Source organism: Pongo abelii, chromosome 4, assembly GCF_028885655.2.
Source record: "Pongo abelii isolate AG06213 chromosome 4, NHGRI_mPonAbe1-v2.0_pri, whole genome shotgun sequence".
Classification (NCBI taxonomy): domain Eukaryota; kingdom Metazoa; phylum Chordata; class Mammalia; order Primates; family Hominidae; genus Pongo; species Pongo abelii.
In genome coordinates this window covers 92,500,115-92,644,293 of record NC_071989.2, presented here as the reverse complement: position 1 = coordinate 92,644,293, position 144,179 = coordinate 92,500,115, and positions in this window count along the sequence as shown.

Sequence of the window (144,179 nt, the reverse complement as noted above, 5' to 3'; positions counted from 1 at the left end):
TGTCATTGACAAATATGTGGATAAGTATAAAAATGTTTTTGTCTTGAGTTCCCCAAAATTCAATTGACTAGTGAAAGCAAAAATGCTAACAGTGTATTAAGATAGAACTCAGATAAGTGATAATGATACACAAAGAATGGGAGAGGCTGAGTAAAATTACTCTTTTTCCCTTATAATGGTGAGGTAATAATATTAATATGAAATATAACATGATACTTTAAAGATCAATATATATTCGAATTTCTAAAGCCAGCATAAAAGTATGTAAAAATATACAGTTTACAACCAAAGAAAGTAGATAAAATGAAATGTTAAAACACACAAAAAACAGCAACAAGATTAAAAACAAAATAAAAGGTGGCATAGCAAAAAAGGAGGAGCAATGGGAAGGACTATATAAAAAACAAATAGCAATACAAAATATTGAAAGCTTTTAAATTAATAGCTACATTAAATACAATGGAATAAACTGTCTGATTATAAGGCAGTGTTTGACACAGCAAACAAAAAAGCAAACTGATCATATGGTATTTATAAGAGAGACAGTTTCTTTATAAAGACCTGGGTACAAATTTTTAAAAATACAAATATAAAGCTAGGTTATAACCAAAATCGGAGCTGAGGTGACGGAGATAGTGACATGAAAAGCCATTCAAAAAATCCAGTAGCTGATTTTGGAAAAAAATAATAAAATAGACCATGAGCTAGACTAATAAAAGAAGAAAAGAGAGAAGATTGAAATAGACACAATCAGAAATGACAAGGGGGATATCAACACCGACCCCGAAGAAAAACAAACAACCATCAGAAAATATTATGAACACCTCTATGCACATAAACTAGACAATCTAGAAGAAATTGATACATTCCTAAACACATAAACCCTCCCAAGACTGAACTGAAGATATTGAGTCCCTAAACAGACCAATAATGAGTTCTGAAATTGAAGTAGTAATAAATAGCCTACCAACCAAAAAAAAAAAAAAAAAAAAAAAACCCAGGACCAGAGGGATTCACAGCTAAATTCTACTGGATGTATGAAGAGCAGCTGGTACCATTCCTACTAAAATTGCTCCTAACATTTGAGGAGTGACTCCTCTCTAACTCATTGTATAAGACCAGCATCATCCTGATACCAAAACCTGGCAGAGATACTGCCATAAAGGAAATCTTTAGGCCAATATCCTTAATGAACATCAATGCAAAAATCCTCAATAAAATACTGGAAAATTGAATCCAGCAGCACATCAAAAAGCTTATCACCATGATCAAGTAGGCTTCATCTGGGGATGCAAGGTTGGTTCAATACAAACAAATAAATGTGATTCATCACATAAACAAAACTAAAGACAAAACTCACATGATTTCTCAATAGATGCAGGTAAAGGCTTTTGATAAAAATTGAACAGTAATTTATGATAAATACTCTCAGTAAACTGGATATTGAAGGAACATACTTCAAAATAGTAAGAGCCATCTATGACAAAACCGCAGCCAACATCATACTGAATGGGCAAAAGCTGGAAACATTTCCTTTGAAGACTGGCACAAGACAAGGATGCTATTTCTCATCACTCCTATTCAACATAGTATTGGAAGTTCTGGCCAGGGCAATAAGGCAAGATAAAAAAATAAAGGGCATGCAAATAGGAAGACAAGAAACTATCCTTCTTTGCAGATGATCTGATTCTATATCTAGAAAAGCCCATAGCATCAGCCCAAAGTCTTCTTAAGCTGACAAACAACTTCAGCAAAGTCTCAGGATACAGGATACAAAATCAATATGCAAAAATCACTAGCATTCCAATATACCAACAATGGTCAAGCTGAGAGCCAAATTAGGAAAGAACCCCTATTCACAACTGCCACAAAAAGAATAAAGTATCTAGGAATACAGCTAACTATGGAGGCAAAAGATCTCTACAAGGAGAATTACAAACCACTGCTCAATGAAGTCAGAGTAACACAAACCAATAGAAAAACATCCGATGCTTATGGATAGGAAGAATCAATATCGTTAAAATGGCCATACCACCCAAAGCAATTTATAGATTCCACAATATTCCTAATAAACTATCATTCACATTTTTCACAGAACTAGAGAAAGCTATTTTAAAATTTGTATGGAACTGAAAAAGAGACCAAATAGCCAAGGCAATCCTAAGCAAAAAGAACAAAGCTGGAGGCATCATGCTACCCAACTTCAAAAAATACTACAGGGCTACAACAAACAAAACAACATGGTACCTTTTACAAAAAAAAAAAAGACACATCTACCAACGGAACAGAACAGAGAATCCATAAATAGGACCACACACCTACAACTATCTGATCTTTGACAAATCTCACAAAAATAAGCAATGGTGAAAGGATTCCCTATTCAAAAAATGGTGCTTGGATAACTGGTTAATCATATTCAGAAAATTGAAACTGGAACACTTCCTTACACCATATATAAAAACTAACTAACTTACACCATATACAAAAACTACTCAAACTAACAGTAAAAAAACACACAACCCCATAAACAAGTGGGTAAAGGGCATGAACAGACACTTTTCAAAAAAAGACATACATGCTACTGACAATCATATGAAAAAAGCTTGACATCACTGATCATTAGAGAAATGCAAATCAAAACCACAATGAGATATCATCTCACGCCAGTCAGAATGGTGACTATTTAAAATAATAACAACAGATGCTAATGAGGTTGTGGAGAAAATGGAACACATATATCCTGTTGTTGAGAGAGTAAATCAGTTCAGCCATTGTGGAAGACAGCGTGGTGATTCCTCAAACACATGAAGACAGACATACCATTTGACCAAGAAATCTCATTACTGGGTATACCCAGAGAAATATAACTTTTTCTATTATAAAGACACACACAGGCATATACACTGCAGCACTATTCACAATAGCAAAGACATGGAATCAACCCAATATGGTTTGGCTGTGTCTCCATCCAAATCTCATCTTAAATTATAACTCCCACAATTCTCATATGTCGTGGGAAAAACCTGGTGGGAGGTAATTGAATCATGGGGGCAGATCTTTCCTGGGCTTTCTCTTGACAATTAAAAAGTCTCAGGAGATCTGATGGTTTTAAAACTGGGATTTTCCCTGCACAAGCTCTATTCTCTTGTCTGCTACCATGTGAGATGTACCTGTCACCTTCAGCCATGATTGTGAGAGCTTCCCAGCCATGAAGAACTGTAAGTCCATAAAACCTCTTTCTTTTGTAAATTGCCTGGTCTCAGGTATGTCTTTATCAGCAATGTGAAAATGAACTAATACAGTAAATTGGTACCAGTAGAGTGGGGTGCTGCTGTAGATACCCCAAAATTTGGAAGCAACTTTGGAAGTGGGTAACAGGCAGGGATTGGAAGAGCTTTGGGGGCTCAGAAGAAGACAGGAAAATGTGGGAAACTTTGGAACTTCCTACAGACTTGTTGAATGGCTTTGACCAAAATGCTGATAGCAATATAGACAATGAAATCCAGGCTGAGGTGCTCTCAGATAGAAATGAGGAACTTGTTGGGAACTGGAGCAAACTGGAACTGGAGTTATGTTTCAGTAAAGAGACTGGTGGTATTTTGCCCTGCCCTAGAGATTTGTGAAACTTTGAACTTGAAAGAGATGATTTAGGTTATCTGGTGGAAGAAATTTCTAAGCAGCAAAGCATTCAAGAGGTGACTTGGGTGCTATTAAAGGTATTCAGTTTTATAAGGGAAGCAGAGCATAAAAGTTCAGACGATTTGCAGCCTGACAATGTGATAGAAAAGAAAATCCTATTTTCTGAGGAGAAATTCAAGCTGGCTGCAGAAAATTGCATAAGTAATGAGGAGGCAAATGTTATTCCCCAAGACAATGGGGAAAATATCTCTAGGGCATGTCAGAGGTCTTCACAGCAGCCCCTTCCATTACAAGCCTGGAGATTTGGGAGGAAAAAGTGGTTTCATGGGCCGGGCTCAGGATCCCTGTGCTGTCTACAGCCTAGGGACTTGGAACCCTGCGTCCCAGTTGCTCAATGTAGAGCCCAGGCAGTGGTATCAGAGGGTGCAAGCCCCAAGCCTTGGAAGTTTCCTCGTGGTGTTGAGCCTGAGAGTGCACAGAAGTCAAGAACTGGGGTTTGGGCACCTCTGCCTAGATTTCAGAAGATGTATGGAAACTCCTGGATGCCCAGGCAGAAGTTTGCTGCAGGGGCAGGGCCGTCATAGATAACCTCTTGTAGGGCAATGTGGAAGGAAAATGTGGGGTTGGAGCCCCCACACAGAGTCCCTACTGGGGCACCACCTAGTGGAGCTGTGAGAAGAGGGCTACCATCTGCCAGACCCCAGAATAATAGATCCACTCACAGCTTGCACTGTGCACCTGGAAAGGCTGCAGACACCCAACACCAGCCCGCAAAAACAGCCAGGAGTGGGGGTATACCCTGCAAAGTTACAGGAGTGGAGCTGTCCAAGGCTGTGGGAGCCCACCTGTTGCATCAGTGTGCCTTGGATGTGAGACATAGAATCAAAGGAGATCATTTTGGAGCTTAAAGAATTGACTGCCCTGCTGGATTATGTACTTGCATGGGGCACGTAGCCCCTTTGTTTTGTCCAATTTCCCCCATTTATAACAGCTGTATTTACCCAATGCCTATGCCCCCGTTGTAGACAAGAAGTAACTAACTTGCTTTTGATTTTACAGGCTCATAGGTGGAAGGGACTTTCTTTGTCTCAGATGAGACTCTGGACTGTGGACTTTTGAGTTAAAGCTGAAATTACTTATGACTTTGAGGGACTGTTGGGAAGACGTGATTGGTTTTGAAATGTAGGGACATGAGATTTGGGAGGTGCCAGGGATGAAATGATATGCTTTGGCTGTGCCCCCACCCAAATTTCTTCTTGAATTGTAACTCTCACAATTCCTACATGTCATGGAAGGAACCTGGTGGGAGGTAATTGAATCATGGGGGCAGGTCTTTCCCGTGCTGTTCTTGTGATTGTGAATAAGTCTCAGGAGATCTGATGCTTATAAAAACAAGAGTTTCTCTGCACAAGCTCTCTTCTCTTGTCTGCTGCAATGTAAGATGTGCCTTTCACCTTCTGCCATGATTGTAAGGCCTTTCTAGCCATGTGGAACTGTAAGTCCATTAAACTCCTTTCTTTTGTAAATTGCCCAGTCTCATGTCTTTATCAACAGCATTTAAACAGACTAATGCACAACCTAAATGCCCACCAACAACAGACTGGATAAAGAAAATGTGGTAAATATACACCATGGAATACTATGCAGCTATTAAAGAAGAAAGAGATCATTATTTTGCAGGGACATAGATGGTGCTGGAGTCCATTATCCTTAGCAAATTGACACAGTAACAGAAAACCAAATATTGCATGTTCTCAATTCCAAGTGGGAGATAAATGATGAGAACACATAAACACATAGAGGGGAACAACACACACTGGCCTTTTGAAAGATGGAAGGTGGGAGGAGAGAGAATCAGAAAAAATAAGTACTATGCTTAATACCTGGGTGATAAAATAATTTGTACAAAAAAAACCCATGACACAAGTTTACCTATATAACACACCTGCACTTGTACCCCTGAACTTAAAATAAATGTTAAAAAAAAACAGTTTCAAAAGGAAAAAAAATAAGACTAAGATTAAATCAAGAATAAAGCCTTCACATCAATTATTAAAAATTCATAATTTACTAATGTATTTTAGAGGAAAGATCCAAATCACCAAAAGTTTCCTGGGGTTCGAGGAAAAAAAGTGTTTGCATCATTAAACTTGGTATGCTTAACTAAAATTACACTGAGAAAGAAAGTTGGGGCGGCAGAAAAGAGAGAGAGAGAGAAAGAGAGAGAGAGAGAAGGATAAGCTGAGGACATAAAAGCAATGTAAGAGTTTTGTTTAAGAAGTAATTGTGGGTTATCTATTGGCATATACAGCTAACTAGAATCAAATATAAAAGAATCAAATATATATTGAGGGAGTCTAAACTGGTGTCAAAAGAAACATTAGCCTGAATTTAAAGAAATTTGGAGTATTCTATATCTACTGGCCGGATGAGGTTTAAATAATGCTATTCACCTGCCAAAGAGAGTACATTCTCCAATGCATATTTTCAATGTGGCCAAGGAAAAATATTCAAGAGGGAGGAGCTCGAATCACAGGAAACAACAGATACTCATCCGAGGAAGCAGATCAAACAATAATCTAGAAACATTCTCTACTCTCAGAGGAGAAGAACCTCATTAGGTTTCAGAATTTCTGTCTGTATTTTTTTTTTCTGCCTCCTATTGCTTGTCTTAGATCTTTCTACTTTCCCAATAAGGCCATGTTTTTGCAGTTATACTATTCCTATTTTACACTTAATATTGAATAAGTGAGATAGATAACTTGTATTGTTAATGAATAGGTCTCTGATTCATGGGAATCCTTGTCCGGATCTGTTACAGAGACTACACCTGTCACTCCACCATGAAGAGGCTGTAGGACATCAACCAGGAACGTTGGATATTGAGCTTGATGCTATGTTTAAATATAGAGGAAGATTGTGGTGATTGCTGGGGCTGTTCAGAAATGATTGGCAGAAGAAAAGATTGTACATCCCTACCTCCTTTGAAAGAGAGTTTGGCCGTCTGACTCGATTTGATTAGCATAATGTGAATAGAAGTGATATATAACATGTCCAGGTGGTATCTTTAAGAGCCAGTATACAATTCACAGTTTTCCCTTTCTCTGCTTTGATGACTATGAATCATGTATTAAGATTGAACATCTGTCACCTTGGGTCCCTGAGTGGCTCTGATCTGAGCCTTTAGAAATTTTAAGTAAAATACATAAGGCCACAGAATCTGTTACAATACAGAGATGGAAATTCAAAACTTGACTCATGTTATACTAAAAGCATGTGCTCTTAACCACGTTTTTACAAAAGAAAAACAGACAAAACAAAGGAATAGCAATTCACAAAATAATGGATATAAATCATCCAAAATATATTAGAATGTTTACTTCAGTAAAAACAAAACGAATATTTATGAAAGTCTATATTGCCTATTGTATTGACAAAGATATGTGTATACACACATACACACAATGTACAATACAAGAGATAATGCAATGCAATAGATACTCTCTTGAACTTTATATTGTGTTATGTTAGTATACTCTTTCTGGAGACTAATTTGGCAATATTTATTTGATCCTATCATAATATGCATTCCCTCAGATCCAGCAATGACAGGTCAAGGAAGTTATCACAAACACATAATTTCACAAGCACACAAAACTTAATGTGTATGGATATACAAAATGCCACAGAATGTAATGACAGCAAATGCTTGGAAGGAAGATAATTAGAATATGTCCAAATGTCTACCACAGACTGATCATCTATCACCAAATATTCACTACACACTTTTCCTCTGTAAAAAATTAAATACTCTCTCTTTCTCAAAAGATATCAAACTGAAGTATTTTTTAGTCATTAACATCAAACTCAATGTTAAATGATATGGTCTGGCTCTGTATGCCCGCCCAAATCTCATGTCCAATTGTAATCCCCAGTGTTGGAGGAGGGGCCTGGTGGGAGGTGATTGGATCATGTGAGGTGGATTGCCCCCTTGCTGTTTTCAGGATAGTGAGTTTCCACTAGATCTGATTGTTTAAAAGTGTGGCACACCTCCCCTTCTCTTTCTCCTCTTCCTGCTTCTGCCATGTAAGACATGATTCCTTCCTCTTCACCTTCTGCCATGACTGTAAGTTTCCTGAGGCATCCACAGCCATACTTCTTGTAAGTCTACAGAACCATGAGTCAATTATGCCTTTTTTCTTTATAAATTACCCAGTCTCAGGTAGTTCTTCATAGCAATGTGAGAATGGACTAATACAGTAATGAAGCACTGTAGTTTCCACGTTACTTGCATGGAAACTTCCATGAAACATGTTACTTTCATGTTACTTCCATGTTACTTTCCATGGACTAATACAGTAATGAAGCATGTAGTTTCCATGTTACTTTCAACCATGGACCTATGCTCCATATCCAGTAGAATTCTTCTTTTCTTATTATCTTTGAACACATATGAAGTGGGTGATGGAGGGTATGTCATCTTTGGTTTATTATGCTAGAAGGTATTTGGGGATTCCATGGATTTTTTCAGTCTTGGACATTCTTGGATTTTTATTCCCTACATGTGATTATCAGTGCACCTCTTAGACACTTAGTGGGATTCTTATTTTTTTAACTCTAATCGTCTCCAGGTACCATTCATATATTCATATTTTTGAATCTTCTTTTGCAATTGATATATTTTGTGTTTTGTTGCACAAAGCTTATTTTTCTCTCTAATTAGAATGACTAACTTGAATTTTTTAATAAAAATTCATTAATTTGGTCTCATTTCTCTCATTTGCCATTTCTAAGAGAAACATTTGACTCACATTCACACCCACATTTGGGCCTTTTTTCTCAAGAATATTGTTCATTCATTCAGTTTTTAAGAATAAATTCAATGATTTTACTTTCAATTTGACTTTTACATTGGAATTTAATGACTCAAAGAATTTCTCAAATTTCTCTCTAATTATGCCTAAAATAACTGGATTTTTCAATACTTCAAGGCTGTGAATTTCTGGAATTTGTCTAATTCATTTCATTTCTGCTTGCAAAGTAGATGATTCATTTCTGAATCCATATGTTTATTTTAATACCTATCGTATTTAACCAGCAATATTTTATTTTCTAAATTCTTCCAATAAAATGAAATAGCTATGAACTAAATTATCTGGAGGGAGATTATATGATATGTTGCTCAAACCAGAACACTTTTGAAAGAAAAGGAAATTCTATAAATGGTAATACTGGGATTAACTAAGACTGTACTAAGCAAATTTGGATGGAAACTTACCCTAATTATCTACTGTCTAAATCATAGTAGATGAGAGTTTTATAAAATATTTTGCAAGTGTATAACCAATATCACCATCTTTCTATATCCCAAATGTAGCTATTTTTTTACTGTCTAAAAAGACTAATGATCCAATATCATATATCTTAATATTCTGTTACAGCAACACTCAATGTCTTTATAATACATTCTATATGAGAAAAAAATGGGCAAGTTTATGCTTTAGTTTAAAAAAGTAACCCTAAATTTTTCATGATTTAAAGCAATATAAGTTTGTTTCTCTAATATGTTGCTTATACATTATTGGTTGGCAGCAAAACCCTCACCCTCTTTGAGAATATTGTGGACTGAACTGAATGCCCCTATATTCATATGTTGAAATATTAACCCCCAGTACACCTTAGAATGTGACTGAATTTGGATACAGCAAGTTTAGAGAGGCAAATATTGTTAAATGAACTCATATGGATGGGTCCTAGAGCAATGTAACTGATGCCCTAATAAGAACAGGAAGGGATACCAGGGCTGTCTGCACAGAGGAAGTATCATGTGGCAGGCAGTGAAAAGGCAAAAAGACTTGAGGAGAAACCAAACTTGCCAACACCTTATCTTGGCCTGATAGTCTCCATAACCGCCAGAAAAAATTAATTTCTCTTGTGATATTTTGTTATGGAAGTCCCAGCAAACTAATACAGAGACTTGAGGACCCAGCTGCTGGAAGCCCTACCTGAACACAGGTGTTATGGTCTGAACGTTCATGTCCCCTTCAAAATAAATGTTAAAACTGAATCCCAAATGCAACAATATTAGGTGGTGGGGTCTTTAGGAGTTGATTAGGCCATGTGCATTGATGAGATTAGTACCTTATAAAAGGATTTGATATAAGCCCTTATAAAAAGGCTTGAGAGTGTGAATTTGCCCCTTCCAACTCTTCTGCTGTGTAAATATGCAATGTACTTGCCCTCTGGAGGACGCAGCAGCAAGCCATCATGATGAAAGCAGAAAACCCACCATCTCCACACACTGAATTTAATTTCTGTTCTTTATAAATCATCCTTTCTTATGTATTTTGTTGTAGCAGCAAAGCCAGACTAAGAAAATTGGCTTCCATGTTTACTCAAACGAGGGAAATGAAGCATGATGAGTCACATGCTAGATGGAAAAAAGCCCCTATCAGGAAATTACATATATCATTGTGTTTACATTTCATTGGCAAAGTAAGTCACATGGCCATACATAACTTCAAAAGATGAGATTAGACAAATTAAATCCTGCCATGTGCCCCCACCACGGAAAAAGAACTGTAAATGCCAATGAATACTTCTAAGGAGACACACAAAATCTATTCCACTTTTTGCTTGGAACCGATAAACCTACATATATGCATCCATTATGCTTTGTGCAGACCACTATGTAGCTCTTTCTTACTATTTTGACTATTAGTAGTAACTCAAACTAGGTTATAAACTCATTAGAACACAGACTTTAATTTTAGGGGGCCTTTAATCTAATGTCTAGAAGAACACAAGTCATCGTTCCAAGTTTGTACCCAGTAAATGCTGCTTAATTTACACTCTGATTGGTATACGTTTTTGAACCGTTATAAGTATATGTCATTCAAGCAAGCTGAAATATGATAATCCTAATTATCTGCCATCCAAAATATGGCAGTTCAAATATTTTGTTAAGTGTTTTGCAATGGATTAACAATATGTATTATGAATCACCATCTTTCTATCTTCCAATAGTAGTTTCTACACTGTTTGCTACCTAACTGCTAAGCCAATATTATTTGTCTATAAAACTGTAGAAAAACACTCATGCTGATCAGTAGTGGGATGTGCTTGTGAATAGCCACTACATTCCAGCCTGGGCAACATAGTGAAACTTTGTCTATAATTAAAAAAATAAGATGGTAGATGTTATGTTATGCATATTCTACTACAATGCTTAAAACACACAAATAAATTTCATTGGTAACTCTCTCTCTCAAAAAAAGGGGGGGACGAGATACACACTAAAAAAAATAAAAATAAAAATAAAAAGAGGAAGAAGAAGAAATAAAAAGAAAAGAATAAATAAAAAGAGAAAAATGTCAAGCAGGTCTTTATAAACATGTTGAACTCTATGCACTCTTAGCATGAATCAATCAACTTATCTATTTTCATGGCCTCTTCTTTTCAGTAACTTGATTCAAATGGGAACTGCAAAGGAGTATTGGTCTATATGCGTTCCCTTCTTTCTTTTGCTTTACCTGAAATACTTTTAGTATGTTAATGGAGTTTGGGGACATGTAAAGAAAATGGTTTGTGGTCCACACGTGATTAATTTGGAGAAAAAAAATGAAAACGAGAAGCAATATGAAATAATAACTAAGAAGTTCAGATATGACTAAGAAACGTGCCAGCGTCTCCACCCTACACTCAAATAATTTTCAGGGATGTTATTATAAGGACTCAAGCTAATTTTAACTGAATGTCAAATAAATAAATAAATAAATAAACTTTAGTATATATCATCTCTTTTCTACAAAAAAAAATGAATTCTACAAAGTAAGATTTTTGAAGGTAGAAATTATATTTATTATCTCTCTCCTACAAAATCTCAAATTCAGCCGGGTGCGGTGGCTCATGCCTCTAATCCTACCTAGCACTTCGGGAGGCTGAGGTGGGCAGATCACCTGAGGTCAGGAGTTCAAAACCAGCCTGGCCAACATGGCAAAACCCTGTGTCTACTAAAAAAATAGAAAAATTAGCTGGGCGTGGTGGCGGGCACCTGTAATCACAGCTACTCGGGAGGCTGAGGCAGGAGAATTGCTTGAACCCAGGAGGTGGAGGTTGCAGTGAGCCAAGATCTTGCCACTGCACTCCAGCCTGGGCAACAGAGCAAGACTCAGTCTCGGAGAGAAAAAAAAAAAACAAAATCTCAAATTCTGGAATACAAGTTTCTTGAAGGTAGGAATAAAGTATGCTTATGTATAGATTCATATAATCATAGTGCTACAGTAACTTTAAATATGATACCTTTATGATTTTTCATGTGACCATGTAAGCTGTCCATGTTTTCCCAGCTAATTAATTGAAAGACAGTCTGTTGAATACTGCAGCTATTATTAAGTTTTAAGCTCATGATTCTTGTAGGAAGATTCTGTTATTTAAATTTCCCTTAAATCTACACAATGTTGATGAGTACATAAACATTGTTTAATAAAAATTTGTTGATTACTGAAAGAAATCAATAAATGAAATAACTTATATTTAACATCTAGGAGATGGTACTTTAACCTTATGTGAGATATTTTAGGTGGTTTGATTGGTCATGCACTTGGGGACAGGAAAACTAACTCTAGGGAAACTGTGGCCTTCTTCTTAGCCTCAAGTTCTATTTGGGTAGTAAATTGCATGATTGTCACTTGGTGTCTCCTCTTTATGTAATTTAAATTGGTCAGATGATGCTTGAAATTAAGAATAAAAACAGAAGATGAATATCTTATAATAATCCTGAAGTTAGTCTCATAGTCAAATGAGATATTCCTAAATACTCTAGGGTTTTCTCCCTCCATTTTTGCACAACTCTCAGATAAATTTCAGTAATCTCAGTCATCCTTTGGTCTGAGAAATGAGAGACAGAGTGAAACATAAACCTGCTGGATTGTAGAATATTGTTATTTCCTTTTCTCGTGTAAAAATATCTATAAGTAGTCCCTGGTATAAATGAGGTAGACCAGATCTCTTTAACCTCTAAATCAATGATTCAGTTAAGGAAAAAATGTTACTTTATAAACATGTCTTAATTATCTTATTTTTATAGAAAGGGTACTTTCTAGGTAAAAAAAAAAAGTAATTTGACATCAAAAGGAATTTTTCAGTGATAACCAATATGCATTGTTTTAAAAAACGTTTCAAAACAAACATTAATTTTCTCAAATATTTATGCTAAAAGAGTGGCTAACGTTAAGATGTTATCTCATAATGTTAGGTATATCTTTATTTCCTATTTTTGAGGCTGTTGATGATTTGTGAATCATATTGTTTGGGAGCAAGAATGGATAATGTAGAAAGTGTATTAATCTATCAGAACAGGTTTAGGATTTTCCTATGAAAAATTATAAAATTTAAAAATCGAAACTGTATTTCTAGTGTATTATTTATATAATTTTTAAAAATAAAAATTTTGTATAATGAGTTGGAATTTTCCAGTGAGATGTTATTCTTAAAAACAAAACTAGTAATCTTGAGAATCTTGACAATTCATAACGACAAAAACTGGTAAATTTAAGAATCTTCTATTCCATTGGTGACCATAAATCATACTTTCTTATGATGCCAGAAATTCAACCTCAAATATTGAATGACTTCAAATATGATCTACCTGCTAGGATTGCATTTTTGTATTGTTCAGCAACATTACATTATCTTTTTTTATTGAGTTGCTTTAGGCCACAGAGAGATGAGCCCATCAAAATTTAAAGCAAATTTGATACTCAGATGAGTTTTGAGGGCCTACTTTGATTTTCTGAAAGCTTATCAAAGATATACCATTTTTCTATGCCCTTTTCTATGTACTGAAAAATAATTCTTTCAAGTGGGTTCTGCTCTAAGAGAGGGTAAGCCTGATTAGCTTAAATCTGAAGTTTTATTAAAGTTTTTCTCTAAGATTGGAGCTCTTTCCCATGATTGCCCACATCAGTGTTCTGCCTAACCCTCAAACTATTTCACTTTTTTGTTGTCATTGATGTTATTGTTATAATAGTATTGCTCTTTGTTATTCGGCCACTGTACTGGTTTAAAGATTCTTTTTCACTTTGGCTTTATAGTTCATAGTTGGGTAATTTTTTTTGTAAATTTTGGTATTCTTATTATCCTGTGTAAACTTATATGATACTATCTTTAGATATTATCCACATGATATTTGTATTTTCCAAAGATATTAACTACTCTAGTTATTCTCCTGAATGTGTGAAATCTGATAAATTACTGTATAACTGTTGTGATATAAGATAGAGCAAGACAATTTCACTTCCAGAAGTGTTCTGGTAAGCAGACTCTCCAAAGAGGGTCATTGGGTGAGTGAGCAGCAGCTCTGATTGGTAATATTTTCCATTTTCCATTATGTGAATACTCCCACTCCGGCAATTCAAAGCTTCCAAAGTGAAGTCACAAAATGAGTAGTTGGGATAGAATGTGGATAACAGCTTCTCCCAAGCCAGTTCCAGCTGACTTCAGCAAACCACTATTTTCTTCCCACCCACTTACATCCTTTGCACGCTGCCTGAGATTTCCACTGTTGGAATCAACGACGGAAAGTAATGCTTTTGTGTTTTGGTATGAAGTAATGCTTTCTGAATTTTCTAATTAAATCAAATTATTATTTCGATAAAGGTGCATCATCTATCTACTATGTTAGCTGTTAATATAATATTGCTGTCCCTAAAGACCTCTGTCCCTAAAAAATACAAATAAATAGATTTTTATTTCTTTCTTAGGGAAAAGGAAGAAAGAAAGCATGTACTCACAAAATATACTAGGAGGATAGATAAATCTTCCCATAAGACGTTTTATATAATTTACAAAGATTAAAAATGCACAGACATGTATACAGTTTGAAATGTTTTGACAAATAAATACAAGTGTACACGGATGTTATCTACAACCTTATGAAGAGATAGAAAATTTTTATCTTTCCAGAAAGTTCTTCCTGCTCCTTCCCAGTCAAACCTGGTCACCCTCAAGTAGAGGCCACTAACACAAGTGACTAGTTTTCATGTTATTCGAGAAATTCATTCACATAAAGGTATTCATAGAATCATAAATACATGCACTTGAATCTGGTTTCTTGTAAAATATTTTTTGAAGTTTAAACGTTGTTGGGTACATTCGTTGTTTATTCCTTTTTACTGACATTGCATAATACTTATTTTTCTAAATTTCTTTCTTTTCAAAAGATAACTGATATGTTTCAAGCTTTGCCTACTATGAATATAAACCTTTATATGAACATTCACATAATCTGTTTGTTGATGTATGTTGTACTATCCTGAGTTAATTGAAATGGAATTCCTGGGTCATAGGGTAGGTTTATGTATCACTTTATTAAAAAGTTCAAAGCCAGTTATCAAAGATTTTGTACTATTTTACACTCCCATTGGTTGTACTGTATAGATGCTAACATCTGGTGATATCAGTCTTTTTAGAACTATCCATTCTGGCAAGCCTGTAATAATATTTCATTGTAGTTTTCATTGGCATGACCCCGATGACTATTGACATGGATCATTTTTCAGATGCTTATTTAACATTTGTTCATGTCTATATCATATTTTGTAAAGTACTTCTTAAACTTTTTAAACTATTTTTGTTGTTTTTATTTGCTTATTAAGTTGTAGTTCTACATATATTATGTAGATAGGTTTTTCATTACATAAATATATTATAAGTATATTATTTCTATAATTTATCTATTCACTTCTAAACTGTACTTTTGATGAGATAAATTTTTACTATTTTGTTGAAATACAATTTAGAATTTTTTTTAAGTTTGCCTTCTGTGATCTTTTTAAGAAATATTCACAACTATGTTATGAAGATACAGTCATAATGTTTTAGTCTATAAACTTTATAATTTTAGTTTAATATTTGGGTATATGATTCATCTCAAATTAATGTTTACAGTATATTTCAAGGTAGCAACAAATTTTTTTTTCCATATGGATATGAAGCTGTTCTACCAGTGTTTATTGAAAAAATGTTCTTGAACCGTTAAATTTCTTCAGCGTATCTGTTAAAAATTGAATGACTGTATGAGTCTATTTCTTATATCTTTCAGGGAACCATTTATCTGTGCTTATGCTATTACAAGACTGTCTTGATTCCCATAGCTTTAGAGTAAGTCCAGAAATCAGATAGTATAATTTTCCCAATATCATTCTTTCTCAAGATTGTTTTATAGGGTAAAGACTTCACCTGATCTATTTCTTGTGTCAATCTGGTAACAATGTCTTTCAAGGAAATTTTCCATTTTATCCAAGATGTCAAATCTTTGACATAAATCTCTGATATAATCCTTTGTTAAGCTTGTAACAATCTGAAGTGACATCCTTTTCTCTTTCATTGCCTGTACTGGTAATTTTTCCCTCTTTTTGTCTAATTCGTATTAATGGCTTATAAAATTGCTTACATCTTTTTAAATAACATTTTTTCTTTTATATCTTCTATTTGTTCATTTGTTATTTTCTTGATGGCCACACTTACTATTTTATTATTTATATCCTCCAGTTACTTTGTTTTAGCTGTGTGCTAAAACACAGTAATTTTTTTGCTGTTTTGCATTAAAGATTTTGCCAAATTTTATTGGCTTTCTAGGGTGGAACATGCATGATTGATTTCAAACCATTCTTATTATCTAATATAAAAATTTTCTCCAGCCACCACTTTTGTGTAACTTACAAAGTTTGATGTGCTGTGTTTAAACTTCATTCAGTTCAAAATTTTGTGCTTTCCTTTTGAGTTTCTTAACACATGAGTTCTTTAGTGGCAGGCTACTTAAAGTTCAAATATTTGGAGAATGTAAAGATGAATTTTTGCTATTGACATCAAACAATATAATTAGGATTAAAATACATATGTTTGAAAATCAGAATATATTGCAATATATTAAAATTTCTTAAATGGCTCAACAAATGATCTGCCAGTGGATTTTCTATACGTAGTTGTAAAGAATAACTATTCTGTTGTTTTATGATGTTTTGATCTATGTCAATAAGGTTAAGTTGGTTTATTTTGTTCAATGCTTTTAAACTCCAGTGATTTTTCATCTATTTCTTTAGAAATCACTGGAAGAGGGTTATTGAAATCTCCAAATTAATTTCTGTCTGCTTACTTCTGTATTTTGAATACCTGTCTTTACTTTCATATACATTTAAGATTATTATGTCTTTCTGATAAAAAGTGCTTTTATCCTTATGGAATGTATGTTTTTATCTCTGGTAATATTATTTTTCTTAAAGTATATTTTCTCTAGTATTAGTAAAGGCAAATAAGCTTTTTTTATATTTAGTGTTTACAGGTTGTATCACTTACTTGTTTTTTAATTTTACAAATTGCATGTTTATGCATTTTTATTTTCTAAATCTCTATTTTGTCTGATTTTAATATAGTCAAATCTTCATATGTGCTTTAAATTATATTTATGTTTTTTAACATTTATGCATATTTAAAATATGAAATAGATATTTATACATTAAAATATAAAATAAATTGCATAAATTTGATTTTGTCAAATTTTATGTATATTTCTTCAAACATTTTTTCCTATACAATTTTTCTCTTGTAAGTCTGGGTTTTAAATACATATGTTAGACTACTTAATATTGTTCCACTGGTCATTGATGATCTATTCTCTTTTTTTCATCCTCCTTCACAGTGCATAATTTTAATTGTTCTATCTTCAGGTTCACTGATTTTTTATTCTGTGGTATCAAATTTGTTTTTTATCTTATCTAGTGAAATTTTATATATTTTATTTTTTAGTTCTAGAATTTTTATTTGGTTCCTTAAAGTTTCTATTATTTTCCTGAAAATGCCCTTTTATTCAATTATTTTCTGGGTCTTTTTTGTTTAAATTTTTGGTGTTTTTATGAAGACTGTGGAAAATTCCTTGAATGCTAATTGCAACATCCAATCTATCTCTTTGTCTCATCCTATTGACAAGTTTTTGTCTCACTATGTGTCTCAATTTTCTCATTCTTACATGTCTAGTGATTTGTAATTGAAATATCCAATATTTCAAATGCTACTTTGTTTAGAGTCCACATTGTAGAATTTTAAAGATGCTAGAATTTTCTTATTGTGGGCAGTAAAATTACAGTTCAGTCACATTGCTCAGTCTAGGTTTATTTGAGGCCTGGTTGGGGCAGGTCCAGAGTAGCCCTTTCCCTAGGGTTAGAGTACTCACATTTCTAAGACACAGCCTAGAATATTTTCTTCCAGGTTTTCCAGAGTCTCGTCCTGCACATAGATAGCTTATAATTTGGCTAGGGATGCAAGGGTACCACATGTAGATTTTTTTCCATAAGTTATGGGGGTACAGGTGGAATTTGGTTACATTAGTAAGTCCTTTAGTGCTGTTTTGTGAGATTTTGGTGTACCTATCACCAGAGCACTATATACTGTACCATATTTGTAGTCTTTTATCCCTCGTCCCACTTCTACTTTTCCCCCCAAGTGTCCAAAGTCTATTGCATCATTCTTATGCCTTTGTGTCCTCATAGCTTAGTTCTCACATATCAGTAAGAATATACTATGTTTGGTTTTCCATTCCTGAGTTACTTCACTTAGAATAATAGTCTCCAGTCTCATCCAGGTCACTACAAATGCTGTTAATTCATTCCTTTTATGGCTGCATAGTATTCCATTATACATATATATACATATATATATCACATTATATGTATCATATATATCACATTATATATATATATCATATATTCCATTATATATATCACATTATATATATTCCATTACATATCTATATCTATCTAGATAAATATCTATGTCTAGATAGATAGATAGATAGATAGATAGATAGATAGATAGATAGATAGATATCACAGTTTGTTTATCCACTCATTGATTGATGAGCAATTTCGGTTGGTTCCACAATTTTGCAGTTATGAATTGTGCTGCTATAAACATGTGCGTGCAAGTATATTTTATGAATAATGACTTCTTTTCATCTGGGTAGATACCCAGTAGGGGGATTGCTGATCAAATGATAGTTCTACTTTTAATTCTTTAAGGAATCTCCACACTGTTTTCCAGAGTGGCTGTACTAGTTTACATTCCCACCAGCGTGTAGAAGTGTTCCCTATTCAATGCAACCACACCAATATCTACTGTCTTTTGATTTTTTTATTATGGTCATTCTTCCAGGAGTAAGGTAGTGTTGCACTGTGATTTTGATTCACATTTTCCTGATCATTAGAGATGTTGAGCATTTCTTCATGTTTCTTGGCCATTTGTGTATCTTCTTTTGAGAATTGTCTATTCATGTCCTTAGCCCAATTTTTGACGGAATTATTTGTTTTTTTCTTACTGATTTGTTTAAGTTGTTGATTCTGCATATTCGTCCTTTGTCAGATGTATAGATTGTGAAGATTTTCTCCCACTCTGTGGGTTGTCTGTTTACTCTGCCGACTGTTCCTTTTGCCATTCAAAAGCATAGTACTGGAAGTTCTAGCCAGAGCAATCAGACAAGAGAAAGAAACAAACGGCATCCAAATTGGTAAAAAGGAAGTCAAACTGTCACTGTTTGCTGACAATATGATCATATACCTTGAAAACCCTAAGGACTCCTCCAGAAAGCTCCTAGAACTGATCAAATTTCCAGATGCAAGGTTAATGTACACAAATCAGTAGCTCTTATATACACCAACAGCGACCAAGCGGAGAATCACATCAAGAACTCAACCCCTTTTACAATAGCTGCAAAAAATTCAAATATTTAAGAATATACCTAACCAAGGATTTGAAAGACCTCTACAAGAAAAACTACAAAACACTGTTGAAAGAAATCACAGACAACACAAACCAATGGAAACACATTTCATGTTCATGGACGGGTAGACTCAACATTGTGAAAATGACCATGCTGCCAAAATCAATCTACAAATTCAAAGCAATCCCCATCAAAATACCACCATCATTCTTCACAGAATTAGAAAAAAAAATTCTAAAATCTATATGGTACCAAACAAGAGCCAACATAGCCAAAGCAAGACTAAGCAAAAAGCACAGGCAAATTTTTTGAGATGCTTCTCTACATAGTGATGCGCTCTCTGGTATTCTAACCTTCAAATTTGTCTCATCAGTCCTGAACTGTGATCTGTGATCTCTGTTTTTTTTTTTTTTTTTCCCCCAGTGAGACTTTTTTTTAATGGAACACGTATGTCAATTTCTTTAAGAACTATTTCTCCAACAGTTACCTGTGGAATCTTTGTGTTACTGAAAAGATTCTTGTTAGTTTGAAATTTTTTCTTAGCATCTGAACTTTACATAAGTTTGAAAAACACTTCAATAAACTGTAATATAAATTGAATAAAAATTAAAATATGTTGAGGTATTGTCAATGGGCAGGTTCCAGTTCTTAATTTTGCTGCACAAAATAGTTTGAGAGCAAGCTCTAAGTAAAAGTAGGTAAAGAAGTTTATTGCAAAGTGACAGTAAATTCTGAGAGGCAGAGTGGATTGTTCAAAACTAGAGGCAGCCGCTAGTGCACTAAGGGAATTCCCTTTATGGGAGCTATATATACATATTCATAAAATACTGGTGAGGTAAAGTATGCAAAGGGGACCCGTAGTTGGCACTCGTGCCCAGTATCTACATGCTGTAGCATGCATCACATGTATCATTAGCATATAAAATTTCTACCTAGTGTTGCTTTTTTTTTACTACTAAGATAAGGAAAAGGTCACTATAAGCTAAACCTTGAGCCTGGCTGCACACGGAGGACCCTGGAGAAGTCCTTAGTTTCACCCAGCATCCCAGGCCCCCACCAAGGCAGGAATTTGTAGCTGATAGCTTCTTGGGCTTTTGGTGCTGATTGTCTGGAGATTGGGGAAGCTACATCATGAATAAGGGGCTTTTGTTCTCTTTCCTGGGCCTTATCATGTAACAGGAACTTGGAACCATTTGGCAGTCTGTTGATATTGTGCAGGACAGCTCATCTTGCAAAAGAATCAGGTGCTAACAGGAGAGTGCGAATAAAGGGAGACTGCGGCAAAAGGAGCCCATGGGGCTTAACACAAGGGGACAAGTCCCTATGGCCTTCTACCCTTATTTATCCTGCCTCAGGAGGTACACCTGAAGTTCCATGGCTATGAAATAGAGCTACAATTTAAGAATTGTTGATTTTTTTCACATCATGTCTTATCAGCACAGGGAAAAGAAGAAAAAAATGTGATTTTCTATATTTTTATGTTAAGAAGTCAAAGTTTTCAAAATATCAAGGAAATGGGAGAATATAAAATGTTTACAAAATAGCTGGCACTTCCCCAGAGCTTCATAAAACTGAATATGTTCACGGGTCATTTCTCTTTTACAGAAAGGTAATAGGCAGTTCCCAAGAACTTCAACAAAGAGTATGTCTATCCCAAAATTTGATCAAAAGATTCAGCTCATACCCTTCATTTTGAAAAGGTATTAAATATCTATTTGAAAATGTATTAAAATTGTAACACTTGAGATGCTTCACTTGAATGTATTCATAGATCTCAATCATATACAGAGATAACTCCTGCCTAACTGCCTCCAAACCCATGTCAACCATACATTTACTCTCTAAACTGGCAAACTTTAGAGAGGGAAAGTGTAAACTAGGAATGTCACAGATAAACAAGGAGGTATGTTCACCCCAACCATGGTCTTAAATAGCACCATTATCTACTCAATTATTTATGCCAGAAACTATAAAGACATGTTATTTCTATTTTTCCCTATCCTCAAATCCAACCTATCAGAAATTATTTTTGTCATATGTAGAAAACATATCTAATGTCTTTTAATATATTTCAATTTCTGCTATTACTATCTTAGCAGAGAATATGAAAATTTATTATGTTGACTGTTCTAACAGGTCATTGCACATACTCCTTTGTCCCTCAAATACATACTCCACAGAACAACAACAGTGTCATTAAAATGTACATTAGATTATGTTAATATCTCTATTAAAATCCCTTAATGTTTTTCCATTAAAATTTTTAAGAAGTCAGTTCTTATCATGGCTCACCAAACTATGCCATAAGTTAGCCCTAATCTAATTTTCACCTTAATTTATTATGATTGTCCTTCTCAAGTATTGTGAGTTAGGCCCATAATCATTATATTATTTAGCCACATCAAATTCTTTCCAGGCACAAGTTCAATGTGCATGTTTTATCTTCTGCCTGGAATGTTCTGCTTCTACTCTAATGGACTACTCATTCATTAGGTGTCAGCTTAAATGTTACCTGTTCCAAGAGATTTACATATTAATTACAAATTATTTATATCATTCTATAATTTTTTCTACCTCTGTCTCTTATTTTTATTTCATTATCCTAAGTATCATAATTTCAAAGGTTATTTTTACTTTTTAACCTTTCTCCCTGACTAGAATACAGAGTCAATGACAATAGCATTCTATTTTGTTTACATGTTATTCTGACATCACTCAAATTCAAGTAAATTGTGAGACTTTGTATCTTTGTTGACAGCTGAGCAAAATAAGATGTTATAAAAACCATTGATTTATTTGCATTCACCTCTCAAGAAATAAATGAAACAGTTTGGGAATGTGTAGCCAATGCAGAACCTGGCATCCTGATATGCACCTAGAAATGAATATACCTAGGCTTTATTTTATTAATTGTGTCTGAACTAGATGTTAATCTTTTTAGGCTCTGAAAGTCTTTTTCTTGAGTTAATAATTACTCTAGATATTTATATCTCTAAGTATTAGTAAATGATGAATTAAGAATTTTTTAAAAAAGAATCAATTCTCTAATACTAAAAAACTCTAAAATGTTTCTTCTTCTATCTGATTAGAAATTATTGAAATAGAATACGCTTCTTGAATATAAATTTAAGAAGTTACCCTTTAATTTTCATAAACTTTGGTAATTATTAGACATTTGGATCAGAGACTAATAATGCAAATGCTGATGGTACTGGCATGAAACCAGACACATAGACTAATGACACAGAAGAGAGAACCCAGAAATAAATCCTCATATTTTTAAACAATTGATTTTTGACAAAGATGGTGCCAAGAATGCACAATGGGGAAATAATAGTCTCTTCAACACATAGGTGTTAGAAAAACTGTTTATCCACATGCAGAATAATGAATTTGGACCCTCATTTCATGCCATATACAAAAATCAACTCAATATGAATTTAGTTTTTGAATGTAAGACCTAAAACTAAAACTGCTTTGAGAAAATATAGGAAAAATGTTCCAACACATTGTTCTAAACAATAATTTTTTGGATTATGACCCTCAAAAACACAAGTTGCAAAAGCAAAGATAGTCAAATAGGATTACTCTGAACTAAAAATCTGCATACAAAAGAAAAACAGTCAATAAAATCAAAAGACATTACAGAATGGAAGAAAACAATTGCAAAACCGCCCTCTGACAAGAGGTTAATATCAAAAATTTCTGAGGAACTCAAACAACTCAATAGTAAGAAAACATAACTTGATTTAAAAAAATTGGCAAAAAAACTTGATTAGAAATTTTTCAAAAGAAGACATACAAATGGCCAATAAGCATATGGGAAAAAAGTTGAATATCACTAGGCATCAGGAAAACATTTAAAACCATTATGAGATATTATCTCACACTGATCAGAATGGCTATTATCAGAAAAATAAAAAGTATTGGTGAGAATGTGGAGAAAAAGGAACACTTGTTCACTGTTGGTAAAGTTAGTTAATTTAGGCATTATGAAAGGCAGTATGGAAGTTCCTCAACAATTTAGAAATAGACCTACAATATGATCCAGCAATCTCACTAAGGGGTATATATCCAAAGAAAATGAAATGAGTATGCCAAAGGAACACCTGCATTACAGTTTTCATTGCTGTATTATTCACAATAGCCAAGAGATAGAATCAAACTAGGGTTCATCAATGGTTCAATGGACAAAATGTGGTATTTATACACAGTGGAATATTGAGCAATTAAAAAATGAAATCCTAACATCTGTATAAGCATGGATGAATCAAAAGGGTATTATGTTAAGTGAAGTGGGCCAGGAAAAAAGAGCAAATATAGCATGTTCTCACTCATATATGGGAGTTTAAATAAAATAAACTCATGGAGATAGACAATAGAATGAAGATTATTAGAGGCTGAGAACTATAGTGGATGGAGGAGGATAAAAAAGGGTTGGATGACCGAGCACGGTGGCTCAACCCTGTAATACCAGCACTTTGGGAGGCCGAGGCGAGTGGATCACCTGAGGTCAGGAGTTGGAGATCAGCCTGGCCAACACGGTGAAACCGCATCTCTACTAAAAATACAAAAAAATTAGCTGGGTGTGGTGGCCTGCACCTGTAACCACAGCTACTTGAGAGGCTGAGGCAGAAGAATCACTTGCACCTGGGAGACAAAGGTTGCAGTGAGCCGAGATCCTGCCACTACACTCCAGCCTGGGTGACAGAAGGAGATTCTGTCTCAAAAAAAAAAAAAAAAAAAAAAAAAAGCGGGGATTGGCTAATGAGTAGCCAGAAATAGTATTGTCTTATCAGTTTAAATGCATCCAGGTTAAATATTTTACAAAATGGTTGTTTTTAGAAATATTTATAGCATAAACGTGTTTAATTGTAAAATGCTGTATTTTGGCTTTTAAAGTAATTGTGAGAGTGATTTTACATAAACCCTATTTAAAATTCAAATGTTTAAAATAAAAATGTGTCTATAAATGCAAAGCTTATGGCAACTGAAGGTTATATACAAAGAAATTTTGTTAAAGATAAAATCTATTTTTGTCAAGCAACATAGATGAATTTCTGGTTCATTTATATCAATTTTGAAATGCATTTTGTGGGAGGTCTTATTCTAAGTGCATTGTCAATCAAATAAGCATGTCAATATTGATAACTCAGTTTCCTATTTCACTTAATTGGTGATGAACTATAGTTATACTAAAAAGTTCAAATGAAATAATTCATCATGTAATTTATTATAAGAACATAGAAAATTGCTGTGGCCAATTCTCCTGAAAGTTTTTTTTTTTAATTAAGTGATAAAATACCTGGAAGTCAAAATATTTCTAACAGCGAGGACTGCCTTTATGTTTTAATATGTGTTATTCCTTTAGAGGTGGAAAGTTCGCTTAAGTATTCAGGAGTGAATACAATTTACCTTGTTGCCCTAATAAAAACTAGACAATGTTATTAATTTTGAAATGGCTCAGGCCTATTTTTGTTTGTTTGTTTGTGTTAAGAAGCAGGATCTTGCCCTGTCACCCAGGCTGGAGTGTAGTGGCACAATCATAACTCGCTGCAACCTCGAACTCCTGGGCTCAAGTAATCCTCCTGCCTTGCCCTCCCAAAGAGCTGAGATGATAGGCATGAGTCAGCACACCCAGCCTATCATTGTTTCATTGGCTTTATTTATTACCAAATCACAAACAAAAACTGAAAGAAGGATAGAATGAAAGAAAAATTTGTATAAATGCTTATTTTATTATTCATTCATATATTTTTTTCAAATTGCAAGTTAAGAAAGAAAGAGCTCTTTCATGGACATTGAGCAGGCTTTCTTCCCAGTGCTCTAGTTCTAGAGTTTTCTCATGCCTTTCATCTAAGTGGTTGAGCATGACAGCTAAATTATGAGTCACTATTGTCAGAGACAGCTTCCCATTTACAGAAAGGCAAAATTCCTGCTGAAAGGATGAACTTTGGCATACAGAAATCTACCCATTTCAGTTTTCTGAGATCCAATACATCTGATTCATCCTAGTGTCTTTAGGCTTGTTGAGAAAACACAAAACATTCAATAGCAGATGGCTTAACATTATAAAAAATGGTCATTGGTGTTTTTAATAGAAAGGGTAAACACTAGAAATATAATTTTTAAAATTAGATGCATGCTTTTCACCCCATTGATTAGTGTCTATGAGTTAAAAGCTTGCAAATGAGAAAAAAATCTTCTCTGGTAGAAAGGGAGATTACACTCCTCATGTCTGTCTGAATACCTAAAAAGTTATTTTGGGTTTTATGTGAATGAGTCTGAGATACAAAAACAACCTAGGTTTAAAACTTGTAGTGTGGAGTACCTGGAAGGAAGACAATCAAACATGTTTATTAATAGCAAGCATTAGATTCCCAGTTAGGTAGGGGTATTACACTTACAGGGATTTTTTAAAAAGTATTTCTGCAAAGCACAGTCAACCCCACCATGTTTTTCAACATTGCCGTAGACAGCGAGCACTTGGGCCGCGTCTCCATCAAGCTGTTTGCAGACAAGTTTCCAAAGACAACAGAAAACTTTGGTGCTCTGAGCACTGGAGAGAAAGAATTTTGTTCTAAGGGTTCCTGTTTTCACAGAATTATTCCAGGGTTTATGTAACAGAGTGGTGACTTCACACGCCATAAAGGCACTGGTGGCAAGTCCATCTACGGGGAGAAATTTGATGATGAGAACTTCATCCTAAAGCATACAGGTCCTGACATCTTGTCCATGGCAAATGCTGGACCTGGCACAAACGGTTCCCAGTTTTTCATCTGCACTGCCAAGACTGAGTGGTTGGATGGCAAGCATTTGGTCTTTGACAAGGAGAAAGAAGGCATGAATATTGTGAAGGCCATAGGCTATGGAACACTTTGGGTCTAGCAATGGCAAGACTAGAAAGATCACCATTGTTGACTGTGGAAAACAATGTAAGTTTGACTTGTGTTTTATCTTAATCACCAGACCATTCCTTCTGTAGCTCAGGAGAGCACACCTCCACCTCATTTGCTCGCAGTATCCTAGAATCTTTGTGCTCTTGCTACAGTTCTCTTTGGACTCCATGTTTTCTTTGTTTCCTTCCACGCCTAGCTGGATTGCAGAGTTTATGATTATGAAATAAAAACTAAATAACAAAAAAGAATTTCTGGTAGTTGTTGGTGAAGTGATTTGGAAACACTACTCCAAGAGAGGAATTAGTAATTCTATAAAAATTATTATTTTTTAAAATATTTACTTGATGAAACTAAAACACTAACAAGATAATAAATTTGTAGCCAGGTTTTAGAAGAAGAGGACAATCCAGAAAATTGGCCTAAATATTGGGCTTGATTTTCCCTAGGGTTATCTGATTCAAATAAAAATCTTAGATATTCAGACTGTATAAAAATTAGTACACAGATAGTTTGAAACTAGAAGGAATGTAATCACCAAAAAACTGATGTAGCTATAATACTATCAGACAAAAAATACTCTAAGGCAAGAAACTTTATTAGAGATGAAGAGGGACATTTAATATTGATAAACAGGTGAAAGCATCAGGAATATAGGCTACCTATGAATACAGCCAATAACATCTTCATAACACAGAATGCAAAAATTCAAAATGAGCAAAGAAGAAATAGTGACATCATAATGACACTGGCAAACTATAACACACCACTATCAGCTGTTAGGGAAACAGACAAACAGGAAAGATAATGAAGATAAGAACAAAGTTGACTGATCAGTATCTACAGAATATTTACCACCAAAATTAAAAGAATTCACATTTCTTTCAAATATACTTGGAATATTTATAAAAATAAAATAAAATAATTACATGCTAGACAATAAAGCTTCAGAAGTACTTAATTTTTTTCTTTGTCACAGCATAGTTTTTGATATTGTTATTTATCCATAAAAAAGGAAAATAAGTAGAAAACTCAAATAAATGTAATTTAACAATATAATATTAATAATGATCAAAATAAATTTTAAAGAGTGTGAACTGTGATAATGAGGTATGGACATACAAAATGTATAGGACTAAATCAATGGTTAGAATAAACGTATACTCTTAAAACACATTTATTAGAAAAGAAAAGTCTTAAAATGAGTCAACTAAACTTTCATTTCAAGAATCCAATAAAGTAACAACAAATCGACATCAAAGAAAGTAGAAATAAATAATATAGACCGAACATTAATGAATATAGCAAAAACCATAAAAAAGACAAAATCAATGAAAACAAGTTTGTTTTTGAAAAGACTAATATAACTAATAAACTTTTACTAGAAATTATGAAGAAAAAAATACATAAATAACAACTTACCAATATCAGAAATGAAAAAGAGGACACTTGTACCATTCCCTCAAGATATCAAAAGGAGTAAAAGAGGATACAAATTATGCCTAAATATTAAAATATGTATTAAATGGGTATTATTTTCAAAAATACAACTTCCCAAATACTAACAAAATACATGAATCATCCAATATTTATCCTAAAAATTATACCTTTGGTTTAAAACAAAGAAACCCCAAGCTCATACGGCTTCACTGGTGAATTTTTCCAAATAGCTAAGAAAGAAAAAAACATGAATATTGCATGAATAGTTCCAGGAATAGAAAAGAGAGAACACTTTCTAGCTTTTTTTTTTTTTTTTTTTTTTTTTTGAGACAGAGTCTCGCTCTGTCACCGAGGCTGGAGTGCAGTGGCGAGATCTCGGCTCGCTGCAAGCTCCACCTCCTGGGTTGATGGCATTCTCCTGCCTCAGCCTCCCTAGTAGCTGGGACTACAGGCACCCGCCACCACGCCCGGCTAATTTTTTATTTTTTTATTTTTAGTAGAGACGGGTTTTCACCGTGTTAGCCAGGATGGTCTCCATCTCCTGACCTGGTGATCTGCCCACCTCGGCCTCCCAAAGTGCTGGGATGACAGGCGTGAGCCACGGTGCCCGGCCTCTAGCTTTTTTCACAAATCCAGCATAACCTCAATTTCAATATCTGAAAAGCACAGTCTAAGAATGAAATATCTCAGAAAGCAGTTTCCGTAACTATTAAGGTAGATGTAATAATCTATTGTGTTGACTATTCTCAGTATTCATGCTCTTGTGGAGTCCCATTTTCTTGAATCCTGCCTGGACCTAGGTAATAATTTTGGCAATAAAGTGCAGTGAAAATGATTCAGTGCTTGTCCTAATACAGAGCGTTAAGCTTAAAAAGGGTCTGGCCACTCCTGCTTTTGCACTATTGGGAGCTTTGGGCAACATGTTAGAAGTCCATTCATCATTCTGGAGAGACCACATAAAGAAACTACAATTACATGAAGATAACAGGCATGCTGTCCCATTCTTCCAGCTAAGTCTTGCTCCAACCAAACCATTAGAGGTAGCTACATGAGGCAACACCACTAGCAGAAAAACTGCCTAGATATGTCCAGTCCAGACTGCAGAACCAAGAGAATATAAAATGATTGTTCTTATAAAACTCTTGAGCTTTGCAGTGACTTGTCAAGCAACAATGGGTAAGTAAAACAATAGGATATATTACATCTGAACATCTTTATTCTTAAATAAACACCAAAATTGTATATAGAAGTCACTAAAAGTCATGTGCTGGAATGTTTCTAGCACTATTATTTATATCAGACAAAAACTAGAAAATACCCAAATATCCATCACCAATAAGAGAGATAGTACATTTTGGTATATTTGGAACACTATACCACAATGCAAACAGCTACATCCAACTACTTGTGTGAATTTCACAATTACAGTGCTCTGCAATTAAAACTAAACACCAAAGATTACCACATTACTCCATATATGTATAGTAAATATACAGACAAATCTAAACTACACTATTAGAAAAAGTCAGAATAGTGGTGAGGTGATCCTAGAAAGAGAGTATAAAGAAGGGAAGGGAGCAGGGAAGTCAGTCCTGAGTGCTGGGACTATATTTGATTGCGTTCTTGCTCTGGGTGCTGATAAGGAGTGTGATGTATTTGAAAACATTTATTAAGCTGTATATTTGTGTGCACTTTACTTCAATACAAAGTTGAAAAACATATAAGATGTAAAGTCAAAAGAATAGCCAAGGAATTCTTAAAGAAACAACGTGAAAAAATAAACTATTTAATAGTAAGCCTTATAGAATTATAATAATAAAATGTGGTATTAGTGAAATAATAAACAAATAAGGAAACAGAAAAGATTCAATAAATAGATACACATTCATGTGGGCATTTGATTGTGACTAAAATCACATTATATTGCTGTGGGACAAAGTATGTTCGCAATAAATGAAGCCGTTTTGATTGGCTATCCTTTTGAAAAATAATAACTGCATATCAATAAAAATGAACAACTATAACTCTGATCTATTGAATAAATGGCTACATTAAATATCATTAAATATAATATTAGAAGATGACACAAAAATTAGAAGGCATATAAGATTCAACTTATTTAAAGATCAAAACCAGACATGAAGTTGTTAGAGGTCAAAGCATTGGTTTCCCACTGGAGAGAGTGGTAGGTGTAGTAGAATGCAAAAAAGGTGCTTCTAAAGAATTGTGGATATTCCAAACATATGTTTGATTTGTGCCAATCTAGTGAGTTAAAGCAATATTTAGTGTCTAGCTAGCTAGGTAGTTAGCTATCCATCTATCAATCATACATGTGTATGGGGAGTTTATGCGTATTTATTACTTCATTCAGAAAGTTTAAAAATCTAGGTTATAATCAAGGTTATATATTCTGCTGCCAAATTAGCTTTTTGTCAGAATATGATTTAATAAGACGATATGAAGCAAGTAAGTCCCTCTAGACACAATTAAAACAACTTCTATTCACAATAACTAAGAGAGAAATTTAACCTATGCCTTTGTTAAGCAAAACAATTTTTAAAGGAATTACCTTTATTTTAAATAAATGAACTAGTTTTAAGAGCAGAAAAAAGAAAGACATGCAAAAAATGTAAATGCTATGGCACTTATATGGCAGCTTTCATGCATTGTTTATTAAAAAAAACTTCCTATGAGAAATGTAATAACTATGGTCCTTATCATTATATATCCCAGGCAGAAGAATTACAGTTTTCTTTGTAAAAATCTCCTTAAAAACACTGCATTGAGAATTCTATGATCATTGTTGTTTCTCTGTTACAGCATAGCGGTCATGCATTCATCACAGATAGGTCTATGATGCTTTGGAATAAATAAAACTGCAAGCACTTAGACATTAGGGAAGTAAGATTATAAAACAATTAAAATGAATCAAACAGGTGCCATATCTAAATAAAAGGTGTACGGAGAATTCTACACCATAGTGTCAATGGCATTTAAAATGTTGAATCAGAATAAGCCTACGTGTAAGCCCCATTCTGACTATTAGGGCCCATCCAAAAGCTGTGTTAACCAGAGTCCACATGAAATCAAGCAGAGCACTGACACCATTACATGGAATTTTAATGGAGGGCTTTAGTGATTGTGAAGGTTCCACTTGGTTAATGCAGCTGTGATATGAAAAATTGAATAGAAAAAGATAGAGATTGAAATATAATCCTAACGATGATTTGTTTTTGAACTAGTAATCTGAAAGTACTCATGCAATTTTCACAATACTTCCCTACCAGAAACTGCTGTTTTTAATTTATTTTAATATACATATATATTATTAATTTTCTGAAATTAATATTTCTTCCCCACTAGTATATTTACGTCGCTGGTATCTACAGTGAATATATCACTGTATAGAAAAGTATCATGTTAATTAAATAAATAATTCTGGAGAATTACAAACTAGGTAGTCCATGGAGTAGGCAAACATATTGTGCCATATTCCTCCTCATCATTGAGATACTGTATTATATACTGATTAATAATCAGAGAGAATATTGCCCTTTCAGATTCTACTTTCCACAAACGGAACAAATAAATGCAAGGAAAAGGAATTAGTATGGGATCACTATTTATTAGAGAAACGTAAATGAAAACCACAATGAGATACCACCTCACATCAGTCAGAATGGCAATTATTAAAAAGTTAAAAACAACATATACTGGCAAGGTTGTGGAGAAAAGGGACCGCTTATACACTGCCAGTGGGAATGTAAATTTCCATTGTGGAAAGCAGTTTGGCAATTTCTCAAAGAACTTGAATTACCATTAGACCCAGAAATCTCATTATTGGGTGTCTACCCAAAGGAATGTAAATTGCTCCACCAAAAAACACATGCACGCCTAAATTCATGGCAGCACTATTCACAACAGCAAAGATATGGAATCAACCTAAATTCTCATGAATGTTTGACTGGAGAAAGAAAATGTGGTATATATACACCATGACATATTATGCAGCCATAAAAGAATGAGATCATGTCTTTTGCAGCAACATAAGCAGAATTGGAGATGGTTATCCTAAGTGAATTAACGCAGGAACAGAAAACCAAATACTGCATGTTCTCTTTTATAAGTGGGCACTAAACATTGAGTACGCATGGACTCAAAGATGGGAACAAACATCAGGCCTATTTGAGGGTGGAGGCTGGGAGGAGGGTGAGGGTAAAAAAACTGCCTATAAGTTCCTATGCTTATTACCTGGCTTACAAAATAAACTGTACACCAAACCCCCATGACAAAATGTACCTGTAAAACAAACCTGCACATGTAACCCTGAATCTAAAATAAATGTTGTAAAAAAGGATTAGAAAGAACCACAATCCAGCCCTGTGTTCTGTGTGGTTTACATGTTCTCTCTGTCTCTCTCTCTCTCCCTCTCCCCCTCTCCTAAACTAAAGCAAACATTTGGCTTTATTATACACCTTCAGACAAATGTATATTAAAAACACATTATCTGTGGCATTATAAACACTGGTTTATAATTTTATTTTCTTTCATTACTAAAACTTTCCTGAAGAAATATTCATAAAGTGAACAAAAACAAGTAATTAAAAAATAAAAATTTAAATTACGTTAATCTGGACTAGTATCAAAAAAGAATTTTAAAAAGTTCCAAATGACATGAGGCATTGAGAAACTTCATATGATTTTCTTTAATAAAGAAAAGAAGCTAAGTACATGTTTTACATAAATTTTAAAAGGACAAAAATTCTTAAAAAGTCTCACTAGTTATCCAGGTTCTAAGGATCTTGGGATCATCTGTAAATGATTTATGAGGGCCTCCTTCATTGTGCAGTCAGCCAGAGAGCCATTTCATTTTATAGTTTTCTCCCTCAAGGTGGCAAAGCTCGCAGGGCACCTTATAATTCAATTATATTATAAGTACCCCTAAGAATTTTAATTACATATAACAGATGAGTTTAATTCTTGAATTTCTATGAGATACACTTGAATAAACATGAATTTAAGTTTTGAGTCCTACTTTCCCTTTGAACAAAAGAAAACATATGGATGATACTGTCTTAGATCTTAAATAAGGTAAACAATTTTACTCTCCTCACAGCAAGTTCTCTAAGGGAACTATCTCTTAATCAACCCACAAAAATATTTTGGCAATCTGGTTAGACACAGTTTCATCTATATAATACGCTAAGAAAGGAGACAGAGAAGTCTTCAGGAAAATTTTCATTACTTCTCTAGCTTATGATTTCCTAACGTCTTCTTAAATCAAGCCTATACCACTGTCAGAGTCTACAAAATCAAGAAAGAATATTAACAGAATAAACAAGCAACAAACAGTCCAATGTCAGTAGGATAACTGCATTTCCATCTATCCCTCACCCCTTTATATAAAGAATCAAATCCACCAAGCAGGTTGAATTCAAACCCAACCAATAAATAAATAAATAAAGTCTATTTTTTTTTTCTGCTTTGCTTGATGGGGAACCAGCTCCAGGTAATCTTCTCAGAAGAAAGCCTAAATATACTTAGGGGAAAAAACCCTCTATTCCATACCTCTGCCCTTACTCCATAATGCAAATACTATATTAAAATTATGATAATTATTTCAGTGAAGAAATCTATCTACGCCTTTAACTCATCGTATCTGAAAACTATTGGACAGAGAGCTCTGTTTTCTACGGATTTAATACCAATCATAACAACATTTCCAGATTACATCTTGAGAAACTCTTTGGTATAAACAATAAATATATTTAGCAAAATTGTATTCCAAGATAATATTTTATTTAATTATTGTGCAAAGTTAAATTATAAAGATTATAGTGTTACCAAATAGTTTTCCTGTACCAGAGAATATGTATACTGTAATATATATACATATATATAAAATTGATAACAATTTTACATTTGATATCACACAATTTTTTTTCAAACACAGATGTTTACGATAATGTGTTAGGACATTTTAGGAATATTGTAAATTAGTTCTAACTTGCCTGCATTAATTTATTTAATCACCATGGCAAGTATGGAGATAAAATAATAATAATACATTTAATAATAATAATTTGTCATTAACATTTACTAAAAACTTTCTATTAACTTCACATAAGTTATCTCAGTTCATCCTGAATGTTGCCCTATTGAGGTAGACTAGTGATGTTCCTATTTTCCAGCATGGAAAACTACTGCAGAGAGCAATTTACCCAATGTCTCATCATTATTAAAATACATGGCTAAAATCTGAAACTTGGCATTCTGGCTTCAGAATCTGGGCTCTTAACTGTATTATGTAGTAAAACTAGTAATATAGAAGTGAGTAAGACAGACTTTCCTTAAAGAGTTTAAAGTCCAATGAGATAGCCAGGCATATCAGATATGGGAAATTAAGTGGATTATAATGGTAAAAGTTAAATGAGAAAAAGAAGTAAACATACATGAGTTGATGAAAAAAATGAGTTTATCTGGCTAGAGTGGCATGGGTTATCTGGATAGAGGTATTAAAGAATAGATAATACTAGTGTGAGCTACAGAAATAATTTAGAGTGATAATATAATTAAGTTGAGAGACTATAAGTTGAAATCAAGGAGATCATGTAAAGCAAAAAGATAATATGAACAAGGACAAATCCTGGGGAATATCAGCAATTAACCTATGATATTAAGGAGTAGATGCATTTTTTGCTAACATCTCCAATGAACAGCAAACATTAATCAATTCATTTATACTGCTCATTTGATAATATGGCTAGGTTATATGGGGAACAATATAAATGATAAAATAAATACATTTTTTAAAAATTCTATAATGGATTTGGCATGCAGTTTTATTTGATTCAATTAACTTTGACAAATGTAACTTATAAAAGAAAGGAGTAGAATTTCTTATCAATCTGACTCTCTTTGTTAAGAATCAGATCAAGTACAATTAATCTGTGATCTGTGAGTGGTCAGGGAGTAACTGCCAGAACGAAGAGAAGTGCATTCTCAGGCTCAACACACTAATGTCGTCCCTGCGATAAAATATTTTTATTGAAGTGCAAAGTAGCTTAGAGAGAATTATTGATGAAACTCACATTTTACTGCAAAAGTAATATAAATTCAAATCTTTTCTAATTTCTCATATCAACTTTATAAAAATAGACAAAATTTTCTAAATTAGCAAGAATATGAAATTAGAAATGTGCTTTAAAACTTTATTACAATTTAAGGTCTGATATAGCCTTTTTTTCTACTCTCTTTTTTTTTAATTATACTTTAAGTTTTAGGGTACATGTGCACAATGTGCAGGTTAGTTACATATGTATACATGTGCCAAGTTGGTGTGCTGCACCCAGTAACTCCTCATTTAACATTAGTCTTAATTTCATGTACAAATGGGCATTTGTACATTTGGATATGCTTAAGTGTGTGAGGGGGTAAGCTATGTATGTGTAAAACTAAATTGATAAGGCAATTTTTTGACAACGTAGCCTCCTAGATGTAGCCATCAACAGTTTCACTTTATGCTTTTAAATAAGTGACCTTTACATTTCCTAAAATCTAATATTGCCCACTCGATTCCAATGCTTCAGACAGTTTTTCTCTACAGTGTGTACTTTCTACACTGAAAAATGCTGGAGTGCATATTTATTGAAAGCTGTCTCTGTTAATGATCAAGAAAAGTCAACACTTCCATTCATTTTTTTTCATTGTTTCAGGAATAATTCTGTCCTCACCTCCTCACCAGTTTATCTTGTAATCACTCTGCCTTTCAAGAATATTGTTTGGTATCCAATATTTATAGAACATCACTCAAGTGTTGAATTTTAAAACAGCATTCCAATATTTTTCTTTCCTACATTGCTGATCCTTGACATCTAGCTTGCATTGTCTCTATACTGTCCCCATTCTGTTATTACCTGCAATGTCTATTTATGGAATACTATGCTTTATTCAGTGTTGAACTTTTTTTTTCCAAGTTGGATAAATAAATATCAATTCAATGAATTTTTCTAAATGGTACTTATGGCGAAAAAATAATGTTTCAAAGCATGGTTGCATTTAAACAGTAGTGGTTCTTTGGGCAGCTATATGGAAAAGGTGAGAGTGGCATGTGTGAATCTTATCTCACATTATGAATGAGGATATGGTGTTTTCTAAGGTAGTGTTTGAGATAACTGTTAGCTTACATAAACCAGAAGAAAAAGAGATATTGTGTTGCGAATAAAGAGAAAGAGATAACTGTCATATTAATAGTATAAATTAAAATTAATCTACTTCACCATTTCATGTAATATATTGAAAATTAATATTTAGAAAAGAAAAGTAAAAGTAGCTAATAACGAAAAGTAGTTTATCACTGGGAGGATTTTTTTCTCAATAAAGATATTTTCTTAATATCTCCAGAGTGGCAAAAATCAAAATAATAAGGTTACTTAACATAAAAATAAAATATTAGCAAAGATATATTTAGTGGTTTGTGCTTACTAAATCCTTAAGGTCTGTAAATAATATATTTCACAGTAAAATAGGCATTGGCAGGTATATAAACTCTTTTAGTTGGGAGGAATCCAAAGAGAAGATATTGGAGGAATCCAAAGAGAAGATAATGGATGATCCGTGTTGAAAACTATTGTGTTTTAAAATCAGATAATCTGTTAGCAAGCTAGCAAATTATCTTGGTCAACTATGTTATTTTATAAGTGAAAAAACAGGCCCAGAGAAATAAATAAATAGACTAGTGATGTATGACAATAAGAGGTTTCATAACTTCTAGATCAGGGAACATTTTAGTATGCCATGCTGCTGCCTGTTTGTTTTACTGAGACCCTGAGACTACATAACACAACAAATATGTGTTTTAGAACAAAGTGAGGAGAACACTCTACTGAATTGGGGAATTCATCATTCCAGTAAAGTCATAGAAAACAAAGATTTCTCTTTTCCCAGCAAGTAGGAGATAGAATAGAGAGGATGGTGCAGGGAAGAGGGAATGTTTTAGCAGCATATTGGATTCATTCTCCATCGAAGACTTCAAACACACTGGAAACTTGCTGCAGTGGATTCAGCACAAAATTTTGTCAGAGCATAACTCTGCTGGACCCCAATTTTTAAAAAAACCTTTCAGAAATCAGCATGACTTCTGCTTCATAGATTCTCTAGATATTGAACGGCTTTCTGAAAGGTTAAAAAAAAAAATCATAGCGTTAGAAGCCTGTACAGGGCTATAGTTCACAAAAGGTGGGTCTCCTACTGTGCAAGGCAAGATCTTGCTGTGTAAGCCTCCTTAGAGCAGAATTTCAATTTTAAAGCAATCTGTGTGCCATGTTATTGTAAGATTTCCTTATTTCTCACAAATTACCTAACTTAAACCAGGTACTAACACAGAATAATTCACTTGACATATAGGAATAAAATATAAACACAAACATATAAATATATTTTATGCATGAAAGTACTCATTTTATTTTTCAATGAAATTACAGATAATATCTTGTGTGAAAGATTGCTAGAGCCTGAGAAACCTACAATAACAGATGCTTATTTATTTTTGGAATAAAACTTGTCAGGCTTTAACAGTCATCTATGAACTGAATTAATTTTTTATGTTCTAGTACCGTTTTTTTGCCAAAGTAATTGCTTGACATTATAGAAGACTCATTTATTTAGGGAAATGTTTCTTATATGGAAAAAAAGGATTATCCTATCTTTTCTGAGAATATGTGAGGTTTCTGCATTTTTAAAAATTTACCTGCCACAGATAATTTAATATGATTGTATCTATAACTCTTTAATAATCAATAAATTCTCTTTAGCAATAGAAATAGCTACTCATTTTACTTTATAGGTATGGAACAGGAACATAGTCTGCAACATGGAATATGAAGATAAATGTAGTAGTACTTGCTTTAGATAAGTAATATTGAATACTAAAGAAAATTATGGCCCAATTATCAAAGATGAATAATAGCACATGTAGAATTTGATAATAGTATAAAATAAGAATAAAAAATTCCAGTGATTTATAATAATCGGGTTTGAGATAAAATAAATTACACAATTTGTCCTCATTTTATAAATTTAACTATTATTGACTGTAATTAGTCATCATTTTTGTAATATTTCTTAAAAGTTCAGTACTAATATGTAGTGTTGTAGCAAACTGAAAACTTTGGAACAGAATAAAATGTTTAATACATTGAAGATTATACTTTAAAAATAATATTCAATGCATTCTAACTTCAAATACAAATAGACATCAAAATATAAAATTTGAATGACAAATTGTTAGCTCCTCTTTTTGCATTTTTTCTATAAATCACACCAATTTTTGATAACACAAACCAATGATTCTTTAAAAAGAATCATTTTATGCTAAAGCACTTTATGCTAAAAGGGGGAAAAATGAAATAGAGAAAGATTACAGCATATCATCACAGAATAAAATAGTGAATGAAATTTATCAATTATCACAAGTTCAAGTCATCACATAAACCTATTATAATTACTTTTTCATAGATTCTTAGCTTATACATCACGAGGCAAAATGTTTGCTATTTAAAAGTATCAATGATATTGTGAATATCTTTATGCTCTCCATCTCTATTATTCAAGTAGAGTTACTCACATAATTGCCTTTATCACATTTACGTTCCCTAGAATGACTAGGAAGATAATTACATTACTTAATCACCCAGTCTCTACTTGTTCTAGTATATTATATTTGATTCTGCTTATGTAATATATATTTTGGGTCAAAATAGTTTTTCCTGTGTACTGTTTGGTACAATCATTCCATTATAGGTCAGCTTCTCTATTTCAAAACATTAGGACCTCCATCCTACCATTGGCTACCATGGATTATTGCAACACAAAGTATATTTAAATAATTAACGAATGCATAAATGCTCTTTATTTTTAAATAATTATATTTAACTTAGAGGGTGTAATTTGCTATAGATCTTTCAAAATGACTATCTATATGGAATAGCATGTTTGCTGAAAGTGCAATTCAAAGCTCCTTTGCTGTGCAAGTGTGGTATTTAGACAATTCAAAGATCAGTTTTAACCTGTTTCCTTTGCCAGGAAGCTATTTCTCTTCAAGCCTTGCCCTCAAGATTCCCACAGGTAGCTGGAGTCTCAAACTGATGAGTAGGAAACAGCTGACTACATGTTTCAGACAACTTCTTCACCGGGTAATTGTCAATAACTATGACTAAGCCTATTCATAAAGGAGAGGATTCTATACGCCGGGCAGTGTACTAAAAGCATTAGAATGTGGACTCAACAGCCTCACAAGACCTGCATCTCCTGTTTTGGGTGTGGAGAGAATGATCCACACAGCTCGTTTCCACTCGTAGGTATATGTAATGATGGTCCAGAGAACTGTGGTGCTATTCTCTGTGCTCAGCCCATTGATAGTCTATGGTTTCCCTTTGGGGAAAGAGAGGAAAGTCTTATGTCTTGGAGAACACCAAGTAATATTGGCATTGACTCTGTAGGTATGGCACACTGACACTCAAGCCTATTTCCTTATTTTTAATAATGTAAATTTAAAAATCATACAAGTGATACAAAAGGTGAACAGTTCCTTTTCCACCACAGAAACAGGTCAGCTTGTGGCTCCTACTAAGACCTCAATAAAAATTCACAGGTTATGCGTACTATGTACCAACAAAAATTAAAAATAGAACTTTTTCATAAAAGAATGCATAGGGCATAATAATGTACAAAGAACATTAATATCTGTGGAAATTTAAGCTAATTATCTGTGTTCCCTCTTTACTAGCTTTTTAACAAAAATTTTTGTTCTGCTTGAATAGATTCTAATTTTATACAAACTTTATTTGCTTAGTTAATTACTTTTGCGTCTGAAGTTATTTATTTAAAGAAATTACTAGCAGTTTGGAAAGCATGCTGTTCAGAATTGTTTTGACATATGCGGATAGAAAAAAATGATGCTGAAAATATCAAACAAATGCCTTTAGTTTGGAACATTCATCTTTAAACATCTGTTAATACAATTGGTATTGCAACAGAATGCAAACAAATTTCTCACTTTTGAACCCCAGTAGGGTTGAAACATATAAAATTTATCACAAGTCAGATGTGCCCTGGACTCAATTCCCCAGAATGTTTTGCCCAGGCTCACCAAAAGACCACTTGGAACATATAAACCTCTACTCAAAATTGTATCCTGAATTTATGATTTGAAAAGCTTGCTATTTGTGGTATGCTTTAATTCAGCATTCTCGTCTTACATTTTGACCATCTCAAATGACAGCCTTTAAAAATCGTAAGTACTGCTATTCTTTACACATTATTAAAGAACTATTATCTCAGTTGAGCTCTTTGGAAAACAACTACAATATATTTACTAACTTTCGACTCATAATACTAAGTTGTGTTTGTCCTACTTTAGCTGTAGACTTTTTGTCTTTTACTTTTCATTTTTTCAACCCTCATACACTGTCTTTGAAGATTCAATTTTCTTTGTTGAGGAAACATACAGAGCAAATTTCCATGTAAGTTATTTCATCTCCTTTAAAGCCATCCCAAAACCAGAAGCATGGCCTTTGACTTCATCCATGACCCCAGTATTTGCAGCAAGCACGTTCAGAGTCAGAAGCTAGTAGGCAGGACTGAAATGACAATGTCTCCCTGTTGTCCTCACAAAGCAGCTACCTGAACACACTATATAAATGTGTTCCAGAAGCTTGTAACAAGCCATAAAGTGCTATCACTTCTTACAGCTCGTCAAGGCATTTCATTTGATGACGTCATTGTGTTGCTATCAGCAAAAACCATAGGCTGTGATTTAAAAAAAATAGACGTTATCTATGAGTTTTAATTAAAAGACTATCATGACATGCTAACAGAGCAGTGTACCCAGAAGGCTAGCCCCTCAAATTGCCAATTAACACACTCAACTAGATAATTTAAAGACACTTGTCTTTATTAGTGATGTCACAACACCCACAATAACAATTAAATAAGATGTTCATTAACTTCCCATACTATTTATAATCTCAACATTTATATCGATTTCTAAGTGTTTTCAATTTTCAATTGTGAATTTGAGGAATGTATTGAAAGTAACGTTAACAAACATTAAAACATTTGACTCACTCAAAATTCAATATCATATAGTATATTCAATAATTGTAACCTCAGACATTCTAGATTGTTTTACTTTTTAACTTAATATTAGTGCAGGAGCATATAGTATTGTTTCACAGTGACTTACATATTACAAATTTAGAATGTATATTCCAAATTTGTTACAGTACTTTTAATTGTCTCATATTAGGTGAGTTTTTTGTTTATATATTTGTCTTTCTCTTTTGAAAGTCAAGTCCATGAGAGCAGATATTTGTTTATTCCCTGTTGTATCCAGTCTCATCCCTAAGCTTAGGAGAGTACCTGATATGTTTGTTCAATAAAAAATTAATAAATATAATATTATGCCACTATTTCATAAGAAGATTATATAATTTATAAATAAGAATTTAGTTGTTTCTAAGTTATTGTTTTGACAAATATCTTTTGAATAGAATATATTGAATTATTCAGAGAGAAAAAATATGAGATATTTAACAACTTCAAATGTTTTTTCAGGGAAGTAAGATATTTTCATTATGACTAACAAAGTATACCTTTATTCCCAGAAATCTCTAAACCTTTAGTTAAACTCATCAATTAATTTTTCTTATTTTGCTAACTTTTGTAGTACTTTCTTACATTCAAATTTGAGTTTCTCTAAATTCTTGAATACACACACATATATTGTTTCATTATATAAAATTAATATGTAAAATATGCATGCAAGTGTATATGTATATTCTTGGACAATTTGAGTCTGATGTTTTCAAAACTTTTATCAAATATCTGCTTCAACCTGCTCATTATTGTGTATTCATCATAATCACTCTGATTATTTTAACAAATGGCTATTTAAACTGTATTTACTAAATTTTTAATGGATATATTATTTTCTTTAAAACATACCAGTGTGTATGATATCTGCAGAAATAACAGTATAATCAACATAAAGATATAAATCAACTTTATCCACAGAAGGAAATATAACTTGAATTCCAATATTAATATTATCTGTAAATAAAATAAAGTTTGTATTCAAAGCTACAGAATATTATACAGAATATTATTTTGATTGCTCTTTTCTAAGGCTATTTAAAAAATCCACGCTGACCAGCCTTTTGTTTATGCAAACATCCTCCACTCCATATATGTGATATATCCTTTTCTTCTCTTTTCTTTTTTCTTTTTTTTCTTTTCTTTTATTATTATTATTCTTTAAGTTTTAGGGTACATGTGCACGATGTGCAGGTTTGTTACATATATATACATGTGCCGTGTTGGTGTGCTGCACCCATTTTTTTTTTTTTCTGAGACAGAGTCTTCTTCTATCACCCAGGCTGGAGTGCACTGGTTCAGTCTCTGGTCACTGCAAACTCTGCCTTCCAGGTTCAAGCTATTCTCCTACCTCAGCCTCCCAAGTAGCTTGGATTACAGGTGTCTAACATCATGCCTAGTTAATTTTTGTATTTTTAGTAGAGACGAGGTTTTGCCATGTTGGTCAGGTTGGTCTCAAACTCCTGACCTCAAGTTATCTGCCCGCGTCAGCCTCCCAAAGTGCTGGGATTACAGGCCTTAGCCACCACACCCAGCCCTGATAGGGAAACTATCGTTTTCTATTTCTCTTAAAAGCATTAGATTGGAGGGATGGTTATTTGTCTTACTAGAAAAATATATTCACAAAAACATACAGCAACAGTAGTATAGATGGAAAGCACCTATTCTTCCAAGAGTTATTTATGGGAAATTAAAAGTACATTGGATTTTTTTTTTATTAACTAGAAGTAAAAATATTTTTAATTTGTCTTTAAATTTGTTTTATGTATTTATTTATATTATTTATTTATTTATTTATTTATTTTTGAGACAGGATCTCACTCTGTCACCCAGGCTGCACCGTGGTGGCACAATCATTGTTCACTGCAGCCTCCATCTCCCATGCTCAAGTGTTCCTCCCACCTCAGCCTCCTGAGTAGATGGGACTACAGGCAGGCACATGCCACTGCCCTAGCTAATTTTTTTTTTTTTTAATTTTGTAGAGACAGGGTCTTGGTATGTTACCCAGGCTGGTATTGAACTCCTGGGCTCAATATATCCTCCCACCTCAGGCTCCAAAAATGCTGAGATTAAAGGCATGAGCCACTGTTCCTAGCCTAAATTATTATTTTTTTTTAAGTATCGGTCCGTAGTAAGTTTATAGATAATTATTGAAGTAAACATGTAATATAGTCAATCTTTTAACCCAAATAAAAAATAGCTACCATTTGAAAGAAGAGTAAGAATAAAGGTCAACATATCTATCTATCTATCTATCTATCTATCTATCTATCTATCTATCTATCATCTATCTATCTATCTATCTATCTATCTATATATCTATATATCTATACATCTGTTAGCTAAATTACTCATCAAGGTAGACATCCCTATTTTAGGTTGATGCACACTCATAGTTATTTGTTTATTTTGTAGAAAATTGGTTTCAAGATTATCTCACTGCAAAATTGTAAAAATTTTATCATTTTTAAGATTCCATAACGGGCTTGTCTAAATAACAAGCCCTGATTTATGCATGTAAGGTTTTATATAGTCCTCTAAATTCACTATATATAGTATGAGTTTTCAACCCTTGTTACTCAATATGTTAATATGTTAATTAGATCAATGTTTCTTGTTCCAGAGTAGAGAACCATTGAAATGAAGCCAATAATCTGTAACCCAATGATTAATAATGAGCGTGTATAAACAATTTATACATTGCGACATTCTCACTTCGACTTTTGGTGTCTTTCTTTCTTTGAGTAGAAGAGTAAGATAATATCAAATCAAGCTCATTCATTCATTCAAAATTATTTGAAACACTATTTTATATACTTCTATTGAGTGTGTTACCTGTTATATATTATAGCAAAGAAAAATACTTTAATTCTCTGAACCATTGATATAAACAATCAGATTTGACCCATTATTTTTCTTTAGAACACGTGACAAATAGTCTTCTTATTGTGGCTGAAGGACATTTTGTGAACTCAGCGATGTCATCAGCAAACTATTTTATCTGCCACTTGGGCCACTTGCATTAACAAATATTTTGTTTTATCCAACTTTATCTTTAAAAATATAAGCTTGACCTAACTTCCTTCTTGTTAAAGCCACTTTTAGTTGCATTTCTCTGATGTGCAACTGAAAGCTACTTAGCTGGTAAACTACAAAAATTAACTTCTTTCAAAAATAAGTACTATGAAATTGTACTTGATAATGCATAGAACAAAGTTTTTAAGTGTGAAACATTTTAAATGTTGAGTTAATTTTTTTTTGTTATTTTGTGTAATTCCCATCCCATGGATCTTACTTTACATTGTTGTTACACACAAGTAATGTATCTATTTTCAAGCTAATCTAAGTTATTTAAAATAAAATTTAAAGACTCAAAACAATTAATTGCAAGGAATTAAGGTACTGCCTTTGTAAAGCAACAGGCAATTTTGGAAATAATTTCAAAGTGATTAAGTCTCTCAAATAGATTATACTCCTGTTTAATTATTCTTAAAAAAGAGATTTTTTTCTCTTATAAAGTATGAATCATTTTAGCATGTATATATATATATATATATATATATATAGGAATGCAACAATATCCACTACCAGAAAGATAAGTTACAATATTAGGAATTAAATAAAAAATTGCCAGCCATGCAAAAAAGCATTAAAATATGACCCAAAATAATAACATAATAAATCAATTACAACTTCCTACAGATGTAGTAAATTGTAGGATTATTTTAAAAGGACATTTAAAGATTTATTGTAACTGTATCCCATATAGTCAAGAGAATAGAGAAAAGAATGGACAGGTAGAGTGGAAACAAGAAAGATATAAAAAGATCCAAACTGAACTTCTAGTAAAAGAAACTCCAATGACTGAAATAAGAAAACACACCGCATGAAATTAATAACAGATTAGGCATTGCAGAAGGGAATATCAGTGAACTTAATAACAAAGTAAAAGCAATATCCAACATAACATGGATAAAAAAGGAACATTTACAAATGAGTAAAGCGTTAGTGACCTAGAAGATAACTTCAGATGCCATTGCAATACCAGAAGGAAAAAAGAAAAGAGGAAGGTGAACACACTAAAAATTGAAGAAATACAGCTACAATTAATCAAATTAGATTTAAACATCTAAATTCATATTGAAGCAGCTCAACAAACTCAAAGCACAAGAAACATATAGAAAAATACACCAAGGCACATGACAATAAAAGTACTCAAAAACAGTAAATATTAGGAATTCATAAATGAGCACAGAGGAAAAAGACATATTATATACAGAGAATAAAGCTAAGGATTAGAACAGATCACTTGCTACAGATAATATCAGCGAAAATACAGCTGAGAATTTTATTTGAAATAGCAAAAGGGAAAGAAAGAACTTCTGTGGCTATAATTCCTTACCCAGAATAATATATTTCAAAAATGAAGGGAAAATAAAGACTTTTTTTCTGACCTGAAAGTGTGAAAAGAATAATCACCAGCAGAATTACACTATAAAGAAGGAATGCTAAAATAAGTCTTACAAGCAGAAGTAACATGATATCAGATGGATACCTGGTAAAAAATAAAATAAAATAAAGAGTCAAACACCAGAAACAGAGCAGTAACTCTTTATGTAAGTATAAAGATTTCTTAAAGGATTACTGGTTGTCTAAAGGAAAAGTAAGAAAACTGTATTGTGGTAGAATTATGTAAAAATAAAATCTGTGGCAACAATAGCACAAAAAAAACAGAGGAAAGAAGTCTGAAAACTATAAGACTTTCACTATGTATGAAATTATATAATATGAGTTGAGAATAGTCTGTGATAGGAAAACAAGCAGCTGGGTGCCGTGGCTCATGCCTGTAATCCCAGCACTTTGGGAGGCTGAGGCGGGTGGATCACCTGAGGTCAGGAGTTAGAGACCAGCCTGGCCAACATGGTGAAATCCCATCTCTACTAAATATACAAAAATTAGCTGGGCATGGTGGCGGGCTCCTGTAATCCCAGCTACTCAGGAAGCTGAGGCAGGAGAATCGCTTGAACCCGGGAGGCGAAGATTGCAGTGAGCCAAGATCGCACCATTGCACTCCAGCCCAGATGACAAAAGTGAAACTCCATCTCAAAAAAAAAAAAAAGAAGGAAACATGCGTACTTTAAACCTCAAAGTAAACCAGTAAATATCAAAACAGAGTTATAATCTAATGTATTAGTTTTTTCTTGCTGCATGACAATATACCATATGCTCAGTAGCTTTCAACAACTTATATTATTTCACAGTTAGTTGCCTGGTGTTAGAAGTACAGACATGTTTTAGCTGGGCTGTCTGCATAGGGCCTCACAAGGTTGCAATCAACATGTCAGTTAGGACTATGTTCTCATCTAAATCCAAAAATCCTCTTCCAAACTCACATGACTGGTGGCAGAATTTATTTCCTTACAACTATAAAACTCATGGCAGCTTTCTTCTTAAAAGTCAGCAGAAAAGCATCTCTCTGATATCCAGATTATCTTTTAAAAGATCTATCTGATTTAAAGAGCCATGCCTATTCAGGATTACCAAATCAAGAGGTCAATCCCATTTACAGTAGTTATAAAAGTAAGAATATATTTAACTGAGGAGTTCAAAGATTTATACAAAGAAAGCTACAAAACACTGATGAAATGGCCATACTCCCCAAGGTAATTTATAGATTCAATGCCATCCCCATCAAGCTACCAATGACTTTCTTCACAGAATTGGAAAAAACTAATTTAAAGTTCATATGGAACCAAAAAACAGCCCACAATGACAAGTGAATCCTAAGCCAAAAAAACAAAGCTGGAGGCATCACGCTACCTGACTTCAAACTCTACTACAAGGCTACAGCAACCAAAACAGCATGGTACTGGTACCAAAACAGAGATATAGACCAATGGTATAGGACAGAGCCCTCAGAAATACCACATATCTACAACTATCTGATCTTTGACAAATCTGACAAAAACAGGCAATGGGGAAAGGATTCCCTATTTAATAAATGCTGCTGGGAAAACTGGCTAGCCATATGTAGAAAGCTGAAACTGGATCCCTTCCTTACACCTTATACAAAAATTAATTCAAGATGGATTAAAGACTTACATGTTAGACCTAAAACCATAAAAATCCTAGAAGAAAACCTAGACAATAACATTCAGGACATAGGCATGGGCAAGGACTTCATGTCTAAAACATGAAACATGCCAAAAGCAATGGCAACAAAAGCCAAAATTGACAAATGGGTTCCAATTAAACTAAAGAGCTTCTGCACAGCAAAAGAAACTACCATCGGAGTGAACAGGCAACCTACAGAATGGGAGAAAATTTTTGCAATCTACTCATCTGACAAAGGGCTAATATCCAGAATCTACAGTGAACTCAAACAAATTTACAAGAATAAAACAAACAACCCCATCAACAAGTGGGCGAAGGATATGAACAGACACTTCTCAAAAGAAGACATTTATGCAGCCAACAGACACATGAAAAAATGCTCATCGTCACTGGCCATCAGAGAAATGCAAATCAAAACCACAATGAGATACCATCTCACATCAGTTACAATGGTGATCATTAAAAAGTCAGGAAACAACAGGTGCTGGAGAGGATGTGGAGAAATAGGAACATTTTTACCCTGCTGGTGGGGCTGTAAACTAGTTCAACCATTGTGGAAGTCAGTGTGGCGATTCCTCAGGGATCTAGAACTAGAAATACCATTTGACCCAGCAATCCCACTACTGAGTATATACCCAAAGGATTATAAACCATCCTGCTATAAAGACACATGCACACGTATGTTTATTGCAGCACTATTCACAACAGCAAAGACTTGGAACCAACCCAAATGTCCAACAATGATAGACTGGATTAAGAAAATGTGGCACATATACACCATGGAATACTATGCAGCCATAAAAAATGATGAGTTCATGTCCTTTGTAGGGACATGGATGAAGCTGGAAACCATCATTCTCAGCAAACTCTCTCAAGGACTAAAAACCAAACACCACATGTTCTCACCCATAGGTGGGAATTGAATAATGAGAACACATGGACACAGGAAGGGGAACATCACACACTGGGGCCTGTTGTGGAGTAGGGGGAAGGTGGAGGGATAGCATTAGGAGATATACCTAATGTTAAATGACAAGTTAATGGGTGCAGCACACCAACATGGCACATGTATACATATGTAACAAACCTGCATGTTGTGCACATGTACCCTAAAACTTAAAGTATAGTAAAAATAAAAAATAAAAAAAAAGAAATTGTAGATCACCCAAACTGAAAAACATCTCAGGCTCATGAATTGGAAGAATCTAAGTTGTTAAAATAACTATACTCCCCAAAGCAATCTACAAATTTAATGCAATTTCTGTCAAAATACCAATTCTGTTTTTCAGGAAAAAAATCATAAAATTCATATGGAAACAAAAAAAAAGAGCTCCAACAGCCAAAGCTATCATAAACAAAAAGAACAAAATTAGAAGTTTTACAGTACTTGATTTTAAATTATACTGCAAAGTTACAGTAAACAAAACAACATGGTGTAGTATAAAAATAGACATATAAATCAGTGGAACAGAATGAAGAACCTAAAAATAAAGCCATACCTACATCCACATACCAAGTAATCTTTGACAAAGTCAGACAAAAACATTCACTGAAAAAGAACACTCTCTTAAATAAATGGTGCTGGAAAAATTTGATTTTCACATGGAGAAAAATGAAATTGGCCCACATCTCTCACTGTATACAAATTAGCTCAAGGTGAATTAAATACTTAATGCAAGACCTGAAACTATACAAGTCCTAGAAGAAAAACTCTCCTGGACATTGGTCTAGGCCAGGAATTTATGACTAAGACCTCAAAAGCAAATGCAACAGAAACAAAAATAAACAAATGCACTTAATAAAACTAAAAATCTCCTGGCTGCAAAAACAATAAAAGAGTGAATAGAAAACCTGCAGAATGACAGAAAATATTTGCAAATTCTTCATATGACTAAGGACTAATATCCAGATTCTATAAGCAACTCAACAAAAAAATAAAAATCCATTAAAATGTGTGCAAAGAACATAAGCATTTTAGAAAGAAAACACAAATGGCTAAGAAGCAAATCAGAAAATGCTCAACTTTACTAATCAGAGTAATCAAAATTAAAACAATAAGGTGTCATCTTACACCAACTCAGAATAGTTATTATTAAAAATCAAAACTTACAAATGTTGGCAAGGATGTGGAAAAAGGGAATGCCTACACATTGTTGGGGGGGAATGTAAATTAATACAACTTTTATGGGAAATAGTATGAAGATTTCTTAAAGAACTAAAAATACATCTACCATTTGATTTGGCATTCTCCCCTCCTGGGTATCTAGCCAAAGGATAATAAATCATTATGTTAAAAAAATGCCTACACTGGTATGTTTATTGAAGCACTATTCACAAAAGTAAAGATATGGAATGAATCTCAGTGTCCATAAATGGATGAATGAATAAAGAAAATGTGGTATATATATACATATATATATATTTGTATCTATATATCTAGATTTACATCTATATCTATTGATATGTATATTTATATCTATATATATACCAAATACATAAATCTATATATACCACATTTTCTTTATCCATTCATGCATATATACACACATACATATGTATATACATATATATATTCACACATATACCACATTTTCTATATCCATTCATATATATATATATATACAAAATATACATACACACATACATACCTGCATGAAGAATACTACTCTGCCATAAAAAGAATGAAGTAATTTCTTTTGTAGCAACATGGGTGGAACCAGAGACTAATATCTTAAGTGAAATAACTCAGAAAAGGAAAGCCAAAAACTGCATGTTTTTACTTATAAGTGGGAGTTAATAATGTGTACACATGGACATGGACATGGAGTACAACAATAGACATTAGAGCCTTGGAAAGGTGAAAGAGTGGGAGGGCTGTGAGAAATGAGAAATTACTAATGAGTATATATACACATATATATACACACATATACATATATACACACATATATACACATATATAGGTATACACATTATATACACATATATACACACATATATACACATATATATACACACACATTTATATACACACACATATATATGTAGAACAATGTCTTTATCTCAATGGACACTTAGGTTTTTTCCATACATTCGCTATTGTGAATAATGCTGCCATGAATATAGGAGGGCAGACATCCACATCTATAAATTTAAGTATAAATTTTTAAAAGTAGAAATTTTGTATGTCAACTGAAAGGAGTGATTATCAGATTGTATATAAAACTAAGACCTAACTATATGCTGCCTTATGTCTGCAGTGAAGAAATTCACTGTAAATACAAGTGTACACATAAAATAAAAAGTATGGAAGAAGATATAATATCCTAATGGTAATAAAATGGGAGCAGCGTTGACTGTATTAATATCAGACAAAATATCTTTTCATAGTAAACAATATTATCAGGAAGAAATAAAATAATTTTTAATGACAAATGGATCAGTTTGTCAAGATGACAGAAGGATGTGAAACTGTTTCACATATCATAGTAGAGCTACCATATACCAATCTACATATAGACAAATCTGACAAGTCTGTAAAGAGAAATGGACAAATCCACAATTTGAGTCAGAGATATTGGCATCACTCTTTCAATAATTGATAGAAATAATTGACAGATTTTCAGTAAGTTTATAGAAGGTTTAAATAAAACAAATAATTTGATTTAATTTACATTTATAGGACAGTTTATCCATCAATAGCAGAATATATATTCTTTTCAAGAGCAGATAGAACATTTTCCTAGTTACTATATTTTCTGGAATACACAAAATTTACAAGAATTTAAGTAATTCATACATAATATGCTCTAAAATGGAGTTAACTTAGAAATCAGTAACACAAAACACCTGGAAAATGAAAAATATTTGGAAATTAGTAAGACTTCCGAATAACTCATGTGTAAAAGAATAAGTCAAACGAAAAACAGAAAATAAATGAAATTTTATTTACAAATTTAAAAATTGTGGTTTCCAACTAAAGAAATAGTTACACCGGAAAATGCAACACTGTGTGTATATTAAAAAGAAAGAAATATTTCAAATTAATACTTTTGGCTCCTACCTTGAAAAAGAAAGATCAGATGAAACTCAAAGTGGAAGAAATGATAAAATAAAGATTAGAACAAAAATCTGTAAAATATGTTTTAAAATAGAGAAAATTAATAGCAACATAGCTGGTTCTTTTAGAAGATCATTGTGAACATCCAGAAAAATAATCAGGAAAAAATAAAAAGAGAACACAAATTCCCAATATCAGGAATGAAACTGACACTAACAGATTTACAAATATACATACAGCAAAAACTTATAGAAAAAAATGAAAAGAGATATATCTATATTCATAGTTTCAAATTATAGTAACATTTTAACAGAAAAAAATATGCATATAGTCAACAGCCATATAGAACACGAACAGTCAGTGGAGATCTAGGTCATTTTAACACTAAAATCAAATAATCTAATTAATACTTTTATAAGACATCACCCAACATCAAAATACACACTCCTTAAGGTGAACATAGACTTTTCAACAAAAAGACCATAAAATACGGCTCAATACATTTCAAAAAACAATTGCTGTGTTACAACGTACGTCTTTACTGAGCAAACAACTGAAAACTAGTATTCAATAAAAAGAGGTTATTTAAAAGATACCCAAATATTCAGAAATTAAATATATATGTAAATACCCCTAGGATTAAAATAGATAGCTCAAGAGAAATTAATTTCAATGGAATGATAATAAAAATACAGTACAATTTTTGGATTGCAGCAAAAGAATTTTAAGGAAAATTTTTAGGTCTTCATGTTTCTATTAGGAAATAAAGTTTAAACCAATTTTCTAAGTTTCTAAATTAAAAAGTAAACTAGAGCAAAACAATTAAAAGCAATTTAAACAGAAGAAACAGAATTAAAAATGAATATGCACAAGAAGTTCATTTTTAATAACCCCAAACTGTAAATGATCCAAATGTACATCAATAAGAGAATGTATAAATATTTTTTATTTATATATTGAAGTCCTACTAGAAATTTTGAAAATTCATCAAATACACAAAAGCACCAATGAATCTCAAAAACCTTATATTGAATAAGAGAAATCAGAGAGATAATAAGATATAATGTATGCATTCATTTGTATTGTTTAAGAACAAAACTCAAAACTAATTTCTGGTGCTAGAAATCATAATATTGATTTCCTGTGGAGAATGGGAACTAAGTGGAGTGAGCATGACGGACATTTCGGGAGTGATGGAAATGTTCTACATGTTAATTAGGTTGTTGGTGACGTGTGTTTATATTCATCAAATTTAATTAAATTGTGGAATTAGAATATCTGTATTTTACTGTTTTAAATTTGTCCTCAGTAAAAATATGTATTTGGTTACCATTGCTAATTAAGTCATATGAATGTTCTGATGTTACCTCTATATAGAACTATTATTTTACATTTTAGACATGTCACTGTATTTTTGCTATAGTTTTCAAACTATTCTGTAAAAATAAGATGGCAACAAAATATTAACAGATCTTTACTCAGGAAGCAACTGTTTAGCAATCCGTTAGTGCTGCCCTAACAAAACACCTAGGACTGGGTAATTTTTAAAGAACATAAACTCATTTCTCACCGTTCTGGAAGCTAGAAGTCCAAGATCAAAGCACTGGCAGGTTTGGTGTCTGATGAGAGCCTGATCTGTACTTCCAAGATGGCGCCTTGTTACTGCATTCTCTGGAGGAGAGAAATGCCATGTCCTCACATGAAAAAAGGGAAGGAAGGGCAAAAGGAGTCAAATTCCGTCCATCAGTCCCATTTGTAACTTGTGCAATTAATCTTTTCATAAAGATGGAAGCTTCATGATTTAAACATTTTCCAAAATGCTGTACCTCCTAACACTGTTGCACTGGGGATTATTTTCCACACATGAATTTTGGGGACACATTCAAACCATAACTACCTATATTAAAGTTATTTTGGAGGATCAAATAAATGCCTTCCTTTCTAAGAATATCATTTTTTATTTTTATTTTGGGGCATAATTATTATTTTCTTGTCTTTGTAGAAAGTGAAGAAATCAATAGATAATCAGTAGTATACTACAAAAAGCCCTGAAATCATATAATTAATTATGGGTCCTTAGAAAACATGTTCTTGCACTTAATTCATTTATGCATTCATACTTAACAAGAATATAACTTTTTGTGAAGTTTCTGGACTTGATCAGCCACTATAGATCTACTGATGAGCACAAATAAAAGATTGTATCACTGCAGCATCAATTTTCATCTGTTCTATAATTTTTCATTGCTTATTTCTAAAAGGATAGAAAAGTTTATTTGGGTTGAAGTACAAGCAAAAATAATATTAGTTTATATATTTATTGAATGAGGCTTTTGCTATATTCCACTATCAATGTTATTGTATCCCTTTATTTGCTTATTCCAAATAATTTTCTTATATATTCATAGGTTGGCTTACAATAAGAGGAAACAAAGACATCTACAAAAATATTCTTTGTATTCTATAAGTTCTCTATTAAACACATTTACAAATCCAGCTTTTTCTGTATATGAAGCATATAGACATTGTATATTTGTGCTACTGTGCTATTGGTATATTTTTATTTATTATTTATTGTTTATTCAATACATTATGATTGTATATATTTATGTTGCACGAGTTGGTGTTTTGATTCATGTATATGTTATATAATGATCCAACCAGGGTAGGTAGCATATCCATCACTTCATACATTTATGATTTCTTTGTTGTGGGAACATTTAGAAGCCTCTGCTTTACTTATTTTGTAGGTAGGCATTACCTACCTACTTTATAGCCATTAGCTACAATGCCTTCCTGTTGACCATTGTCACCCTACTGCACAATAGGACACCATAATTTATTTCTTCTAATTGTAACTTTGTACTCTTTGACCAACCTCTCTTCATCTTTCTCTCCCTCCTCCCTTCCTCAGTCTCTAGTAACCACTATTCCATTCTCTATATCTATATTACAAACTATTTTTTAGATTCCACATGCACGGGAGATATGTCTTATTTCACTAAACATAATGTTCTCCTGGTTCATTCATATTATCACAAATGCCAGAAATTCATTTTCAAAGGATAAATGGTATTCCATTGCATATATATACACCTTATTTTCTTTATTTGTTCATCCATTGTTGGACATCTAGGTTGACTCTGTGTCTTGGCTATTACAAACAGTGCTGAAATAAACATGGCAGTGCAGACATCTCTTCAAAATACTGACTCAATTTTCAGGGGATATATATCCAGTAGTGGGATTGCTGGATCATACAGTAGTTCTATTTTTAATTTTTTGAGGAACTTCCATACTGTTTTCCACAATGGCTGTACTAATTTACAATTCCACCAACAGTGTGTAAATGTTCTCTTTTCTCTATATCTTTGCCAACACTTGTTTACTTCGTTTTTATTGTAGCCATTTTAACTGGAGTGAGCTGTATCTCATTGTGGTTTTGACTTGCATTTTCATGATGATCAGTGATGTTGAGCATTTTTTCATATACTAGTTAGTCATTTATATATCTTCTTTTGAGAAATGTATATTAAAGTATTTGCTCATTTTTAATCAAGTTATTTGAGTCTTTTGCTGTTAATTTACTTATATAGCCTGGATATTTACCCCTTGTCACATGTATAGTTTGCAAAATTTTCTCTCATTCTGTAGTTTGTCTTCTCACTCTTAATTGTTTCATTTGCTGTGCAAAAGGCTTTTATTTTCAAGCAATTTCATTTGCCTATTAAAAAAAACAGTAAATACTAAATAACAAATTTGGTAAACCTACAGGATACAAAATAACCATACAAAAATCAGTTGCATTTTCTATGTGCTCCTAGTGAACTATCTTTAAAAAAATCAAGAAACCAATTTTACTTATAATAACTACCAAAAAATAAGATAGCTAGTTATAAATTAACCAAGGAAGTAAAAGATATCTACAATGAAAACTATAAAATACTGATGAAAGAAACTGATGAAGACACAAAATACTGAAAGATATTCTGTGTTCATGAATTGGAATCATTAATATCGTTAAAATGACCATACTGCCCAAAGTGATCTACAAATTTACTGCAATCATTATCAAAACACCAATGACCCTTCTTTATAGAAATAGATCAGTGGAATGGAACAGAGCCCTAAGAAATAACACCACATATCTACAACTATATGATCTTTGACAAACCTGAGAAAAACAAGCAATGGGGAAAGGATTCCCTATTTAATAAATGCTGCTGGGAAAACTGGCTAGCCATATGTAGAAAGCTGAAACTGGATCACTTCCTTACACCTTATACAAAAATTAATTCAAGATGGATTAAAGACTTACATGTTAGACCTAAAACCATAAAAACTCTAGAAGAAAACCTAGGCATTACCATTCAGGACATAGGCATGGGCAAGGACTTCATGTCTAAAACACCAAAAGCAATGGCAACAAAAGCCAAAATTGACAAATGGGATCTAATTAAACTAAAGAGCTTCTGCACAGCAAAAGAAACTACCATCAGAGTGAACAGGCAACCTACAAAATGGGAGAAAATTTTTGCAACCTACTCATCTGACAAATGGCTAATATCCAGAATCTACAATGAACTCCAACAAATTTACAGGAAAAAAACAAATAACCCTATCAAAAAGCGGGCAAAGGATATGAACAGACACTTCTCAAAAGAAGACATTTATGCGGCCAAAAAACACATGAAAAAATGCTCACCATCACTGGCCATCAGAGAAATGCAAATCAAAACCACAATGAGATACCATCTCACACCAGTTAGAATGGCGATCATTAAAAAGTCAGGAAACAACAAGTGCTGGAGAGGATGTGGCGAAATAGGAACACTTTTACACTGTTGGTGGGACTGTAAACTAGTTCAACCATTGTGGAAGTCAGTGTGGCGATTCCTCAGGGATCTAGAACTAGAAATACCATTTGACCTAGCCATCCCATTACTGGGTATATACCCAAAGGACTATAAATCATGCTGCTATAAAGACACATGCACACGTATGTTTATAGCGGCACTATTCACAATAGCAAAGACTTGGAACCAACCCAAATGTCCAACAATGATAGATTGGATTAAGAAAATGTGGCACATACACACCATGGAATACTATGCAGCCATAAAAAATGATGAGTTCATGTCCTTTGTAGGGACATGGATGAAATTGGAAATCATCATTCTCAGTAAACTATCACAAGGACAAAAAACCAAACACTGCATGTTCTCACTCATAGGTGGGAATTGAACAATGAGAACACCTGGACACAGGAAGGTGAACATCACACTCTGGGGACTGTTGTGGGGTGGGGTGAAGGGGGAGGGATAGCATTAGGAGATATACCTAATGCTAAATGACGAGTTAATGGGTGCAGCACACCAGCATGGCTCATGTATACATATGTAACTAACCTGCACATTGTGCACATGTACCCTAAAACTTAAAGTGTAATAATAAAAAAAAAGAAATAGAAAAAAATCTATCCTGAAATTCATATGAAACCACAAAAGACCTTGAAAATCAAAATCAATCTTGAGAAAAAAAGAGAAAACCTGGAGGCATCACATTATCTAACTTCAAAATATACCACAAAGCTACCGTAACCAGAACAGCACAAAAATAAAGATAAACCAGTTAAATAGAATAAAGAGCCCAGAAATAAACTTAGGCACCTATAGCCAACTGATTTTTGACAAAGATGCCAAGAACGCACACTAGGAAAAGATGATCTCTTTAATAAAGTTGCTCAGAAAAATTGAATATCCACATGCAGAAGGTTGAGACTAGACCCTCACCTCTCACAATATACAGAAATCAACTCAAAATTGATTAAAGACACATAATATAAAGCATGAAACTGTGAAACTACTAGGAGAAATGGGAGAAATGCTTTCAACATGAGGCCGGGCTAGGATTTTTAAAATAAGAGCTACTGGGTAGATTTAGCATGTGTGCACACTCACACAAATAAGTAGCGTAAGTACCAACTAGAATAGCCCCTTAAACAATACATTTAAATAATGTAACCTTCCTTGGGAAAAAAAAAATATAAAAGACTGGTCTCACCACATGTTTAAAAAACGAGATATATCAAGCTTGGAGTTTGACTTAATATAAAATTAGGAGATCTCAGTCTCTATTAGCAAGGCTGTCTTTTTCATATTAACAAGTCTACTTTCTACCATTGTGATATACAAACCATACTCAAAAGTATTTTTAACATCTAAAAAAACAAGCAACTATATAGAGGAAGTGTAGAATATTCAGGACAATCACTTGGCTAACTCATTCTAAATTTTATCTAGAGAAGTCCCAAACAGAAACAAACTAACAAAACCACAATTGTCACTAGGAATTTGCATCCACCAACGTGTTCTATATTATAAGCTACATCTTTGGAATAAATTACCGCTGCAGTGCAGTGTCGAAATTGTTTCAAATATGCATTTACACTCCATGGCGCTCTAGATGGCAATGCAACATGGGGTAGGCTGAACATTGCTGCTTTCAATTCTATAACTTCAGAATAAAAGGAAGAATAAATTGATATGAATTTATAAAGTGTTTTCAAGCCACTCAGAAATCTTTGGATAAAATATGATAATACCAAATAGGGAATGTGTATTTCTCTTAAAATAAATATTTTAGCAAAGATCCTTCTATTTTACCTAGATTTACACAAAATAAAGGTAATAGCTGATGATTACGCAGCAGTTTCAATACGTTTCTTTTTTCATGATGTATTACACATTTGTCATGACATACAAATAGAATTTCCATATACTCACCATCTCTTCAATTCACCCTCTGTACCTCTAAAGCGTAATGGTGATTGACTAGCCATTGCTCACCTCTTATAATTAATTAAAACATCACTACAGCATAAGTTATAAGAATTAAAACTTAGATTAAACAATATTATCTCCTCAGAAGATATACTTCATTGTATATATTTTTCAATACTCTGTATTTTTCTGTATCATTTTATTTTTTCTTATAAAATATTTAAATTCTGTATAAAATATTTTTGGTAATTATTTATATAACACTTATCCATCTTTTAGAATACTGAACTCCCTAAATATAAGAATTAGACACATATCTTGCATTTCTGGTATCTAAAAAGTGCTCAATATGGAATAAGTCCTAAATAGGTAAGTATTGAATGATGGATTGCTAATTTAATTAGCACGAGCTGTATTTGTGGAAGAGTTTTATTAGGTTTGAAAAACATGGGCTATATTGGATAGCTGTGTCTCATATTGCTGCCATCACAGAAATGGCTGGGGATGGGGATGGATATTATCCTTAAAAAAGATTTTAGAACTTAAAATCTTTTAGTGTAGTAAGAAAGATGTAGACTTACCTTGAGGAAACATAAAATTATGAAGTATTAGGACCTAAATCTGTACTGTAATGGCAGTTTCAGCCATGGATTAATAACCAGAGATTACATCCAAATGCAAGCCTAAAGAATTCACTACAACTACACATAGTGAGTGGAAGGGCCAGATCCTGAGGGTCAGAGAGTGTGTTAGCAGAAAACTGACTGCAAATGAGTTTGGGAGGAGAGAAGCAAGACTTGTGTAACTAGCAGAAGGAGGCAAAGGACTACGGTGGAAGGGGTAAATGGTGATATGAAAATATCCTAATCCCCTCATAATAGGGTCACCTGGCACAGTGTTTGCAGTTTTATTTTTTTCCCCTCACAATGCATGTTTGCATTTTGTTGTTTCATTTTGTTTCTTGATGCTTTATTATTTATTCAGGATGATGGAACTTTTCTTAAATGCTTGGCTTCCAGAAGTGCAGTCTACTCATGCCTGGGTTCTCATTCTTTACTGTTGTAATCAAACTGATTTGGAGACAGAGTAGGGTGATATTAGAGGTGATGAGCAGGCACTACTTAGCTTTCTTTGCTAGGTCCTACCTACCCCTTCTATGAAAATATATCATATAAGCCCATGAAAGCACTCAGGGAACGAAAACAAAAGGCTGAATTTTGCTAAGTCTCTTATCACTATTCTCTGTTCTCTCTTTTGTTTTACTGCATGCAGCTATCTCTGGCTGCTGCTGCTGCTTTTACAAAAATGTTGCAGTCCCCCATTCCACTTCACCTCCTTCTGGATCTTAACAGCTTCCTTCTGGATCTTAACAGCTTCCTTCTGCAGTTAATTACCCGAAGATTGTTGGATCACACCAAACTCATTCGACTGACTAAACTTTTTAGACTACTTTATAGTTAGATGCCTCCAACAGGCATGGTGAGTGAGTTTCAGAATTTTCCTGTGTTTGGGAATTCTGAAAAATCTTAAAGTTCTGCCTGTTGAATCCTTTTATCAATCATAATCTGTTTGATCTGCTTTCTTTTTAAAAATATTTATAATTGACACATAATTGTGCGTATTTATGAAGTGAAATGTGATATTCCAATACATATATAAATTGTGTAATGATTAAATTAGCAAAATTAGCATATTCCTCACCTTAAACATGTATTAGTTATTTTTGATGAGAACATTCAATTTCAAAAATTTGTAGTTATTTTGAAATATGCAATGCATTTTTGTTAACACCAGTCATCATATTATGCAATAGAACACCAGAGCTTATTTCTTCTATTTAATTGTAACTTTACCAGTCATTTGAAATCTTACTGCTATTTAAATATATTTTATAAATTAAGAGAGACTCATTTTTAAGTCTTCTTACAAATGTTTGTTCATATAAAATATTGTACATCAATTTGCCTCAATAGTTTTATAATACTGAGTTACTTATTTTTCCTCATGAATTCAAAAATATTTATTGTGTCTATGTACAATATCATCTAGTTACATCTTCTTAGTCACTTATGTTCAGAGAGCTGCAGTGAATATTGGGTTAATATTCCAGAGATAAACAAATGAGAGCAAGTCTAGTTATAACTAGACACAAAATTCTGCTTAGTGTTTGCGTCAGTGTAATTAAGAACATTTTTTAAATGTTATATATTTGTTTTTAAATTTTCTCTTCAATCTACTATTGTCTGGAGGAAATCTGCTATCAGTGTAGTTCTGAGTCTCCAGCTATTAGCTGAATCAGTTTGCAAAGTTTAAAGGTTCAGAAAATGTAGCCTTAAATATGCTACCATAACTATTATTTCCGATTCTCTAAATTAACTTTAATTCACATTAATTAAAAAATCTATAAAAGATTATAATTTGTATAATGCAATTAATTATACACGATACAGCTTTTCTGCCAGAGTATATTTTCAGTTATGTATTGGTATTTATTTTCTGTGAATAATTTCCTATTAAATTCCATTAAAATCTGAATGGATTATTTTGTTAAAAGCCAGCAAAGCTAGCAGCTAATTTCTATGTTTTTTTTTTTTGAGACGGAGTTTTGTTCACTCTTGTTGCCCAGGCTGGAGTGCAATGGCGAGATCTCGGCTCACTGCAACTTTTGCCTCCTGGGTTCAAGCGATTATCTTGCCTCAGTCTCCCTAGTAGCTGGGATTATAGGCGCCTGCCACCAGGTCCCCAGCTAATTTTTGTATTTTTAGTAGAGACAGGGTTTCACCATGTTGGCCAGGCTGATCTCAAACTCCTGACCTCAGGTGATCTGCCCGCCTCAGCCTCCCAAAGTGCTGGGATTACAGGCTACAGGCATAAGCCACTAGGACTGGCACTAGCAGCTAATTTCTTTTATAATCAATGTTTTTTTTTAAGTCAGTTTGTTGTCGTTAAACCAGATGTGTATATAACTTCTACAAGACTTGCTTATAAAGGACTTTAGCATCTGAGATTAGGTTGACAAGAAAAGAAGTTGAGTCTAAGCAGGGTGATTGACCTGATTGTAGCCAAGTAGTTTGGAGTATCAAGACTAAAGGAGAGTGACAAATTTCAGCATATTTTGGGTAAGCCCCTCTACTGAAACTGTTATATTATATTAGCAGAAATCTAAGAAACAGCTGCAACTATCTCCCCTCAAAATCAGGCAGAAATAATATCATTTATTTGGGATTCAGATCATTCAAAATAAACAAGCATGTATATTATGAAAATTAAAAACCACAAGGAGATACCTTTTCATATCCACAGGAAGCTAAAATAATACAGACAATAACAAGTGTTGGTGATGATGTGGATAAACCAAATTCAACATCAATTGTTGGAGAAATATAAAATGGTGAAGCCATCTTAAAACACGGTTATCAAATATTGTATTAATTATAATATCTTCATCTAAAGAGAGTGGTTGGGAGTGGGGAGCCTATCAAGGGCAGGCATCTTTTAGTTTCAGTGCAAGATTAGAGTAATGCTTCCTAATACAAATGGAACATGAGGAATGAGGCAAGGATATCAAAGCAGAACCCCAACCACTTAGAGTGGCTAAAAAGTACATAAGAAGACAAATATCTCTCTGTGTGCCAACAGCTGCCCACAGTTCATCCAATCTCAGCAGAACTTAATATATAACTCTAAGACAAATAATTCTTACAAAGATTTAGTAGACCGAATTTAACCATATTGTTTGCCTTACTTTGCAATGAGTTGAATGCCAGGAAAGGGCAAGCACAGTTCTGAATAGTATGATGACTACAGATGAAAGGTACTCATATTTGATACTTAAAAAAGACAATAGAATTTAAAATAACTAATTTTTTTGCAAGTAATATAGCCATGGTGGTGCAAATAAACTGCTCTGTACTGACTTATATCTGCAAAATAAATAAATAAATAAGTGCATCTGGGTAAGTGTGGTTTGCATATGTGTTGCATCAAATGGTTGAGGTCCAGAAGACTCTAATCTCATTACATACAGGTACAATGTATTCCTCAATCATTCAATGCACACGTCTTTTATTTTGGGAGATGTTTCTTAATTTTTTTTTTTTTTTTTTGAGATAGAGTTTCAGTCTTGTCGCCCATGCTGCTGGTGTGCAGTGGTGTGATCTTGGGTCACTGCAACCTCTGCCTCCTGGGTTCAAGAGATTCTCCTACCTCAGCCTCCTGAGTAGCTGGGATTACAAGTGCCTGTCACCACACCTGGCTAATTTTTTGTATTTTTAGTACAGACAGGGTTTCATCATGTTGGGCAGACTGTTCTTGAATTCCTGACCTCACACAATCCCCCCGTCTTGGCTTCCCAAAGTCTTAATTATTTTAATTGGTTTTTAGTTACAGAAACTTTGAGTTAATCATTCTCCATGATCATCATTGATCAATGTAAAGTCTCTCATTATTTTTAATATTATTTTATGTTTTTCTTCATTTATAATGTCCATTAATTTTTTCTCCTGTCAGTGACTAGTCACTCTTTCCTTGCATTTTAGAAGTGTCCCTACATAAAATGTGAAAAATTATATAAATCAGGCAAAACTTAAAGGATACAACCTAAGGGAAATATACCTGGGCCTCTCTGCACTCTCAGGGGCCTGGGAAGCCCCCCTGCTCCCACAGGCTTGGAAATACCTGCTCCCACTACCAGGCCTCTGTCCCTACTTCCACTGCTTGCTCCAGTTTTGGAGCAAAGTTGAGGCTAAGCCCAGGAACTGTTGTGATTTAGCTGGGTGTGTGAGTGCTTGAGGCAGCACTGACATACCAGGCCCCTGCCGCCTGAGCTGAGGGAGTTTGAGGGGGTCCTGAGGGCAGCTTGGCACAGGCCTGCAGGCACCCCTAAGCATGAACAGCCTGGGCACCGCGGACAACATGATTGGTGGTGGCAGGGGGCAGACAGGCCCCCTGGGCAGGAAGGGGTAGGTCCCGGGTGAAGCCTCACCTTTAATCCAGGGATGGTCTGAAGCCTGGGGGCTTGCTGTCAGTTCCAGGTGTAGTCCACATCCTCAAGTAAAAACGAGCTATTTCTGGCCTGCCCATGGCTCCCCAGGGACCAGTCAGTGCAAACTTCCTCAATTCTGAGCTCATAAAAACCCCAGACCCAGCCAGACTCACACAGACATTGAGCAACCTGCCTGCAGAAAGGAACTTCCCATGGTGGGTCTCCTGAGAGTCGTTCACTCAATGAAAGTCCTCTCAGCTTTGCTCACCCTCCAGTTGTCTGTGTACCTCATTCTTCATGGATGCAGGACAAGAACTTGAAACTTGCTGAATGGCAAGACTGAAAGAGCTGTAACACAAATGGCTAAAACATGCCCTCCCATTTGCTGCATTGCAGGTGACTAGAAGGAGAGAAGAGCTGCAGCCCTTCGGGGAGCCTAGACCTAGTTGCTCTCAGGTCCAGGGCTGTGACACTGTCTTTGGAGCTCTGTGGTTACTGGTGTCTCCAAGCCTCTGGATGCCACTGCATTCCCCTCATCCACACGCGGATGCCCAAAACTGAAGCTGCATGCAGTACATCTGGTCCAGCCACAGCTTCATATGGAGCCAGCACCTATGCTGATACCTGGAGCTGCCCACCCTGCCACAGCAGTCAGCATGCCAGACACAGTGGCCGGACCCCACGCTTGCTCGCCCACACACACCTTTCCACTTTGCACCTGGTTTGCCCTCGGGAGGTATGGGATTTGGGCTGATAGTGTGACCTGAGCACAGCCTGCCAGGCCAAGGGGGCAGAATGAGCCAAGCAGGCACTAGCAATACTCAGGCAGACGGTTTCACTGGCCACAGAGGTTTCTGGCTGGCAAAATGACACCGTAAGTATCCTGTGACACTGGGCCACACAGCAGGAGGTGACCAGCAGGTAAGCAAGCATTACCACATGAGCTCTGCCTCCTGTCAGATCAGCAGGGGCATTAGATTCTCATAGGAGAGCAAACCCTATTGTGAACTGTGCATGTGAGGCTGTGTGCTCCTTATGAAAATCTAATGCCTGGTGATCTGAGGTTGAAGAGTTTTATCAAGAAACGATCCTCCTAATGTCCCATCTGTGGAAAAATTGTCTTCTATGACACTGTTCCCTGGTGCCAAAATGTTTGGGGACAACTGTTTTACAGCATTATTCAAAATATATTGTATTACTGGGATTCATCTATGCTGTGTAGATGAGTGGTTTGATCTTCCTTATTGTTGAGTAGCACTACACTGTGAGTGTAAACACATACATACACACAGAGACCCACAAATACATATGTTTATTTATTCACCTTTTGTTAAACATTTGGGTTGTTTTTAGTTTCTGGCTCTTGGAAATAAAGAAAATTTTATATTTTCACTTCTCTTAGATGGTGTTGCTGGGTTTATGCATATATATATAAATAAATATATATATATAAATAAATATATATATATAAATAAATAAATAAATATATATATATATATATATATAAACTGTGAAACTGTTTTTCATAGGGATGTAATATTGTACATTCCTACCAGGAATGTATGAAAGTTCCAGTTACTTCCCATCTTTTCGAGCATGTAATATTGTCAGTAGTTTTAATTTTTCTGTTACAGTGTGTTTGCAGTAGTATCTTGCTATGGTTTTCATTTTCATTTCCTTGATGGCTAATGAAGAAAGATGCTGAGCATCTTTTCATGTGTTTGATAACATCTATGATATCTTTTGTGAAGTATCTGTTAAACGTCATTTGGTCATTTTAAAATCAAACCTAAATTTCTTATTTTAATTTTCTTTCCCTTTCTTATCATGGTTTTAATGGTTGATTGTATACTCTATTGAGAAATCCTTTGTCATATTTATAAAAAATATTTTCTTCCTGTTTTTGGGTTGCCTTTTCTTTTCTTCTCTTGTCTCAAAAGGTTTTGTTGTTGATAAAGTCCCATTTATAATTTTTTTTATAGTTTTTGCTTTTTCTGTCCTACTAGGAAATCTTTGCTAATTTCCAAAGACACAAAAATTTATTATGGAAAACTTTTATTCGTTATACTTTCATAGTTTTTTCATTTTAACTTTAGGTTTATAATTAATTTAAATTTCATTTTTTGTACATGATATCAGATAAAAGCCAAGCTTAATGTTTTTGCATATAGATATGTAGCTACTTCATCACCGTATATTATTGTCAATCATAAATTGTTCATGTATGTATAATTCTACCTCTAGCCTTTCTACTCCAGGCTACTATTCTGCATGTACATTCTTATGTGAACTATTGTCATTACTATGTCTTTCTTTTTATTTATTTATATTTTATTATTATTATTTTTGAGATGAAGTCTCATTCTGTCACCCAGACTGGAGTGTAGTGGCGCAATCTCAGCTCACTTCAACCTCTGCTTCCCAGGTTCAAGCAATTCTCCTGCCTCAGCCTCCTGAGTAGCTGGGAATACAGACATGTTGCACCATGCCTAACTAATTTTTTTTTACATTTTCAGTAGAGACGGGGTTTCACCATGCTGGCCAGGCTAGTCTCGAACTCCTGACCTCATGATCCACTCAATTAGGCCTCCCAAAGTGCTGGGATTACAGGCGTGAGCCACCGCGCCTGGCCACATGTTTTTCTAATAAGTCTTGAAATCAGGTAATGTAAGTCCTCCAGCCTTGTTTTTCAACCTGCCAAAATTTGAGGGCTTTTCTGGGATTTTGTATATTTATATAAAATTTAAAATTAGCTTTTCAATGTTTCCAAATTTTCTCCTTGGAATTTTTGAAGGGATGACATCAAGTCTATAAATCAGTTTGGGGAGAAGAATTTTTTATTGTAATAATATTATATGTCTTTTCATCCAAACACATGGTAGATCTTCTCATTTATGTAGGATTTTAAAAATTGATATTAACAATTTTTGTAGAAAGAAGTGTAAAATGTATCTCATATTTTGTTACATTTATTGATGAGTATTTTATTTTTTGATGCTACTGTATATGATATTATTTTAAAATTTAAAATTCTTGGTGTTTATTGCCAGTATAAAGAAATATTATAGATTTTTATGTGAATTATAATAGTAAAATCACTTTTTAGATCTAGAAGTTGTTTTGTGATTTTTCTTATGATTTTCTATGTACATAATCTTGTCATTTGTGAAGAAAGACAATTTTAAAAAAATTTATTTTCAATATGCATACCTTCTATTTCATTTCCTTGCCTTACTGCACTTGTTACAACCTCTGGAACAGTGTTTAATAAAAGTAATATTCATCGATATCTTTGTCTTTTTACCCAGTCTTAGAGGGAAGTCATGTAGTCTTTTACCATTGACTGTGATTTTGGTCATTTGATTTTTGCTATTTTTTTTTTCCATATACCTGAAGGCCACACCACTGAAAATTGTAACTTAACCTTCACTGGCTTTTTTATAGATAACATGTATATGTCACCATGGTAACTGTTGCTTAAGTTGTTTTTCAGGAACTTGGGGGCAGCTTCTGTTCAGTTCAAACAGACTGAGACCACCAACCCTTCAACTGGACCTGTGCAAATGCCTAAGAGGTGGCATTTTGATGCCACAGGATTGAAAACTTCACACTCAGATCGTGATAACATTGCCATTTTCTAAACATATGTCCTGTGAAATGGCATAAATCTCATCTATGCTTGCACAGAGCACTGATAACTTCATTTTTCCCCACTGCCTATTACCTTTCCTCATGTCTTAGATCACATTCTTCTCTAATCCATAAATATTCACAAGCCTTATCTTCAGGGAAGTGGATTTAAGAACTGTTCTGCCTCCTTGCTTGGCTGCCTTACGAATAAATGTTTTTTCTTTTGCAAAACCAGTCATCACAGTGATGGGTTCAGTGTGCATGGGCAAAATGAACTCTGGTTAGTATACTAGCTGTAGTTTGGGGGGTTTTGGTACAATACTCTTTAGCAGACTGAGGAAGTTTTCTTCTCTTTGTAGTTTTCTGTTTGTAAAAAATCCTAAATAGTTATTAAATATTATTTAGTACTTTTTCTGAATAAACTGTAATGACCATTTGGATTTTCTCTTCCATGAATCTTTAGATTTTGATTTCTCTACTAATCCTAACAGGGATAAATAAAATTAATTTTGTACCAAACTAGACAGAACTCAGGCAATTTAGAGTACCAAAAAGCAGTACCCCCAAAATATATCTTAAAAACAACTAAAGAAAAATAAGATATTATATGAGGGAAAAGGTTATTCATACACAGGACACATGCTAATAATAAATATATAAAAGGGGGGCCAGGTTTCATGGCTTACGCCTGTAATCTCCGCACTTTGGGAGGCCAAGGTGGTCAAATCATCTGAGGTCAGGAGTTTGAGAGCAGCCTGGCCAACATGGTGAAACCCCGTCTCTACTGAAAATACAAAAATTAGCCAGGCATGGTGATGTCTGTAATCCCAGCTGCTCGGGAGGCTGAGGCAGGAGAATTATTTGAACTAAGAGGCAGAAGTTGCAGTGAGCCGATACTGCACCATTGCATTCCAGCCTGGGAGACAAGAGTGAAACCCTGTCTCAAGAAAAATAAATATATATATAGAATGAAAGAATAGTTTTAAAGTGCTCAGAGAAATAACTGCCAAGTTACACTTTATGACTACAAACTGTTATTTGTGGTTAATACTTATGAAGGCTAAAAATTTATAAAAATAAAATTCTAACTTGTGTCCTCAGAAAGGAGAAAAATGGAAAGTAATACCTAAAATAGTCCTGGGATGCAAGAGAAATAGCAAGAAAAAAGAGTAGTAAATATGGATTAAATATCAACATCAGTAAAACACTATCATACTTAAGTCTAAAATTTTAAGTAAAATCAAAAATGATAAACTATAGCATAGACTAAGTATCAGCATAGTCCACAGAAACATTTAAGACTATTATCTTTTTTTAGGAGGAGGGAAGTAATAATGATTATTCTTGGACCTGATCAAATATGAATTTAAAAATTTTAACAGCACAATTGATAGAAATAGGGTATGTAGTTTTTAAGTGAGTAGAGAAAAAAGTGAAATAAGAAATCAATCAATTTTTAAATTGCAGAACAAGAGAGAAAATATGTCAAATGTTTAGGGAGAAAAGTAGAAAAGAGAGCAGGTAAAATAGAAACTACAAATTAAAGTGCATTAAAAAATATAAATTGTGATAATCAACTTTACGTTAACTTGGCAGGCTTAACTAGCATCTCCTTGTTATCTTATATATCAGGAAGAGACATTCTCTGGGGGTAAATGCCTAGGAATGAATTTCTGGGGCACTAATGCATGCTATTATTATTATTATTTTTTTTTTTGAGACGGAGTCTCCCGCTGTCGCCCAGGCTGGAGTGCAGTGATGTGGTCTCAGTTCACTGCAACCTCTGTCTTTCAGGTTCAAGCAATTCTCATGCCTCATTCTCCTAAGTAGCAGGCATTACAGGTGCCCACCACCAAACCTGGCTAATTTTTGTGTTTTCAGTAGAGATGGGGTTTCATCATATTGGTCAGGCTAGTCTTGAACTCCTGAGTTCAAGTGATCTGTCCAATTTGGCCTCCCAAAGTGCTGAGATTACAGAGGTGAGCCACCAAGCCCTGCCCATGCTATTTAATCTTTTCAAGTTCTGCAAATTTTATTTTAAAGAATATAATCAATTTACAATCCTGCTATGATTTAATGTCATCTACCAGATCCCCAACATTTGGTATTCTTTTAATTTTTGCCAACCAGATTTTCTTAAAAGATCTATCTCATTATTATATTAATATCAATTTTTGTTACTGTAAATTTACTAATTCTGTTTTAATTACATCTAAATTTTTCTAGTTTAGTCTATTTTGTCATCATATTCATATTCTTTGCTCAATTTCCTTTTGTTTTCTGTGTTTTATTAGTTGATTTGCAAAAGTTCATCCTAAATTCCTGATGCTAATCCCTTGTGGATTGTAGAGGTTGTAAATATCAAAGCCCAGACTGTCACCCCATCTGTTACCTTCGTTTTTGTGTTTTGTTGAATAGAAATCCATGAATCTTAAGATTTGTCCTGTGTGTATCCTTGTTTTGAAAAACAGGTTTTTCTCCACTGTATGTTCACATAAATAGCTTGTCCAGTCACGATGAAGGGACCAACAGATTTTTCTTTACTTCATCTTTCAGTCAGCAGCAACAGCTTTTGTGACAGCAACATTTTCCTATTTTTTAATTGCACCAGGTATTCTTTATACAGAAACTGCTCCCTATATGCAGTAATGAAGTGTCACTCCAAGCTCAAAAGGTACTGCCCTATGCTGTGATTTTAATGGCTTAGTGCCAAGGAAAAAAATAAACTTGAAAAAAATGGGCTGCTGCTAATGGACTATCCATTGAAGAGTGGAATTTATCTGCAAAGTCCATACATAAATCAATACCACTCACACAAAACAGAAAAGAACAAAAACTTATTGCATTTAGTTGTGACCTATGGGCAGTGGCAGTAAAATTTATATTTCCAGAATTTACCTGATTTCCATTTTCTTTTCATAAGCTTGAAAACATGACATCACAGACGGCTTCTTATTATTCTTTAGATTCACTGTCTAACCAGTAATTATACTCTGATAATTTTATATTTAAAATATTTTTATAATTCAATCTTTTTATTCAAAGATATAATACTGCATGTTATAGAAGAGTCTCCAAATATTTATGTCTGATTTCTTATACATCCAATTCATTCTGCGTTCATGAAATTCAGAAGAATTCTTAATAAGTTACTCCATCTGCAAACCATTTACTGTCTGTTCCATGAAACTCAAGACAATCTTAACTTCTGATACAGTAATCAAGTTTTTAATAATAAATATTATATATACATAAAATGTTTGTTAGTTTTATTGAGATTTAATTCATATACCATGAAATTCATTCTTTTAAAATGTAAAATTCCAATAGTAGACTCACAGAATTTTACAACCATCACTATTCTCTAATTTTAAAATATCTTTATCACCTCTAAAAGAAATTCACATATATTAATAACCATTCTTAATTTTCCCCCCTTTCTAGTCCCTGGCAAACATTAATTTGCCTTCCGTTTCAACAAATTTGCCTATTCTGGATATTTCATATGATAGACTCAGAATATGTAGCATTTTGTGTCTGGCTTTTTTTCACTAATCATATGTTTTTAAATTTCCTTAGTGTTCTAGCATGTACCATACTTTTTCATAGCTGAATAACATTCCATTATGTGGATAAGGCATATTTTGTTTATTTATTCATCAACTGATAGGCATTCTTGTTGTTTTCACTTTTTTGACAATTATGAATGATGCTGCTATGAACATTTGTGTAAAAGTTTTTGTGTTGGCATATGTTTTCAATTATCTTGAGCATTTTTAACTAGCAATGAAATTGCTGAGTTATATAGTAACTCTATGTTTAACTTTGGAAAAAATGCCAAACTGTTTTCCCAAAGCAACTACATTATTTTAAATTGCCACCAGCATTATATGAGGGATCCAGCTTTTCCAGGTCTTCAGCAACGCAGTATTGACCTTATTATTCTTGTTACTATAACTATCTTAGTAAATATAAGCAGATATTTTATTGTGGTTTTGATTTGCTCTACTATAATGACTAATAATTTTAAGCAGCTATTCAGACACATTGACAATTTTTATTTATCTTTGAAGAAATGGCTATTAAAATAGTTTGCCTACTTTAATTGAGCCATTTGTACCTTTAGAGTTGGATAGAAATAACTCTATATCTTCTAGATACATTCTCTTGCTAGATAGATAAAAATTTAAAATTATTTTCTCTCATTCAGTGGATTGTCTTTTCACTTTCCTGATGATACTTTAAGGCACCAAAGATTAATTGTGGTAAAGTCCAATTTATCTACTTATTTGACTACTTGAGATTTTTGGAATTATATCCATAAAATCATTGCCTAATTCAAGGTCAGGAAGACAGCAGCATCTGCTTGCTTCCAGTAATTTTATAGTTTTAGCTCATACATTTAAGTCTCCGATACATTTGGAGTTAACTTTGTATATGGTGTTAGGTAGGGGTCCAATTTCTTTCTTTGCCTGTGGATTTCCATTTCTCTCAGCATAATTGTTAAAAAGAATTTTTTTTCTGTTGAATTGTCTTTGTACTCTTGTCAAAAAAAGTCTGTGTGTGTGTGTGTGTGTGCATATATATATATAACACTATATATATAACTATATATATTTTACTTTATATATATCTTTTTTACAATAATCTGTTAAATATAGAGAGTTATTTTAGTTCATGTAGGACCAAAATGCCAGCCAATATTTCTACCCTGACAATAGTTTGTTGTTTGTCTGAACCATTAGATAATGTACATCTGTTATAATTTAAATAAAACTAAAGCTACTATCTAAAAAGTATATGGTTACTTTTAATCATGCATAGTTACTCTGCTCTAAATATAAGCAGCTGCACTGCCATTTCTTTCTGTTTCTTAGTAACACCACATTAATGAACATCGTTGGAAATGGAGCTCATCCTGAATTTGTCCTTAAATTTTATAGAAGACATATAATGAATTCTAAATTATTGTTGCTATTCATCACTCATCTGCATGTGTAAAACTAAACTGTTAACAAACAATAATACTGATTACATCTTCCCACTACAGCATATACAGATAGGGGATATTAGGCCTTAAGAGGATGCTTCATTGTCACTTTTAATATGTAATACATACATATTCACACAGATATGTGTTGCAAATTAATTGACAAGCAAACACCACTAAATAGTTTTCTGGAAAGAAACAATTAAAACGAATTATTGTCAAAATTGTAATAAGATTATAGATACTGAAGGTAGGGATGAAGGCACTACTGGACTCTTCGGATAATTTTAAATCCTGTAAAAATGTAAAATTCATCAAATACAATGACATTTAAGAGTCCTTGAAAGAGGCCACTGGAATAAGCCCTTGTTGTCTAGGAAATAATTCATGTTGAGCATCTCTCAAGACATGAGACAACCACAGAAATGACATCTGCTTTTAATAAAGACCAACCCCCTGTAATATATTGGGCATGTCAAGTTTGAAAACTCTCAGCAATTCATTATTGAATTGAAGATTTACTCCCCATTTAAGTAAAAGAAAATATTTTAAATTTCTCTTGGCCTATTTTTTTTTTCACAGTAAAATGAGGTTTAAAAATCTTGCTTCATTTGGTTTCTCAGTATATGTAAAAAAAATGTTTGTGAACTATAGAAAGTATTTGCACATTTCCTAGCTGCCACCTGGTACTTAGTAAACATCAAATCCTTCGCCCTCTATTTCCTTCCCTAGCGGAAAGAGGGTTAAATCCTTGCAGCAGGAGAGTATTTATGGCACAGACTGTAACACAGTCTTTTCCTTTTCTCTCAAACTCAATGTGATCTGCAAATGACTACTATGCTAGACAATGCTGATGTCACAGGTTTTAAAAATGCATATGATCAGCTTCAGGGACAGAGTCCACTCACTTACATACTTTTCTATTCACAATCAGCTACTTGGCCAGCAATAATTTGACATGGTACATGACAAGGGTTAAAAATGTAGATGTAGATGACAGCATTATAGATTTATAGCAAAAATGTCAAGAAAACTCTTCTTTCATTAAATTACTGAAGAAGAAAAATAATAGATCCTGGCTTCTCAGAAAGAGAAAGGAGGAACTTCTGCACATAAATAAGTTCAGGCAGTGTTGGAAGCTTTCTTTAAATAAACACAAAAATTCTAGAAAAGAAAAGCAGAATCTCTTAAACCTTATAATCCCTAATGTTACTAAAAAAATTAAGGAATCTTTAAGGAAAAAGTACCAACCTATTTTCGAATGTGTGTGTGTGTGCATATGTGTGTAAGCATGTATATGTGTGCATATAAGAATGCTGAGGCACTTTATAAATCTGAAAAATAAAATGGGGTGACTTGGTTAAAGTGTGATAAGGTTTGGCTATGTCCCCACCCAAATATCATCTTGAATTGTAGTTTCCATAATCCCCACCTGTTTGGGAGGGATCCAGTGGGAGATAATTGAATCATGGGGATGGTTACCCCCATACTGCTGTTGTCATGCTAGTGTGTGAGTTCTCACGAGACCTAATGGTTTTATAAGGGGCTTCTCCCCATTTGCTCAGCACTTCTCTCTCCTGCCGCCATGTGAAGAAGGACGTATTTGCTTCCCCTTCTGAGATGATTATAAGTTTCCTGAGGCCTCCCCAGCCATGTAGAATTGTGCAAATTAAACCTCTTTCCTTTATAAATTATCCTGTCTCAGGCAGTTTTTTATAGCAGTGTGAGAATGGTCTAATACAAAATGTAAAGATATCTGTATAAAATAAGTACCATAAATTATGTTGCATATAGATAAACTGCTTTTTCCTCTTCAGTTGTTCTCAACACAGAACACTTCTGTGACCAGATGTGTGGGTTTTCTATACCAAGAAAATCTCCACTCCTCCTTGGACACCAACTGGTTTTCTTACTTAATTCTGATACTAACTAATGCAGAAGTAAGCACAGGCCTCACGAGTTAAGGCTTCACTCCCACATGACTACCACCTACTCCACAGTCCAGTTGCAAATTCCAGATTATGACCTGAATTCTAACCAACCACTATAAATCAAGAATTCCCATGGCCCCTTCTTCAAGCTTGATCAGTTGCAAGAATGGTTCACAGAACTCAGGGAAAGATTTACTTATGTTTACTGGATTAATATAAAGGACATTATAAAGAATACAGATGAATACTCAGATGAAAATGTACAAAGGCAAGGTATATGGGATGAGGTGGAGAGCTTCTTTGCCCTCTTTGGGGGCTCCAATATCCCAGCACTTCCATGTGTTCAGCAACCTGGAGGCCCTTTAAACCCCTACTTTAGGAATTTTTAGGGAGGCTTCATGACATAGGCATAATCAATGATTAACACAGTATCCAGCCCATCTCCTCTTCCTGGAGGATGAGAGTAGACAGTTGAAGCAAAAAATTCCCAGCTTGTAATCATGACTGGCCATTCTGACAAACAGCCTCCATTCAGGAGCCCACCAGGAGTCACCTCATTGAAATAAAAGAATCTCCTATTACCCAGAAAATTCTAAGAGATTAGGAGCTTTGTATCAGAAACCAAAGTCAGAGACCAAATGTTAGAACAAAAGATGCATCAAGAACCCATATTGCTGAGTAAATTACAAGGGTTTTAGAACTGCTATACCAGAAACCAGAGATAGAGACCAAATATATATTTCTTATTATATCACAGTACTGCAGATGTCTATTTTCATTATATATTTCTAGATCATGGATACTATAACACATTTTAAATAAAAATTAGCTGATTCAAGGTTCTTCTTGTGGATTCACTTAAAGAAAAATGAATGCCATGGAAACTCAGGGCTGCATCGCCATCTTTTGAAAGGACACTCCTTTATTACAAGCTTTTTTTTTTCTTTTATTATTATTATTATTATTATTATTATACTTTAGGTTTTATGGTACATGTGCTCAATGTGCAGGTAAGTTACATATGTATACATGTGCCATGCTAGTGCGCTGCACCCACCAACTCGTCATCTAGCATTACAAGCTTTCAGGTCCACAGTTTTTTAGTGAATAATTTTCCTTGAGCAAAGATCTACCCTTAACTCTTAAGATTATGCCAGTAACCTTGAAGCAGGAGGTTACAAAATGCCTAAACTTATTTCAATCCAGATCTGACCAAATCAATCAAAACTTGGGCTGCACTATAAACTGTGACAGGATTAACCATATTTGTCTTGAAAAAATGGAACAACAGTTATTTAAAACTATTTTCCAAATTGTTTTATAATTTTAACTACCCTCTTTTTCTGATCTGCTGCTTTACATGGCTTTTAATGATCATATTTTTCAAACTGCAGCCAGAATCTCAATTGCCTTTTCAAATGTACACATTTTTGCTCAAACTTCTGTGGGAACCCCACAATACATTTGGGGAGGGGAATCTTGTCCAGGAATTTTTCATTTAACATGTGCAGTGGTTTCAAGCAAGTAAATCTTGACTTTCATCTTTAGATTCTATTTTGTTTAAACACAAACCTATACAAATGTGTATTCACATACTTAAAGTTATCCAAAAGAAAGTGAAATATAGCAATCAAAGAAACAAATAATACAGTATGTATTGGTGAAAAAATGAGGGCAAGGAAAAATGCATTTTGAATCATGATGAAGTCACAGTGATTTTTCTGACATGATATTTAAAAATACAGCCAATTTAAAAAAAATATATTGCTAACACATAACTATCAAATCTGGTACAATTAGTATCTTTAATTGTGAACATTCAGATACTACAAAAAATTCCTTTAAAGTCCTAATTATTTCACCTAGTACAAGATTCAGGAATAAAAGAATGAAAGATGAAGGTAGGAAAGAGGATTGAACCTTTAATGGGAGATTTAATTCTTATTCTTTCAGTTTTATCCTTGTAATCAGTAAGTTGCTAGGCTTGGTGATAATACATGCATATAGAAAAGGACTAATTTATTTTCATGAAGACTATTAAAAGGTTGCAAGAGAGAAAGAGTAATTAACAATTACTTCCAGCCTTATAATAACCATAAACTTATTAAACCTCTCCTCAGTAAATTTAAAGAATACTTATGCAGTATGTCTTTGAAGATCAACTTGTACTGAAATTGCATGCAAATATTTAAGAAGTTAATTACAATGTGATTTATTTTTGAACTCTGATACCGGTCATGTTGTAAGAATAAATTCTAATTATTACTTAAGCATCCTTTTTTTTGTCTTTTTGCCTAATTATTTTGTATGCTTATGTCCATCTTGGGCTATCAAAAGTTCAATACTACCACTAGAGACATTGGTATGAATTGCAAAATAGGAGAAAAAGTTTATTTTAGTAGTTTCCTCTTTTTTTCCATTAATAAAACCAACAAATTTACCCTTCATTCTGTACCTCACTTGTATGTTAAAATGTAATCTTATATATTTAAGATTAAATAAAGTTAGTTCTATTCATTTTCAAAATACCTAAGGGAAAGATGGACTTCAAGCCTACAGACATGTGGGAAAAATTAGTAATTCTAGGTTATTTTATATGATGACCCTACAGTTTATTATATTAAATATTGATGTCTTGGTATCTGAATCTATAAAATTAGAATAAGATTAGGCCTTTTCTAGATTATCCTGAAATATGAATACAGTTGCATGCATGCACATATAAGTTTAAAATAATTTGCTTCCTTGACATACAATGCATCATTTCAGTATCTCAGTATGGCTATAAGGATTTATGTTTTCATTAATTTCATTATTTCATTTACTACCATTTATTTTATTTTTATTAGAGTTCATCTTTAGCAAATTATTTAGAAATAAAACTAGATTTGCATTTAAGTCTACTTACTGGCAAATAACACAGAATAGTAAATTCACATCTTTTTTAGATTTTTTTTTAATTGCAGACATTTGTTGTGCATTTGCATCCTCTTAAAAAGTGCAAAGTAGTGAAAGATTTGCACACAAATGGACATAAGCTAGAACTATACATGTCTTTTGCATCTTAGCTTGTTTCAAAATATTAGCTAACATCCAAATTTGAATTAACACACACACAAGAAAATATTTTATTAAAAGAGGCAATATTTTCTTATTTTCTTTTGTAGGAAATACCTGAATTACCCAATTTAGTGATTGCCTTGTATAGATTAATTCAACCAACATTTGAGAACTTGCCATGTGCCATCACTATGCTTGGTTTTGAAAGTTTAAATTTAAGTGAGATGTTCCATGATATGGAGCTGTCTTTTCCTACACAGGAGAAGAAGAAATAAGGGAAGAAAGGAGGAACATCACCATTTTTACTATGGTTTAAGTTGGAAGTATTTTACTTTTTTGTAAAGTACAATATTCGCATTGTTGTCAAACTAGTAATTGTCTTATTTATACATAACATAATAAGTGTTAGCCAACCACTTTATTTCATACATAAGAAAATCAATGCTCAGAGACAGACAGCAAAAAGTGTCTGAATATGGTGTGCCTTCATCCTTTCATCATTTTGCTTGATGTTGTTTCATCTCTCTTGTAAATGAAACGACCTTGATTTCTTTTTTACTCCCTCTTATCTTTTAATAGAATACTTTTTTCTGATCAATTTAAAACAATGCTTCTCAACATTTAATGTACATATAAATTACCTGTGGCATTGATAAAATACAGATTCTGGTTCTGTATGTCTGGGAAGGGATCTGACATTTGTGATTGGTGATTTTGATAAATTCTTTTTTTTTTTCTGAGACAGAGTCTCGCTCTGTCACCCAGGCTGGAGTGCAGTAGCATGATCTCGGCTCACTGTAACCTCTGCCTCCAGGGTTCAAGTGATTCTCCTGCCTCAGCCTCCTGAGTAGCTGGGATTACAAGAGCCCACCACCACATCAGGCTAATTTTTGTATTTTTTTATAGAGATGGGGTTTCACCATGTTGGTCAGGCCTGTCTCAAACTCCTGACCTCCGGTGATCCACCTGCCTCGGCCTCCCAAAATGCTGAGATTACAGGCATTAGCCACCATGCCCAGACTGATTTTGATAAATTCTTAGGAGATGCTAATGCCGCTGATCAGAAGGCCATCATTTACTGAGTGGCAAAAGTTGAAAGAACAAAATGATAGAGATTTGCTATTCCTCTATCTTAAATTTATGCTGGCTGGTCTTTCCAATTCTTGCAGAAATTTTAGACTCGGCATAGTCTACCTTGAAGGAAGCTGCCTCAAAGCAATTAGATGGACAATGAAGACTTATGTATCGCTGTAAAAAGAAGAAAGAAATAAAGAAAGAAATAGAAAAAGCCCATGTATAGCACAAATTGGGAACAAAATTAGACCCTGGACTTTTATGAATTTCTTTTCTTGATGACTGTCAGGCTTCTGGCACATTGCTAAGATTACATAGTTAAGAAAAAAGACCAAACATCATTTCTAGTGACCTGGATTGATTTCACATGAATAAAACCTAGAATTTGACTAATATTGAAAGAATAAATAGGACATAATTATTCAAAAAGAAATTAATTATGATAATCAGAATGTATACATATATTGAAACATAATGTAAACTTTAAATACACACACAGATTTTAATGGTCAATTATACCTCAATAAAGCTGGGGAAAATACATAAATATTTGTGCACCAAATATGCAATCACAATCTTTATAATACCAAATAAAAAGTACAAGAGATGCAAGGAAACATAGAAACACAATAATAACTGGAAGACCAAAACACTTTTCATAGAGAAAAGAAGTTGACACTAAAATATTCATCAAAAAATAAATATGCAGAAATAATCTTAAACACAATTTTTAAAAAGAAATTATTTTAAGGAGAATAAGCCTAAAAGTGATTAAAATATACCCTGCATAGTTAAAACAGCATAGTACTGATGCAGGAATTGACATGTAAACTTGAGAAACAGAATAAGAAGTTCAGGAATACATGAAAAAGATATAAAACTTTAGTATGTATTGAGGGTTACATCACAAAACTCCTAGAAAATAATAAGCTTTTAAATAAATCCTATTGAAATAATTGGTTAATCAATTGACAAAACATAAAATTTGGTTCAATCACCCTGCTGTGCTATCAAATATAAGATCTTATTAATTCTATCTAACTATATTTTTGTACCCATTAGCTGTATCCACTTCCTCCACTCTACTGTTCTTCCCAGCCACTGGTTACCATCATTTTACTCACTATCTTAATGAGTCAAATCTCACACCATACACAAGGATAAAGACCAAGGAGTTAAAGGTTTTAGATGTTAAAAAAAAAAAATCATATATTTTTTAGGAGAAAATATATGAATTCTTCTTTATCCTGAGTGTGTGAAAATGCTTTTTAACTGTGAGTCAAAATATAGATGTATAAAATATCGAAAAATCTTCATTAATGATAAGAAAATATATGCCAAATATTTGAACAGAAATAAAAGAAAATTGATACTAAGAGAATACCAAAAAAATGGAAGGGAATATTTGCCAAAAAAAATATTATCCAGAACACACAAAGGACTCTGAAAACATAATAGTAGGAAAACCAATAACACAATTTTTTTAAGAGGGTTAAAGATTTGAAGAGATCCTTCACCTAATGGGATACACAGAGGGCAATTAACCATATAAAACATGTTCAACATCCCTAATTATAAGAGGAAAATAAATTAAACCCTAATGGGATACTAGTACAAACCTATTAGAATGGTTAAAATGAAAAACACTGATACTGTCAAGTGTGTATGGGGATGCAGCTCCACTGGACCTTTCATGAATCGGTGTTGGGTATGCAATTTGGTATAACCACTTTGGAAAACAACATGGCAATTTCTTAAATAGTTATAGTGATTGCATTTCTCTGCAATTCCACTCCTATATATTTACCCTAAGAAAATGAAAATTATGTTTACACAAACACATGTACACTAATGTTAAAGGCAGCTCTATTCATAATTACCCAAACCTGAAAATTACAAAAATGTTCTTCAATGGGTGATTAGATAACTAAATCATGGTTCACCCATATAATAGAATACTAATTGGTAATAAAAATTAATGAACTCTTAGTATACATAAATAATGTGGGTAAATCTCAGATACATTACTCTAAGTGATAGAAGCCAGTTTCAAATTGTAACAAACTGCAAGCCTCCATTTATACGACATTCTCGGAAATGAAACTATATTTGGAGAGAACAAATCAGTAGTTGCCAGAAGTTAGAGAAGAGAGAGGTTTATGACTACAAAGGAACTACACAAGAGAAACTTTGGGGCCGATAGAAGTGTTGCATATTTTGATAATAGTGGTTATTACAGAAGTCTATACATACGCTAAAATTCAAAGAACTGTATACCAAAAAGGTCAACTTTATTGTATATTTATATAAAATATTTAAAATAAACTTGAAAACTGTGAGAACATATATGGAAGGTGCTAATACTCCAAATACATAATACTTTTAAAAGAAAAAAATTGATGGAAATGATAGAAAAATATATAAAAGAAATAAAAAGACCAATTGAAAAATACATATAAAAATAACCCTTAAGCATATGAAAAATGGTCACTCTCACAATGAAAAAATGAATTAAAACTATATTCAGAAAACAGGTATCACCTATTAGATAGGGAAATTTAACCTATATAATGAAATGCTCTGTCAGTAAAAGGTTGAGAATAGGCCTTTTTGCATTGATGGTGGGAAAACAGACTGATTTAAACTTTGTGAGGGGAATTTAGAATATTTTACTAAACTACATGTACATCTACCTTTGACCCGGCAATCTTTACAGGCACGCACAGGGAGAATCCACATCTAACATGAATGAATAAATGTTCTCAGTCTTTTTCAGTAAAGCATTGTTTATAATTTCAAAATATTAGAAACAACTTATATGTACTTCCATATAAGGGTAGTGGAATAAATAATAGTACATCTACATAAAATAGTCATAAAAAAAAGACAGGAAAGATCTTTATAAAGTAGAGTGATTTCCAAGACATATTGTTCAGGGACAAAGTGAAGTGTTAAAGAATATCTGCTGTATGATACTCTTCATGTGGAAAAGAAAATCGAATATAAAATATTGTTCATTTGAGCAGAAAGAAATGCATCCAGAAAGACAAAGAAAAGTATTGTGTAATCTCACTTGTATGTGAAATCTAACAACAAAACAAATCAAATATACAGAGATAGAGAACCCAACAGTGGTTACCAGGGGTGGGTGTTTGGGAAGGAAATGAGAAGATATAAGTCAGAAGTTACAAAGTAGCAGAAACATATGACAGACAAGATTAGAGATCTAATGTACAACATGAGGACTATAGGTAATAAAATTGTACTATATTTGAGAGTCATGCTCAATGATTAGATTTTAGCTGCTCTTGCCACATATACAAAAAAATGGGGAACTATGTCAGATGGTATATATGTTGAATTGTTTCAGTATAATAACCTTCGTATCTATATGTATTCACTAACAATATATTGTATACCATAAATATACACAATAAAATTTATTGTTAAAAAAAGAAACACAGGTAGGATAAACCAGAGACCAAGTAGATTTTTTTTCATGAAATAATAAGAATGGAGTATAAATAACGGAAGAGGAAAAAAAGATATCTTTTTCAATATTTTTGGTACAGTTTGGCCATTTAAAACTAAGTTACTGCTTCATATACTCAAAAAGAGTCTAAATAAAATCAATAGGGATGGTAATAAAAATTTAAATTGCATATATCATATTGTAAGTATAGAAAAATATAATGCATCTGAGGAGTTTTAAGATTTTTTTCTGTACTGTATATAATGACCTCCATTTCTTCTAACTTTTACAGGTGATTATCCTCCTCTATGTAGAAGGGAAACCCTATAATATCCTAAATACTGCCAATAACAGCTCTAATCTATGTTGATTAATACAATAATTTTGGACTCTCCACTGAAGATTTAAAAGCTAATAACTTGAAAATGACTAGGCTGAGTTGTTGACTGCAAGGGGATAAAATAGCAAATGCTATAATTTATCTAGTTTAATGCAGGTTTTGTTGCCACTTTTTCCATAAATGGGATAGGCAGATATCCCATATTAGATATGTTTTATAAAGAAAGATATTATATAACTTTTTGCCATACACTGAAGACCTAGACTTTTTTTAAGTTCTTTTTTTTTTTTCGTTTTTTTATTTTTATTTTTTTAATTTTTAAATTTTTTTTTTTAATTTTATTATTATTATACTTTCAGTTTTAGGGTACAGGTGCACAACATGCAGGTTTGTTACATATGTATACATGTGCCATGTTGGTGTGCTGCACCCATTAACTCGTCATTTAGCATTAGGTATATCTCCTAATGCTATCCCTCCCCCCTCACCCCACCCCACAACAGTCCCCGGTGTGTGATGTTCCCCTTCCTGTGTCCATGTGTTCTCATTGTTCAATTCCCACCTATGAGTGAGAACATGCAGTGTTTGGGTTTTTGTCCTTGCGATAGTTTGTTAAAAATGATGGTTTCCAGTTTCACCCATGTCCCTACAAAGGACATGAACTCATCATTTTTTATGGCTGCATAGTATTCCATGGTGTATATGTGCCATATTTTCTTAATCCAGTCTATCATTGTTGGACATTTAGGTTGGTTCCAAGTCTTTGCTATTGTGATAGTGCCGCTATAAACATACGTGTGCCTGTGGCTTTATAGCAGCATGATTTATAGTCCTTTGGGTATATACCCAGTAATGGGATGGCTGGGTCAAATGGTATTTCTAGTTCTAGATCCCTGAGGAATCACCACACTGACTTCCACAATGGTTGAACTAGTCTACGGTCCCACCAACAGTGTAAAAGTGTTCCTATTTCTCCACATCCTCTCCAGCACTTGTTGTTTCCTGACTTTTTAATGATTGCCATTCTAACTGGTGTGAGATGGTATCTCATTGTGGTTTTGATTTGCATTTCTCTGATGGCCAGTGATGATGAGCATTTTTTCATGTGTTTTTTGGCTGCATAAATGTCTTCTTTTGAGAAGTGTCTGTTCATATTCTTTGCCCACTTGTTGATGGGGTTGTTTGTTTTTTTCTTGTAAATTTATTAGAGTTCATTTTAGATTCTGGATATTAGCCCTTCGTCAGATGACTAGGTTGCAAAAATTTTCCCCCATTCTGTAGGTTGCCTGTTCACTCTGATGGTAGTTTCTTTTGCTGTGCAGAAGCTCTTTAGTTTAATTAGATCCCATTTGTCAATTTTGGCTTTTGTTGCCATTGCTTTTGGTGTTTTAGACATGAAGTCCTTGCCCATGCCTATGTCCTGAATGGTATTGCTTAAGTTTTCTTCTAGGGTTTTTATGGTTTTAGGTCTAACATTTAAGTCTTCAATCCATCTTGACTTAATTTTTGTATAAGATGTAAGGAAGGGATCCAGTTTCAGCTTTCTACATATGGCTAACCAGTTTTCCCAGCACCATTTATTAAATAGGGAATCCTTTCCCCATTGCTTGTTTTTGTCAGGTTTGTCAAAGATAAGATAGTTGTAGATATGTGGCATTATTTCTGAGGGCTCTGTCCTGTTCCATTGGTCTATATCTCTGTTTTGGTACCAGTACCATGCCGTTTTGGTTACTGTAGCCTTGTAGTATAGTTTGAAGTCAGGTAGCGTGATGCCTCCAGCTTTGTTCTTTTGGCTTAGGATTGACTTGGTGATGCAAGCTCTTTTTTGGTTCCATATGAACTTTGAAGTAGTTTTCTCCAATTCTGTGAAGAAAGTCATTGGTAGCTTGATGGGGATGGCATTTAATCTATAAATTACTTTGGGCAGCATGGCAATTTGAATTAGCATATTTAAACTTGAAAAAAAGGAACAATAAAAAACTTTACACTTTTTAGACACCACTATTAAAAACAGTAATTGATAGTATTTGCCATTTTTCTATGTGAAGGTTATTTGTATTTTTCTGTAATCAGTTTTTTAGATAATCCTTATTCTCTAGTCCTTGCTCACTTTTATTCCTATTAAAAGATATTTAGGTAATAAGCATAATATATTATTCATTGAATCATCCAACAAAAGGAAATATTAAATTATGAATACATTATATTCAAACTTTTGAAGATTAACCAAGCAAGTAATTACATTAAATATAAAATGCCCCTTTATAAATATACATGCATTTTATTAAATTCTAAGGGATCTTCTCAGTGTTTTTACATCTACGGCCCTTGAAGATACGGACAAAAAATTCTTCATGGCTATTTTTCAGTCAAATCATAATAAGAAACCTGGTCCAAGGCCTTAAGTTTCAAGAGACCCTTAGAGGGAGAAGACAATAAGTACTGACTGAGACAACTTTAAATCTGGGTCTTAGTAGCAGGAAATAACAATATCTGACCTTTAGATAAATGTTTAAAGGCATTTGTTCATTAATATAAAAATAATAAATTCCGGCAAAAAAAAAGAAGAAAACAAGCAAATATTACTTAGCATGGAAAAGTTAGGAAAATCTTCAACCCAAAAAATTATAAATTACATTTTTAAGATATTAAAGGTTTGTGGAAATTTTAAAATTCATCTTTGAGACCTAATTTGTGAATAAATATCCAACATAAAGTACATTTATTAGGAAGCATTTACATGGGAATGTTAATGGATGTTATTAAATTTTGAGCTTTTCAGAAACTCTAGACTCACCAGGACCTAGATCAAGGACTTGCTTCTGGACTAGACTCATTTAGGCTGGTCCAGACTTCTCAGGCATTTGATGCTGGGCTATCATGCAAATCTTAGTTTTAAATTTTTTAACCCAAATTTCACATAAATTTGCAACATAAAATAATGTCATCTAATGAAGGACAAGTGCTACAGTCTGAATGTTTGTGTCACCTGAAATTTAAGCATTGAAACCTAATCTCAACTTGATAGTATCAGGTCATGAGGACAAAAGCCTAAATGAATGGGATCAGTGCCCCTATAAAAGAGGTTCCAGAAAGCTGCCTTGCCTCTTTCAACATGTGAGGATGCAGTGAGAAGTCACCATCTATGAGGGACTGGTCCTCACCAAACACAGAGTCTGCCTACACATTGATCATGGACTTTCAAGCCTCCAAAACTATGAGAAATAAAGTCACTGAATCTATGGGCATTTTGTTATAGTAAGCTGAATTCCTACCTTTTGACTCTGTGGTTTTTCTGGTTTGATAACTTCCATTCATTAACAGTGCCGTACTCTACTTTATTCCCATTTTAAAATGTAATTGTCACATTTCTGAAACAGAATATTTCTTTTTGATCTTTTTGTTTAAATTAAATTTTAATACTGGCATCTTTTTGTTGCATGTTTAATTAAAGTTCCTCTGCCATATATTTTTTAATCTAAAAAATGTATTCTGTGTTTTTTTTTAATGCTTTGAGCACTTTATTGGTCTATTCTGAACTCTCTTTTCATAGAGAATTAATTAGTTTCAATAGAAGATACAAATTACCCTACTTTTCTAAAGTGTGCTGATTCCATTTGTGTACCTAAATATAGGATTGAATTAATTACTATTTTATTGAGTCCTAGCCAGTTTATTATATTATTACTAAAGTTATATGATAGCTTATTTTTGTCCTAGATTATTCAAAGTTCTCATATTCTATTCCATATGTTTTTTTAGAGAGTGTAAATATTTCCTTGAATTCAAATTACATTTTACACTTAAACTCCCACCCAGTAGTCAATTTTAAGTAGATTTTTGAAATGCTGTTCATTGCTAGGTAAAATAAACAAATGGCTTACAATTCTTTTAAATTGCTAGAATTTTAAAAAATCAGCTGTTTAACATAGTGTGATCTCTAGCGTATGTGTTTACTGCATGAACTGCACAACCTCCAACACCTACATTTACATGTAAAATGTGAATGTTAGTCAGATTATAAATGTTATGTTAATGAGCACAGAAAATTTCCACAAACATCTCAGAGATTCAATCTCATTATTTAAGCTACGATTACTAAATAGTAATTAATAAATTTTAGAAAAATTTCAAGAAGTATCATACCAAAAGGTATCTCTGCTTAATTTTAAAGAAGCTAGGACTTTCAGTGCAAGTCAATTACAGCTCACTGAAAGCTTTCGTATCTATTCACTTATTCTTGCTTTCAACAAACATGGAAATAGTCTTAGGCACTACATTCTTTGATGCCTACACCTCCATGTCTTTCATAACCCTTTGCAAGAAACATCAATGTTTTGCATGCAAAGGACCAAGTTTACACATGATTAGCACAAATCAGGAAGGAGTATATTGAGCTTCTAGGATTCTGAAGAGTGGTGAGATGTCATTAGTATGAATCCTCAGCAATTCCACTGAGTTCCACAGGTTTTCAAGACTGAGTATGTCTACCAGAAGGAAGAAGATTTGGTGGGTTCAATTCTGTTGCAGATAGAGAGTTCTCATGGATCTGAGCACATTTATGGTGTCCAAGAATTGTCTGCCAACATTGTCCTATACTGCATTTCCTGTTACAGAGAGTATGGAAAAGACATATAAGTACAATAAGACACAACTGGATATATTTATTTTACTAATATAGATTCATTTTTACAATATACAGCCAATGATTCATTATATGAACACTGCCATCATAAGGGTAACAGTTTAGTCATATATTTCACACCAACACTTAACCATACCAGAAGAGACATTTGTCTTCATGTCTTCAGCAAATTTTCCCTTTTCTTTCTATTGTATCAGACAATAAATAATTTACAGGTGAGAATAAGCCATTTAAGGTTAACTGTCTGTTATTTGCAACAAAAATATCTCACATGTTTATCTAAGGTGATTTTTTTTCTGGTTAAAAATAAGACATTATTTGTAAAAAAAAAAAAAAGACAATACTGTCTCATATAACAAAAAATAGCACTATTCAGAATAGTTAATTACATGTATGTGCATTTGTGTGTATGTGGTTCTGTAAGAGACAAAGCAAAAAGGAAAGAAGAGAGGGTGGAGTGAGAACAGTTTAGTAAGGAATTCATTCAGAGTTTTGATTTTTAAATAAAAATAACACAGTTACAGAAAGTCATTTATACAGGAGATCAGCATACATAACATTATATATAACATATATAGCAACATATATGCATATCATACATATAATGTAGATAAAATGTACTATTATTAAAGTTAAGAATATCCAAGAATCAATGAAAAAAGGGGAACTAAGTCTGTCATTTTGGATTTGAGATTTTTAATTAATACAGATTCTTTAAGTTGGTGCTCAAATTTGAAATTAATATACCTCCAAAATATCTGATTTATTCTGAGGCACTTACAGGAAAGGTGTGTATTTCCCCCAGAGAGCTGTTTATTTTACAGCAAAGGAAAAAAAAAACAACAACATGAATATTTTACAGATGTTTTTCTTAGAGGTCAATAATTTAAACTTACATGACAGCATGTAACATGTTTACCAATTATAACACTACAGGAATATTAATCAAAAGTGAAGAAATCAAAAATCTAGTAAGGACCATATGGTACATTCAGAACAAGTGTTCTAACTGTTGGCGGGAAGAAGAAATTGTCTCCTAAGAGACAGCATAATTAAAAGTGAGAAAGATGTCCTTCACCTATAAAAGGCATTTCTAGGAACAAAGAATATTCAATATAACTGCAAGAAGGAATTATAAAATAATTAAGGATAAATATACTTTTCACCAGGACACAGGGAAGAATATAGCATATTAGTAAATGTCACTTGGAACACAGATATGCATAATCATTAAACAGCATTAACAAATGTAAGCAAATGAGGAAGAAATGTAACAACTATATCACATAATGTTCTTATGTGTTTATTAGGAACAGCACGAAATATTAAGAAGAAATCTCATCCGCTCAGATAAGCAACATCTGAAACTCCTCTGTAATTATTTTTTAGTCCTTGAAAAGTATATAAAAGAAACTTGCCAATTTGTATTTAATAATATTAAAAACAGTTAAATGGATGTTGGATCATTTCTATTATTTAACATTGAATAGAAAATGTATGTAGTATAACATATATCACACAAAAGTTTAAGTTTGTTCTTAATTAGAATAAAATTTCATGCAGAATGAAATATAATAAAGATAACGTCTTAGTTCCAAGTGTAAAAATTTTCCTTCTATTGTATGTCTGTTTTCCAGATTAATATTACTAATCCTTTTTGGAGGGTGGGGTGGAAGAGAGGGTCTCATTCTGTCATCCAGGCTGGTCTGCAGTGCCCTGACTCTAGTTCACTGGAGGCTGGAATTCCTGGGCTCAAGAGATCTTCCCACCTCACTCTCTGGAGTAGCAGGTATTACAGGCACACACCATGATGCCCAGCTTTTTTCATTTTTTGTAGAGACAGTGTCTCACTATGTTGCCCAGGTTAATATTGCTAATCCTTTAAAAATGGATCAGTATGTGAACCTTTTATTCTGTGAAAATTACTATATGACAATGGTAATAGAGAATCTGTATATAAGAGAATATACAGGGACTGAAATGTGGCAACAAAATTGAGTAAAGATTTTTTTTTTTTTTTTTTTTTGAGACGGAGTCTCCCTCTGCTGCCCAGGCTGGAGTGCAGTGGGTGATCTTGGCTCACTGCAACCTCCACCTCCAGGGATCAAACAAAATTCTCCTACCTCAGCCTCCTGAGTAACTGGGATTACAGGCATGCGCCACCACACTCAGCTAATTTTTGTATTTTTAGTAGAGGCAGGGTTTCACTATGTTGGCCAGCCTGGCCTCGAACTCCTGAACTCAAGTGATGCGCCCCCCTTGGCCTCCCAAAGTGCTGGGATTACAGGCATGAGCCACCACCATGTGCCTGGCCAAATATGTCTTATTTCACTGATTTTCATTAACATGTTAAAATAACAAATTTAATACTAGTTTTGAAAGGAAGCTCTATTAACATATTAAGCAATGCTTCTCGGCCGGGTGTGGTGGCTCACACCTGTAATCCCAGCACTTTGGGAGGCCGAGGCAGGCGGATCACGAGGTCAGGAGATCAATACCATCTTGGCTAACACGGTGAAACCCCTTCTCTACTAAAAATACAAAAAATTAGCCAGGCATGGTGGCAGGCGCTTGTAGTCCCAGCTACTCGGGAGGCTGAGGCAGGAGAATGGCATGAATCCAGGGGTCGGAGCTGGCAGTGAGCCGAGATCGCGCCACTGCACTCCAGCCTGGGTGACAGAGCGAGACTCTGTCTCAAAAAAAAAAAAAAAAAACGATGCTTCTCTCCTGAGCCTTCATAGTGCCCCATCCCCACCGTTTCCAATTCATTTGAATTTCTCCATTTTTAGCTAAGAATGTTTTTATCTGCCTTGAAAGGTAAACAATGTTGCCTTGGTAAAATAAAATATAAAAGACTTTCAAATATTGATTCCTATTTTTATTCTGGTTATTAGACCCAATATTAAAGAACAAAAATATTTGAAAGTAATTATGTAGTTTTATTGGCTTCCCACCCAATATGGGTGGTACAGTTGGAGTAGGAGGTTTAACATGAATTGACGGATTGTCTACAAGGAGAGACTGCACATCTCTGCCACGTTAGAAAACAGTAGTTACTGGCATCAGCGCTCTGCTTGGGAGAAAATAATCAATGCGGGAGAAAATTCTGTCACTATTGGAGTGATAACGGTGCATTGTTTTTTGGGGTGATTTTTTGTTTGTTTGTTTGTTTTTGAGATGGAGTCTCGCTCTGTTGCCCTGGCTGGAGTGCAATGGTGTGATCTTGGCTCACTGCAACCTCTGTCTCTTGGGTTCAAGAGATTCTCCTGCCTCAGCTTCCTGAGTAGCTGGGGCTACAGAACTGTGCATTGCTTATATCTGGAAGTCACATAAATTATCATAAATGAAGACTTCCTACTGACATTATCCTGCATATTACCTACTGATGTTCCATCAGGATGATTAATTTTTGTTCTCCAAGAAGTTCCTTCTGCCTAACTGCTCTAGAAAACTTCCTCATCAAATGGCCCAAGACATGTGTAGGCCCTTGTATGTAAGGTGGGTCTCTAGAGACATTGAATGGTACTATTGGTTGGAAATGAAAACTTGCATCCTTTTAGGCAAGTTGAGAGTATCAGAAATCAACTCAAGAGCACCTATGGAACAGAGAAAACTACTTTCTTCAATACCCTCCTCCAACATATAATATAGAAATAGGGAAAACACACTTGCACTAGAAAAAGCTGCACACCAGAAATATCTTGCAACAATTACATGCAAAATACCTATTGGGCCACAATGAAAGTAGAGCAAACCCATGATTTTTTTTCTAAATATACAGCAGCAATTCCAAGGCTTTAATAGATTAACACCTTTCTCTTAACAGCAAGGTCTAGAAAAAAGGTAGATAATGAGCCCTCTTGGATTTAGCTAGTGACTCTGGGCTCCCTCCTAGCTTACATTCTTCAGTTATACTGAGCTAGGCACAGAGTAAAAATACTTAATTTTGTAAATCTTTAAGGACTTCTATTTTCTAATTTTGTAAATCTTAAGGACTATTTTCTAAGGAAAATAGTTGATTCACTTTTGGCCATTATATGTAAGAAGGAAGGAGTAAAATAAGAACTTTTGCCAAAAGGCAAGTCTACCTGCTATGAACTGTCAATGAAGTAAGTATCAAAGCTTTCTGCCCTTCCTGGAGTTGCTGGAGAAAGTGTATGGAAATGTATGTGGAAAAATTTATCTAAAATCTTATCAGCAAACTATTACCATTGTTAAAATATTTAACATCCATCCAGATTTCTAAATGTATGTTCATATACATATACCTTTTCACTAGAATCATAATAGAAACCTATTTTGGTATACTGTACTTGATATATTAATTATGAGGAATCTTAATCTAAGTAAATAAAAGTTGCAAAATTTACTCGAATATATAATTGGGAACATATATAACAAGGAAATACGTTTTTATTTTTAAATTATTTCTAAAAAAATGTTTCAGAGTCTAACGTTGTATTTATCTGTTCACTAAAATATCAAGGAAAAAAGAAATTTGTGGCAAAGGCTGTCTGCATACTGAAAAAACTGCATTACCCACCACCCTACCATAGGTCACATGCAGATAATTCACTTACGGCTAGCTATTTCTTCCATCTTTCTCCCTACAGGTATTCCCTGATTTTAGGGTGGGAGAATACTTGAGCCTCATTCAGGACAATTTGAGAATGCCAGTAAATAAGGTAGGAACAACAATCAATTAATGAGGCACAGAGGCTTTTGTATGAGTATCCAACATTCTCCCCTAGGTGTGAAAACTAAGTTATGTTTTACATAATCTTTCCATGCATCTGAAACAAGATTAAGTTCCAGTTGCCTACAGCAGTAATTTTGTCCATTTGTGGATTTTTTTATTGGCTTTTCTTACTTCTCTGTCTCAATTTTTATACTCACATCCTATTTCCTGTGGTCACTAAACAAATAAATTACTTGTACCTATGTCTTGTTTCAGGTTTTCTATTGAGAAAACCAGAATTTACTTAGTTGGTACCATACGTAGCCTTAGAAAGCAGACACTCAACATGGAACTTTGGATTTGGATTATTCATTAATCACAGTGTAACTGAGATCACACTGCTAATGGCAAATGAGGTGGATTACTATGATGCTTAATTTTTGTGTCAAGTTGACTGGGCCAAAGCCTACCCAGATGTTTGGTTAATCATCATTCTAGGTCAGTCTGTGAGGTTGTTTCTAAATGACATTAACCTTTAAATCAGTAGACAGAGTAAAACAGATTGTACTCGCCAAAGTGGGTGGACCTCATTCAACACCTTGAAGACCTGAACAGGACAGAAATACTGAATGAGAGGGAATTCTCTCTTTCAGTGTCACTGTCTTTGAGCTGGGAGAGCAGTCTTCTTCTGACTTTGGAATTGGAATCAGATGGGAAGTTCTACCACTGACACTGTTGGTTGTCTTGCCTCCAGACTCAGGCTGGAACAATATCATCAGCTCTCCTGGTTCTCCAGCTTGCCAACTTCAGATCTTGGGACTTCTCAGCCTGTGTAATCACATAAGCCAATTTTTTATAATGAATCTCTTTATATATGTATAGTCATCCCTTGATATATGCTTGGGATTGGTACTAGGACCCTCATGGATACCGAAATCCATGCATACTCAAGTTCCACAGTTGACCCTACAGACCCCACGTATGTAAAAAATTGGCACTCTTATGTGAGAGTTTCTCATCCTGCAAATACTATATCTTTGATCCATGTTTGCTTGAAAAATAATTCATGTATAAGTGGATTCACACAGTTAAGACCCATGTTGTTTTATATAAATCTATAAAACAACCAGTCCTAAGATCTGCAGTTGGCAAGCTGGAAAAGTAAAAGAGTTGATGCTTTGGTAATATATATTATTATATACGTATAATATATATTATATAAATTATATATAATATGTAATCACATATATGATTATATACCTATTATATTATTATACATACAGATATATATAATCATATATATTACCAATCCTCATATCTCCGTGAGTGCGTGTGTGTGTGTGTGTATGTATTCTGTTTCTCTAGAGAACGCTGACTAATATAGTTCTTCTGGCTTCCTTCAGTATTCCAATTACTAATGGTGATTTAGGCTATAATATGAGTAGAACGGCACAGCACTAGTTTTTGCAACAGGTCTAGCAATTGAAAGATATAAAGGCAATGGTAACTGTAAGACTTGTGTCACTTGTCTCATTAATTGCCAAAGGAGCTTTAAAAAAAACTGATAGACTTAGCCAACTATTGTCTTAGAATAAAGACACTGTGACCGACAGAAGGTTTACATGATAACATTTAATGGCACCCTGTCTCTTGCAGTTGGAAAGAAAGCTGCACAGAAAATTAGACCTACTAATCATAAAAATGATTCTCCCTTAAGAATCTCCCTTTATCATAGGAATGGAAGAAAGGGAAACAAGAAATTAAGTAAGAAAGCGACAGAGAGAATTACAGAAAGCCAATGAAAGATGCTTTATTAACAAGTTACTGCTCTAGGCAGCTGGCTTTAAAATATCATAGACATAGAAACAGTGAGACTCTTAAACCTGGTATAGACATTTACGTGGATATATCTGAAATTCTTAAACCAGCAGATTCCCCTGAAGCACCTGGGTTGGCGGCAGTAGGTACTTTTGCTTTTGCTAGAGAAATGTAGCTTCCCATTGCTGATTAATTAGTAAAGGCATAACCTGAGATAGATGTCCTTTTTTACGTTCCTTGTTCTCCTCAGCATCAGTTCTGACTTCCCTTCAATATCTACTATCATGAGTCAAGTGAAGAAATACTCTTTGCAATTGTATGAAAGGAATTATTTACTTGAAACATGGCAGAACCTACCAAATAAATAACATCAGAAACTTGGAGGACATATAAAGTGGTAGAGCTTGACCATTGCAAGACAAAGGAATGAGTCAAACATATTAGTTGTTTATTAAAATGCGAGCATTCTCTTTTGATTTGCTAACAGAGATGCCTGAAGTTAGCCTTATACTCTGGTATAATGGTTCATTGAATTTAGGAAATGATGTTGGCCTACAATAAATAAAATGAGGATGCTAAACTATCTTGACAACATTTTGAAGAAGGACTAAAAAAGCTCGGAAGAGAATGGGCCAGGCTGGTATGTAAGATTAGTGAATATACCAGTTGACTATGTTCTGCAGGAAGGAGAAAAGACTCTCCCTTTACAATAGTGATAAGAAATGCCTTAGTGATCGGGACAATACTATCATTGAGAATTTCAATAGTGTCTGTCCTTTGCAGGGTGGGGTTAATGGTTGAAGACACAACCATTGAACAGGGCTTCTTAGTGTAAATGGGAATAATAGAATTGAGACCAGTATTCAGTACCTAACTATCAGAGAACAGGTGGATGAAATTATCATTATGGACACCTAACCTGGATTGGCAACCAGGAGGATTGGAGTTATATAGATGTATGTCAATAGTAATAATGTATACAATGAAAAATCAGCAAGGAAAAAAGGCTAATGTGAGTTACAAATTAGAATATCATTTACCCTCACCTAGTTTTCACCATTGAATCATTTATTGGAACCAGAATCCATGATCAGGTCCTTTTAAGGAAAAACCCTGAATCATCTTAGTAGGCCTATGTATATAATTACTTTCCAAAACCACCTCCAAAGATGTCCTAAAGCTATTATAATTAGGGATAGTTGCACCAGGTCTTTCAAGAATGTTTAAATACCAGGGCTGAGGTAATACTGATACCAGTGTACACAAAAATGCCATTAAGATATCTATTATAATTGGAATTTTCAGGGATGGGCTGATAAATGGCTTTCCGGACCACCTTTCTCTTACGTTAGTCTAATGGGTTCATTAAACTACCCTGTGTTCATTGCCCTGATCATCAAGGACATAATTAAAATGGATGTACATAGCAAGTTACAGAAATTGCATTGGTTTGCTGAAATGTGGAATAAGATCAATTATGGTAGGGAAGACCAAGCAAAAGTTCCTGTATTAGGCAGCACTTTTCAAAGACACAGAATCAATAGGATGCACACACACATAAACACACACACACAGACACACACACACATACACAGAGAGGGATAGAGAGAGAGAGAGAGAGAGACAAAGAGAGATAAATAAAGAAAATTTATTGTGAGAATTGGCTCACACAATTATGGAATGCAGGAAGTCCTATGATATGCCATCTGTACTCTGGAGAACCAGGAAAGCCAGTGGTGTAATTCAATGAGTCTGAAGACTGAGAACCAGGAGAGTCAATGCAAATCAAAACCACAATGAGATACCATTTCACACCAGTCAGAATGGCGATCATTAAAAAGTCAGGAAGCAACAGGTGCTGGAGAGGATGTGGAGAAATAGGAACACTTTTACACTGTTGGTGGGACTGTAAACTAGTTCAACCCTTGTGGAAGTCAGTGTGGTGATTCCTCAGGGATCTAGAACTAGAAATACCATTTGACCCAGCCATCCCATTACCGGGTATATACCCAAAGGACTATAAATCATGCTGCTATAAAGACACATGCACACATATATTTATAGCAGCACTATTCACAATAGTAAAGACTTGGAACCAACCTAAATGTCCAACAATGATAGACTGGATTAAGAAAATGTGGCACATACACACCATGGAATACTATGCAGCCATAAAAAATGATGAGTTCATGTCCTTTGTAGGGACATGGATGAAATTGGATATCATCATTCTCAGTAAACTATCACAAGGACAAAAACCAAACACCTCATATTCTCACTCATAGGTGGGAATTGAACAATGAGAACACATGGACACAGGAAGGGGAACATCACACTCTGGGGACTGTTGTGGGGTGGGGGCAGGGAGGAGGGCTAGCTTTAGGAGATATACCTAACGCTAAATGACGAGTTAATGGGTGCAGCACACCAGCATGGCACATGTATACATATGTAACTAACCTGCACATTGTGCACATGTACCCTAAAACTTAAAGTATAATAATAATAAAATAAACTTAAATTAAAAAAAGAAAGTTTTATGTGACATCTAAATGTATATATATAAATATGTAATAAAAAATAAAATGGAATAGAAAAGGGTAAAAGTGCCTCAAAGTTTCTTACTCTGTATAAAAATAAATACTATTAATAGTTTTATGCAGCCTTTAATTATAATAGTATTATAAAAATTGTAAATAATACATATACATATTCTTCCTTTCCCATAAGATACTTTATCTTATATATAAAATACACCTATTTTCATTTTCCTATTTGTGTCTACAGGACAATTTAAAAATATGGTCTGCATTTATTTTACTTCAGTGATCTTTGCTGAAAAAGTTTCAATTGATTTTATAGGGTATTGGATATTTATATAACCTGAAAGAATCATAGAATTTAAGAACTGGAAGAGAACTTGAGTATTTATTTCATAAAATAGGCCTAGGTCAAATAAAAATAACTAACATTTCTTGATCATTTACTATTTGTTAGGAACTTTGCTACAATTAATTCTCACATCAAACCCATGAGCCAGGTAATAGTTTAATCTTGTTAATTTTTTGCAGTAAATCTATGGTATAGATGCTATTAATATTACCAACTAGCAGTTTTCTACAGGGATGATTTTGCCCCTCAAGGTAAACCTGGACATTTCTGGTTGTCACAACGATGGGGTAAGGGAAAGCGGCGTCTAGTGGATAAAGACCCAAGATGCTGATAAGGAAAGAATGGGATAACTTCCTGAAGCAAAGATATGTCCAGGCCAAAATCTCAATGTATCAAGGCTGAGAAAGATTATTATAGAAGAAGAAACTGGATCTTTTAAAATTTATCTTTGCCTAAGACTATTAAGCAAACAATGACAACCTAATAGTGTGTGGGAAAAACTTTGGGGCTAAAACATAATAATAATTAATAATAATAATAATCTAGATACTAATTTTCAAGTGACTCGTGAAAAAAAACCTTAAATATCTAAAGTAAGGTTTATCCTATTTTTCTGACCCCCTTTCTTTGCTCTATAATATTTTGGTTCAGTTATATATTCTTTTTATTTAAACTTAAATAATTAATTTTCTCAATCTTTTCCAAATTAGATTCCATGAAAGCCTTCTCATATTGGAATTAGCAAATACTTGAAGACTCTTCTTACATGTTTGATTTGAGCATGTCTTAAGCATAGTGTATATTTTCATGTTATCATACTTCACTCTTTCTTATCTGAAAGTATATGATTTTTTAAAATAACCTAAATTATGCATAGTTTTATATTTATTACCTATGTGCTATGTTATTGATTTTTATCTTGATCTATCTTCTCTACTGATATTGCTGTCTTGATTTTTATATCCCAACATATATTACATTTCATATCAAAAATACTTTGTGTTCCAGGATTATTGCTTCTCCTATGGTAAAGCAATAGTATATTAAGGACATCAACTATCTGTCAAATCTTACATGTATTTCAACTTTGTTTAACATTTGAAGGTGGGGGGAGGGGGGAGGGATAGCATTGGGAGATATACCTAATGCTAGATGACGAGTTGGTGGGTGCAGCGCACCAGCATGGCACATGTATACATATGTAACTTACCTGCACGTTGCGCACATGTACCATAGAGCCTAAAGTATAATAATAATAATATTAATAATAATAATAATAAAAAGTTTGTTTCTGTTAAAAAAAACATTTCTATATTTGTTTTTCATTAATGACTCTTCATTATTTAGAGTAAATGTCAGTATCCAGGTGCTCAATGAGTATCAATAGTTGGAGACTGCTCTGGAGCTCATGGGATTTAGTTTATAAGTAACTTTTGTCCAGAGATTCCAAAACTGAGGGAAGTGTACAAACTGCCCTCTACTGTAATACAGAGTAAAATATTGGGTGTAGAGTGAAATCATTCTGCCAGACATGTCCAATCTTTCTATAGAATGTTGGGACTTTATAAAGAAATGTTTACATTGACATAACTTCAGATGACATATCTAGTACTATAATGAGCTTATAATTTAATGGAAGTAAAACATTAACATTAAAATGTTGTAAGGTAGATTGCACTCAGGGTGCTACCAGAGAGAAACATGCAAATGCACTAGATAGAGGTGGATAGGATTGTAGTACAGTCATCCCTCAGTATCTGTGGCAATCAGTTCCAGAAGCTCCCAGAGATACCAAAAGCCATGGATGCTCAAGTCTCTAATATAAAATAATATGATATATACATATAAATCATACACATACTTTCATGCACTTTAAATCATCCCTAGACTATAATACCTAGTAAAATGAAAATGTTATGTAAATATTTGTTATCCTGTATTGTTTAAGTAATAATGGCAAGGGAAAAAAGTCTGTACATATTAAATATGAACACAATTTATTTCTAAATATTTTTTATCTATGGTTGGCTAAATCCATTGATGTGAAACCCACAGATATGAAGGGGATTTGAAACTGATAAATTAAAATATTCTTGTTTATTTTAAATTTAAATTATAACTGTTACTTCATATTAGGAGTGTGTTAATAATAAATGTTTCTTGCATAATAAAATAAAGACAAATAGTTATTTAGATAGCTATATCAATATTTTTCCAAACACACTTGTATTATTTTTTTTGCAAAAATTTAGACTATACAGAATAATAGGATTTAATTCTTATTAATTCATTTATAATTGTATGAGGAAGATGCTTTTGTTCACTCAACATTTTTCAAAATACATTTTAATGGTTACATAACATTTGATGCAATTCTACCATATTAATGTACTATATATTTAGCCTTTTCTTCATTATTAGGTATTTACATTACTTCGAATTATTTTCTTCTAAAATTTTATAAATATCTTCATTCAGAAGTTTTTTTTAATGTATGTAGATTGGAATTACTGGGCAAATATCTTCAAACTTTCTAATTTATTAAGTATTTTTCCATCGTGAGATTTTAACAAATATTTGTCTTTATTTGATTTTTATTTGATTACAGTTAACTGTTGTGTCCATCTGGAAATTATTTTTATATTAAATGTAAGTTCAAATTATAACTTGACATATTTCAAATATATAATTGATCTTTAAGTAATATTTAATAGTTCTTCATTCACTGATCCAAATGACACTTAAAAAAGAAGTTTAATAAAAGTTTACTCTATTATCATGATTTTTAATTAATAGTTTTTTAAACCAGATTTTCATTTCCTAGAAGGGCACTCATTTTTTTTTTTGTTACCTCTGTTCCTCCCTTATTTTTCATTCCTTTCTTTTTAAATTTCAACTTTTTTTATATTCCAGGGGTACCTGTTCAGGTTTGTTACAAAGACATATCCTGTGATGCTCAGGTTTGGAGTATGATCGAACCCACCCCCCAGGAAGTGAGCTTTGTACCCAATAAGCAGTTTTTCAATCTCTCCTCTTGTATTCCCCAGTGTCAGTTGTCCCATCTTTATAACAATGTATAGCCAATGTTTAGTTCCCATTTATAAGTGAGAACGCATGGTATTTGGTTTTCTGTTTCTGCTTTAGTTCAGTTAGGATAATGGCCTCTGGCTGCACCCGTGTTGCTACAAATAACACAGTTTTGTTCTTCTTTATGGCTGTGTAGTATCACATGTTGTGTAGGTACCACATTTTGTTTATCCAATCCACTGCTGATGGGCACTTGGTTTGGTTCCATGTCTTTGCTATTGTGACTAGTGTTACAATGAATACATATGGGTGCATGTATCTTTTTGGTGGAACAATCTATTTTCCTTTGGGTATATATCCAGTAATGGGATTCTTGGGTCACATGGTAGTTCAGCTTTTAGTTCTTTAAGAAATCTGCAAACTGTTTTCTACAGTGACTGAACTAATCCACATTCCCCCCCAACAGTGTACAAGAATTCCCTTTTCTCCACAGCCCCATCGGCAGCTGTAATTTTTTGACTTTTTAACCAAAAGCGATTCTGACTGGTATGAGATTGTATATCATTATGGTTTTGATTTGCATTTCCCTGATGATTAGAGATGATTAGCATCTTTTTATATGTTTGATGGCTGTTTGTATGTCTTCTTTTCAATAGTGTCTGTTCATGTTCTTTGGCCATTTTTTAATGGGGTTATTGGTTTTTTGCTTGTTGACTTAAGTTCCTTATAAATTGTGGATATTAGTCCTTTGTTGGATGCATAGTTTGTGAATATTTCTCCCATTCAGTGGGTTGTCTGTTGTATTAGTCTGTTCTCACACTGCTAATAAGTACATACCCAAGACGGTAATTTTTAAAGGAAAGAGGTTTAATTGACTCACAGTTCCACATGGCTGGGGAGGTCTCACAATCAAGGCAGGAGGCAAAGGAGAAGCAAAGGCATGTCTTCCATGGTGGCAGGCAAGAGAGCTTGTGCAGGGGAACTGCCCATTATAAAACCGTCAGATCTCCCGAGACTTACTCACTATCATGAGAACAGCATGGGAAAAACCCACCCCCATGATTCAATTACCTCCCAACAAGTCCTTCCCACAACACATGGACATTATGGGAGTTACAATTCAAGATGAGATTTGGGTGGGGACCCAGTCAAACAATATCATTCTGCCCCGGCCCCTCCCAAATCTCATGTCCTCACATTTTGAAACACAATCATGTCCTTCCAACAGTCCCCTAAAGTCTTAACTCATTTCAGCATTGACTCAAAAGTCCACAGTCCAAAGTCTAATCTGAGACAAGGCAAGTTTCTTCTGTCTATGAGCCTATAAAATTAAAAGCAAGTTACTTACTTCCTAGATACAATAGGGCTATAGGCATTGGATAAATACACCCATTCTAAGTGGGAGAAATTGACCAAAGCAAAGGGGTCACAAGTCTCATGAAGTCTGAAATCCAGCAGGGCAGTCAATTCTTGAAGCTCCAAAATGATCTTCTTTGACCCCATGTCTCACATCCAGATCACTCTGATGCAAGAGGTGGGCTCCCAAGACTTTGGCAACTCTGCCCCTGTGGCTTTGCAGGACACAGACCCCCTCCTTGGTTGAGTTTCTGCAGCTTTTCCAAGAACACAGTGCAAGCTGTCAGTAAATCTACCATTCTAGGGTCTGGAGGAGCGTGGCCTTCTTCCCGCAGCTCCACTAGGCAGCACCACAGTGGGGACTGTTTGGGGGTTCTGACCCCACATTTCCCTTCTGCAGCGCCCTAGCAGAGGTTCTCTATGAGGGCTCCACCCCTGTAACAGACTTCTGCCTGACCATTTAGGGCATTTTCATACATCATCTGAAATCTAGGTGGAGGCTTCCAAACCTCAATTCTTGTCTTCTATGCACCGACAGGACCAACACCACATGGAAGCTGCAAGGCTTGGGGCTTGCACCCTCTGAAGCCACAGATGGAGCAGCTTGGATGAAGGGCACTAGGTCACAAGGCTGCACACAGCAAGGAGGTCCTGGACCTAGCCCGGGTAACCATTTTTCCCTTGTGGGCCTCTGAGTCTCTGATGGGAGGGCTGCTGCAAAGGTCTCCGACACGCCCTGGAGATGTTTCCCCATTTTCTTGGTGATTAACATTTGGCTCCTCATTACTTATGCAAATTTCTGGAGCTGGCTTGAATTTCTCCCCAGAAAATAGGGTTTTCTATTCTATCACATCATTAGGCTTAAATTTTCCAAACTTCTATGCCCTGCTTACTCTTGAACACTTTGCTGCTTAGAAATTCCTTCCACCAGATACCCTAATTCATCTCTCTAAAGTTCAAAGTTCCACAGACCTCTAGGGCAGTGGTGCAATGTTGCCAATTTCTTTGCATAGCAAGAGTGACCTTTAATCCAGTTCCCAACAAGTTCCTCATCTCCATCTGAGACCACCTCAGGCTGGATTATCCCTATCACCATCAGCATTTGGGTCAAAGCCATTCAACAAATCTCAAGGAAGTTCCAAACTTTCCCACATTTCCCTGTCTTCTTCTGAGTCCTCTAAACTCTTCCAACCTCTGCCTGTTACCCAGTTCCAAAGTCGCTTCCACATTTTCAGGTATCTTTATTGCAGCACTCCACTCTACTGGTACCAATTTACTGTATTATTCTGTTCTTATGCTGCTAGTAAAGACATACTGAGACTGGGTAATTTACATAGGAAGGGTTTAATTGACTCACAGTTCCACATGACTGGGGAGGCCTCACAATCATGGCAGGAGGCAAAGAAGAAACAAAGGCATGTCTTACATGGCAACAGGCAAGAGAGTTTGTGCAGGGGAACTGCTGGTTATAAAACAATAACAATTAAAACAATTTCATGAGACTTATTCACTATCATGAGAACAGCATGGGAAAAACCCACTCCCATGATTCAATTATCTCCCACTAGGTTCCTCCCACAACACATGGGGATTATGAGAGCTACAATTCAAAATGAGATTTGGGTGGGGACATAGCCAAACCATATCATCTGTTTACTCCATCAATAGTTTCTCTTGCTGTGCACAGGGTCTTTAGTTTAATTAGGTCCCACTCACCAATTTTTGGTTTTGTTACAACTGATTCGTGGACTTAGCCATAAATTCTTTGACAAGGCTGATATTGAGAAGGATATTTTCTAGGTTTTCTTCTAGAATTGTACAGCTTGAAGTCTTACATGTAAATGTTTAATCCATCTTAAGTTAGTTTTTTTACGTGGTGAAAGGTAGGGATCCAGTTTCATTCTTCTGTATAGGGGTAGCCAGTAACATTTATTTAGTAGGGAGTCTTTCCCCATTGCTTGTTTCTGTCAACTTCGTTGGAAATCAGATGGTTGTAGATGTGTGGCTGTATTTCTGGGTTTTCTATTGTGTTCTTTTGGTCTATATTTTCATATTGGTATTAGTACCATGCTGTTTTGGTTACTATAGCATTATAGTATAGTTTGAAATCAGATAATATGATGTCTCTGGCTTGTTCTTTTTGCTTAGGATTGCTTTGGCTATTTAGGCTCTTTTTTGGTTCCATGTGAATATTAGAATACTTTGTTCTAATTCTGTGAAAAATTACATTGGTAGTTTGACAGGAATAGTGTTGAATCTGTAGATTGCTCTGGGCAGTATGGCCACTTTAACAGTATCAATTCTGCCAATTCATGAGCATAGAATATTTTTTCTATTTGTGTCAGCTCTGATTTAGTTCAACAGTATTTTCTAGCTCTCCTTGTAGAGAACTTTCGCCTCCTTAGTTAGATGTATCCCTAGGTGTTTTCTTATGTGTGGTTATTATGAATGGGATTGCTTTCTTAATTGTGCTCTCAGCTTGAACATTATTGGCATATAGTACAAAACTACTATACGTATAGTACATATTGTACATTATTGGTGTACAGTACATTATTGGCGTGTAGTACATTATTGGCGTATAGTACAAAACTACTGAGTTGTACATTGATTTTATATCCTAAGACTTTATTGAAGTCATTTATCAGTTCAAGGAGACTTTTGGCAGACTCTTCAGGGTTTTCTAGGTATAGAATAATATATTCAGCAAAGAAAGACAGTTTGGCTTTTTTTTTCCGATTTGGATGCCTATTAAGTCTTTTTCTTGCCTGATTGCTCTGGCCAGGACTTCCAGTATGATGTTGAATAGGATGGTAAGAGTGGATGTCTGTGTTTTGTTTCAGTTCTCAAGGGAAATGTTTCCATATTTTGCCCATTCATCGTACTGTTGGCTGGGGGATTGTCATAGATGGCTCTCATTATATTGAGGTATGATTTTATTTTTTTGTAGCTTTTAAGTTCAAGGGTACAAACGCAGGTTTGTTACATAGGTAAACTTTTGTCATGGGTGTTTGTTGCACAGATTATTTCATTACCCAGCTATTAAGCCTAGTATCCATTAGTTATTTTTCCTGATCCTCTCCCTCCTCACACCCTTCAACCTCCAAAAGGCCCCAATGTGTGTTGTTCCATTCTATGTGTCCGTGTGTTCTCATCATTTTGCTCCCATTTATAAGTGAGAGCATGCAGTATGTAGTATGTTATTCCTGTGTTAGTTTGCTAAGGATAATGGCCGCCAGGTCCATCTGTGTCCCTGCAAAGGTCATGATCTCATTCTTTTTTTAAGGCTGCATAGAATTTCCTGGTATATATGTACCGTATTTTCTTTATCAGGCCTATCATTGATGGGCATTTAGGTTGATTGCATGTCTTTACAATTGTGAATAGTGCTGCAATGAACATATGCGTGCATGTATCTTTATAACAGAATGATTTATATTCCTTTGGGTACATACCGAGTAATGGAATTGCTGGGTTGAATGGTATTTCTGTCTTTAGGTCTTTGAGGAGTTGCCACTGTCTCCCACAATGGCTGAACTAATTTATACTCCCACCAACAGTATGTAAGCACTCTTTTTTCTCCACAACCTCACCAGCATCTGTTTTTTGACTTTTTAATAACAGCCATTCTGAGTGATATTAAATGGTATCTCATTGTAGTTTTGATTTGCATTTCTCTAATGATCAGTGATGTTGAACTTCTTTTTGTAATTGTTGGCTGCATGTATGTCTTCTTTTGAAAAGCATCTGTTCATGTCCTTTGCCCATTTTTTAACTGAATTCTTTGTGGGGTTTTTTCTTGTAAATTTGTCTAAGTTCCTTAATGATGATGGATATTAGACATTTGTTGATGCATAGTTTGCGAATATTTTCTCGTGTACTGTAGGTTGATAGTTTCTTTTGCTGCGCAGAAGCCCTTTAGTTTACTTTGATCCCATTTGTCAATTTCTGTTTTTTTGTAGTTGCTTTTGATGTCTTCATCATGAAATTGCCCATGCCTATGTCCTGAATGTAACTGCACAGTTTGTCTTCCAGGGATTTTATAATTTTGGGTTTTACATTTAACTCTTTAATCCACCTTGAGTTGATTTTTTATAAGGGGTCCAGTTTCAAACTTCTGCATATGGCTAGCCAGTTATCCCAGCACCATTAATTGAATAAGGAATCCTTTTCTTATTGCTTGTTTTTGTCAGGTTTAGCAAAGATCAGATAATTGTAGGTGTATGGTTTTTGCTTAGGATTGCATTGTCTATTTAGGAAAATTTGGTTTCATATTAATTTTAAAATAGTTTTTCTAGTTCTATAAAAAATGTAAATTATAGTTTAATAAAAATAGCATTGAATTTATTAATTGCTTTGGGGAATATGGACATTTTAACACTATCAATTATTCCTATCCATATGCATGAAATGTTTTTCCATTTCGTTGTGTCATCTCTGATTTCTTTGAATAGTAATTTGTAGTTCCATTTTTTTGATACCTACTTTTCTGAGAATTTGTATCAAAAGAGATGTTGGGTTTTATTGCAAACTTTTTCTGCATGTATTGTGATTATCATTTGGTTTTTGTTTTAATTCTTTTTAGGTGGTGAATCACCTGCATTGATTTGTGTATGTAGAACCAACCCTGAATCCCAGGAATAAAATCTACTTGATTGTGTTGGATTAACTTTTTGATGTGCAGCTGGATTTGGTTGGCTAGTATTTTGCTAAGGATTTGTGCATGTATCTTCATCAGTGATACACCACCAGCTAGATTAACAAATAAAAAGAGAGAGAAGATTCAAATAAGCACAATCAGAAATGATGAACATGACATTACAACTGATACCATAGAAATAGATACGATCCTCAGTGACTATTATGAACATTTCTATGGACACAAACTAGAAAATCTAGAGGAAACAGATAAAGTCCTGAACATATACAGCCTTCCAAAGGACTAGAATAAATTGAAGCTCTGAACAGACCAATAATGAGTTCCAAAATTGAATCAGTAATAAAAAACCTCCTAACCTAAAAAAGCCCTCAATCAGAAAGATTCATGGCCGAATTCTACCAAATGTCCACAGAGCTGATACTAAGCCTACTGAAACTATTACAAAACATCAAAAGGGAATCCTCCCTAACTCATCCTGCAAAGCCAGCATTATCATGATACCAAAACCTGGCAGAGACACAATGAGAAAAAGAAAACTACAAGTCTTATTACTTTTATTTTTCAAAAATTTCTGTATAGTTCTTACACAGTTCTGTATCAGAATGGTTAGGAGTATCATTAACAAGTTCTTTCATAAATAGAAGTTAGGTTTTAATTGAGTTGGCATTACAAATCTATACTTTAAATAAGGAAACTTTGTATCTTTACAATTTTATTTTCCCCACACAGAAATATTTATTCAATAAATTATTCATTAATGCATCACATAACGTTTTATATGATCCTTCACATAAAGCTTGAATTTCTTACAATTAATCACTGAACTGCATGATCTTAAATATATACTGTGCTAGGACTTGATCTTAAAAAAATACCACACATTTAATCATCACTACAATATCTTGGTGCCTACTGAAAACACCAGAAACATTGACAGAGATATTGAGAGGTTTCTGAAAGCACCTAAGGTCGTAGAGCTAGGATGTGATAGAACCACTATGTTATATCTTTAAAAAAAGTATACACTATGTAAATATATAATATATATATATTTATATGTAATCCATGAATCTATAGTTAAAATGTATATATGAATATATTTTAATGTTTTAGTTATTTGTGAGTAAATATAAATATATATATATATATTTTTTATACAAACAAGGACACACAGACTCACACACAACATGTTTTCAATTGGTTATTGTTGGTGTATATGAAAACTGTTATTTATTTGTTCTCTTTTACACCACTGCTATAGATTGAATTGTGTTCCCAAAAATGATACGTTGAAGTCCTACCCCTCAGTACCTGTGAATGTGAGCTTATTTGGAAATAGGGTCTTTGTGAACATCATTGAGATCAATTTAGGTTGGGCTAAACCCTAACCCAATATGACTGCTGCTTTTATAAGAAAGCAGTGACACAGACAGAAGAATGCCATGCGAATACACAGAGATACATAGATACAGAAGGAAGATGACCATGTGAAGGTGAAAGCAGAGATTGGAATTATGTTGTCAGTTATATGACATTCTTCCAAATGCAGAATTGTAGAGATGATAAAAAGGTCAGTAACTGCCAGTGGTTCAGGGGGAGGACTAGCCAAGATCAGTTTAGGTTGGGCTAAACCCTAACCCAGTATGACTGGGGTTGCTAGATACTACAAGAGGCAAGGAAGGATCTTACTCTAGAGACTTCAGAGGAAGCACAGCCCTACCAGAACTTTTGAGCTTTTAGCTTCCAGAACCATGAGACGATAAATTTCTGTTTTAAGCTGCTTAATTTGTTGTAATTTATTACACAAGCCCTAGGAAATCAATACAACCACATAATTCTCATATCAGTTCTAATAATTTCCAATAGATTTTAGTCTATTTAGACAACTCCATTTTCCGTGAAACAATTGAAATTTATTGTCTAATTTTTAATATCTGTGTCTGGGTGAATTAACTCATACTTCAACCACAGACTTTGAGTATTGCAGTGATAATGCATGTACCTCTCTTGGTCTTCACTATAATGAGTCTCCTATAGTGTTGCACAGGCTGTTTATTTGTTTTTAATTATTTTTAGAATCTTAAAATATGATTATATTACTAGGTCATACAAAATTTTAAGGGCTGTTTTCAATTTGATCATGGCTTTTTTAGCATCTATTCAAATGATAGTTTTTTTCTCTTTTGCATTACATATTTTATTATATCAATATATTTTTATTGGGTCACTATTCTTATAATCCCAGGATAAACCTTTAAAAATAATTATGGAATAGTTTTATAATATAATAAACAATTTAATTTGATAGAGTTTATATATGATTTCTAAAACTACAAGAATTGCTTTTTAAAAAAATAGATTTGACTGTATAGGACTGTTTTAGATTTACAACAGAAAATTGAGGAAGTAGTAGAGAGTTCTGATGTACCCTTAACTCATTTCTCCTATTAGTAACATTTTAGCATAGTATATTTGTTCAGATTGATAAACCACTGCTGACGAATTATTATTAAAGCCATATTTCATTCAGATTTCATTAGTTTTGACCTAATGTCATGTTTTGTACCAGGATCTTATCTAAGATACAAGATTGTATTTTGTTATCTCTTTAGCCTCATCCTGGTTATGACAGTTTCTCAGAATTTTCATGTTTTTGATGATCTTGCTAGTTTGGAGTACTACTGCTCAGGATACTTTATTAAATATAACTAAACTGGGATTTGTCTGATTGTGTGTGTGTGTGTGTGTGTGTGTGTGTGTGAGATTAGATGGGAGTTAAGAGTTTTAGGAAGGAAGATCATAGTTTCTACACATTAAATGTATCATTTTTTCCCATCTTTCCATCCTGTACTTTTTGGAAGGAAGCACTTTGAACAATATGATTAACTGTTCATGATGTAAAATTCTACGCGTTTTGAAAAATGTATCATGTCATGTATCCAGAATTAGAGTTTCAAACAGAAAAATTTCATTGTACTAGATTTCATCTGTGCTTCACCCATTCAAATCGCTAGTCCTCCCCCTGAACCACTGGCAGTCACTGACCTTTTTATCATCTCTACAATTTTGCATCTTGAAGAATGTCATATAACTGAAATCATATGGTATGTAGGCTATTTATAGTAGCATCTTTCTCTTAGTAATATACCTTTCAGATCCATCTATGTCTCTTTGTTGACTGATAACTCATTTTATCACTGAATAATATCGCCTCACCTTTTGAAGATAAAGTTTGCTTCATTGATTTCTTCCAGTTTTGACATATGTGAGTAAAGGTACGATAAACTTCTGGGTGATATTTTTGTGTAGACATAAATTTTCACATCATTTGAGCAAATTACTAGGAGCCCAATTGCTGGATCACAGGTAAGACTCTACGTTCTTTGTAATAAACTTCCAAACCAGTACATTTTGAATTCCCACCAGCAATGAAGGAAGGTTCCTGTTGCTTTGCATGCTCACTAGCAATCTATGTCAGATTTTTTAATTTTTACTTTTTTGGATTTTAGCCATTGTAATCAGAATGTGGTAATACTTCATTGTTGTTTTAATTTGCAATTCCCTGATGACTAATAATATTGAGTATTTTTATATGCATATTTGCCATCTGTACATTCTATTTTCTAGGTGTCTGTTCAGATCATTTGCACTTTTGGCGGGTGACATTCTTTTATTATTTCTGAATTTTAATAATATTTGTGAATTTGGATACAAAACCTTTGTGAAATATGTTTTCTCCTAGTCTGTGGTTTTTCTTTTCATTCTCTTAATAGTGCCTTTTTCAGAGAAGACTTTTAAAATTTTAATTAAGTCAACTTATGAATTTTTTCTTTCATGGATCATGCTTTTGGTGTTACATGTAAAAACTCATCACCTAACCCAGGTCACCCGTATTTTTCTTGTTATCCTTTAGAAGTGTTATATTATTGCACTGCGTTTTCCATTTAAGTCTATGATCCATTTTTAGTTAATTTTTGTGAAAAGTGTGAGGACTTTATCTAGATTCCTTCTGTTTGTTAGTTTGTTTCATGAATGTCAAATTTGTCTAGCACCATTGGTTGAAAAGGCTATCTTTTTCCCCACAACTTGCTTTGTTCCTTTAGTCAAAGAAAAGTTGACTATATTTGTAAGGGTCTGTTTTTAAGCTATTATTTTCTATAGATTTACCTATTCCTTTAACAATATCATGCTGCCTTTTTTACAGCTTCATTGTAGCTTTAACAAAAGTTGCTTAGTTTCAGTTCTCCAACTTTGTTCTTTCATATTGTCTTGGCTGTTCCAGATCTTTTTTCTTTCCATACAAACTTTAAGATTAGTTTGTCAATATTTAGAAAAATAGCCTTTTAGGATTTTGACTAAGATTCAGTTTACCTATTGATTAATTTGGAAAGAACTGACATTCTTACAATATTGAGTTTTCTAATCCATGAAAATGAAATTTGTCTCCATTTATTTAGATATGCTTTTACTTCTTTTATAAAGATTTTACAGCTTTCTATATATATATCCTATATATATTTTGTTATATTTATACCTATTTGTTTATATCATAAATAATATTTTTAATTCAAATTGCAATTGTTCATTGCTGACATAGCATTCAACTTTTGTATATTTTTATACCTTTGTACATTGTTATCGCAGGACTTTAATACATTCATTCATTACTTGCAGAAGATATTTTTTCAGTTCTTTTGGATGTCATATACAGGTAATGTTGTCATCTGTGAACAAAGATAGCTTTATTTTTTCTTTCCCGATCATATACCTTCTATTCCCTTTTCTTGTCTTACTGTACTAACTAGAACTTCCAGTACAATGTTGAATGTTGTAGGAAGTGAAGTAGTTCCTGCCTTGTTGCTGATCTTAAGGATAAATTATCTAGGCTGACGTTAGCTGCGGGAATTTTTGTACATATTCTTTACACAGTTGATACACATCTCCTCTATTTCTTATTTGCTAAAAGTTTTAACCATTAATGGGATGTTAAATTCTGTCAAATGCTTTTTCTGCATTAATTGATATGATTGTACAATCTTTCTTATTATGTTAATGTTATGGTTTACATTAACCTATTTTTCAGTACACAGCCAGCATATATTTTTTCCTTTTTAAATTTTTTTCTATTATTTACTTTTTAAAATGCTGCTTTGTGGTGTATTATTCATCTTATACTTGGCTATGTTCAAGTTACTGGAGTTTTGTTGAAGATTTTTGCATCCATGCTTATTATTGATCTCCAGTTTCCCTTTCTTATATGCTTTTATATGGTTTTAATTAGGACAACGCTGGACTCATAGAATGATGTAGAATATGTTTCTTCTACTTCTATTTTCTTTTTTTTTTTTTTCTAGAAGTGATTTTGAAGAATAGTATAATTTTTTTTTCCTCAAATGTTTAGTACAATTCTCTAGTAAAATCATCTGGGCCTGATTTTTTTTGGGAAAATTTATTAACTATGGATTCAACTTCTGTCATAGACATCGGCCAACTCTGGTTATATATTTTCCCTGCGCACTTTTCGGTAATTTGTGTCTTCAAAAAAACTGGCCCATTTCATGTAAAGTATCAAATTTGTGTGCCTAGAGTTGTCCATAGTTTACTTTCTTATGATTTGATTGTGCAATAGATCAGAAGTGATGCTCCTCTTTCATTTCTGATACAGTCAACCTGTGTCTTGCTTTTTTTTCTTGATTACTCTGGCGAGAATTTTGTCAATTTCATAGGCCCTCTCTAAGAACCAGCTTTCTGTTTCATTAATTTTTATGTTTTGTTTTCTTTTTTTTAAAACAAATCTGCTCTATTTATTATTTTTTTCTACCTATTTTGGTTTTAAATTGCTTTTCTCTGGTTTCCAAATGTACAGATGTTGATTTTAGATATTTATTCATTTGTAATACAGTTAAAACTATTAATTTTCTTGTAATTACTAATTTTTTTGCATCCCACAAATTTTGATTTTACATTTTCATTTTTATTTAGTTTTTTAAAACGTTTCTTGAGACATCTTAGGTCTATATGTTATTTAAAAGTGTGTTGTTTAATCTCCAAACAGTTCAGTGCTTTTCAATTGTCTCTATTTTACAAACTTTTAGCTTAATCCTATTTTGGTCTAAGAATATCATGGGTTGATTTCTATTCTTTAAAAAAAATTACTTCCCTTTATGTCACAGAATGTGGCTTATCCTGGTGAATGCTCCATCTGAGCAAGAGAAGAATATGTATTCTGATGTTGTTGGATAAATTATTATAAAAATGTCACTTAAATTAACAGTTAATAGTTTTGATAACTATAGCCTTGTAAGTATAATTTGAAGTTGGTTAATGGGATGCCTCCAAATTTGTTATTTTTGCTTAGTATTGCTTTGGCTATGCAGGCTCTTTTTTGGTCCCACATACATTTTAGGATTGTTTCTTCTAGTTTTGTGAAGAATGATGATGGTATTTTGACGGGAATTGCATTGAATCTGTAGACTGCTTAGGGCAGTACGGTCATTTTCACAACACCGATTCTACCCATCCACGAGCATGGGATGTGTTTCCATTTGTTTGTGTCAGTTATGATGTCTTTCAGCAGTGTTTTATAATTTTCCTTTTGTAGATTGCTGAAGGCCTCTGCATTTGGGTTATTTTATTAAAGAGGAAGTGCTCCTAGTTGGTAACAGACCTGGAGCTCTTCTGGTTGTCTGACTCCTACTTCTGATGTTTTCAACTCAGTACTGCCTCCTCCACTTCCTAGTAAAAGTCACCCTCTCATTTCATTCCCTCCAAGCTCTTCCATCTCCTTGGTCGGACCCAAGTCTCCAAGCCATCAGGATCCAGGGCACTGTCTTACTGAAGTCTTACCCTTCCTCATGATCATTCAGGATACTCAAAGCAGGACAGCAATAAGAAACACACAGATGTCCAGCTGGGCGTGGGAGCTTATGCCTGTAATCACAGCACTTTGGGAGGCCGAGGAGGGCGGATCATGAGGTCAGGAGATCGAGACCATCCTGGCTAACACGGTGAAACCCCGTCTCTACTAAAAATACAAAAAAATTAGCCAGGCTTGGTGGTGGGCACCTGTAGTCACAGCTACTCCAGAGGCTGAGGCAGGAGAATGGTGTGAACCGGGAAGGCGGAGGCTGCAGTGAGCCGAGATTGCGCCACTGCATTCCAGCCTGGGCAAAACAGAGTGAGACTGCGTCTCAAAAAAAAAAAAAAAAAAAAAAAAACACAGATGTCTACAGACCCTGATGTGGAAGTGAGGACAAGGAATGGAACATAGAAAGAAGACAGGTGCAGAGGGAGCTATAAAAATTGAGGAGTCAGTTACAGACTGACAGTTTGTGTTTTTGTGCATTTGTTAAACTACATGGGTGAAAAAAATTTTCATTTTTGAAGAACTGAATGAAAAATTTTCATTCTTGAAGAACTGTTGGAAAAAAGAAAAAACTAATAACAAAGATTACTGAGTAATTTTCATGAACTGCTGGTAATTTATCTAATTTTTAAGCAACAAAAATATTTTTTCCATTTCATTAACACATGTGTGTATCAATAAACATCAGGTTAACATGTAAGAACATATACATAGATGTGTTTTTATATGTATGTCTGTGTGTGTATATATATGTGTATATATATATATATATACACACACACACACACATACACACTTCACCCCTTTAAATTCTATTTCTAAGGTTTTTTTTGCAGCTGCTGTAAAAGAGATTGAGTGCTTGATTTAATTATCAACTTGATACACTGATTTTGTATCCTGAGACTTTACTGAATTCATTTATCATATTTAGGAGCTTTTTGGATGAGTCTTTAGGGTGTCCTAGGTATATGATCATATCATAGGTGAACAGAAATAGTCTGACTTCCTTTTTTCCAGTTTTGATGCCTTTTATTTCTCTTGTATGATTGTTCTGGCTAGGAATTCCAGTACTGTGTTGAATAGAAGTGGCGAAACGGACGTCCCTGTCTTGTTCCAGTTCTCAGAGGGGATGCTTTCAAGATTTTCTCATTTGGTATAATGTTGGCTATGGGTTTGTCAAAGATGGCTTTTATTACTTTGAGATATCTCACTCCTGTGCCAATTTTTCTGAGCGTTTTTCTGAGAAAAGGATGCTGGATCCTCACCTCTCACCTTGTACAAAAATTAACTCAAGATGGAACAAATACTTAAACCTAGAACTTGAAACCATAAAAATTCTAGGAGTTAATAACAGAAAAAACTCTTCTAGACATTGGCTTAGGCAAATAATTCATGACTAAGAACCCAAAAGCAAATGCAACAAAAACAAAACTAAATAAATGGAACCTAATTAAATGAGAACGCTGCTGCACAGCAAAAGAAATAATCAGCAGATTAAACAGACAACCCAGACAGTGGGAGAAGATATTTGAAAACTATGCATACAACAAATGACTAATACTCAGAATCTACAAGGAACTTAAACAAACCATCAAGAAAAAAAAAGCCATCAAAAAGTGAGCAAATGACATGATGACATGAATAGAAAATGTTCAAAAGAAGATATACAAACAGCCAACCAACGTGAAAAAAAAGGCTCAACCTCACTAATTATCAGGGAAAGGCAAATTAAAATCACAATGTGATACCACCTTACACCTGCAAGAATGGTCAGAATTAAGAAGTTAAAAAATAATAGATGTTGGCATGGATGTACACTTTTACACTGGTGGTGGAAATGTAAACTAGTACAACCACTACGGAAACCAGTATGGAGATTCCTTAAAGAACTAAAAGTAGACCTACCATTCCATCCAGCAATTCCACTATTAGCTATCTACACACAGGAAAATAAGCTATTATATGAAAAAGACACATTCACACGCATGTTTTTGGCAGCACAATTTGCAATTGCAAAAATATAGAACTGACCTAAATGCCTATCAACCAACCAATAAAGAAAGTATAGTGTATACACACCATAGAAGACTATCAGCCATAAAACAGAACGAAATAATGGCCTTTGCAGCAACTTGGATGGAGATGGTGGCAATTATTCTAAGTGAAATAACTTAGGAATGGAAACCCAAAGATTGTATCTTCTCACTTATAAGTGGGAGCTAAGCTATGAGGATGCAAATGCATAAGAATGACGTAATGGATTTGGGAACTGGAGGAAGGGTGGGGAGGGGCGAGGGATAAAAGACTACATATCTGGCACAATGCACACTGCTTGGGTGACAGGTACACCAACATCTCAGAAATCGCCACTAAGGAACTTATTCATATAACCAAAAACCACCTGTACCCTAAAAACCATTGAAATAAGTAAGTAAATAAATAAATAAATAAATAAATATTGTATCTACCATGTTTTTAACAACTTTCTATTTATTAAATTTGTTCTTTTTTCCTTTTTCCTTTTTCTGTCTTTTCTGATTTTAATTGAGAGTTCTATAAAATTCCATTTTCTCTCCTGTTTTAGCATATCAATTATACTTCTTTTAAAACCGTAGTTCCTAGGGTTTGAAATATACATTTATAAATAGTTTTAAGTTCATCTGTATAAAACACTACATTGTTTCACGTGCATCTCATAAAAGCATATTATCAATTTTCTTTCTCAGCTCTTATAATATTACTATCATTCATTTCACTTATTCAATACATTGTTACTATAATTAATCAAAAACAGTTATCTTTTAGATCTATGAAAAACACAAAAATGAAATACTTTGTTGTGCCTTCATTTATTTATTCTCTGATGCTCCTCAATAGGTAGCTTCAAGTTTCTGACTCGTATCATTTCTTTCTCCCTAAAGAATATCACATTTTTCAGAAAGTAGGTCTGCTGGTTATAAATTCCTTAAGGTTTTGTTTCTGAGAAAGTTTTTATTTCTTAGTTTTTGAAGAATTTTGTGGGATATTATATTTTAAGTTAATGAGTTTTTTCTTTCACATTGTAAATATTTACTTCATGCTGTTTTGCTTGTACAGTTTCTGACAAGAAGTCTAATGTAATTACACTTTTTGCCCTACAGAAAAGATTTTCCCCCCTTTGGTTCTTCTAAGACTCTATTACATCTTAGGCTTTCTTCAGTTTGAATATTTTATGGCTAGGTGTATATTTTTTGGTATTTATCCTTTTTTGATAAATGGGGTTCATGGATCAATGGTTTACAGTCTATCATTAATTTTGAAAAATTCTCAACAATTATTACTTCAACTGTTTCTTCCTCCCCATTCTCTTTTTCTCCTTCAAGTATTCCAATGGTATGTATGTTACACCTTTTATCATTGTCCCTCAGTTCTTGAATAATTTGTTCTTTTTTTTTCTTCTTTTTTTCTTTTTGCATTTCAGTTTATGGAGTTGCTATTGAAATGTCTCCAAGATTCCTTATTCTTTCCTTAGCCATGTCCAGTCTACTACAGAGCTAAAAGGCATTCTTTATTTTTATGATAGTGATTTTTATTTGTACTATTTCATTTGCTTCTTTGTTAGAGTTTACATCTCTCTGCTTATACTATCCATCTATTCTTGGATTTTGTCTTTTTTCCACTATGGTCCTCATCATATTGATTATAATTATTTTAAATTACCTATGTGAATAATTTTATACCTATGTTTCTGATACATGCTTTGTCTCTTCAGAGTAATTTTTCCTGCTTTATGGAATGCCTTTACACTTTGTGCCAAGAATGAGACATGATATTTCAGATAATAGGAACTGAGGAAAACAGATCTTTATTGTAAGATTTTATGTTAATCCAGGTAGAAGTTGGGTTGTGTTTAATATTTGCTGTAGCTGTAGACACCAGAAACTTCAAATATCACTAGTGTTTTTGTCTGTCCTACTACTTTGGATTTCCTTAAGGAACATCCTCTTAAATAGACTTTGTGCCTTGTAACTTCTTCAGCTGTGATCTATTATTTTACTGAAGAAATGGAAATATGGAGATAAGGTGTAGAGAAAAGTAAACATTCCATAATCTTATGATAAACAGTCTCGGTGTTCCTGTGTTTCTGGACTGCGGTTTTATGATTGCTTCTTAGCTGTGTTCTGCTCTTAGGTAAAACAGGAAAGTCAGAGATGGTTGACACTGCACAAATGCTCTTCCTCCTAGGTATGATAAGACAATTCCTTTTTAACTGGAGAGTAGGTCTTTGCTATGAAGAATGCCTTAGGTGTGTTTCAAAATAGTTAACATTTTTTCCACCATGCCACAGTTCCATGAGTACTGTTCTCTGATCTTCAACAAGAAAACACAAAATGTTCTAGAAGTAAAACCCACAAAAGTGTGGGTTCCCCTAAGAGTGGGCCCCAAGAATTTTTCACACTCACGCTAGTCCATATGCAGCCACCAGTAATTTGTCAGAACTATCATTGTATTGTTCCTAGCACCTCATGGCTCTAATGGTTTCTGATCCATTTAAGCTGACTTCTTTCGGGATTCTCCACACTCATCTGTCTCTCAAGATTTGTGTATGGCATTTCGCACTGTGACTTCATTTTTCTAATCTATCCAACAGAAGTGTTATTTTCTATTTGTTCAGTTTTTTCACTTGTTGTAAGGACAGGGATAGAGTGGTGATTCCCAAGCTTTTTTACATATTAAAGCTGAAAACTGCTTCCCAATAATTACCTTTTAGGAGATATATATATATATATATATATATATATATATATACATATATATATATATATACACACATATATATATATACACACACACACATATATATATACACACACACATTATATATATATATACACACACATATATATATATATATATACACACACACATATATATATATATATATATACACACACACATATATATATATAGTACTCTCTTGCTAGGTTTTTCTTCCAGAGAAATTTAGATTTTTGTTTGAATTTAGAGCTTCTTTTCTTATTATAACATTAAATTGTGTTTTACTTTGGATTCCACCAAAGTCTAAGTCTAAGAAAGGATGTGGGCACAAATAGTTCATTTGAAAGATGACTCAATCAATCCTGGTAATGGAGCAGGAAAGTGAAGTTAAAAAGGGAGAAAAATCAGTAAAACATACACTCATGAGTGAGTTAAATACAGTGGCCAACCGAGGATCAGTCTCACTGGGAACCCTATAAGCAACTGTAGAATATGCCTCTAATTTTTTCCAATAAGAGGTGAAAAAGTTGTAGTATTTATCCACCAATTTGTGTACTTCTTTGGCTGAGGGTTGCTTCTAGAGCCTTAACATCTCTGCCTCTTGACTTGCTCCATTTACTAGTGAGAATACTTCAACGGTTGAAGAATATCTTCAGGCAGAAACACAACATTGTTGTAAAGTTTGTTTGAAATCATTAAGCAGTTGCAAAACCAATACCAGGTACAGATATTTCCACTTGCTCTTCAAAATTATCCCTTTAAAATTTAGAGTGTCCTTAATGTTGAATCAATTGAATTTGAATAATGAGATGGTCTGACTGTAAAAGATGTGTTTGTTGCCTCATTCAGTCTCATTAGCCTGCTAACACTGTAATGACTTTCAATTTTAAAATAGTATTTTGTTTATTTACTAAGGCACTACATAAAACGATTGGAATGCTCAATTTATAGATTTTCTCTGTTCTTGTTTAAAGTTCCTGTTATGCCTCCCTGCCCACCCTCCAACCCATGTCCTCAAGAAAAAGAACAAAATATATAAAATATATATAAAAATATATAAAAATATATAAAATATATAAAACATAAAATATCAAAATATAACTCATATGTGAGATTTGACACTTATTCATTCATTACACAAATATCACTAATAGGCACTTGCATGTAAAGAAAGTATTATTCTAAGAGTTAAAGAAAGATAATTAAATATTAAAAAGAAAATGCCAACCATTGTGAACCTTATGTTCTGAGAATGCTTGTATATTTGCCCATTGGGGGTCCTAAAGTTTGATTATAATTGTTCTAGATATCTTTCTTCATTCATCTTGTTTGTTATCCTAAAAGCCTTTTCATTTGAGAACTTGTTCTTTCAAAACAAGGAGAAATTTATACATATTTTTCTCCTTGAAGTAAGAATTTTCAGACTATTGTTCATGTTTCAAATTTTTCACATACTTTCACATATTTTCAACTTTTCACATATTTCTCATTAATACCATATTTCATGCTCAGCTCATCTTTCTGCTACTATTTAACTCTTCCAGTATGAGAAAATATCTATAATCTGTTTTTGTCAACCTTTCTTACACATTTTTAATGTGGCAATAGTTACACAACATTATGTATTTACTGTTATTAAACTTGTACTTATCCATTAAATTGTGTCAATTCAACATATAAATAGTTGAAACGGTAAGTTTAATGTTATGTATAATTTGCCACAATAAAAGTACTTTTAAATTATCATAATGCCCACACCATTCTAAAACTTGCATAACCCTCCAGACCTATACCTTGTATTTGTGATAGATACACAGATAGACAGACAGATAGATCACATTGATAGATCACACATAGATAGATAGATAGATAGATAGATAGATCACATTGATAGATCACACATAGATAGATGATAGATAGATAGATAGATAGATAGATAGATAGATAGATAGATAGATAGGTAACATTCCTTATTCCACATAATTAGTACTATATAATTTAATCAAGAATTATTTGTTGATTGTGCCCCAAAATGTTTTGATATTTGCGACACTGCTATCAAAAATGTCTCAGGTTTATTTTCTGTGCTGTAGATTCCTAAAAATGGGCAAATGGAAGGGTTATTGTACAATTCTCATTAAAGCAGTGTAAGCTATTAGGCCACTCTTACATATTTAAGACAGAATTATGGCAGATACATTAAGTCAGAATATTAGAGTTCTAAATTAAATGTTGTCTATATCAGTCAGTAAATTGAACCAGCAGGAATAGAGTTAAATCACTATAGCTGGCTATTATGTTTGAATCTGCAGAATTAATTTATAGTACTTATAATTATAGCTATAAAATCTATAATAGACTGAGTCTTATGAAAGATTATGAACAGCAGCTAAGGTCTTTTAAAATTGAACAGGATACCTTAATAAGTGGTGAGTTCCTTATCACTGGAAATATCTGAACAAAGTTTAACTAGACATCTGTCAAGAGTGTTTTAAAAGGTTGTTATATTATAGTAGAGACTGAAATATCTGTCCTCTATGATCCCATTTATTTCTAAGGTTCTGAGGTCTAACAAGTAATATAAAATTGCAAACACCTGTTGGTCATTAGTTATAAAACTAGATTTATAATCCTGTAATTAGACAATGACTTTTTAAATAACCTATGACCATTTTAATTTTACTGTATTATAGTTATTATAGAATTTCATCAAGGCTTCATATCCCTAAACCTTTTTAAAATTATACACTAAATTATAAGCTTATTGCATTGAACTTCAGGACCTCTGTTAGAAAAAAATTACAAAGAACCATCCTATATATCTGCAACTCATGTGTTTGCAAAGTGTAGCATTAGAGTGAAAGTACGGGCTTTGGCATGAATCATTTTCCCATATCACATTTTTGGCAGAAAGTATCAATAATCAAAGTATATCAAAGAATTGAATATCAAAGTGAAACTGATATGTGAGATCAGCACTCATTCTTTTATACCCTCATACACTGAAGAAAAGTTATTAATATGCAATTACATATGCAGCAGGTACTCCTCTAATTAAATTCTACAATTAAATTCTACCACTAATACATGTGGGATCTTGGACAGCAATTTAACCTATCTAAGCTTTACATTCCTTGTCTGTCAAGTAGAAAATAAGAATACCTATTTCATTTAGTTTTTGTTAGAATAAAATTAGGAATTTTCTCTAACTCACTTAAAAGAGTGCCATGGTTATTTTTGTAAAGAATAGCTAATATTGTTTTGGGTACATAAATGTGATCTAGGTGATAACTTCTTCAAAATAAAAATGTCTATTTTTTTCAGAAAACTCGATTAAACAACACATTGAAATATGTAAGATATACCTTAAAAATAATAAATAAGAGATTAAGTTAAAAAGCCCAGTAGAGGCTAAATAGACTAAATATAGTCTATGCATTTAAGTTGAAAAAGTTTACTTAAGAATCATCATCTCGAGTAATTTTTGCATATGGTGAAAGGTAGGGATCCAATTTCATTCTTCTGCATATGGCTAGCCAGTTATCCCAGTGCCATTTATTTAATAGAGAGTCCTTTTCCCATTGCTTGTTTTTGGCAGCCTTGTTGAAGATCAGGTAGTTGTAGTTGTGTGGCGTCAATTCTGTGTTTTGCATTCTGTTCCATTAGTCTGTGTATGTATTTTTGTACCAGTACCATGCTGTTTTGGTTACTGTAGCCTTGTAATATACTTTGAAGTCAGATAACATGATGCTTCTGGCTTTGTTCTTTTGACTTAGCATGTTTTGGTTAACCAGACTTTTTGTGTTTGCATGTGAATTTTAGAATAGTTTTTTTTTTTTCGAATTCTGTGAAGAATGACAGTAGTTTAATAGGAATAGTGTTGAATCTGTAAATTTCTTTGGGAAGTACTGCCAGGTTAACAATATTTATTGTTCCAATTCATGAGCATGGTATGTATGTTTTTCATTTATTGCGCTATCTCTGATTTCTTTCAGCAGTGTTTTCTAGTTCTCCTTGTAGAGATCTTTCACCTGCTTCATTAGCTGTAATCCTAGGTATTTCATTTTCTTTGTGGCTATTGAAAATGGGATTGTGTTCTTGATTTGTCTCTCAGCCTGAGTGTTATTGGTGTATTGAAATGCTACTGATTTTCCTAAAAAATTTAAATGTAAGACCTCAAGTTATAAAAATCCTAAAAGAAAACCTATAAAATGCCCTTCTCAACATTGACCTTGGCAAAGAAATTTTGACTAAGCCTCTAAAAGCAACTGCAACAAAAACAAAAATTGACAAGTGGGACCTAATTAAACTAAAGAGCTTCTGCACAGCAAGAAAAACTATTAACAGACTAAACAGACATCGTATAGCATAGGTTAAAATACTTGCAAACTGTGCATTTGATAAAGGTCTAATATCCAGAATCTATAAGGAAGTTAAATAAATCAAGAAGCAAAACCAAATAACCCAAAATGCAAAAAAAAAAAAAAATGGTCAAAGGATATGAATAGACACTTCTGCAAAGAAGACACACAAGTCAACAACAAACATATGAAAGTATACTAATCATCATCAATCTAAAGAAAATGTGAATCAAAACCACAATGAGATAATATCACATACCAATTAGAATGGGCATTACTAAAGTCAAAGAAGCAACAGATGCCGGTGAGGCCACAGAGAATAGTAAACATTTATATACTGTTGGTGGAAATGCAAATTAGTTTAGCCTCTGTGGAAAGCAGTTTGAAAATTTCTCAAAAAGCTTTAAACAAAGGTTCCATTTGACCCATCAGTCCCATTACTGAGTATATGCCCAAAGGAAAATTCATTATAACAATAAGACCTCATGTTCATCACCGTGCTATTCACAGTAGCAAAGACATGGAATCAACCTTGGTCCCCACCAATGGTGGATTGGATAAAGAAAATATCTTTCATATACTACCCAGCCACAATAAAAAATAAAATCCTTTGCAGCAACATGGATAAAGCTGGAGGCCTTAATCCTAAGTGAATTAAGACAGGAACAGAAAACCTAATACCACATGCTCTCACTTGTAAGCGGGAGCTGAACATTGAGCACACATGGACATAAACATAGGAAGAATAAACAATAGACTACTAGAGGAGGGAGGATGTGGTCTGAAAAACTACATATTGGGTACTATTCTCACCACCTGGGTACTATATACCCATGTAACAAACCTGCACATGCTTGCCTACAACTGAAACAAAAGTTGAAATTTTTAGAAAAGAAGAAGAATCCGTCTCCTTAGGATCTGACAATGTATTTACTCATATTTGGTTATTATTTTTAGTTGTAGGTCTCCTTTAATTGTGGGTCTCTGTTTCTCATAACACAGAATGTACAAAATAGTCAATTAAAACTGTACTTTGAGAGGAATGATGACTAAGCTGGCCCAATGACATCACAAACAAAGGACACCCAGGGAGATACCCATTTAAAAAGACAGCATATCGAAGATTTCTATAGTCCTTGGTAACCATCATCACCTTATTATTTTTATTTTTATTATTATTTGGTAGACACAATATCTCACTATGTTGCCCAGGCTGACCTCAAACTCCTGGACTCAAGTAGCCTCCCAGTGTGCTGGGATTATAGGCATGAGCCATCAGCCATTATCATTTTTAATGGTACTGCTTCTGTAGCCTGTCCGTTTCTTTACAGTTTTCTAATATTTTCCTTACATATGTCTTTTGTATACTTTTGCTTCTACATACTTCATTACACTTGCTAATAAAAGCTGCATTTAGAGGCTAATAAAACCTACCTTTAGAACTAGCATATTTAAGGGTTTTTCTTTAAGTTTTGTATGGTGGATAACATGTAATAGTAATCTGTCAGGAGACTCTAATGCATAACGTTTTTGTCCTGACATATGATTTGTTGAATAGCATGGAATAAAGCTATCAACTGTGTCAACTGCACTTTAATATTCAGATCCTGATTCATTCATATAAACATATGGAGGATGCATAGTATAAAGAAGGCTACTAATAGAGCAGATCTATAACTTGAACATTCCAGAAAGTTATTTGTATCATCGTAGTATATGTTCAAAATATTATTTTTGAACTGAATGTCACTATGGTATTCAAGGGGAGGGATGGGGGAGACAAAACTCTGAGATGAACATTAAAAAAATCTTTGCCTAATTTTTGGTATTGATTTTGCAACTGCCTAATAATTATGAACCATCTCTATAGCAATTCAAGGCACTATTTTTTAATCTATAAAATAAAAGTATGAGGCATGCCTCATATATTCCCTATTCATTTAAATATAGAATATTAAAATATTCAAATACTGTAGAAAGTATTCAATTGAGTGGAAGATATATGAGTATTATTATTAATTAAGCTAAAAGCTACTCAAGGCAGAAACTGTGCACCACTGTGGTTTTCAACCTTTATGACTCAAAACTACCATTTTATCTTCCAGTTTGGAAAATTTGATGACTTGTCCCACCATCAGAATTAATTTTTTCTAACTCTGAACTATAAAAAAAGATTCTATTACAATTGAAAGTACCATAGTTTGCCTATTGACAGTTGTATCCTCAACTCTAGTTTGTTAAGATACTTGAAATACACAACGATGTCACATTTGTCATTGTAGATTGTCAGAAATTGAGGTGAAATTGCAATAAATGTTTTCTGAATTTAATTTGGCATATCATCATCTTTATAATCTTTATCATCTAGAAAACATACTCTTATAGAACTTGTCATTTCCTGATGATTCCACGTAAATATTGATCTATATTTATTCTCTATTTACAGGCTATAATTTCTTCCTTGAATATTAACACAGCATCCTCACTTGCAAATCAAATGACTTTTATGACAGACAAGATGCTGCCAGAATATTTCTGAGTCAACTTTTGCTCATTGAACTACACACTCAATTAAATTCTAGGCCCTGAAAGTATTTACATTTACGGCATTAGCCCATTATAGGAAAGAACATCAGGCTATTTGAATTTATTTTTGGAGTATGACATCACTGTAAATAGAATGATTTTTCCTAACAATATCTAATTTTTATCACCTTAATTAGAAAACTGATTAATTGTAATGTATTTTTGTTATTTGGTTGACCAGTTTACTAATCTTATTAGCTCTAAAATATTCTCAGTTGCTCTTTTTGAGTTTTCCAAGTAGATGATTATTATATATATAAATTGAGATTATTTTTCCTTTTCAATATTGAAAACTTGTATTGTTCACATATCTGATTGTATTACATAAAATTTCCTAAGATACATGAAATAATAATGGAGGTTTGAAGATATAATTGTCTACTGTCTGTTTAATTAAAATGACTTTAATAATTTATGATTGAGGATGAGATTGATGTTGCTCTGAGAGTGCATTCTGTCTTAGCTTACAAATGTATCCTTTCAAATTCTAGTAGATTGTTTTTTAATTTGGAAAACACATTAATTTTAATCATGTGCTATTGTCAATTTCATTGAGATATACATACTTGCTTCTCTTTAAATCTCCTTAATAAAAACTATTGTAATAGCAGTACTTAGTGATAATCATTTCTTACCTTTTTGTATTAAAGGCTTCTTGTTAATGTTCTACCATTGTAATATTTTAATTTATTTCTAATTCAATTTTATATTTAATTATGCAGATCTTGTATCTAGGGTGTGTTTTTCTTCCTATGTGCTCTAATGGTGCCATTCTTAGAAAAGAAGAACATAAAAATAACACATTCTTGCTATTAAAAAACTTTCAATATTTTTTTAGGGCCAATTCAGATAATTTTGGAGAAAAGTAGGCATTATCACTGCCCATAGTTGGTGGCATCATGACTTATTAAAGACTCTAAGATGAAATAAGATTATTTATTATTTGGATTATGAAAAAAATAAGGGTATGTACTATCATTATTATTTAGTGTTTTTCCACTTAACAAATATGCCGCTGAACTCCATGAAAGCATCATAGTTTCTAAGGAAGAGGTAGCAAGATCTGGTTTCCTATATCCTAAATGTTGTAAAACTGGAAAAGTGACAATAACTTTATCATTAGGATTTTGTAGTGCCAGCTCAGATTTCTATTAGTTATTCTTTGCAGGTTCTGTTTGAAAGATTTGGGTATCAGAAGTGATATTTGTCATTAGATAAAAAGCAGGTTGATCTTAGCTTGTGAGCAATGTGATCAGAGAAAAATTCTCATAAAGGAATTGATTTTAGGTCTATATCTTAAAGTACAGAAATAAAATGACATAAACATCAAAAAATTGAATATTAAGGTATTAATTTAAATGTGCAGTTCAAAACAATATAAAGCTGGTCATTGTTTTATGAAGTTTAAACAACTCAAACTCTTACATAAAAAGTCAGAGGAAAATCTGAAAGAAATTTTATTATAATGTTGAAAATACGTAACAAATGTAAAATATTTCCAGCTGCATTTATTCAAAGGTATCTTATATGTAAATAGAACCACATCTAAATGTTCTATCTATACTTAGATATTCTAAAATTTTAGTCATAATAAAAGGCATCTTAAATAAACCCTTTTTAAACATTTTAATTGTTTACTATTATATCTGGTTTTCTATTGACATCATTATCCAAATTGCTACTGATATGGTTTGGCTGTGTCCCCACTCAAGTCTCATCTTGAATTGTAGCTCCCATGTGTTGTGGGAGGGACCTGGTGGGAGGTAATTGAATCATGGGGGGTGGGTTTTTCCCATGCTGTTCTCATGATAGTGAATAAGTCTCACAGGATCTGATGGTTTTATAAAGGACAGTTCCCCTGCACATTCTGTCTTGCCTGCTGCCTTATAAGATGTGAATTTGCCCTTCTTTTGCCTTCTGCCATGATTGTGAGGCCTCCCCAGCCACGAGGAACTGTCAGTCCATTAAACCTCTTTTTCTTTATAAATTACCCAGTATCGGATATTTCTTCATAGAAGTATGAAAATGGACTAGTAATACAGCTATCATTGTAGTAACATATCTATCCCAGTAACTATAAATGTATATTTCTCAGCTGTATGTTTGAAACTGATACATAATGTCACATTGTCATAAAAAAGTATAACTTGATGTGATATATAATATTGTTGAATCTAATGTTGATGTCTACACAGCCATTTGTATAGTCAGATAGATACCTTTCCTTTATTTAAATTGTAATTTATATGAGAAACTGTACATAAGTTGATATGAATTGTATAATGCATAAATTACATATAATGCATAATTATGTAATTAAATTTTATAAAACACACGTCATATTTCTTCACATGAAGTTGCTAGAAATGCCAAGCTTAGAATACTATCTTCAATATGTCATACTCTCTGTAGCATGTTTCAAAAATATGTTTCCCAAAGCTTTACAACTAAATTAAGAATTAATAGTGAGAGGTGGCAGAGCAAGATGGTAGAATAGAAGCCTATACTGTTCATCCCCTCCACTAGAACACCAAACTTTACCAACTATCTGTACAGAGAAAAACACTGTCACAAGAACTAAAAATCAGATGAAAAGTCATAGTACCTGATTTTAACTTCATATTGCTAGAAGTTGCATTGAGGAGGACAAGAGAGATAGTCTTGAATCACTAATGCCAAGCCTCCCCCATTCCCTAGAAGTGTCCCTGTGGAACAAGAGAGAATCTTTGCACTTTGGGGAAAGAGAACACAGTGACTATGGCACTTTGCATTGAACTAAGTGCTGCCCTGTCACAGTGAAGAATAAAGTCATGCTGGGCTCACCCAAATGGAGGGGACATTTGGACCAGCCCTAGCCAGAAGGGAATCATCCATCCCAGCCTTCAGAACATTAGTTTCTTGCAAACCTCACAAGCCAAAGTGCTCTGGGGTCCTAGGTAACCCTGAACGGCAGTCTAAGATACAACTACTGCAATTCCTAGGCAACTCCTAGTGCTAGGCTGGACTTAGAGCCAATGAACTATCATGGCACATGACCTAGGGAGACATTAGGTGGGGTGGCTAAAGAAGTGTTTGTGCCATACCTCATCCAACCACAGGCAGTGCAGCTTGCAGCAACAAAAGTGACCTCTTACTTCTGTTTAAGGAGAGGAGAGCAAAGCGTAAAGAGGAATTTGTCTTACATCTTAAATGCCAGATCAGCCACAGTAGAATAGGGCCCAAGCAGAGTCATAAGGCTCCCATTCCAGGCACTAATTCTGGGACATTTCTAGACACACTTTTGAACAAAAGGGGACCCAGTGCCTTGAAATACAGGACCCAGTCTTGACAGGACTCATCACCTGCTAAATAAAGAGCCCTTGGGCCCTGAATAACCAGCAGTGATACCTAGGGAATACATGTGAGACTTGGGCTCTGAGACAGGCTGCTTCAGGGGTGACCCAGAACATTCTAAGGTGTAGTGGCTATAGTGAAACACTTCCGTTTGAGAAAAGCAGAGGAAAAAGTAAAGGGGACTTTATCTTGAACCTTAGGTATCAGCTCAGCCACAGTAGGGTAAAGCAACAAGAAGGCTCTTAGGGTACCCATATTCAGGCCTAGGCTCTTGCACAGCATTTCTGAACTTACCCTGTGCTATAGGGGAGCCTACGGCCCCAAAGGGTGAGTGTAGCCTGGGCAGCACTCACCACAAGCTGAGGGAAGAGCCCTTGGGCTTTGAGTGAACATTGAAAGTGGCCTTGCGGCACTCTCATGGGCTGGTAGCAGTGGAGGCCACAGGGAGAGGCTCCTCTGCCTGTGGAAAGGAGAGGGAAGAGCAGGAAGAACTTCACATTATTTTGTGAGTACTGGCTTACCCACAGTAGAATAAAACATCAAGTGAAATGCCAAGGTTTTTGACTTCAAACCTTGGCTCCCAGTCGGCATCTCTGTACCTTCCTGCTGCCTGAGGGAATTTGCTGCACTGAAGGGAAGAACCTTAGGCAAGACCCAGTGCCGTACTGTCTTCAGGTCTGAGACTGCACAGTCCCAGTGGTGGTGGCCACAGGGGAGCATGGATCACCACACTCTCAGTTCCACCAGGCTCAGCACAGAGATAGACTGTTTGTTTGAGAGAAAGTAAAGTAAATCAAACAGTCTCTGCCTAGTAATCCAGAAAGTTATTGCACATCTTATCCAAGACCACCAAGGTGGTATTTATATGAATCTGAAAAAAAAAACAAAAACAAAAACAGCATTAAGGAGCTTGGGATGCAAGTTCCTTCAAACACCTGGGAGGCCTTTCCAAGAAAGACGGGTAAAAACAAGCACAGATTCTGAAAACTACAATAAATACCTAACTCTTCAATGCCCAGGCTTCAAAAAACAAGTATCAAAAAAAAATCCAGGTAAACATGACATTACCAAATGAACTCAATAAGCCACCAGGGGCAAATAGTGGAGAAACAGAGATACACGACCTTTTATGCAGAAAATTCAAAATAGCTCTTTTGAGGAAACCCAAAGAAATTCAAGATAACTCAGGAATTGAATTCAGAATCCTATCAGATACATTTAACAAAGAGATTGGAATAGTTTAAAATAATCAAGCAGAAAATTTAAAGTTGAACAATGCAATTGGCATGCTGAAGAATGCATCATATTCTCTTAATAACAGAGCCGACCAAGCAGAAGAAAGAATGAGTGAGCTTGAAGACAGGATATTTGAAAATACACAGTCCGAGGAGACAGAGGAAAAGAATGAAAAACAAAAAAACATCCCTGTGAGATCTAGAAAATATCCTCAAAAGGGCAAATCTAAGAGTTATTGACCTTAAATAGGAAGTAGAGAAAGATATAGGAATAGGAAGTTTATTCAAAGGGATAATATAAGAGAAATTCCCAAACCTAAAGAAAGACATCAACATTCAAGTACAAGAAGGTTATAGAACACCAAGCAGAATTAACCCAAAGACTACCTCAAGGCATTGAATAAGCGAACTCCCAAAGGTTAAGTGTAAAGAAAGAATTCTAACAGCAGCAAGAGAAAATAAACAAGTAGCATACAATGGAGGGGTAATAAGTCTGGCAGTAGACTTTTCAGTGGAAACCTTACAGGCAAGGAGAGGGTGCCATGACTATTTCAAGTACTGAAGGAAAATAACTTTTACCCTAGAATAGTATATCTGTAGAAACTATTCTTCATGCATGAAGGAGAAATAAAGACCTTCCAAGACTACCAAAAGCTGAGGGAATTAATTCATACCAGACCTGTCCTACAAGAAATGATAAAGAGAGTCCTTCAATCTGAAGGAAAAGAATGTTAATGAGCAAAAAGAAATCATTTGAATGTACACTCACTGTTAATAGTAAGTACACAGAAAAACAGAATAGTTTAACACTGTAACGATAGTTTGTAAACCACAGTTATTGTGAGTAGAAAGACTAATTGATAAATTAATTAAAAATAATAATTACAACAACTTTTCAAGACATAGTATAATAAGATATGACGAGAAACAACACATGTTAAAACGCTAGAGGGGAGAAAGTTAAAGTGTAGAGTTATTATTAGGTTTTTTTGCATGTTTGTATATGCAGTGAGTGTTAAGTTGTTATCAGTTTAAAATAATAGTTTATAAGCCTCATTTGCAAGCCTCATGGTAGAATCAAATCAGGAAACGTATAACAGGTACACAAAAAAAATAAAAAGCAAGAAATCAAAGCATACCACCAGAAAAAATTACCTTCACTAAGGGAAAGACAGGAAGGAAAGAAAGAAGGAAGAGAAGACTGTAAAACTATGAGAAACCAAATAAAAAATAGCAGAAGTCCTACTTATCAGTAACAACAGTGAATGTAAATGGACTAAACTCTCAAATCAAAGGCATAGATTGGCTGAATTGCCAAAAAAGCAAGATTCAGTTATCTGTTGCTACAAGAAATACACTTCACCTATAAAGACATACATAGACTGAAAATAAACAGATGGAAGAAAGATAATCTATGCTAGGGAAACCCAAAACGAGCATAAGTAGCTATCCTTTTTATCAGACAAAACAGATCTCAAGATAAAAACTGTAAAAAGAGGCAAAAAAGGTAAATCACCACTTTAATGGTAAAGTGGTCAATTCAGCAAGAGGATATAATGCTGGTAAATATATACATATATATATATAACCAACACAGGAAAACACTGATATATAAAGCAAATATTTTTAGAGCACAAGAGATGACAAAGAGATATATCCCAATACAATAATAGCTGTAGACCTCAACAGCCCACTTTCAGCATCAGGCAGATCTCCCAGACAGAAAAATCAATAAAGAAGCATCAGACATAATTCGCCCTATAGAACAAATGGACCTAATAAATATTTACAGAACATTTCATCCAAAGGCTGAACACATTCTTCTCCTCAGGACATAAATCATTCTCAAGGGTAGGCCATATTTTAGGTCAGAAAATAAGTCTTAAAACATTCAAAAAACTGAAATAATATCAGTACCTTCTCTGACCAATATGGAATAAAACTAGAATCAACAGTGAGTAGTTTTAGAAATTATATAAACACATGCAAATTAAACAATATGCTACTGAATTATGATTATGTCAATGAAGAAATTATCAGTGAAACTGAATACTGTCTTTAAACAAATGGTAATAGAAATACAATATACCAACACCTATGGGATACAGCAACAGCAGTACTAACAGGAAAAAATTATAGCTATAAATGCCTACATCAAAAAAAGCAGAAAAACTTCAAACAAACAACTTAATGATGTATCTTAAATAATTAGAAAACCAAGAGCAAGCTGAACCAAAATTAGGAGAAGAAAATAAATAATAAAGATCAGAGCAGAAATAAATAGTACGAAATGAAGAGAACAATACAAAACATCAACAAAACAAAAAGTTAGTTTTTTGGAAAGGTAAACAAAATTGACAAACCTTCAGTCAGAGTAAGAAAAAAAGAGTGAAGACCCAAATAAATAAAATCAGGGTTGAAAAAAGAGAAATCACTGCTGATAACAAAAAATTCAAAGGATCATTAGAGGCTACTATGAACAATTACTTGCTAATAGATTGGAAAATGTAGAAGAAATAGATAAATTCATAGACACATACAACCTACCAAGACTGAACCAGGAATAAATCCAAAGACCAAACAGACCAATAAGAAGTAAAGGTACCAAAACCATAATAAAAATGACCCACTAAAGAAAAGCCTGGGACCTGATGGCTTTGCCACTGAGTTCTCCCCAATATTTAAAAAGCTAATACCAATGCTACTCAAACTATTCCAAAAATAGGAGAGGAGGAAGTACTTCCAAACTCATTCTATGAGGCCTGTATTACCCTGATACAAAAACCAGAGACAGACACATCAAAAAAGGAAAACCACAGGCCAATATCTCTGATGTATATTGATGCAAAAATTCTCAACAAAATAGTAGTAAACCAAATTCAAAAATACACTAAAAATATCATTTATCATGACCAAGTGGGATTTATCCTAGGGATGCAAGAAGGGCTCAACATATGCAAATCAGTCAATGTGATACATCATTGCAACACAGTGAAGGACAAAAACCATATGATAATCTCAATTGATGCTGAAAGAGCATTTGGTAAAACTCAACAATCTTTCATGATGAAACTCTTTTAAAAAAGACTGGGGATAGAAGGAACACATCTCAACATAATGAAAGCCACATATGACAGACCCACAGCTGGTATCATATTGAATGGGAAAAAACTGAAAGCCTTCCTTCAAGATCTGTAACATGACAAAGATGCCCACTTGTCATCAAGTTATTCACCGCTGTTATTCAACATAGTACTAGAAGTCCTGGCTAGAGCAATTAGACAAGAGAAAGTAATAAAGCACATCCAAATTGAAAAAGAAGAAGTCAAATTATCCTTTTTTGAAAATCATATGATCATATATTTGAAAAAAACTTAAAGACTCCACCAAAAAAACTCAGTAGAAGTGAAAGACAAATTCAGTAAAGTTGCAGGATACAAAATCCACATAAAAATCAATAGCATTTAGGCCAGGAACGGTGGCTCACGCCTGTAATCCCAGCACTTTGGGAGGCCGAGGAGGGCGGATCATGAGATCAGGAGATCAAGACCATCCTGGCTAACGCGGTGAAACCCCCTCTCTACAAAAAATACAAAAAAAAAAAAAAAAAAATAGCCAGGTATGGTGGCGGGTGCCTGTAGTACCAGCTACTCGAGAGACTGAGGCAGGAGAATAGTGTGAACCCGGGAGGTGGAGCTTGCAGTGAGCCAAGATCACGCCACTGCACTCCAGGCTGGGCAACAGAGCGAGACTTCATCAAAAAAAAAAAAAAAAAGAAAAAGAAAGAAAAAAAATATATATATATATATAAAATTTCTGTAATTTGTATAATTTCTATATGCCAAAAGGGAACAATATAAAAAAAGGAACAAAAAAATTCCATTTACAACAGTCCTACATAAAATTAGATACCTGGGAATTAACTTAACCAAAGAAGTGAAAAATCTCTACAATGAAAACAGTAAAACACTAATGAAACAAATTGAAGAATACACCCAAAAATGGAAAGATATTCCATGTTCATGAACTGGAAGAATCAATGTTGTTAAAATGTTCATTCTACTCAGGGCAATCTACAGATTCAATGCAATCCATATTAAAATACCAATGACATTCTTCACCAAAATAGAAAAAACATCCTAAAATTTATATAGACTCACAAAACACCTGGCAGCAAAAATAACAAAACTGAAAAATTCATATTACTTGACTTCAAGTTATACTACAGAGCTATGGGAACCAAAACAGCATGATACTGGCATAGAAACAGACACATAGACCAATGGAACATAATAGAGAACCTAGAAACAAATTCACACACCTAGAGTGAAAGCATTTTTAACAAGATGCCAAGAATGTACACTAGGGAAAATATAGTCTCTTCAATAAATGGTGCTGGGAAAACTGGATATCCACATGCAGAAGAATGAAACTAGACCTCTATCTCTCACCACCTACAAAAGTCAAATAAAAATGGATTGAATACATAAATCTAAAATCTCAAACTATAAAACTACTAAAATAAAACATTGAGGAAATTCTCGAAGACAATTCAACTGGGCAAAGATATCTTGAGTAATACCCCACAGGCACACGCAACCCAAGCAAAAATGAACAAATGGGATCACATCAAGTTAGAAAGCTTCTGCACAGAAAAGGAAACAATCAAGGAAGTGGAGAGACAACCCACAAAATGGGGGAAAATATTTGCAAACTACCCATTGACAGGGATTAATAACCAGAACATATAAGGAGCTCAAAACAATCCTATGAGAAAACATTTAATAATCTAATCAAAATATGGGTAAAAGATTTGAATAGACATTTCTCAAAAGAAGACACACAAATGCAAACAGGCATATAAAAAGGTGCCCAACATCATCGATCATTAAAAAAATACAAATCAAAACTAAAATGAGGTAACATTTCACCCCAGTTAAAATGGCTTATATCCCAACAATGGGCAATATCAAATGCTAGGAGGATGTACAAAAAATGAAACCCTCATACACTTTTTGTTAGAAGTTAAGTGAGTAGAACCACTATGGAGAAGAGATTGCAGGTTCTTCCAAAAACTAAAACTAGAGCTTCCATATGATCTAGCAATCCCACTGCTGGGTTTTTACCCAAAAGAAAGGACATCAGTATATTGAAAAGACATTTGCACTCCTATGTTTGTTGCAGAACTGTTCACAATAGCCAGAATTTGTAAGCAATCTAAGTATCCATCAACAGATGAATAAAGAAAATGTGCACATACACAATGGAGTACTATTCAGACATAAAAAAGAATGTGAGTCTGTCATTTGCAACAACACAGATGGAACCGGAAGTCAACATTTTAAGTGAAATAAGCTAGGCACAGAAAGACAAATATCACCTGTTCTTACCTATTTGTGGTATCTAAAAATCACAAAATTTGAACTCATAGAGATAGAAAATAGACCAGAGGCTGGGAATGGTAGTTGGGCGGGTTGGGGGGTGGTGGTAGGGATGGCTAATGGGTACAAAAAAATAGAAAGAATGAATAAGACCCTGTATTCGACAGCACAACAACGAGTTTTAGTCAATAATAATTTAATTGTATGTTTTAAAATAACTAAAAACGTTTAGTTGGATTGTTTGTAACTCAAGAATGCTTGGGGGGATGAATACCCAATTTTCCCTGATGTGATTATTGTGCATTGCATGCCAGTAACAAAGTATCTCATGTACCCCACAAATATATACAGCTACTGTGTACCCACAAAAATTAAAAATTAAAATAAATTTTAAAAAGAATTAAATGTGAAAATTTACTTCAAAAAAACTATTTTGGTATTAATACTGCATTATGTATTCTAAGTAAAATTCTAAAAACAAGAATAGAACATTAAATAAATCCACAAATGTAACCCATTGGTAAATTAGGAAATTATAATTTCTGTTCATAAAGGTTTATTTATAAAGATAAAGCTAATTTTTTTGCTAAACTATAAAATTAACATGACAGTAGAATTTTAAAAATTACTGTATTTTTCTTATTTTCTAAACAAGTATTCATTCCTAGTTTAATCATTTGCCTTGTGACTTGATATCACAGTCAGTTTGCTAGTTAGTATTTCGCATGTCATGTCCATCAGTTATTGTATGATACTACTACTGGTTTCTGAGTATGTCCTTTATTAATTTGTTTATTTATTTATTTAACAAAATTTGAGTATCTAAAAACAAGTAATAAAGCATACTGAAAAAGTCCAGACCCACTAAAAGAGTCACTAAATATGAATTTTCAGTAGGAAGCATTCTTTTACCCACTAAGACCAAAGTTAAATTTTCTTAGTCCTTCAGTGTAAAAAAGGACTAAAAAAATCAAAAAAATAAAAAAAAAAGTTTCTTCTATCACCTACTTTTAAAGAATAGTATTAACCTAGAAAAAGGCAAGGCATACAGTAATGACTACTGGAAAAATATTGACTGAAACAATAGCTGAAAACCTAAAAAGCATTCATGTGTTTATAGTTCAAAATATAAATCTGGGGATTCTGTTACTATTTTGTATTTATAAATATTCCAGGGTACATACAGAGTAGAATTCATATCTTAAAGCTATCAAATTTTTGTTCTTAATGATATTAGAGATTAAATAAAAATTATGACCACAGCACATTCATTTCACAAAAAATTTAGTCACTATGATTCACAAAATATTTTGATACAGATAAAATTGGTAGGACAATAATTTATGGACATTTACATGAGCAGTTTTGTTAAAAATTGTTATAAAGGATAAGAATACAAGGAAAAAGCATATGCAAATTAATTTCTAGTAATTTTTAGAAGCATAGTGAAAAAGGAAAAACTTTATTCTCTTGAATGTTTATTGTTTAATTTTGGTGATAGATATTCCACAGTCATTGGGAGTAATTCTATTTCAAAAATGTAACTAGATTAAGACTTGCTAATACATGAGTTAATTTTTAAACAATTCTTATGGCTTTTAAACAATTCCTATACATAATTTGATATGCTTCTGCCTTAAGGTTTTCAATGGAAAAAGTAATTTGACAATAATAATATTTTTTTAAAAAGCATAGAATAATTGTAATAATGGCCAACTTTTTTTGACCCATTCTAACTGTCAAAAACTGCAATAAGAACATTGTATGTATAATTTCAATAGAAACATCTACATTAAATTTTGTGTACTCTACATACTTTGTAAACGAGAAAAAGTGGGGTATATTGAGAGCAAAATAAGCTAACTGGTAAGAGCTATAGTTATGATACAAGCCCAGCTTTGTCTGACTAGGCAATGCATGATTTGAAGAAGGAATCTGAGTAGTAATAGCACTATGGTGAAGTGATAATCTTATGGGATCAACCTAGTGAAGAGGGAAAAAAAGTACAAAAGCTCTATTGCATATCCAAAGTCTGTCTTAAGTCTATGATATTATTCACTATCAAAATTGTCTTCAGAAATTATTCTGTAAAATTTACTTAGAATTTTAAGTTGTGATTTACCATTCACCTTCATAATTACCTAGTATTAGGATTAAAAACATGATATGGGTATGAATTCAGACACTTAGATATTATTATATTTATAATATTTTATACACTGATGTTCTATTTATTAAAGTATAACTTAAATAACATGGATGAGCAATACCTTGTTTTGATACTAGTACCTATTATTTTTTCACAAATTTTGAATTATTTTACATATGGCTACTCATTCATCATAGCCTTTATTTTTAATAGTTTTACTCCTACTATGTTTATATTTACCTATGATCAGGGAATGTAATTAGAACTAAAAAAATTATTCACGTAAATGTGCTCATAACCTTGAAATAAGTGGAAATTGATAATTAGTTGAAGAAAGTGATGTAAAGAAAGAATAAATGACTATGCTCAATTTGTTATTAGAAATCATGTAAAATTTCTATTTGTATTCCGAACCCTACCTAAACTATTACTGGAGAGCTACTGCTTTAATATCACTTTAGACTGAAGCTAATACTTTATTCAATGTTTCCTGATTCTTTAGCCATATTTACATAACAGAAATACCAGTAACATTCTTCCATAGCTTTCTATAAAAGTCATATTTGCACTATATTATATGGTTGCTCATGTCTCCCATTCCTGTAGGTAATGAATTAAATTTTCTGTGGGGCCATATAATTCATTCTAAAAGTTGAAACATCAGTTTGCTGGCAGTTTTAATAATATTCATATCAAAATATGCAACATTACATTGAATCTTTTCCAGTTTTGTTCAGTAATGTATGAAAAATGTGTAGAAGAAAGTCTTCAATAGAGTGAGAACTCAATAAATATTTGTTGAATAATTGAGTTTTCTCTTCTTTTTAAAAAGCATTTAGTATTTGCTATTTTATTTATTTAACAATATTTTTCAAAATCCATTTGTTAACCCAACATTCTCTTAATCACTGAATATGTTACTGGAAAGAGAGGATTCTTGAATCTCACACAGTAAAGAATTCAGGGTGAGTCTATAGTGCAAAGCAAAAGCACGTTTATTAAGAAAGCAAAGTGGTGAAAGAATAGCCACTCCATAGACAGAGAAGGACATTCCCAAAACTAAGAGGAGGAACGAGTTCACTCTAGATATAGTGCTTGTTTATATATAGGATTAAAAAAATAAGATCATGGTGAGATGTGCTCTGCAACAAAGAATTGTGATAAAGGATTAATTTTCTTAATTACTGTATTTTGCAAGAATCAATATTATTATTTTTAAAGCAAAATTAGGAATGCTTCTATTCTTAAGATACTGGGATATCAAGGCATTCCTAATTCTGGGTCTATTTAGTGAATCAATCTGTTCCCTTAATTGTAAATATCTACAGGTTATGAATACCTAGTTTTCTGAGAAGGCAGCCCAGCAAAGTTCCATCCTCATTTTTCCTAGCTCTCACGCAAGGCAGAGTTGCTCTGGTTCAAATGTCTCTGACATATTTACCCCCACCCTTTACAAGAGAACACTAATTCTAAGAGTTGAAGAGGGACAAAGATCCATCTTCTGTGACTTCCTCATGCTGAACAGGGGTGATGATATTGTTGCCTAACTATTAGAGTTTCTTGTATTTAGGATAGAGAGGAGCTCAGTCAGAAAGCATCAGTATGGTGAGGGGCATCCATAACTCTTGAGTTCCAATAAAAGGTGATATCTGGAAGATTAATAAGTGTTCAATATAAGAAAACATTCATAAGCTTATCCTGGATTCCTCCACAAAGAGTACAACAGGAATATATTCTACAACAGTAAGTCCAAATAAGCAAAATTATCCCAAGTAAACTAAATAAGAAGGCTTTTCATGAACTGGGCAACTGTTGGAACCAAGCTGATATGGAGTTGTTAGCTGATTCTAGTATGTTCTCAGAATTAGAATACTGATCTGGATTTTTATATTACCCATCCCTCTTGTTTCTTCCAAGCTGCAGTCAGAGATCACCGGTTGGTTCACAGGAATAAGCAAGGTCAGCCTAAATTGCAGGAAAAAACTCAAAACCACTGATGAAACTAGAATCTAATAACCGGTGTACCATAGTTCTTGAAACATAATTTCTTCTCTCTCCGGCTTCCTACTTTTACTAAAGACAAATCATGGTAAGACTGATTTTCTTTATTATACTTGGCCTGATTATTTGTATTAATATAAAAATGCAGCAAGAATAATTATTTGCCACATAGGCTTCTTTTATTTGGCTTTGATGGAACTTTTGTTCCATAAGGAATCTCAGATAAGACTTTGTTTAAAGCTGAGCCCAGCCATCAGTTTGTACCTTCAAATACCGATATGAGTTGGATAAATTCCTCTCATTTTAAGGTCCCAAGATGACTTGGGGCTCCTAGGCCTGTGAGACAGTGACATTTTTTACTTCCACAGGTCAGGAACTGTGTACAAGGACTATGTAGACATAGTATGAGGCCAGTTTCCCAAGGGGCTTTTATTGGCTCTACAAGTCAAACTTGATTCCTTAAAGGAAAGCACACCATTCCAGTCAAAGCCTTGGTAAAGTAACCAACTTCTCCAGTTGTTTCCTTTTACAAAAGCAAACAGGTTCTTACTCCACTTATGCTGATAACTGTATTGCCACAAATAAGAATACTCACAAATAGTTTCTAAATTTTGGAGAAATCAGGTAGAAAAAAGCAAATATGCTTAAAATTTTGTTCACAGGAGTATATTTTACTCAATTGTTAAAAACTGTAAATAGCTTAAAAGAAAAGTTTCCTTGACTCTGAAAAACAATACAAAGGATCAGTAAAGTTTTAAGCAAAAAGTTGAAAAAGATTACTTCAGATTTCTATTAGTTTAGTCCATGCAGTTAACTCCTGTTCTGCTTAATATTCATGAACATTTCAGCTTTTCATGAGAGTCCTGAAAATGTTTTCCCATATTCTAATGTCACAATCTCCAAAGTTATCAGAAAATCTACATTTAAGAATATCTGTCAAAGTCTTATAGCTGATTATAAACTACCTTTTAAAGAGGATCAAAACAATACAACAATTGTCTGTGGAAGACAAAAAGTCCTAGGACAGCCACTATTAAAGCCACAAGTGACAAGGAAATTTTGGTTACCTCTGTGGCATAGAATTATTTTATGTAATAATTATAGTTATTAATAACATACACTAAGTTATTAGGTGAGTGCAAAACTAATTTTAGCTTTTGCATTGTTGGAATTTGCCATTTGATACTGGAATACATTCTTAAATATGGTTATGTTATACATCATTTCAATTGGCATTTCTCTCTTTATGTTTTTTTTTTTCTAATGATTTATTAGTTGCAGTTTATTTTATGTTCATTTTAGACTATGGAAATAATGTCAGACAAAAAGTAAATTCAAGCAATCTTCTTTTTCTTTCTTTTTTTTTGATGAGATGGAGTCTCGCTGTCACCAAGACTGGAGTGCAATGGCATGATCTCAGCTCACTAAAACCTCTGCCTCCCGGGTTCAAGCAATTCTCCAGCCTCAGCCTTCTGAGTAGCTGGGACTACAGGCACCTGCCACCACTCCTGGCTAATTTTTGTATTTTTAGTAGAGACAGGGTTTCATCATGTTAGCCAGGCTGGTCTCAAATGCCTGACCTCAAATGAACCATCTGCCTTGGCCTCCCAAAGTGCTGGGATTACAGGCATGAGCCACCCTGCCTGGCCTGGAGCAATTTTCTTATTCATGTTCAAAATGGGTTGTAAAGCAGCAGAGACAACTTGCAACATCAATAATCCATTTGGTCCAGGAACTACTAATAAACATGCAGTGCAGTGGTGGTTCAAGAAGTTTTGCAAAGGAGACAAAGGCCTTGAAGATGAGGAGCATAATGGCTGGCCATCGGAAGTTGACAATGACCAATTGAGTGCAAACATCAAAGGTGACCCTCTTACAACTACATGAGAAGTTGCCAAAGAACTCAGTGTTGACCATTCTACAGTTGTTCCATTTTTGAAGAACACTGGAAAGATGAAAAAGCTTAATAAGTGAGTGCCTCATGAGCTGAGCAAAAATTTTTAAAAATATATTGTTTTGAAGTGTCATCTTCTCTTATTCTACACAACAACAACAAACCATTTCTCAATCAGATTGTGACTTGTGACAAAAAGTGGATTTTATACAATAACTGGTGACAACCATCTCAGTAATTGAACTGGGAAGTAGCCCCAAAGCACTTCCTAAAGCCAAACTTTCACCAAAAAAAAGGTCATGGTCACTGTCTGGTGGTCTGTTGCTGGTCTGATCCACTACAGCTTTCTGAGTCTGAGAGAAACCATTACCTCTGAGAAGTATTCTCAACAAATTGATGAGATACACCAAAAACTACAATGTGTGCAGCCAGCATTGGTTAGCATAAAGGTCCCAACGCTTCTCCATGACAATGCCCAACCACGTGTCATGCAACCAACACTTCAAAAGTTGAATGAATTGGGCTACAAAGTTTTGTCTCATCTGTCATATTCACCTAACCTCTTGCCAACTAACTATCACTTCTTCAAGCATCTCAACAACTTTTTGCAGGGAAAACACTTCCACAACCATAGAATGAAGAAAATGCTTTCTAAGAGTTTGTCGAATCCCAAAGCATAGATTTTTATTCTACAGAAATAAACAAACTTATTTATCATTGGCAAAAAATGTGTTGATTTTAATGGCTCCTATTTTGATTAATAAAGCTGTGCAATGAGCCTAGTTATAATGATTTAAAATTCAGGGTCCAAAACCACAATTACTTTTGCACTAACCTAATATATCAGAATTATAGGAGTTTTATATAATTTTGGAATGCATACCAATAACACATTTAGACAAATACAGCCCAAAGAAAGCCTAACACTGTTTCATGTTTGACAATGGTTTCTGTATGACTTTTATATCAAATAAGCCAATTTCACCATTGCCTTACTGTACTGTTAATGTCAACCCCAATTGTTAATAAAACTTTATAGACAAATCTATCCAATTTTAATATCTGATCATAAGGTAAGATTCTTATACACCTTTTATAACCCTTTACAATTTTTGTTAAAGGGCAGCTGAGTGCTCAAAGAAAAACCTGTTGTGCTTTTATTTCAATGCTCAATTTATGGAAAAAACTGAATAATGCCCCTTTAACTTTAGCCAGTACATTAACACACAGAATTTCCCTTATAAGATTAATTTTTAACAAATATTTAAACTTTCAGCTTTATACTATTTAAGTTAAAACAATCCTTTAACCCTCTAAACTAGCAAAAAAATTCCATATTCCCATGACGTCTTATAATCTTTTACCAAAAACACGTTTCACTTTCCTTACACACCTTGCATATAAAAGTGTTTCCTTAGCAAGTCTCAATTACATGTTGCAATGTTAACTCTTAGCAACTTTTACTGTTGATGAAAAACCTGGATAGTAAGCACTTGTAATTTTGTACCAGTTGTGAAGCCCAGGACATCAGACAGAAGTGAAGATTAGGGCTTTTTCCAGCAAAACTAGGGGGCATGGCTCTACATACGTCCCCAGGCCTTATTTAGAATCTAATGCTCTAAATTAGGTAAATTAAACAATTTTTTTCAAAAGTCAAAGTACCTGTTTATGACCTTAAAGCATTTAGCAAGCCTAATATCTGACCTGCATAATTTAGACCAAATGTTTACATTTTTGCAGGTATTTTTATTTTACCAATAATCTTTAAAACTGTCTTTATTTCTTAAAGATTACTTTAACTAAATTACATGAACTAAAAGGCATTACACCTTTTACTTTCCTGACAAAATATTTGATTTAAGTTCTTATTATTTTAAACCAATTAAATAATTAAAGCTCTTTCATCTCTCTCTCTCTCTCTCTCTCTCACACACACACACACACACACACACACACATAAATACACAGACAGAAGAAGATCCCGTATTTGTAAGATTTTTCATTTTCCAGTTTCTTAATTGGATTCCTGGCTTCAGGGTAGAACCCTTGGGGGAACAGGGCCAGGAAAGTATGCAGTTTCTACAGACTAATAAGCAGGTGCACTGGAAGGCAAAACAGATCCTAAAAATCAAGGGTCCCATTTTTATGTTAGATCCTAGATCCCCAAAAGAGGGATCCCAAAAGAGGGAAACAGCCCTTCCCCATGGGTGTCTTAGTGTCTTATCTCTTAGTGGGGGATGGGGACATCTCCATACTTCCTAGGTAGCCAAGATTATGCTTCTCTGATCCAAACATGCAAAAAGCTGAATATCCCTACCAACTGCTATTAGCCATCCCCAAAAGTATATTTCCTACCTAGTTATTACATACTAAAGCTCTCCCATAATCTGAAGTAATTTCTGATATCCCTAAAGTCAAAATCATCAGATAATACAATGCAAAACAGAAAGAGCCTTAGATTTTGAGAGGGATTTATTCACTTTCAATTCCTGAGGTTTCATGAGGAAAACAGAGGTGTTTCCCAAAATAGGGTCTGTGGTGCCTCTTTGGTTTTACCCAAGAAGTTCCAGGCCATTAGTACTTGAATATCTACATTTCATTAAGCTGTCACTTAACCATAGTACTTTTTTAAAAGTCCTTTTAAATTTCTTATTATCAAACTTTAGCCAGGCTAACCAGCCAATATTTCTGGCTCAGAGAAAGGAAAATTCAAGACAGTTCGTGAAGGGGAAGAGAATCAACAAATGGTAAAAGTCATGCAGATATCAACCAAAAAGTACTCATTCCCTAAGCCTGGATTGGACCCAGGCCACCATTGTAAAGTGGCAAAGCCTCACCTAGTGAGCTACAGCACTGGACAGTCCCCATTGCTCTTCCCAGAAGGAGTCTAGAGCAGCCAATTTTGAGCTTGCAATGGATTTTAACTGCTCAAGATAATTTTTAAAGCTAACTATGACATGAACCTCAAAATTCTTGTCCGCTGGATGGTAGAAACAAAGAGAAAGTGCTGCCATGTGCTTTCAAGGTCAAGCTCCTGAAGACATTTTTGAACTTGTGGTTTCTGGGCAAGATGGTCTCCTGGAGCAACAGAAAAGATAATAAAGGGAAAGGAGAGCAAGGGAGAAAAGCATTACCTGTGGCAGGGTGGGGACGGTGAAATGATCAGGGAAGCCAGAAAAAGACCCACCCATGCCAGCAACGCTGAATCAAAAGTTCAGGTGGTCACTTGTCAGTCGTGAAGGGATATTTTTCCAACAGTCCCATCAGCTCTTAAGTGTCCCCTTTTGGGAAGAAAAAAGCTCCCCATGTCCCATGATCCTGTACATGCCTGGTCCTGTCACCCACAGCCGTCAGCAAAAAGTGCAAGAAAGAGTAATCCAAAGAGAATAGTAGTTAACATTCCACACTGCCAAACTCATTCTTAGCCCAGAGGAACTTTACTGAGAAGGGCAGCCTTGAACTCCCTAAATCTTAGGAAGAACTCTAACCTTCCTAAGTTGGGCCTGCAACCCAAGTTCAGTCAAGCACCCTCGCCTTTTATTGAGAGGAGGCTTTAACCCACTCTGTCTTAGCAGAGCCTCTAACCCAGTCCCATCATTTACCCGGTTGTATTCACCCCACTTACCCGAAATCAGCCAATTGGTACACACAGATGATTTTCCTTTGGGTTGGGGGTCTCTTCAGTATCATTCCTTAAGGGTTCACCAGACAGATACTACCAGAAAGGGGTCCTGATCCAGACCCCAGGAGAGGGTTCCTGAATCTCACACAATAAAGAATTCAGGGTGAGTCTACAGTGCAAAGCAAAAGCAAGTTTATTAAGAAAGTAAAGTGGTGAAAGAATAGCTACTCCATAGACCGAGTAGGGAATTCCCAAAAGTAAGAGAAGGAACGTGTTCAACTTAGGTACAATGCTTGTTTATATATAGGATTTAAAAAAAAAGATTATGGGAAGATGTGCTCTGCTACAAGGATTGTGATACAGGATTAATTTTCTTAATTACTACAAAAATCGATGTTATTATCTTTGAAACAAAATTAGGAATGCTTCTGTTCTTTTTTTTTTTTTTTTTGAAACGGAGTCTCACTCTGTTGCCCAGGCTGGAGTGCAGTGTTTCGATCTCGGCTCACTGCAAGCTCTGCCTCCCGGGTTCACGCCATTCTTCTGTTTTTAAGATACCAAGATATTAGGAGACTTCTAAGTCTGGGTCTGTTTAGTCATCAATCTGTTCCCTTAACCATAAACATCTAGAAGCCAGGAATACCTAACTTTCTGGGAATGCAGACCAGCAAGTCCCCTCCTCATTTCTCCTAGCCCTCACTCAAGACGGAGTCACTCTGGTTCAAATGCCTCTGACAAATACAAGAGGGATTTGAAAATATAAATTTTACCATAATATATGTCCTTGTTCAGATATTTTATTCTACTCATTAGGGACGCTGTGATAAGGAGGTTTTTGGGCCTAAAGAGTTCAAAATGTTTACTTCACTTGACTATAGTAATCTCCTCACATTCCATTTGTTGCTGATCTGTGAAATCACATGATGCAATTATAAAGGGAGAAAATTAAAGTTTTATTTCTCAAAATGTAACATATTCAATAACAAAATGCTCTTGATAAAATTTCATCTATCTATAAGTAATAGTAAGCCTCTGCCTATAATGTTTCATATTCCAAAAGCATCTTAATTTATTGTGTCTCTGTAGTTTGTCTAATCCCTCAAAGAAACAAGAGATTTTTAATAAGAGTCTGTGATAAACTCAAGCCATTAATGTTATACATTATTTAGCCCCAATTATTATAATGGTATCCATGAGCTTTCTTTGCTCATTATTTTTACGCATGCTTAAAAATAGCAAGCAACTGTACTATCTTGTTCTCTTATTGTCAGATCCACAGAGCTATGCAAAGTTGGCCTGAGTGTGTACCTGGCAGGCAGCCTTCAAGACCTGCAGAGAGTCTCCTGGTGATTCAGTGGGTGGCAAGCTCTCTTCTGAGTAGGCTCTAATGGAAGTACTTCTCAAGAATAGCCAGATCATGTTTGTTTTTCCCAGCAAAAACATTATTGTTAACAATAATATATTACATAGTTTCAAATAGCTAGAGAGAAGATACTGAATGTTCCCAATACAAAGATATTTCTTTGATGTTTGAGATGATGGATGTGCTCATTATCTTGATTTTATCACTATACAATTATAT